We start from the raw sequence: 144,179 nt of genomic DNA on the forward strand, positions 1-144,179 counted from the left end.
CTGTCTCTGCCTCCCAAGTGTTGGGATTAAAGGTGTGCATCTATACATTGAACTCAGTTTCTAAAGACCAAAATGACTAGTTCCTCCAAACACCCAACTTCAGCCTTATTCCCCATGTTCTCTCTCTCCCTGAAGCTACTCTTTTTGTGAAACCCACCTGGACACAAGACACAACTTCATCAGGAATCACTTCCTGGTAACTCTCTTTACCAGTCTTTACCCTATCTGCCACCTCCTCTTCTTTCTTTTTATAACCAGAGTCACCAGGGGTCTCCAGTGTCCTTGACAGCAGCGTCAACACCTCAGCCCTTTAGTCTCTCCCAGCACCCAGTTCCTCTAGAGCTTTAGTCATAAACCGGCTAATGAAGGGCAGCTGCTGACTAGTGTAAGCCTGAAATTCTAATACTCAGGAACCAGAGACAGGCCATGCATTCCAGGCCAACATGGTCCACACAAGACATGTGTCAAACAAACAAAAGACCATCAATGACAGGTGACATTGGGTCATCGCAAAACAGAGCGGAGGAAAGTCCATCACAGAACCAGCAGGAGAGCTGCTGACAAACCCAGAATGGCTTCCAGGAAGGAGCCTGAAGGAATGAAAGCTTTAGGAAAACACAACGTTCTGACATTAAAGCTACAGGCTATATTGACCAGAGTACAGAACTTAATTATTAGACAGATTAACCAAAGGGTTTGCCAATGATGCCATCCCTAGCACACCAGTGGAATAATGGACTTGTCTAGAGCTAGAAGTAATTCTACATGGAAACCCTGGAAAGAACAGAGCCCTCAACATCCCGGAAACCCGAAAGATTCATTAAAGGTGACTGTTCTCACAAGGAAAAGAAATCACAATGTAAAAACCTTCCTTTGGGATTTTGCAACAGATTCTCTGGTTAACATCAGTCAGTTTAACTGGCAGGGATAGTTACAAAGTCTTATCATTTCATTAGCCAAAAAATCAGCTAGCCAATAAACTTTGGCATCAATAGATTTAAAGATGCATATACACATACATATTTTTCAGAAAGTTTCCAAGGCTTTCCATCTTCCACAGTGGGGGTAAAAGTGGCAAAATGTCCTGTTCCTCAGGTGCTCTAAAATATTCAATTTACACACTTCAACTCACAGCAAAAGTCTTACTTTCATTTGTTTTTTTGAGTCATGATTTCTCCTTGTAGCTCTGACTGTCCTAAAACTAACTTTGTAGACCAGGATGGCCTCGAACTCACGTAGATCTGCTTGCCTCTGCCTCCCAAGTGCTGGGACTAAAGGAGGTCTAACTTTTTCAACAGTTATTCTTGAAGGTCAGTCAGCCCTTGGGATCTAGGTGCTGGGGAAGCCATGCCCGCACAGGCTGCCAGCAGCTGGCTGAAGGAGAGTGCTCATCTTGTGCTCATCTTGTGTGGATACAAAGCTGGCCTCCAGTGGCTTCAGTCACTGCATCAAGCAGATGGCACTGAATGCTTGCAAAACAAACCCCTCCAAAACCCCAGATATTTGATTTTTGTTAGTATCTTAGAACAAGTTCACAGTCACTCAACCAATGGAAGGAAGGTTGGTTCCTAGAAACCTTGTTAACTGAGAAACATACAAAGACAAAAAAGTTATTTCTAATTGGTGTGTCTACCTGGGGATCAGCTTGGAAAACAGTCATTTCTGCCTCGTCACCAAGGTACTCTAGAGAAAATGGGGCTTGCTTGTAAAAGGACAACAAATTAACCTGTTTAAGACCCAGACTAAGAGGAAGTTATTGAACAATCTCCATTCTTTCATGCTAACATCGGAGTCTTAGGAATGGTCACTTGCTGAAGTCATGTTCCAAATCAGGGAACTCATAAACTCTGTACATTGTAAGCCTATGCTCTTGCCTAACAGACTTTTGTAATGTGTACAATATATGCATTTCCAATGTAAGAAACAATAATCACTACTAAATTTTTGAGAAAAAGAAGTTCCTGGGTTACTTTCCTCATATTCCCATGATTAGCCTTTTCCGATATTTGCTTTTGATCCTGTTTTCTCCTATGTTGTAGCTAGAACCCGGACACTGTGCCTCTTGGGCAAGTTATCTACTGCAGAGCTACACGCTTCCTCAGTCTAGGCAGATGTCATAGTTCTGATTTTTTTTCTACTTTCTTTGTATTAGAAGTATCCCTTATTTAATAAATTGTTTATTTTTTCCTTCTTTCCTTTCCTCCCTCCCTTCCCCCCCCTCCCTCCCTCCCTCCCTCCCTCCCTCCCTCCCTCCCTCCCTCCCTCCTTCCTTCCAACAGCAACTGGGGGCACAAAGGATTGCCATCCCAGGTTATATGGTGTCTTTGTCAATGTTTCTATGACTGCAATGAAACACTATGACCAAAATTCAAGTTGGGGAGAAAAGGGTTTATTCTGCTAACACTTCCACAGCACTGTTCATCGTAGAAGGAAGTCAACAGGGCAGGAACCTGGAGGCAGGAGCTGATTCAGAGGCCATGGAGGGTGCTGCTTACTCACTCGCTAACCACAGCTTCCTCAAACTTTTTTTTCTTATAGAACCCAGAAGTGCCAGCCCAGGGATGGCAGCATTCACACTGGGCAGAGCCCTCTCCCACTGATCACTAAGAAAATGCCTTACAGCTGGATCTTGTGGCGGCATTTCCTCAGCTGAGGTTTCCTCCTTCCAGATGACTCCAACTTGTCTCAAGCTGTCATAAAACTAGCGAGGGCATGTGGTACCCGAGATAGAACTCCCTGCTCTGGACATGCCAATTCAACCCCATCTCTAGCCCTACTCTCCACCTCCGTCCATTCTTAATACTTACAAAAATCACACAGATCGCGCATATGTGGCTGTGCACCAACTCTGGAGGTGTGAAGGTGTTTCCAGAAGCCTAGGGCAGATTCAAGTGCCCCCGGAGCCAGACAAGCCCTAGGTCCATCTGTCAGTTTCCATCCTCTCTGTAAAGATGGAGTTAGTAAAAGCAAGTCCACGTGGGGTTGTTGTGGGCATTAAATGCAACCATGGAGACAAGGGATGATGACCAGTCTGTAGAGAACCTCTCCCTTCAGGGTTCAGGGTTAGTGGTTAGCTTCATGCATAGCAATACATAGTATCTCATAGGCAAATAGCTTAAATTTCTCAGAGACAAGTTTACTAAGTCAAAAGAAAAAAACTTTTGTTATTGTTATTGTTTAGTTGATTTATGTTGCCAGATATTTCCAAAAGCTAAATGCCAGTAATGATGGGAAACTGTTAAGGTATTTTGAGCCTCTGAATGATTCTGTCTCCATCAAAGGATGCTCTTTTGCTCCTGGCAGGCAGGATACATAAGGTCTCCTGGACTCCCTGCATTCTGGACTCCTGGCTTCTTAAGCTCTCTCCATCCTATAGCCCTTGATGTTTTTAAATAGTCTTTGCTGGTTTTCATCCACTTTGATCTGAATGCATTAGCTGGGGATATACGTCTTTGACATTAATTTAAAGGTAATTCATTAAACCTAAATACAACTTACTTTTGTTCCAGTGAATATTCATTTGATGATTGAGGAAAGTGTTTGTGTGTTTGCAAATATTCCACTTTTCATCTTCGGAAACCAGCGCCATTCCTACGTTGTTTCAGGTCGCCATTAGGAGTCTGCAGGAGCTCGTGTGTAATAAGCATATTGATTTCCTGTTACGTTCAAATGTTTGTGGGTAGGCTACTTTTGATAGTTTTGTTTCAAAATGTAATCAATTATATTTTATTGTTCATTTTGTACATATTACAACATTCTAAGACTATCATAAATAGCTCCCTTAGACTTCCTGTACTTTGAATTCTGATAATTTATTTTATACATATATGAGTGTAAACATTGGTTTTTCTTTTTTGCAAATTAATCTTTCGATATTGTACAAAATGTTTATCTTGCCATTGACTTGTGCTCTTATCACTATCAAACAATTCATTCTTTGTAAAATTTATTTGGACCATATTGTGACTCATTAATCTATTTTAGTGCCAGTAGCACATAGTTTTAAATTTTATTTTTATTTTTTTTTATAATTGTTTTTTTATTAATTAATTAATTTATTTAATTATTAAAGATTTCTGCCTCTTTCCCGCCACCACCTCCCATTTCCCCCCCCTTCCCCCAATCAAGTCTTCCTCCCTCCTCAGCCCAAAGAGCAAGCAGGTTTCCCTGCCCTGTGGGAGGTCCAAGGACCACCCACCTCCATCCAGGTCTATTAAGGTGAGCATCCAAACTACCTAGGCTCCCACAAAGCCATTACGTGCAATAGGATCAAGAACCCATTGCCATTGTTCTTCAGTTCTCAGTAGTCCTCATTGTCTGCTATGTTCAGTGAGTCCGGTTTTGTCCCATGCTTTTTCAGACCCCGGCCAGCTGGCCTTGGTGAGTTCCCGATAGAACATCCCCATTGCCTCAGTGTGTGGGTGCACCCCTCGCGGTCCTGAGTTCCTTGCTCATGCTCTCTCTCCTTCTGCTCCTCCTTTGGATCGTGAGACTTCAGTCCAGTACTCCAATGTTGGTCTCTGTCTCTGTCTTCTTTCATCGCCTGATGAAAGTTAATATTCAGGAGGATGCTTATATGTTTTTCTTTGGGTTCACCTTCTTATTTAGCTTCTCTAGGATCACGAATTATAGTCTCAATGTCCTTTATTTATGGCTAGAAACCAAATATGAGTGAGTACATCCCATGTTCCTCTTTTTGGGTCTGGCTTAACTCACTCAGGATAGTGTTTTCAATTTCCGTCCATTTGTATGCAAAATTCAAGAAGTCATTGTTTTTTACTGCTGAGTAGTACTCTAATATGTATATATCCCATACTTTCTTAAATTTTATAACTTTAGAATACATTTTAATTATTTGGTGATGATGGCCCTTCTTATTCCTTCCTTCTCAAAACCGAGTTTTGCTATTTTTATTTATGTTCTCTTCCAGAATTCTGTTGAAGTTTCCTTCACCAACACCCCAATCGATGAGAGACACAGTTATCACAGTCACCAAGTTAATTCTTTGGAAGATATTAAAAATAGAAAGATATATTTTAGCTGAGTGTGGTTGCTCACACCTTTATTCCCAGCACTTGAGAGGCAGAAGCAGGTGGATCTCTGTGAGTTCGAGGCCAGCCTGGCCAACAAGATGAGTTCCAGGACAGCCAGGACAGTTACAGAAAAACCCTATCCCAAAACCAAACAAAGATATATTTTAGGTGGGATGTGGTGCATACTGATAGTCCCAGCACCTGGAAGGCAGAGGCAGGTGGACCTCTGTGAGTTCAAGGCAGACTGATCTAGGCTTGGTTCAAATAACATCTTTTGAACTTGGAGTCAGTCTTTGGGCTAATTAAAGTTACTAGAATGCTGACAATTTTTGTTTGGGGTCAAGAGTGGTGGCCTTTAAGTCCAGCAGTGCAGGGGGCTCTCTGGGAGTTTATGGTCATCCTAGTAATTTATCCAGGTCAGCTAGGGCTACCTTGTCTCAAATGCAAAACAAAACAAAGCAAAAAAGAAAAACAAACAACAACAAAAACCACAAAAACAGAACAAAAGGGCTCTCTCTCTGTTTCTGCAGGCTACAGACTTCAGGGTTAAAAGAAGTCAGGAACTTCATATATTTTTTTCATCTTGTAAAAATGAGTCTAAATTTTGCTCCAATTAATGACTGCCCTCCCTTTCAAATACTGTTGACATGTGTTAATGTTTATGTCTTCCAACTTTTACTAATTTATTAAGTGTATTCATGTTTTCATTAAGGTTCGGACTATGACTGTTTTCAGTGCACACGAGCCACAGCATGATTTTCACTCTGGGTAGCTCTTCTTTCCTTTCTTTTATTACATTCATCACGTTATTAAAAATTCTCTTAGGTAACATTGTAGCAAAACTATTATAGTAACTTTGTCTTCTTTAGTCACATACATCTCTAGAACTTTTACATTAATTCTAATATTGATAGCTACAAAAATTATTATCATGCTAAAGAAATATTTTATTTTTCTTATGTTTTATTTTCTATCAGGAATCAATACTTTTAAGAATGACCCATCGAGGGCCAGCAAGACGGCTCAGTGGGAAAGGCACTCGCTGCCAAGACTGACAGCCCGCATTCAATCTCCTGCAGAATGGAGTAAAGAGAACTGACTTCTGAAGACCCAAAAAACTAAGCAGAATAAAAGGATTTTAAATATATCAAATTAATGATTTAGCACACTTCTTTAATCTATTGCTATTAAATAGCTCAGTATAATTTTGTCAATGCCTTTAGCAGCTTAAATACACACTGTTTGCAGTGATGAGCTCTAGTATATTGAAGACAGGATGATGGGCTGGATACTGGAGCGCACACCTTTCATCCCAGCACTCAGGAGGCAGAGGCAGGTGGAGCTCTGTGGGTTCGAGGCCAGCCTGGTCTATCTGTCAAGAGAACCTATCTCAAAATAGCAGCAGCAACAAAAGCAACACAAAACAAAGCCAGAATAATGGGATAATGCTCAGGCCTGAACAAGACACCCACACTTTCATCTTTTATAAGGCTCGAGGAACATTTTGGAGGAGGTGGTGGAAAGAATGTAAGAGTCAAAGACAAGAGAGGAGCCACAGAGTTCATCTCCTGGGCTAGTCACAGCCATGACAGTCAGGAACTCAGAGGCCAGCAGGTGGGGGTGCCTGCACTGGGAGAGCTGGACACCACTGAGCACCCCACTCTAGGGGACAGTTCTAGTCCACATGGGTCACCCCAGTTAGACTAATGTGGAACAAAACGAAACAAAAGCCATGCATCTGTTGGAATGGGGTAGGAGAAGAGAGACTTGAGTAGAGACAATCAGAATATATTGTATACATGCAGGAGATTGTCAAACAGAAAAATTAATAAAAATTTAAGAACAGATAAATTATGTTTTGTTTATAGTTTTTACCATATACTCTTTAGTGCCATTATTCCTTTATGACTAGAAAGCAGTCAGTTTTTTCTAGTTTGCTTTAAATACATGTTTTGAGTGCATGTGTGTGATGCATGTCCGTGCATGTCACTCGTAGAGCTCAGAGGTCAACACTTTGCTGTCTGTTGCTGTGTGCACTTCCTGGATTCTCCAGTCTTTGCTTCTCCTGTCACCTCAGAAGTGCTGGATGACAGACACAGGCTACTGGACCTGGCTTTACATGGATCGGGATTGAACACAGGTCTTCATGCCTGTGTGACATGCCATTTTACTTAGCACTGAGTCTCCTGCCCATGCCACTGCTTACTGTTTTGTTTTTCCTGGCAAAAAAGTGTCTGTTTTACTTGATATGCATAGAGCTGTATGTACTTGAAAAAATTTTAACTTATCTATTTTTACACTTTTAATAGTTTCATATTATAAAGAATTTCATTCATGATCACTCCTGTTCCTCCTTCATCTCCATCCACCTCCTCTTGTGTTCCCTCTCCTCTAAGTTCTTCTTTAGTTATTATTTTCCACATACACTTTGGATATAAAAACTGTAAAGCAGAACAAGCTTTAAACATTGAAAATCTGTGCTGTTTTCTTTAAGTATGACTGTTCTATATGACATCAAGATCCCAGCATTCATTCTTACCTTTCCATTTGAACAGGAAAATGTAGTCACATATTTCATAAGGTAAAGTCTTGACTAGACTTTTCAGTAGTTCCTTATTGTTTCCTAGCCATTCTGTACTTTTTGTGGACTATGTTTTATTTACTTTTTATCTTCTGTAATTATTAAGAAAAACAACAGCTTTTCAGTTCTACTAGCGCTACATGGAATTGTCGTCAAGTGCTGTAAAATGCATTGCACACTAAACGGCTGAGTTCAGAATTTCCTTTCCCTCCTGTACTGCAGTCTGGTTGCAGCCTCCTTTTCGGAAGCTCTCCACTCACGGAATCGGATCTGATGTCACTCTACTTGATCCATTTCCTATCCTTGGTGCTGAACACTCACCTTTTAAAGTGAAGTTTCCCCGTCTTGGATTGTTTTACTGTTCCTCCGTCCCCAGCCCCTGGAATTATGGATAGCACTTCACTCAATTTTCTGCAGAAACCGCTCCTAGTTGCTATGTTTTCTGATACCTGGAAGATATTTAAAGTTTAGTTAGCTGCTTTCACAAATAAGCTAATGACTGGGTTAAACATGCAGAATAAAACTGATTCTCCTATAATAACATGGAAAATTTCTCCAAATTTTTAATGAAAAAGGTTTGATCTCTTGTTGACAAGCTGGTCATAATGGTGCACACTTACCATCCATTAACTTGGGGTTGGGGGGCAGCTGCAGCGAGGGATTAAGAGTTTGAGGCCAGTTAGTGGTTATAGTGACTTCAACCCAACCTAAGCCTGTCTCGGAGAACCAAGGGATTACTATGGTCAAGGATGGAGCACTTGCCTGGTATGCACAGGAACCTGGATTCTACCTCAGCACTGCCAAATAAGACAACCAGCCACATTCAAGGAGCCTTGCAGGTGCATGCTATTTTTTATATGTACATGCAGGTCTTTCTCTGTTCTAGAAATTTAAAAACCTACTACCTATGAAAGCCATGCCTATTTCTTTATTTTGCTATAAAGAACCTGACAATGTCAGCAGTTTTTTTTTTTTTTTAGATTTATTTTAAGACTAGGAATAGTGGCGCACACCTTTAATCACAGCATTCAAGTGGCAGAGGCAAACTAATCTCTGTGAGTTTGACACCAGCCTAGTCTACATAGTAAGTTCCAGGGCAGTTGGAGCTGTGTAGAGAGGCCCGGTCTCAAAAAAACAAACAGAAGATTTATTTATACTTTTAATTACACACACACATGTGCGCGTGGACTTGTGTGTGTGCATGTGTGGACCTGTAAGTGCAGGTGTTCTGGGAGACCAGGTATTGGATGTCCCAGAGTTGAAGTCAAGGCAGTTGTGAGCTGCCTGACATGGGTGCTGAAAACTGAACTTGGGTCCTTTGGAAAAGCAGCAAGCGCTCTTAACCACTAAGCCATTTCTCCAGCAACAGCACCACAGTTTTTTAGCACAAACTGATGTCTTCTGTTGTAATTTTCAGCATTTTTTCAAGTTTGTCTGCTTCATTTTGGGGACAGAACCCTTTATTTTACTCATAAGTTCAAGACACACATAAATATAACATTAATATCATGTATGATGCTACACTGTCTTAGCCCTGGTAGTGTCAGGGCGGTAGAAAAGCGACATTGCTGCCCTGAGGGAGTATAACATTCGACATGGAAACACACAACCTGACTACCTAGGGTCCCTTTTGATGCCACAGAAGTTTACTTACTGGATTTGTTTCACTTATCAGGATCTAGTCTTATTTTTACCTGTTCTTGTTTACTTAGAAACAACTGCATCTCCTGCTGTACTGTTCTAATCACATTCCTAAGACACCTCAGATTAACAAAAAGCTATTGCAAAGCCAACTATTTCACAGGGGGAAACCGCCCAAGGCTAAAGTTTCAATGGTAAGATTTGTCTTTGACTATAGTCCTTATACGACAACTCAAAATATAACTAATGCATTTATAAAACAGTGAATTACAGTCTTAAGTATCATTAATTATGTGTGTGTGTGTGTGTGTGAGAGAGAGAGAGAGAGAGAGAGAGAGAGAGAGAGAGAGAGACAGTAGATCTTAGACAGAGTTCCTAGGGCCCAAAAACAAACTACATCACAGTTTTCAGCTGGCTACCATAAAGGAAAGACAAGACCACTGTTGAACAATTAACCATGTGCACCGATCTATTCCTGGCCATGGAGATGCTCAGCTAGGAAAGGCGCTTGCTGCCAGACTTGATGACCTAAATTCAAACCCTGGTATCTACATGGTGGAAGGAGAAGCACACTGTCCTCTGGCCTCCACGTGTGTCTTGGCATGCCCTCGACCAATAAATAAGAAAATGTAAAAACAATTTAAAAATAAGCCAATCTATCCCAAATTTTTTAATGGAACACCTCCATTTCTACTCCAACTGTTCAGTTCTCTTATTACACTAATGTCAAGTATAGTGAATTACTTCTCTAACGAAAGCAGTGGTGTTATCTCTATTTCCGTGTATAAAATCTGGGAAGTCACATGACTGAACTCTCACACAGGAAGCAGGTGTAGTGTGCTATGGTGTGTTTACGGCTCCACTACAAGAACTGTCAAGGAATCTCAACCTAGTGTGAAGAGGTGAAAAACCTCCATCCCATGCTGCCGTGTGCAGCAAAGAAACATCCCTTTTCAGTTAAATTGACAGTATGTTTAGCCTTTTACAGCTGCAGGGCTGAAAAGACCAGAAGGGAAGATGGTAGTGGAGCTAACATGTTTCAATTTACTGGTACAACTCATCTAGAAGACGTCATGTACACAAGGATTTTTGTCTGACCAGAAGGTAGAGGAATGCGGTTGCAGGTGAAGGACCGCAGGAACACACTGGCAGACAAACTAGAGTGGAAGAAGTGCGTGTCTCATCTGCCCAATATCTAGAAATGCTTATTTCTTATATTTTTTTATTGCTGATACATAAAATTACTTTTCAGATGATTCTAAAGCTTTTAAAAAAGTAATTCAATGGAAGAGTGTTCATAGACAGCAACTCATTTGGTATCTTTCCAGAAGTTCCCCAAATTGGAATCTTAAAATATGCTTACTAGGATGAAAAACCAGCTTAAAAACAGTTTGTCAAATAAGTCTGGTTTTTTTTATTCAATGAATGATTTTAAAAATTAGCTTCATTGTTTTTTAATTTACCATCTGTTAACTCAATAAATACGAGTTCTTAAAGTTAACCTAATTGTCTTGGAATTTGCTGTTTTTGAAGTTGATTAAAGTTATTTAAAATAATTTTATTGTATATTCAGACTGAAACAAAGCATGTCTGCACGTGGATAGATCTTGACTAATAATTTGCAAATAAATGTGCCCATTTGTAAAATGAACCACTTATGTTTATGGCTCTTAAGATGTATCAGTCAATATGTGAACATACACAAAGAGATGCTGATACAAGAGCATCAAAGAAGCAGTGATAGTGCAGCCTTGAAAACTACCCCTACCAAGCACAAAATTTCCCCACATTGCCTCCGATCTGCTGAAGAGGAAATACATAGGTAGTATCAACTGGGAATGCCATTTTTAATTCCACTTTTCATCGGTGAAAGGTGCTGCATGCTTATGTAAATATTATTCTACCTCTGGCCAGTGTCTGAGAATACGGGTGGACAATGGACCGAAGTGTACAGCCAAGACTCTTCTCTGAGACACGTGAAGTGAGGAAAATGGCCTTTTCTCTCTGTAGCTCCACTCTCTTCACTCTAGGTGCCGCATGGCTACCAAGCTCGTCTCTCCAGAGTCTCCTGTGAAGGTAGCATGGCTACAAAGCTCTCTTACCAATGGAGCCATTTCACCTGCCCCCAAGCAATTACAGAGATTCTAGGACAAATGGATTTTGATTATGGTACAAGGTGGGGATCAAGCCATCCCCTCTTTCTCCCAGAGCCCCAGCTGTTCTGGTACTGTGTGTTGAGGACTTTTTCTCTGTTCATTGTGATGCTTTTATGAAGTGGGGAGGTTGGTATGGCTAAGAGTTGAAACTCATCAATTCTAAGAAGACATTTCTTTTAAAAGGATTTTAAGAAAATCACAGTACCTCATTAACAAAAAAGGGCTTAAAATTCGTCACCACAATTAACTTTTCCCCTGCACTCACAGGAAACGCATGCCTTAGATGTGTCTGACAACAGGGAACAAGCGCTCTTTTGTTCTGGACTACTGCCTGGCTCCAAACACTTAAAAGAATCAGGCATGAAGAGATCCAGGCTGGGGCAGACATACATGTAGTAGACCATGTCAGCCAACCATTATCAAATAAACGAAGCAGGGTATCGTGGTAAAGGCCTTTAATCCCCGCACTTGGGGGACTGGGCAGGAAAGTCTGTCAGTTCATGGTCACCTTAGCCTTCATAGTGAACTCTAGACCTGCCTGTATCAATCATAACTAGAGCTTTGGTTGGCCTTTCCATTGCCTAAACCTACTTCCAGGTTATTTATCCGATTCTTTTATTTTTTTACTTTTGTGTGTTTTAGACAGTGTTTTATCGTGGGTCTTATTCCAGAACCTTATGTCTCTGCCTCCTAGGTCTGGGGTTACATGTGAGTGCCATTCTTTCTAGCTATGTATGAAAGGATCTCAAAGTCACAGTGAGTCTTAAGGCCCACTGATGGGCAAAGAACAGAGCACAGACCACCGGGGGCTGTGCCAGCTTCATTGCACACTGTGGTGGTTTGAATAGGAATGGCCCCCACAGACTCATATATGTGAATGCTTGGTCATCAGGGAATGGAAGTACTTGACAGGGATTAGGAGGTGTAGACATGTTGTATAGCGGTACATCATTTGTGTTTTAATAAATAAAATTTGCCTGAAGAGCAGAGAGCAAAGCAGCCATACTAGTCAGTCATACAGGCCAGGGAGTGGTGGCACACACCTTTAATCCCAGGACTTTGGAGAAGGTGGCAGACGGCTGTCTGTGAATTTAAGGTCACCCTGGGGTACACAAGATTGAATCTGTCTGAAAGAGAAACAGAGCTCACACAAAGGTGATCCCAGGCCTTTAATCCCAGCACGAGGGACGTGGAGACAGGAGCGATATAAATAAGCTGAGAGAAGAATATAAAGAGATAGGAAGTCAGTGGAGTGTGGGGTGTAGGGTCTTCGGATTTGTGGAGACAGGATATCAGAAAGTGATTCACGAGCTCAGGCCAGACCCAGTCTCTCTTCCTGCTGCCTGCGGATCCTGCTCTTCCAGCGCTATGTCTGCCTGTGAGCCACCACGCTTCTTGCCATGCTGATGAGGCACCAAACCTCTGAAACTAAATCAGCCCAGACTAAACGCTTTCCTTTATAAGAGTTGCTACAGTCATGGTGTCTCTTCACAGCACCTGAAGAATGACTAAGAAACACACACACACAAGATGGTAATGTTTACTCTCCAACAGTTGAGATCACCATTGCAGACCGGAAGCAGCCCAGGCTTTTCCTAGCCTGAGTTTATTGCTGCAATGTAGCATTTCGGACCTTTTTCATCTCAAAATGTGCAGCGGTGGATGGAAGACTGTAGTTCTGGCTAACAGGCATCCACTCTGCCATTTTAAGAAAAGTTTGCTTTACTTGATGATTTTATGTGGGGTGGCTATTTGAGCCATGGCTGCTGGGTAGGAGAAGGAAAGCAGGTGAGGGCACTGGAGAAGGCAGGTGAAGACCACAGCACAGTAAAATGTTCCCAATCAGGTAGAGCTGTTACCAAGACACACAGAGGAAGGGGAATAGAAGCTACAACAGCAGCCATGAATGACAAGAGTCAGCAGATTGTTTTTTGAAAAAAAAAAAATCATGTAAAATGTTGGATTCTGGTCCATTATATACAAAACTCTTGTTTTAATAATAAAATGTTTCTTCCAAAATCTTTACATTAAAAATGGCTAAAAACGATCCAGATGTTAGTGGCGGCGGAGGCAGGAGGATCTCTGTGAGTTTGAGGCCAGCCTGGTCTACAAAGTGAGCTCCAGGACAGCCAGAGCTACACAGAGAAATCCTGTCTCAAAAACCAAAACACAAAGCCAACTTTGACTTTCTTTTTCTTTTTTTTGACAGGGTTTCTGTAGCTTTTGGAGTCTTGGAGCCTATCCTGGAACTAGCTCTTATAGACCAGGCTGGCCTTGAACTCACAGAGATCTGCCTACCTCGGCCTCCCAAGTGCTGGAATTAAAGGCGTGCACCACCACCACCTGGCTAACTTTGACTTTTTAAAGTCAAGAAGCCTGAAGAAAATTATGACCCTTGGAGCCATGTTATTAAGAATTTAACCACCCAGAGCTGGAGAGATGGCTCAGTGGTTAAGAAAGGCCTACGTTCTTTCCCAGCAACTCCAATTCCAAGGGATCCCATGAGCTCTTCTGGTCTTCCAGGGCACACACACACACACACACTCCGAGACAGATTTCTCCTTATAGTAGCCCTGGCTGTCCTGGGACTAGTTCTTCTAGACTGCCTATCTCTGCATCCCAAATGTTGGGATTAAAGGTGTGGCCAAAAATAAATAAATAAATAAATCTTTAAAAGAAAAAAACAGCATGAATACACTAAACTCAGAAGAAAATGCATAGCATACTTGAGGAAAGACAGTGTCTCTAATATTTTAGGGTTCACAGAAAAGTGTGGGGTTTTGCTGTTGCACAATGGCACAAGAGAAACCTTGGCGGACCCAGGAGGGGTCAGTGAGATCCCACAGCCTGCAGGCAGAGCTTATCTGGGAGTTTTATTGAGATACAGGGAGTGGGGGTGGGAAGAGAGAAATACCTGGAGAAAGAAGAAGAGGAAGAAGAGGCAAGGACCAGCCTGCACCTTCAGAAGAGAAGGAGGGAAGAGAGATTGGGAATAGAAAGACATTTTCTCTTAAAGAGACCTTTGCAACTGTGTATAGACTCTGGGCTGGCCAGGGTACTGCCTGAGTTCATCCTGCCAGGTGACAGAGTCAGTTGCCATACATTGCTGATGTTTGACTGGCTGTTAAATATGGCCTCAAAGCAAGAGAGCCAAGAAGAATAGGCAATTAGTAGGGTTATTTTTTCCTGACTAATTTTATTATTTGACAGTTTCATACAAGTATATATTTTGATTCTTCTTTCTCCTTATTTCATCTTCCTTCCATGCCTGTCAACCCTCAATCCCATACATATCAGTCCTTTTCCCAGTTTTATGACTTTTGGTTTTACTTTGTGACCCATTTAGTTTAGCTAAGGCAACCTGTGTGAGCACTGGATTGGATCTGGTGAAGCCTGATGGTGCCATCAGTGAGCCACAACTGAAGGTGATAGCTACCCTGGACCTATCAGTAGAGAACAGTCCAGTGGTGAGGTTAGAGAGCCCCGAGTTCCCTCCTCCAGCCACGCCTAACTGTTGAGGAATCAACAGTTTTTATTTATTCATTTATTTTTACAATAGAATTTTTAATTACATTTATTTATTTTTGTAATTTGTGTGTATGAGTGTGTTCATGAACAATGATACATGTATGGAGGTCTCCTTCTAAGGTATAGGTCACAGACATTCAATTCTGATGGTAAGGCTTGGTGGCAAGCACCTTTATCTGCTAAGCCTTATTGCTAGCCCCTGAATCAATTTTTAAAGTTAAAAAGAAATAGTCTTATTCTCAAAAGTCAAGGGCATATGACAATAAGACAGTCTGAACTAAAATATAATTTGACATTATTACTGGAGAGTCCAGCCTCACTAGAAATGTATATACATAAACTTCACAAAACATGTCTACAGGCTAAAATCAGCTTAACAAGTGTACGTTAACATGTAGTTAAGCTGACAATACTTATTATTTCAATTTCTCATATAAACATGGGATTTAGCTTATCTTTAGAAACTGGAAGGTCTGACGTTTTTCTTGGACAGAATACATTCTTCAGACCACTGAAATTCTTCTTCTGATGGATAATCTTATCTGTCAACTTGACTGGATTTATAATCACCATGGAAACTTACCTCTCAGTGTGTCTATAAGACTGTTTTCAGAGAGGTTTAATTGAAAAGTGAGGACCAATATTGAATATGGGCAGCAGCCTCCTATGGTCTAGGCCTGGACTAAATAAAAAGAGAAGAAAGTGAGCTGAACCTAGCATCTCTCTCTCTCTCTCTCTCTCTCTCTCTCTCTCTCTCCCCCTCTCTCTACTTCCGGCTGTAGATGTCATGTGACCACATGCAGATGTCATGTGACCAGATGCACCTTTCCTTCCCCTTTGTGACCCAGAAGAAATCCTTAGGTTGCTCTTGTGAGATGTTTCACGACAGTAATGAGACAGAGTAACTAATATGCAGCATTGTTTATGATCTTAATTTGGTCAGTTTTGTTGACTTACATTTTTGCTTCACCAGGTGAAAATTAAAACGTTATGATCCTAGGAATATGGAATGATCAAACTCCAAAGAATATATGCAAAGTCCTTTGCAGTGTGGACAGTTAGTTTAGATTCTGTCTTTACAGTTCCGCAACAAGGGCCAGTGCCCACCCCATAGGGGCTAGTGCCCACCCCGATAGGGGCCAGTGCCCACCCCGATAGGGGCCAGTGCCCACCCCGATAGGGGCCAGTGCCCACCCCATAGGGGCTAGTGCCCACCCCGATAGGGGCCAGTGCCCACCCCGACAGGGGCTAGTGCCCACACGGGTCTCACTGCTTCAAAAATCCCTTTACTCTCCTTTGTCCCTAAAGGGATCTCACTTAGTCTCAAGACTTAGTTTCTGACAGTTCCTCTAAGGAACTTCTTAAAATGCCTCCAGCTAGAATGTTCGCCTCACCCCAGGTGTTCCCACTGGCCTTAGTTCCTCTATTAGCACTGCAATGGCTTTTTCCTGCCCAAGAAGAAAATAAGGTCTCTGAAGAGAACTTCCAATGTCCTTATCCCCAGCAGCTAACAGAGCTCCTGATTTCTACTAGATTTAATGAATGTTTATTAATGACGAAAATATGGGACAAATGGTGAATGAACAAATATTTTGTATTACACGGGTATATAATCCATTTGATAATAATGTGAGATGCGATTGCTCAAGGTCAATATTCAGATTTTGAACTGAACGGTATCTTTAGATAAACGTTCCTTAGATATTTTATCATACCTTTGCTAGGAAAACAAGTCTGAAAAAAAGAAAATGTGTTATATTAATCAGTGTGAAAGATGGGGTTGCCTTACTCTGGTGGGGGTGGCAGTTGTTCCTCACTAAAAGAGAGTCACATTATGTCACCCTTATGGGTTGGTGCCATTCTGGCAATGCTCACTCAGGAAATGGAAGACTTGGGCCACAGAGTGGCCGGACTGGACAGTTCAGCTGGCAGTCTATCAGAGCCAGGGTCACAGGGGGGAGAAGTCCAAGCTGGTGACTGCTCTAGCAGCTTGAGTCCTGGAGTGAAAAGACGCACATCGAGGAAGCACTTGTGGGTGATCACAGGCAGCAGACGTTCACACTGTGACTCAGGCTGAAGCCCTTCCTGTTACCTTTGCTCCAGATGTAAAAAATGGCTCTGACTTTCAAGAACTCCAATTCTGTACAGCTTGAGAGAAATAAGGAAAGTACACAAAGATGGAATGAACGACCTCACTCCCATAATAAATATTGGGGAGCTGAACTGAACTCTAATTTGAGTCAAGCTCTGAACCGCAAATTCCTGCCACTGTGGGGGTATCCACTTAGGACATCTGCATAAACGATCTCTAAAGGTTTGACGAGACAACTTAGCAATAAAAATAACTTCTAATCCAGATCCTCAGCCTTGATTTTCTTTTTCTTAAGAACCAATTTTAAAGTCACATTTGTTTATTGTGTGGGTGGGTGGGTGTGTTTCCTGTGTAGGGATCAGAGGGCAACTTTTCAGAATTGGTTCTATCTTCCCACCTTGTGGGACCTGGGGACCAAAGTCAGGTGGGCAAGTTTGGTGGCAAACACTTCTACCCACCATGTCAGCATACAGGCCCAGTTTCCTCTGCTTCAGAGACTGGGCACGCTCAGGGTTGCACGGGGTCAGGAGGGAGAAGTCTCTCTCCTTGGCCTCTACCTTCTCACAGTCTCATGTTTTCCCCCATTAAGGCCACTGATGCTTTGGCCGGCTCCTTGTATGTCATGTAGAAGGTCAGACTGTACTATCTCTTTCCTGAAATAATCAACGTGGCTATTGATATTAACTATTATCATCTATCTTCTGGTATGTTTCAGGATTAGTTGTCTTTCAACTACTCATGATACATTTGGATTTGTTAGAAAAATTTAATGGGGGCTATGGAGATGCTTGGAGCTATACACTGTTAGGGATGGAAGGAAAGGAAATTTGGAATGTTGGGAACAACGTGCCCTCTTGCTTTAAGTCAGGGGAGATTTGCCAATAATCTGAACTACTAGGTGAATGTATGAGTAAATAAAAGACAAATATATATATATATATATATATATATATATATATATATATACGTTTTAATCTCAAATTTCTGTTAACCTTCACTTCAGACTTCCACAATGATAACCAGCAGAGACTGAGTCCTACTCTGCTGTCCTCAGAGGAGACACTGGTAAAAGTTAGGCCATTCAGCACTTTGGCAAATAAAGGCAAGAGAATTTGATGTCCCCCAGGACTTGTAGGGGAAAGAAAGTGAGCCATGAAGGGAAACTCAAAGTCCACTTTGTTTTGCTCAAGGCAATCCCTAGGAGCCGTTTCTTTTGCTCTCCAGGGGCTCTTCTGGGGCACAGGGTGTAGCTTCCCAGATGAACGCACCTGTTCATATTTGTTTATATCCTCGTGCCTTTGGAATGGTCTCTTGCACAGAATGATGATGACCAACTGAAGAAAGACTTGAGAATTCCAGGGACTTCAAGTTTAGGCAAGGGGAGGGGGCTCTCAGGAAGCAGCCCGCACTGTGCACTGTTCAAGTGCTTGTTACTAAGGTTCAGTTCGCTAGTCACCCACCGTGTTGTGCTTGATTCACAGGCAACCGACAGAAGAGGACCTGACAGAGCTTTTAGGAAAAACTAAATTCTCAGCCCACAGTCACTTTCCAGGAACTTCCCTGCAAACAGCTCTGCGCTGGAGGGATGGAACGCCTAGCAATCTCAGTCCCGCCGCCCTAAATGCCTTCGCTCCACATACAATTATTTATGGGGACTTAATGAGAGAGCAAGCCTTATGTGAAAAAACTCAAGAAAGTGCAGTTGCTAAAAACAGACCTAGGCAGTTCTACAGTCCTTATTTTTATAACGGAGCTTCTGCAATTCCTGCCACGAACCTAACAGCTCCACTCCTTGCCAAACACACAAAGAGAAAAGTAAAAACTGTTTTCGTTCTGCAACCCCCTTAACTTTGAGTAAACAGTAGTAATTTTCTGTCGTCATATTCAATGCAAATTTCCCAAAGGCGACACAACAGGAAACAAAAGACCTGTTAGTTGATAGCTTCTTTAGAACTGGGGGGTGGGAAGGAGTAGCAGGGGAGTGGGTTAAAGTTAATAGAGCCCAATTTCTCCTTAGCTCGGGGATCCTGAGCCTCCCCCTAGTTCGGCCTTTCGGAGCTCTGTGGATTTTCCCCACGGAAAGGTCCCTGGGCCCTGCCTCCCCTCCTAGGAAATCCTCATTATTGACCCCTTTGCCCCATATTTTGGGTGGATGGTGGCAGAGGTGATTTAGACATCAGTAAGCATCTTGTTTTGGTGGGCTGCATGGACCTACAACTGCCGACACGAAAATGATACTAATACAAACGGCTAGGGCGGAGAAAGGGGTCTGCAAGAGGGCCCCTCATCCTCCGTCCGCTATGGGCTCCTCACTAGGGGTGAAGAGCTCCGGGACTGGGATACCCAGAGAGAAGATGGGAAGAAGCTCATCAGCTTGAAGGGAAAGAGGCCCCCTCTAGGAAAGCTCTTCTTCATCAACACTGAAGAAAACTTGGCCCGCATGCCCCTACTGGGGAGCGACACACCCCACATAGGCTGCCTTGGGGGGGGGGGTGCTCAGGGCCTCTCACCTGACTTCCTCCTCTGCTGGCACACACACCAGTGCCCCACTCCGCACCCCCAAAGCCCAGGCAAACAACAGCAAGAGGAAGCAGCGGGCGGCAAGGGTGCGCGGCGGGGGCAGTGCAGGTGAGGGCCCGGGCTGTGGGGCTCCGGGGCGCGCCCACACTTACCCTGGCGGCGGGCAGGGCCGCTCTCCCGCAGCGACCCCGCGCCCGGGCGGCACGCAGGGATGTGGCGGCCGCGGTGGCTCGGGCTCGGCTCGGCTCGGGCTCCACGGCGCGCTCTCGGAGCCACCGGCCGCCCAGGATCCCGCCGCCAGGGGGAGAAGCGGCCGTAGGCGCGGGGGAGGCAGGCCGGGCCCGGTCGCTCCCGCTGCGGGGTCCCCGAGCCCCCCAAGCGGGAGAGCGACGACTGCGCGGCGCGTCTGGCACGCGCGTCCCCCGGGCGGCGGTGGGGGGCTGTCGCGGGGGCGCCCCGATCGCCCGTGCCGCGTTGTACACTGCGAGCTCAGAGCGGCTCCCGCGCCCCCTCCCGCGCCCCGCCCCGCCCCCGCCCCTTCCCCTCCCCCTCGGCCCCGCGCGCTCCCCGCTCGCTGCTCGCCGCGCTCTGCCCCCTTTAAACGCCCACTTCGGATGGGGAGAGGAGACAACTTGAAGTCAAGTTGCCATTAACTTCCGCGGCGGCCGCAGCTCGGCGGCGGGGAGGTGGCAGCAGCTGCAGCCACCGCCCGGGAAGTCCGCCGCCCGGCGCGCCCGCGCGGGGAGCCGACCCGGCCTCGGCCCGCACCGCTGGCCCACGCTGCCCCGGTTCCACGCCTGAGTGAGTCCCGCTCCTTTGCTCCCTGACGGTGCTGCTCACGCTCTGGGTCTCTTGCTCGGCTCGCCTCCTTTTTCTGCGGATGCGGAACCGATCCAAACTTCTCGGCGGCCCCGGCTGGGGCGGCTTTGCGCCCCTCGCGTGCCGGGGTCTGCTGGCCCTTCTCGCGCGCGCGCCGGCACGCGGGAGGACTGGGCTGGTAAAGTGAGGGCCATGGCCGGGAAGCGTACTTTCTTGGTGTCCTTGCTTCTTTCGCACACCTGCCTGGCAGACTCTGGTTGGGTACTTTTGTACAGGTCGTGGGGACGGCCCTCTTTAGAGGAGAAAGGCGGAGTGGGGAAGCCCTGAGAGGGCAAGCGGGGAAAGGGGAGCCACTCTGTAAGCCCTGGTACCTGGAAGGCGGCGAGGTGCCGGGTGGAGTGAAAAGGTCGCGCGCCAGATCTACAGTTCACTCAGCATCCCATCCCGGCCCATCTCCCCCTATCCTTTCCCGACCAGCACTGCTTGGCTGGTGGCGGGTGGCGGTGAAGAGGGGCCCGGGAAGTTTGTGGCAACTTATCTATCCCGGGAACCACTAGGGCGCTGGGCTCTCAAGTTGGAGCCCAGAGTTTGAGAGCCGAAGTAGAGCGCTTATGGAGCCCTCGCCGGCAATCGCGGGTCGGTTCTGGAGGGTGATTCGGGCTTGGGCTTGGGCGGGAGGCTGAGGAACATGCGCGCTGTCTTAGCTGGAATTGTGGCCACACAGGTGCAGCCCTGGGGTCAACTCCTTCTTTCCCGGTGAAGGTTCACACTCAAGAGCAGCGGCCTTTCCCAGTGCTCCTCCATTGCAGAACTCCCCGGGCGGCCGAACTGGGGTTGGAGAGCTGGGATGCAAGGGACTGAGGGGGCAGGTGGCAGGTCCGGAGAGCGACACGTGCGTGTGCCTGTGCCGAGCAAAAGGCGCTAAAGAGATCCCTTCTGGGATGAACACAGAACACCGAGGGCGGAGAGCAGCATAAAGCTCAGGGTAGGTTTTGGCCCCGGCCTCCACTAGGATCAGATTTTACTTAACAAGATGTCAACCACGGGGTCATCTCTCTCAAAACGCCCATTGACAACTTTGACCTCTGCGTCCTTCCAGGGAGAACTTTCTCTGAGGCGTACTGGATTCCCAGGGTTAAGACTTGGATTTCACTTGGCCATAGGGACAGGGAAGACACCTGGCTCCCTGGAGAGAACCTGTCTGCTCGCGATTGATGGGGGGTTCCATGTTTGTTTGTAGCCTTGGAGGCCAGAGCACCCGACTTTCCAAAAAAGACAGAAGAGGGAATTGAGCCTGAGTCAGGGTCTCTTTGCTAGGAGTCAGGTTTTGTCCTTAAGCAGTATCTGGAATTTACAGTGTTTGGGCTGCTGACAGTAGCTCAGCCTCCCAAACTTTACTTAAATTTACACCTTATCCAAAGTGGATTTTCTGAAAGAGTGAGATTTATTCTGTAGTCAGATTCTCCTGCAATAAATAAATAAATAAATAAATAAATAAAGTCAGGCCATACTTTAAGTCCCAGGAAAGCCAGGGTTGAGGTGTTGGTTCTAAAAACCTTTATGGATCTTCCATGTAGAACTTGTGTTTTGACTTAGCAGCGGCTCTTTATTTCTATGGCTTATTATTTTAGTAGAATAGTGGTAGTGCATACACTGGCTGCTCCAGTCTGCTGGCAAACATTAGCATTCAAGCTTACATTTTTGACAAATGTGCAGACAGGAATAGCATGAATAGGCATCTTAAATATTAACAACCCAAGCATCTGTTGTGAAACAAATTTAATATATTTACTCAGTCTTTCTCACATTGTTAGGAAAGGTTATAATAAGTGCTTAATTTCAACTTAACTTAGCAGAAGTAACTGATGGCATCATTCATACCTCCCAAGCTTTAACACAGTCACCAGGCAGAAATACTTTAATTAACTTGGTTAAGGGCATTGTTAAATAAATACACTTTAAGCAATGTGCATTCTATGTAACATGCAACAGTAGCAAAAATATGCATCCTATTTGTGTGCATTTTAAATGACCGCATCTTATAAATATACCAAGAATGTTTATTCTTCATCTCTATTTGACACTTATTAGTTCATTTTTTTCTAATGGAAGCAATATTTTAAATGTAGAGTTGTTCAGTCATATGTAATACATAATATGTAAACAGTAGCAATAAAATACAAAGCATTGTTAAATTTGAATATGGCTACATGTAACAAGGTTATGCAAGAGAAATAAAATCACTGCTCAATTTTGTTTTCCTTTCTGAATAATGAATACAGATGATGGATGAAAAAAGAACAAATAGGGATTTCCTCCCTGAAGTAATAGCTTCTTTAAGTGTATGCGAGGCAGGGGAAGGAGAACAATGATAAAGACCTAGAGAACTTCCCAAATCCACATAGTTGGTTCCAGAATCAGTGCATTCCTTGTTTTCCCACAAGCTGAAATATGTAATAAATAATAGTTCTTTGTATGTAAAAGTATTCAAAAGGAATGTCTTTTGTTCACTTGTAAAAAATTAATATATTCTCCTTTGGTTGATAATCTACAAAAGTAGTTCCTTTGTCTCCTGGCATCTTAAACAAGAACAACAACAAAATGAATATTAGTTTATTCTGCAAAGAAGTCTGTTGCCAGCTATATGAACCTGTGACTGAGTGAGAAGCTGCTGCAGAGTGATGGCTGAGAAACACATTAAACTAGCAAGGTCTGAAAATCTAGGAGGGAATTTCAATTATTTTTTCATGTGACAGGTTGTAGGTTGTAAATTAGGCCTAAAAGGTCAGGTGACAGGCACCTGTTCCTCATTATTGTAGAAATCTTTTGGTTACAAACAGTGCTAAGCTAAACACAACATGGGTATATAGCAGGGGCTCTCTAAAGCACTCTAGCGGCTCCCACCTGCTCTGTGAATTTCCAAACAGGACATACACAGAGAGGCCCTGCTTAGAAACACATCATTTCTTCCATACATGTTATCTTGGATGATTGCAATTAATATTATATTAGTACTTGGAACTGATGAAGTACATAAATGCACATGACTAAATCAATCTTCTAATTATGTCTAGACATTATAGTTGAATGCAAAAATATTCTTTTTTTAAAAATCCCTCATTTTCTTTTGAAAATTATTGACTGGATATCAGAACTGTGTTCATGTTTTACATGGAAGACCTCACCAAGTGCCCTTTTATACTTCTTAGATAAATTGTCATTTAAAATGAGGCCATAAAATATTTTTCTCGGCACCCATATATAGGAGCGAAAATCAGTTGCTGCATTCTGCCATGCGCAGCATAGGAAGGAAAGCACATTGTACACAAATGCTGCTAGAAGGATCTTCAGACCTAGCTACTCGCCCTGGAATATTCAGAGTTCTTCCTATTGAAATAAGACACTACAGCTTAATTCCTATAAATAGTTTCCCTTCAGACATTCCAGAGAGCAAACTCTGCTTGTATATGGAGAGACCACACTAGCATAAGGTGACAGAATATTAGAGGTGCCAGTTGCCTTTAATTAGCAGAAGAGGAAGATTTTGTGTTAAGTAAATAGCTCAGGTTATTCAGTTCTCTTATTTAAATATATTCTTTATCCTTTTGCCATTAAATAGCTTGTGCTTATTATATGAAGCATTCATTTTTAGTATTTGCTTTTGAAATTGATTTGGTTTTCATATTCCAAAACTCTGTGGTGATTTTTTTTTTACAAATTGATTTACATTTTGGCAGAATAGAGTTAAGTTAATTAATAGATCAGGCACGAAAAATAACCCAGAGTAGGGTATATTTTCTGGTAAAATGAAAGTTATGTTTCAGCATGATGAGCACCAGGCTTCAGTAATCTGCTCCTCGTGTGCAAGAGCACTTCCTACTTGGAGCTAGCAGGCTCCTACTGTTTATTTACGCTGCATTAAACTGACAGCTCAGCAATCAGAGGAAAAATATTACTTACCTTCCTGAAGTAAATACCAGTTTATAGGTTAGTGCACGTATTTATATTCCTGTCACCACTAAATAACGGCTCTGTCTCTATTTTAATATCTACCTGGGCTGTAACCCAGGGATTCACACTCTTCCTGGCTGGGAGGAAGGGTTCGAGAGGAGTTTTTCCTCCCATTCCCTAGTGGCAAAACTTTAAAGAAGAATCATTTCATCTTCTCATTCCTGCCATGTGAAACTAGTTGGGAGAAACGCTGGGCACTTTTCCTTTGCACTTCACTGCAGCATCTGGCTCCCCGCACGCTGGCAGGCCACTGAACACAGCCATCCTGAGGATCCTGTGCACACATGTGTGCAAGCACAGTCAAGTATGTGTTTACTAAATTAGCTTTCTACAAAGTTCCAAATCGGTCAAACTATTTGATTCCTTAGATCACGCCCGTGACATGGGCTCTGCCTTTCCAGTTCTTGGACAGAATGCTGCAGGTTTTAATGGAGCTCTGCAAACAAGCCTATCAAGGGGGCTTCCTGGCTGAGTGACTGCTTCTCAGCTCCTCTAAACACACTCTCGCCTTCTTGTTTTTCTTGTGGTTAATCTGCCATCCTCAAAAGAAGGGTTGTAGCCACTTTTATTTTAAAATACTGAACACACTTGTTTCTTTTCCAATTCAAGATCCCTCTCTTTCAGGCCCCCCTGAAACCTCAACATCCTGCTAAAGTTGAATGCCCAAACTCATGATTAACTTGAGAAATTGCTTATTGTTGTTTAAATTGTCTAAGGAGCTCTCGAGCTTACTGCCTGTACCCAGTTGTCAATCTCTAACCACATACTCCTCTGACATCAGTGCGGAATATGGCCTTAATACAGCAAGCATGTAAATCAAATCTGTTATACGGGCTCCTTCTCTCCACTCTCCCAAAGAAAAAGCATCTCCTATGGTAATTTATATATCATTGCTAACTGCTGTTCTCAATGGTGAGTCTATTTAAACTTGATGTCTTCATAGTGTGATCAACACATTAACACACATTATTTTGTACTTTTGATCTTATGCCAACGGTACCTTTTGCTGTTTATTTTTTTAAAGTCTTTTTAAAGATCAGATATTTCATTTTAGAGTAAATAGATACAGATTGTGTGTATATGTATTCCGGGTGAGATTTAGTAGTAGAGAGTTTCTCTAGCATATTGGCCTATTTTTATTCCTTCAAGTCACTCTGTATCACTTGCACAGTTGTTGCTGTCTGCAGGCTTGTAATAGTAATTCTAACCACCTCCTTCAATGGACTTTCATGGATGGGATTCAGTTAATCGGGGATCCAGTTCAGTTACGAGGGATGAAAAGCAGTTAAGTGATATCCCAGGATTTATATCACTACTTTCTGCTGGAATTTATTTGGTCCAGTTATTTGATATTTGTTGAAGTAGCTTATAACCAAACATGCAGTTCTACTCTGTTTCCAGGGGAGGAAAGACCATGCTGGACAAAACATTTTTGTGTATATTATTTTATTTTACCTAGCACTCATTTTAGAGCCACTCATTGTTGAACACATTCTTGAGTATCTAGAGGTGCAGGTCCCAGTAAGGAGGGTGAAAGGCTTGCGGAAGAGGTAGCTGTCTGGCTCCACCTGGTTGTGACTCTACTAGAATGCTGTGGATCTAAGCCAGCCTACCTCCCTCCACTGCTCCATTCTCTCCCCCCACCCAGGTGTGCCGGAAGTAGAGGGCGTTGTACACAGATGAAGGGGGTGGACTTTACTCAGAGCTGTGACCTGATTTGTGACGCACCCTCAGATCTGCAGACATGGTCCAGCTGCTTCCTAGGCAACTGGTAGCCACCTCTTTTGGGATGCGCCTGCCTTACTAGCCTGCCAGAGAGAACTTCTGCACTGTCGTCCCATCGAAGACCTTTCTTCCAGGGATAGATTTGGAGATCAGCCTCTGGTATCCGAGAGGGTAAGAGTCAGAAAAGTTACTACAGGCACTCAGTCCCATGTGGAGAATCAGGGTTGCAGCCACAGTAACTGACAGGCTTTTGGCTCTGGGATGTTGGTGGGCATTTTTCTCTGTCGGATATTGGGGATGTCACTTTTTTCTCAGCTACAGATAATTGGGGCCAGGAGCCAAGGACATTCATTGTTGAGGGGTAGGATGTCCTAGTATTCCCCATGAGGGGAATTCTTCGAGGTATTTAAAGAAAAGACAGTGTGTCATCTGTGTGGTAGGGAATTCTTCATATGCAGTTTTCCTGGAAGCCAGAGCTGATAGCTAGAGATTCCTCTGTGATCTCAGTTAGGGTTTATGATTTGCTGGTAAGAGGGTGTACATGACAGCTTGGCCTTTTAATGTTTAGTATAGAAAGACTTTAAGGTAAAACAAGTTTTACATTATAAATATTTCATTGTAATAATTTTATAAATAAAATAACACTTACTGTTTATAGACATTTGTTTGAAATGAAGGTATCCTTGAGTAGATTGTTACAATAATTAGCTGTTTAATGTTGAATGCAATTGGGTTTTTCTGTTCCAGTGAGCCAGACAATGGGAAGCATTGACGATCACAACAGTTAATTCTATGTGATTCTTGATATTTAGCAAGCTGTTCCTTCACTAAGAAAACATTTTACCAATGAATGAAGGACAAAATACGAATGCTTACCTTTTATCTTTTAAATATTCTGTAAGTGAAACAATGGGTAGCTTGCTTAGTGGTAAAAGAGTTCCCTAGTCCGTGGGAGGCAGGAGCCCTATTTTAATAACTATGCTTCCAAAACTCCGAGAGGCGAGCTACTTTTTTGATGGTTTAAGAGGACTAAGAAACAATTTAGAACATTATCTTAAAAGTTTAAAAATGACAGCCTTAGTGTGTATGGAGTCATTGTATTTTAATGATACTGTATGCTTATTAGTGTTATTAGAGCAGTAGACAGTTAATTACAGCCTTTTTCTGAGACATGTTAACTGTATATTAACAACCATGTTAAGAAGGAATGATGTATACTTTTGCATACAAGCTGCTGCTTGCTAGATTCTTGAAAAATACCTTTTCGAATGTATGGAATCACATTTTTGGTGAAGAACCATCAAAGGTTTTCACTAAAATACATTAATTTTAAAACTTCTGCAAGTAATGGAATGCTTTTGTTTGTGCACTGGCTCCGTGACTCTTGCTCCTGGCATTAGCTACAGTTACCACGATACGGTGTTAGGTTTTCTATCCTGCATTTTGAGACGCCCACATTTCCTTGTTTCTTGATGACTTTGGCCAATGTGGACCATCAGAAGCTTACTGAGCTGATTTAGCCTGATAAATATTTTTGTGGAATCATTGTAGTCAATGTCCCTTAGCCAATTTACATTATTCTCAATTCCATATAAGCCAATACTTAAAACATATTTGAACAGTTGACCACAGTGATGATTTTATTGTCTAAATCTCAAATCTAGGTTTTCTGTCTCAAATATAGGCTTCTGTATCAGCAAAACAGTAAGTGACAGAGACCACAGGGTTTTAATAACTAAATGCTTCCCATGGATTTGTAGACCCTGTAACCTCCTAAGAGAGCATCTAAAAACACAGGAGCATTCCTACTTGGACAAGTTTTTAGATACTGTTGTTATCTATTACCATACAAGGTATCAAACTACAAAAGGGGATTAAGTAGAAGCTACATTTCTGCAACAGATTAAATAGGAGAGATTGAACAGTTAGCATTCTCTGTCTTGCATATAGTAAGCACTCATTTAAGGAGAGCAAAATTAATAATTAGGTAAATATTGAATGTAGCTCATCCTGATAAAGATTTATTGAAGAAAGAGGCGTTTCTTTCTAGCTTCCTGCTATTGCTGAGGTTGTATGAGCATCTAGTCCTCCCATGACCCCAGTTTTGTAGATTATTGAATGTTTTCTTCTGTAAGTATGTATGCCATCATGCTTTGCACAGCAGCGTTAGAGTTTCTGTTTTATCCTCACCATCTTTCCTTTAGGATTAAGTTAAATCTCTGTTTAGGTTTCTCTGATATCAGGCTGTGCTAACAAACTTCACCAGAGTCAACCCAAAGCCTTGCCCTGCATTTACTGCTGAGCCCCCATGTTGGGTCTAGCTGATATTCCAGAGCCCAGCATACTGGGGATGAGTGGAACGATTACTTATCTCAACCTCCTCTTTCCAATATAGTGCTGTTTTCTCAGGACCCCATAAAGCAGATGTCAGCCATGATGGACATATGAAGACAAAGAACTGTGGTTATGTACCTCATTTACCAACAGGGTAGGATTCGGGTGCTTACATGAGACTCTCCTTCTATTCCCTAAAACTTAACCCGGAGCCAGTAGCAGGGCTCGTTAGCTTGATGTTAACTCTCGGAAAGGTTACGGGCATGCTTTGAAAGTTATCTATAAAGGACGCTTCTTTTAAACATTTTATCATCTTTTTGAAGCATGTGTGGGACTATTTGCAAGGCATTTCTATTTAGTCACACACACACACACACATCCTTTAGTTGGTGCACTGCTGTGTGACCTACAGTGTTAGTACACACACTCTGTCTCTTTAAAACACACTCTCCTCTATCTGCCCTATTAATTGTTGATATGTTGCCATCCACGAGACAAAAATTAGAGCTGTAATTAAATAATCATGTGATGCTCCTTAGTGCCAGTGAGAGCAAACTCATTTTTCCAGGCCCTGATGGTCACTGATTATTGTATTATCACTGGCTTGCGGATTTTTTTTTTTTTTTTAACGATTCTTCCTGTAGCTTCCCTAACCACTGTCCTTTCAAAATTAAGGAAAGTAGCAGACACTAAGGCAGTTAATTGGCTGGAGGTCCTGAGGGATGTCAGGTAGGCTCACCTTTTGCGTTTGGTCACCTGGTAGGTTCTTTGAGAAGGCTACATCAGCAGTGTGGTTGCCTGCCATTTAATTTACACTGGTGTTTTGGCTGGGGTGGAGGCATATGGGGAATGCCAGGAGAATTACAAAAGGAGCTGGGTATTAAAATTCAGAAATGATTAAAATTGAAATAAAAGGATGCTGCTTCTTTGCCAGTACTCTGGCAGTCATAATGACACAGAGATTAGCTTCCACCTTCATCCTCTCCTTCTCTCTCATTTCCTCTTGTTTATTATTGACACATTTTCCTTATGTCTGTCTCCTGTCTCTCTGTTTTTTTGTACTATTATGTGTTTCTCTTTCTCTCGCTTTCCTTAAGCATGGAGAAGCCTACTTAACCTTATTATAACAATAACAGAATAGGTTATTAATATTTAATATGCACATGATTAAAATTTCTCTCCCTTAAACATAGGTCAGCTGTATTATTATTAACCAGCATGTAATTTTTCATCTAAAATATTCTTATTCTGCCTTGCTGTTTCTGAAATGTCGTCTACTTTAGTAGTGATTTAATACATAATGTTTAGAAACTGTGGTCGGCTACTGAGAAAAGAACTTACCAGTCATGGAAAATCAATTATGCATGAATTCAAATGTAACAGATGGAATCTGGTGAGTTAAAGTTTCTCTTTGCCTTAGTGGTTTTTTTTTTTTTTAATTTGTTTGTTTGACACCTGTCTCTTATATATAGATAAACATCTAATATAGCATGGGAGAAATTTTCTGTGTCTTTATTTCCTTTTTAAAGTGAATTTAGTTTTTACATTGAAGGCAGAGACACCTTGATCTGGCCCTAAGCATCTTCTTCTGTCCCTTCATTTTGTAGCTCTGAATCATGCTTAGCTAATGGCCACTCAGCTGGATAGTGGAATGGGAAGGAAGACCCACACCTGGTTTCTCCCTTTTCTTAATTCTTGTTTTCTACTGTCAAATACCCTTTCTGTGAGAGCTGCTTAATAATAGGATGTTACATTAGCTGTGGGTTTTAAAGGGATTCTGATGAAAACAGTGGTCTCCCACTTTTTAATTGCGTAATCAAGTCTTGCATGTTATGCAAGTGTTAACTGTCCATTTATCATGTTATGCCATATGTACATCAGATACATGCGTGTGTATACATACACACATAGATGTTTACACATACTTGGATATTGGCCAGACAATTGGGTTTTTCAAATCTATTAAGAATACCACAAGAGTTGGTCTTATATCCTAAACTGTGGCCCTTGCCAGCCTCAAAGACACATTTACACTTGTTTTGAACCTTTGTCAATTTTTAGTGATAAATTCCCTTTGTTCAAAGTGAACAAGACTTGGTCTCAAGGGCCTTAATTACCTCCAAGGAGAGAGAAGAAGTTTCACTTTTATTAAACGTACAATGAATGTGGATTATTGCTTCTACTGTAGAAGTAACAGGACAAGAGTTGGTAGTGACCATCTATCTATCCAAGCAGTGCAGCTTCCAGACAGTTCGGAGCTGATCCCAATCAAAGTTGTTTATAAATATGCTGTTGGATTGTCCCCAACATGTGCATATATATAATGCAAATGAAAAAAACCTTTGCAAAGTAAGTAAAAATAAATGATTAAAAAATTGCCCCAAGGTTCTCTAGTACTTTTTAACTTTTTAAATGATTTATTTATATTTTATGTACATTGATGTTTTGCCTGCATGTATGTCTGTGTGAGGGTGTCAGACCCCTGGACCTAGAGCTACAAACAGGTTATGAACTGCCATGTGGTTGCTGGGAACTGAACCCAGGTCCTCTGAGAGAGCAGCCAGTGCTCTTAACTGCTGAGCCATCTCTCAAGCCCCCTCTAGTTCTTTCTTTAAAGTTATAGTATGGTATTATTTATAAGCCTTCTTATCAGCTGTAATTACATACATGTATATTTATAGTCCATGCTAGTTATTTAATAAATTAAGTTTCACAATAAACATATTAATAATGAGGTGCCTTCAAGACAGGTAACTAGGCCTTCTATAGCTATACTGTAAAGCTATTTATAATAATTAGTGCTTTTATACATAATAAGTATATCTTTAATTTAGATTCACTTCATATTAATATTACTTAGTCATGCATATCAGAATACATCCATATAAATATGAATAAAATATAATTTATAAATTAATTTCTAGTTCATTAAAAATTCCACTGTTAATGTAAAACTCCTTAACATAAAACCAACAGAAATAGATAACAAAATACTCTGTCAGCGAGAGAATAGCATATAAAGAATTTTTGTAATTGTTGGATAAAAAGTTAACTATTTTGATCCTTATCCCTATCAGAGGTAACTGACTGAATCTGAAATTAAATAAATTTATATTTAAGAACTTTTAAAAAATAGTCTAAAGGCTTCACATAGAAACAATTTATAGATTATTATGTAGACTACATTATAGCGTCCTCATAATGGTGCTTTCCTACTTGGGCAACTAAGGGAAGATGTACTGCTTTATGAAGGTAACTGTTATGCTTTTGAAAAAGACACACAATTTGGACTGCCTGTGCTCACTTGTTCCAGGCTCTCTCCCTCCTTTGCTAAGACAGTGTGTAAAACATTAAGAGAGAAGCATCCTCTGCATTGGCGGACCTTCAAAATGAGTGAGATGTTGGTTGGTGATCATTAGTCCAGGTTAGTTATCCTTGGGGTCAGACACACATCCTGTGACTGAATAATCTGGCACAGACTGGGCTGTAGCTGTTAGCAGGTAAGGACAAAGCCCTGGGACTTGGACTAGGGGAGACTGTTCAGTGTCATGGAGTTCATTGTTTGTCTGAGGCTGGCATGATGTTTTCTGCTACTCCCAGGAATAGCTGATTGATTTGTCATTTTGTCTACATTTGTTTCCTGTGGTAAACATATAACCTAAAATGTTCCATTTTGATGACATTAAGGATACAGTCCGGTAATGTGGATTATATTCACACATCATGAACAGCCGTCACCACTGTCTCTTCTGAATCCTTTCCATCAGCCATTTGTCATTTTACTTTTGGATTAGCCTCCCCTTTGACTTTATCAAATTTTAAGCATTAAAATGGAGTCTAATCATTTTCCAAGTGAAAAAGGTTTGTCTCTGGTTGTGGCTCTCTTTTGCAGAGGACTGTCCCCTGCTAGTGTCCGGTGGCATTTGTTGGCTATGGCAGAACAGATAACACTTTTGGCTGATGTCCTCCACAGGCATAATTTGGACTAGGATTTGGGCCTATTGTGGTGTCAAACTCTTCATTTCTGCAACTAAACTAGAAAACATTCGTAGTAATATCCGCATCTCTAAGGAAGTCTGGCTTATGTCCTAACTAAAGGTAGGGGAGGGTTATTGCTGGAATTCATTGGAATTTGTTGGAATTCGAGTCTTCCCAAATTCCCAACAATCCTCCCTTCCCAATAAGGTTGAAGTGTTCCTCAGTGAGCTTCAGGGCATCCAGGGCGGGGACTGCTTGGAATCTGGAGTTCTGCTAAAATGCAGGAATAGTCAGGAAAAGAGAAAAAAATACAAGTTTTCAGTTGTTTTAAAAGCCCACTCAGGGTTAAATAGTGATTTTTAGGAGAGAAAAAAAAAATCACATTCAACTGTTTAAAAAAAAAAAAAGATTTAGAGGAAACTTGGATAGTTCTGGCTCCAGTAAATAACAGACTGGCTGTAGGACTGAGCTTCCATGTGTAATTTTGTGGTTAGTCGCTTATGTCTGTGATGATAAATCACATACCTGCATAGGATTTCTGGCACCCCAGTAAATCTCAAGCAAGTGCCCAAATGCTAATTTATCATGGTTCCTTGGACAGCAGACCCCTTTTTACCAACTTGGTGATCTAATATCCTGTGCCCACCCCTGTGTCTGTCTGTTTCAAACAAATGCTTGCACATCTACTTGAGTTTTGAAGCACTCACTGCTGGTACTCACTGAGTGTCCCAGAATTAGGTTACAAAACCTCAGTTCAGGGGTGTCCTAGTGGGCCCATTTGAGTCCTTGTCTCCAAAATTTGGCCTAGGTTATGACAGACTTGATCATTTAGCAGAGACATCCTGGGAATCTTAAAACACTGCCCAGCTCCCACACTTTCAGTCACTCCGTTCAATTGAAGTGGCCTGTGACCCCACCCCGCCTTCCCTCCTAAGATTCTCAAGCACTCCTTTCTCCAGGATTTCTTCCCATGGTGGGAGGCACAGTGAAGAATCCTGGGCTGTTCACACATGTAATAAATTTTAAGATGCTTGGAGCCTTGCAGTTCAGACGACTAGTATAGAATATTGAATGCTACAGGCCTGGTAGGATGCGTAGATGAACATCAGAGAAAGGAGAAGCATAAGCCACAGCAGTATACCAGGTTTTGGACAACAAGGCTTAACTGAGAAAGGAGCCTGAAGTTCATTCATCTCAGAAGCCATAATATAAAACCAGGCATCTGAAAACATAGGTACATGGTGACCCTATACTAGGTGCACTCAACGGCAACTGCCAGAATCTTTCCTGGCCTTTACTCAATTTTAGATCTGGGTGTAGATAGAAATACCAATTTTGATAAAATTATTTCCACTATAGCTTGTCAAAGAAGGATTCATATTAACATCTGTGGGGAAAAAAAGGTAGTTTTGAAAATTTTTTGCTTAATAAATCCTTACTAGCAAAAATTCATTTTGGTGGTGTGCAGGCCCAGCTGCCTTGCCAGCATTACAGCTAGTACTGTTATCACAAGTTACCTTTGGGCATTTACATCCAACCTCAGAGGTCGTAGGGGACATAATTTTGATCACTATCAGTCTGGCTATAACCAAAACCAACTTACTAGAGGTAAAACCCCAAACCCTTGATCTGGATTTGAAGTTCATCATTATATTTTGCTCTCTCCTGCCACCTTTTCCAGCCTTTGACATCTTTGTCTGCAGTGCTCTCCTAGTTTGAGTAGCGTACCCACAGTTACAGGTGTGCGAAGATCCACACTAAGGGGTTTGTTTGTACTAGCGTCACGAGGAAGCTGGAGGAAGGCTGGAATGGCTGTGGTTTATAACTTCCTGTATATGATATTGAAGTACTCAGAACAAACAGCATTTATAAGTACATATTGCTGCAGCTGTATTACAGGACCCTCTCAAGTGCAGACATGTCTGGAAAGCTATCTTAAATTTGTATTCAGTGGTACACTAGTCTCACTCCATGTAACATTACAGATCTATGGGCTAATTTTAAAATGGAAAATGATCTCCATTCAGACATCAATAGAATGTCTGAAAGCCAGTCAGCACCTGGAAGACTCCTTCGGAGAAGATCCTGAGCTCTCAGTTCTTAAGGTAAGTACTGTCCAGTAGGGCTTTCTGTAACGGGGAGCGAGTATTCTCCAGTCTACACCGTGCGGTTGTGAGAGCCACTAGCTATGTGAATCTATGAAACACCTGAAGTGGGCTGGAAGAACTTGTAAATTTTATGTAATTTTAATTTATTGAAAATTAAGCAGTGTAATAACCTTCTGCAGTATTGGGCTTTCTCACTTCTGCAATACTTAAGCACTGTCAGTGCAGTTAATGGTGAGGATTGATTGCAGATGACACCGAGGGCTCTTTACTCCGCTATATGCAGTCTAATGTAAACATTGCAAGCATACTGTATTCAGTTCTTAAGCTATGGCAATTAGGGGAGACTTTTACACTCATAGGGCTTGCAGCCTGATATGGGAGGTGTTTGCTTGACTAATAATCACTCAGATGGTTAATTGATTATGCATGTGATGATTGTTACAAAGGAGAAATACAGATTCCAACAAGAATATATACAAAGCCCATAACTTCTCGTAGGATTAGTCAGGGACTTTCATAAGAGAAAATCACGAGGCAGTGCACTTGAACTTCCCCAGTTGAAGGCTGGGTCAAGTTGGCCACAGGACCCTACAGACATCAGAGTATGCCCTTCCATGACCTCCAAAATGTGGCCTGTAGCTTATAAAGTACATGCAGACATAGAATGCATGCTTCTTTCTCAAACTGTAAGGCGATGTCATGATGTTGGTCATAGATAATTTGAGACAGGAGGCTGCAAATGTTTATAGAATGTTGCATTTCCTCTCCAGAATATGTTTCCATCAAGTTGGTTGGGCTGCAACCCCAGAGCTTCCTCCCTGCTCTAGCAAGTTGGTGTTTGGTCCATTTAAAAAATGATGTGGAAATCAGTACTGACATCCCAGACAGACAAAATGAGACACATGATAGCAAAACATACGGCTTGAGTAGGCATCCTTATATGGCCAGTCCAGACCAGAGTCCCAGAAACTCACACACAGAAAACAGCATCTGCAGCTAGAGCCAAAACAAAGAGAAGACAAGAAAGCAATGTCTTACATAGATTGAGCTGCTTTGAGTGGAGTTAGCCAACTGTATTTGAATTGAAAAAATAAAATCCAAACCAAAGCACGTCCATAGAAAGCATCCTGCTGGTGAGTCTGTGTTACCAACAGTTACCAGCGACGCTGCTGCTGTATCTGAGAGCCGTCTGGTTCTAACTGTTTTCTCTGCTTATATACACTATTCAAAACTCTAAATGTGTTTTAATGCCTTTGGCTAACATCTGAAACACGCAGCAGTCCTTTAAGTTTTTGACAGTCGTGTGTGTTTGTTACAGTATTCCACGCTCATTTCCGCGGTGTAGCCAGTTTCCACACCCTTTTCACATGCAAGAAGGCTGATGCACTCTGTTCTGTCTGCATCCATGCACTGGTGCTACAGGGCTGAGGCTGCAGAAATTCTCCAGTTTGATAGCAAGATCTATACATTTTATTTTCTTTTAACTTTTTTCAATACTTCGTTGCATCTTAATGGCTAAAGATGAGATGTCCCTGTAGAATCAGGTAACGTTCCCTCCGCCCGCAGCATGAGAGCTTAGGCTCACGTAGGTCTTGGGAGGTAATATAATTAACTTTCTTTTTTCTTAGTATGTTGATCGAGTTTTATTGGCCAATACTTAGTGGCTCTAGTAAGTGTATTAAAGAGGAAGATCACACACATATACACACGCATGAACATATGTAGTAATAAAGCCCGTCACTGCGGCATATCACTAGGTATCAGCTGTGTGCCATTTTACCCATTCTGCCTTTAAAAACATAAAGAATGGGATAAAGAACTGGGATAAATAGGGAAATGTGTGTGACTGATTGATGATTTTACTATATTGTTACTCTTTATAACAAATTCATTATTTGATGCCATTATGCTCATCCATTCTATCATTTTTCCAAGGACATATCAATCTTTATTACATACTCTTATATTTTGTGTTTATGAATAGATGGTAATTCCCAAATAAAAGGTGCTGTTCAGATTAAAATTTCCCAGGATACATTAGCATTGATCAGGTCATCATGAGACTGAGGCAATCAGGCATTTTGCCATATTTATTCGTGTAAAATTATCAGAGAAACATTTTACAATATTTTCATTCCCGTGTTGTAATACGGCATCTTAGGAAACCCTTTTGTCTTTTGTGCTCAAAGTTCGTTCTGATCAGCAGTTAGCTCATCTGCTCCTTCTGTCTTTTCCTAAGAATTCCACTGAAGTAGAGTTGCAGGAGCAAGTGACATATTGTTGCCTTTGTAGGCCAGTATAATTTCTCTCTTTTCTATTATTGTTTGTTAATTCATCCAGCATGACACTAGAACACACTGTACCTACTAAGAAAGGTCAGGTTTCAGGGAAACACGTCAGGCATTACCAATTGAAGGGCTATTCAGATATCCCACATTGGAGACTGAAATTTTAATGCATCCTATTGAAAAACATCATTGTTCTTATCATGATAATTATGTTTGTTCTTTTAAATATCAAATATCTTTCAAAATAAGTTTAGCCTCCAGTCACAATACAGACTCCCACACAAATGCTATATTTGGCTGTATTCGTATTTTCCTTATTGATTATTATACTGTAAATAACCTCCACATTTCCCACACATTTCAACTTTTAAAAAAAGGTAGTGTGAGCCACTGTGGTGAAGGCTGTTTAAACTTCTCCCCTGCCTTGGACGGTGTGGCTGTCTCACTATCACATGTTCTTTTTTGGCTCAAGGCACTGGTGCCAAGATTCAGTTGCCTTCCTCGATTTTGACTAACCTTTCCGGTTTGTGGGTAAAACCTAGGCGGGTGCTCTAGGAGCAATCTATTTTCCTTGTGCTTCTCCTAAACTCATCCTTCCCCAGGAGGCCACAATCTCCTCTACCTTCTGATTTTTTTTTTTTTAAGATTTCTACTGTAAACAGTGTGCATTAGAGTGTATTGGTCGCTTTAAAGAGCTTCATTTGCATATCTCGTCCTTATCTCTGCGGTTGTCCTAACTTGTTGCTTTTTAAAAACTGTCTCGCACAGTGTTTTTCAGTCCTACATCTTTCCCCTACTACTGCATTCTTCAAAATAGGTTCTTAAAAGTGTAACATTGGCGCTTGCTTGATGCACTGCTTTCGGGTGGAAATACCTTAGTGATTAAGTAATGCATTTTGCGTGAGATGTTACGGTGTTCATTTTTATGTGGACTGTATTTACTTTCTCCTAATCACAAAAAAGTATTTATTGCTACAACAGATGCATTCACCAATCCAAACTTTCCTGTATTCGCCCGATGGGAAGTATTTTAAGAATGATGACATCTTTTCCTTTGTAAAAGCAAGTCAGGTGTGTTTCCAGTGACCCAAATTTAGTTTAACTCCAGCACTACGGGCCGCGTGTTTCCAAAGTATCTGACTATCTGTGACTCTTACTTGTTCGCAGAGCCCTTACTCAGTTGCTAGTGAATGTCACTCGTGGCAGTTTAGAGACCACATTCCTCTGAGAACAAGTACTAGGGAGAGCGTCCCCAGGCTCTTCGCCTTCACTGCCTTACCGCCCAGGCACTCCAGCCACATCCGGCAGCGTTCCACCTCAAGTGCCACCTGCACACCCCCGCCCCGTTCCTCCGGGCCGCCTAGGGTCCCCGGGCCGCCCCTCCTCCGCGCTGCCCGCACGCACCTGCCCAGGGCGCCCCCGCGTCCTCCCCGCGCCCCCGGCCGCCGGGCATTGTGTGCACTCGGCCGGCCGCCCGCCTCTCTTCGCTCGCGGCTCATTACGGATGCTCGCGCGCCCGGCCGCCAGCGCGCGCCCCACTCAGCTCTTCCCGGGCCGCCGCCGCCGCCCCCGCCCCTCCCCCGATCCCGGCCCTCCAGCCCGGGTTTTGAGCCCGGTCCCTCCCGGCCCTCCCGCACCCTGCCCCCGCCGCCCGCCCTCCCCCTCCCGCGCCCCGGACGCGGCGGCCCCGCCGGGGTAGCAGGCTGCGGGCGGCCCGGAGGAGGCTGCGCTGCCAGCCGGTGCCTCGCATTAAAATGAGGAGGAGGAAGAAGCGGCAGCCACAGCGGCGGCGGCGGCAGCAGCGGCGGCGGCGAGGGCTGCAGCCCGGGAGGACGCGCGGAGCCCGGCGCGACGCGGCAGCGGCCACCGCGGCCGGGATGAGTCAACTCCTGGTTTAATGGGGGCAGAGCGGCCGCGAGGGGACACGAGCGAGCGAGAGAGCGAGCGACGGGCAGCCGTCCGGGGAGCTGCGCTCACAGGCGCGCGCAGACCCCCGCGCGCCTCTCCCGGGCCGCCGGCGACACCGGCCTCGCCGCCCGCGTGGGGACCCCGCCTGCAGCCGGGCACCCACCGCCCTCCGCGCAACTCCGCATCAGTTTTGGGGGGCCTCCGGGCGGCGGCTGCGTCCCCAAGTCCCACTGCCATTGTCGAGCTTCTTGTTTACCTCCGACTCGGGCTGAGTGAGAGCTTGGCGACTTTTGGGGGGAGGGGGCGGGGAGCGAGTGGCCGCCCAGGCGGCGGCGGGGTTGCCCTCGGATCTCCCCCTCCCCCCTGCTCCTCCCTCCCCGTCGGTGCTCCCGGGCGCTCCGGGTCCCCGCGTCCATGGGCAAGGAGAGGGTCCCCGGGGCTGTTGTCGGCGACGCCGGCCTCCCAAGTGGCCTTCTAGTGCCTTCCCGGGGCTCTTGGCGCGACCCTCTACCCCTCACCCTCTCAGGCCCCTGCTAGATACCCTCGGTGGGGGTGCGAGGCGGTGGGGAAAAAGTTTAAGGTTTGTTAATCGTAGTCGCGATTGTGGAGGAGGGGGAGGGGGCGGCTGGGAAGAAAGCGAGGTGGCCTTTCCTTGGCGCTCCGGGGTCTCGGACGAGCCTGGCAGGGTGACACCAAGCCGACTTTACACGCTTTCCCAGGAGCTCAGAAAGAGGAGGGGGCAAGGGTCCCTTCCCCCCTCCCCACCCTTTCTGGGGTCCTTGTCCGCAGTGATTTTTTTCCTCCCCAGTACCACCAGTGTACAGCTCCTAACGGGTTCCGCTTTGTTTTTACGACTCCCCCTACCCCCAACGAATCACTTGTCAGATCAATTTTACCTTCTCCCTCCTCCCTACTTCCCACTTTCCCCTCCTCCCCTTCCAAACCCCGTTCTCTGAGGTTAGACATTTTACCAGCTAGCTATACTGTTTATCGAATTGTGACTTTTTTTACGCCACCCCCCCCCCCCAATATCTACTCTCCTAGCTGTTTATTTTTGCCCTTCCCCCGCTTAGCGGGGCGGGGGTAAGGGAAGAGAAAAATAATACAATTTCAGGGGAAGTCGCCTTCAGGTCTACTGCTTTTTTTTTTTTTTTGTAAATAATAATAATAAAAAGGGACATAGGAAACACCAGTCTTGAACTTCACTTCAAGAACCCGGGCTGCAAAGGAAATCTCCTTTGTTTTGTTATTTATATGCTGTCAAGTTTTGAAGTGGTGAGTTTCAGGTCGGTTTTGCTAATTTCACTCAGTAAAACTGCAGCTTTGCTGTTGCTAGATAGTAGTTTGTTTCTTTGTCTCTTTAAAAGGTCACAGCGAAAGCTTGGCCTGGATCGGGCCGGCCATATGGAATGGATAAGGGCATGGGTTCCTAAAATGTGCTTCTGGGGTTCTGCCGGGAAGAAAACGACCCTAAGAGGAACTCTTTGAAAAGAGATCCCACGATGCAAAAAAAAAAAAAAAAAGGACAATATATATACTTTTTTGTAATCAGAATTTCGTAGTTTTATTTCCTGCTTTTTAAAGGAAATAATTCCTGAGATGGAGTTCATCAGCTTGTTCAGGAAAGATCCTCTGTGGTCTTAGTTTATGGACAGGGAAATGGGACTTGCGGAAAGTAGCCTCTTTCTGTGTGCCATCTGTACATTGCTCTAAACTGGTTTTTAAAATATGTAACTCAGACTCTTGAGATGGGCTTTGGTTGCGAGCACAGTTAGTCCCAGCTGCTGTCAGTCCAGGCAGGCCTGCTGGCAGTGGATGGATTCACCTCCAGCCTCAGGTTTGACGAACTTTCACCTTGGCATAGAGTTTAAAGGAGTATTAAATTGGGTGTTTTGTGTGCATGTAATTTTGCTTTATAATGCAAACCTTATAAAGAATTGACTTAGTGTCTAGTAGATGCTTTAGGTGTCTCTTCAAAAAAACAGTTTTATGACCTATGTGATGTTTTGGCTGTCAGGACTTTAAATTGCAGTCCCTTCAGCTGGTGCTACTCACCTCGTGACCACCCAATACGCTCTGTATTAACTTTGATGCTGTTGTGAATTCCCCTCCCACTTTTTTTCTCACAAATTTCCACAAGGGTTAAATTTTTTTCTGTTCAATTCATACTTTTAAAATTCGTCTTCTGCTTTAGGGTAAGGCAGTCAGTTTTAGAGAAATCAGCCTTGCACTGTGGTCCGGATAAACATAAAGAGTGTTTTGAATAACTTAATCATCATTCTAATTCTGGCTTTAGACTGCTGTTTAAGAGAACGGAAGAGTGAGCTTGCTAAAAAGTGGTTCAAAAGGATGCGTTTATTGTTAACGAACCTCATAGCCAAAAGCAGATGGGACCTCGGTCAAGGGTGTGAACCTGTAGCCCTCAGTGTGCACCCTGGAGGACAAAGATAAATAACTGTTATTGTATCTTAAACTTGGTAGATCTTGGTTTGTCATTCTTAAGGTTGCTTAAAGCCCGATCACATGCCTGTCGCCATTTCTTGGTTTTATAGGATGAAGTAGGGTAAACCTAATAAGAGAAAACTATCAAAAAGTCATGCTAATACAAACTATCAGCTGATCCAGGTCCAAATAGTTTTGAGTATATTAATTATTTTTTAAAGTATATAAGATATTTCAAAATACTAGACAGCTGGAAAAAATGCTGTCAGATTCTCTCTGGCTTTCCTAAATGTCCCCAGTACTTCAAGGCTAATGAAAATTCATAACATAATTCTGCTTACCTGTTCTGCTTAACCACCTCTATTTAAAAATATAATTTAGAAGTAACTTTGGTATATTGTACCAGTTGCTTTATTATAAGAAGTATTCAAAACTGAAGTCTAATTGACATTTTTCTGAAATTATGATGGTACTAACTTCCTTGTATCCTGATTATTTTTTAATACTAGAGATTGTATTTGGTCAATATTGTTAGGGTTATTTAAAGCGAGCTTCACACATTCACTTTTTGTGTGTATCACAAAATATCTTAAGGGTTTTTGCTATTTAATTTAACAGTACCCTGTTAGCAATGGACACCTAAATATTAACTCCAGAAGACAAGTTGTCCTGCTAAAAGACATGGGACATTTGAAGGAGCGCTCCACTCCTTCCTGTGTGCTTAGGGGCGAAATGATCCTGTCATGCGTTTGTCCAGGGCTTGAGAGCTTTAACAGCACGGAACTCCTGAAACTTCGCTAGCAGCAAACTTCTCGCTGCTTTAGCTCACAAAGCAAGTGGCATTGGTGTTTGCGATGTTCTGAGGTTCTCATCTGTAGCATAGATGGCAATGCACGTTAGAGTGTAAGCTCCTAGGAAGCGTGGTCCTGCACACTGTAATCTTTCCATCCTCCATTACAAGTATTATAGTCATAGCCTGTCGTGAATTTTTAAATTTTTTAAAAATCGAGAGTACATGAGTATAATTTGTTATTATCTTTTTACCTTATGGTATTCTTGTTCTGAAAGTCAGCCCGTTTTTCTCATAGTTTTAGCTGAGGAATTACTGTTTTATTCACGTACATTGGTACAGATTCCACAGTATTCTGTTAATTTAGATAGAAGCATAACCTTGTAGATCATTATGTAGTTGAATAAATGTGTTTATGGAGGGAAATGTCTAGGGATGAGACGTGTATGGGGCAGGCATAACTACAGCCCTCCACCCACTGATAACGTCTTCTTTTCCAGTTCTGCCAGGTGATCTGTAAGACAGTGACTGAGTATGGATCATTTGAACGAGGCAACTCAGGGGAAAGAGCATTCAGAAATGTCTAACAATGTGAGCGATCCGAAGGGTCCACCAGCCAAGATTGCCCGCCTGGAGCAGAACGGGAGCCCACTAGGAAGAGGAAGGCTTGGGAGCACAGGTGCAAAGATGCAGGGAGTGCCTTTGAAACACTCGGGCCATCTGATGAAAGCCAACCTTAGAAAAGGTAAATACTTGCCAGCCGAATCCTGGAAAGCTGTTTGGTGTCTGCCCAAGGCCGCCCTGTGTGGAGGTGTAGGGCTGGAACATGCCATGTATATTCCTTTTCTAGGTAGCTTTCTGATGTGAAATTAAGTGGCATCCTGGGCTGTAGTGTCAATCATGTTTTGAAAGCGTGAGTGCTGTCTTTGAGTGGCGCTTCTTCCTCCTCAGGGCTGGAGGTCTGAGACTTTCTGCAGTCTTCCTTACAAAGGTGGAGAGCACTGTAGTCACAGATGTGCAGGTGGCTGCTCCTTGAACTTACCCTGATGGAGAGTAAAACGCTGAGTTTGCTTGAGAATCACCCAGGTTTTTTCCTGAGATACTAACTGTGAGGGGATTTCAGGACATGGGTCTGACATGAGATCAAAGATTTGTGATGTAATTTATTGTGCTTTATTTTCTGAAGAGCAAAGTAATTATTTAACAGTGGAAAAACTTGCTGATTCTAGTTAATTTCTGCTATACTTGAGAATTTTTGGTAAAGGAAAGGAAAATTTGGGCAAGTTTATAAAGGGAAAAATAAACAAGTGATTTTCTACCAAGATGAAATTGATGGAGTTTTAACAACTTAGTCTGTGTTGTTACAACAGGGCAGTTCCTCTGTGGGCTGTCTTTATTTTTTCATTGAATAATACATAGGAGTCAGATTTTTTTGTGTGTGCTTTTCTGAGCAAAGAATAAAAATGCCATCTTTACCAACCCCGAATATTAAGTAGAGAAAGTTAGGGGGCTGAGGAATTTCATTGTGTTTGATGCATAACATTTACCATACAATCATTTATTTTTTTCCTTGGTTTGGTGAAAACAAAGAATATATTGATCCTGAAATAAACAGACACAGCAGTCCGTATTGTTAGATCTTTATCTATTAAAAATGGAAAAACAGCACCTCAGCAAATTCTTTGGCCTCTACTCGTGATTACCCTATTTATTGATTGTTTGCCAAGAATGTATGCATCTTTAAGCCAGGGTAAGAGCATTAAAAATATAATTTATTATGGCTTTTCAAACAGAGTGCATTAATATTGTACTGTGTAGCACCGAGGCTCTATAAAAAAGACTTTCTGACGCCTGCAAACACACAAGTTCCATAAATTCCTAAATAGGAGATTTCAGCTGTCTCTGGTATTATGTGATATTTGCACAGCAAACTTTAATGCCAGGACAGTTTTAGACAAGGATTCTACAGACTCCACTGCTCCTTATGGCAGCCGTGCTGTTTACACAGGCTCATAAACCTCCAGCAAAAGCTTCTAAGACTGCCTTCAGGTTTAAATCATGTGGTATTTTTAACTTTCAGCAGTGACCAGTACTCTCCCTTTCTAATGCTGGAGGGCTAGGAAGTTGCTGTAGTTGGAAGTCTGGCCAAACACCAGCTTGAATAATCAGACAGCCCAGCGAAGGCTCCTGTTTAATATTACTCCCTCTAACAGGAGGGCAACCGTGACAGTTCTCGAGACGCTCTAGCACCGGGTTTGTAATTAGATGATCCCCTTGCTACCGTGTCTGTAGCCACCTTTATTATCTATAAGGCACCTTTAAATTTGATCAGTCAAACGCAGAGTCAACCCAGGCTGTTTCAGTGGTTGGAAAAGGTTTCAGTTATTTCATAGTGCTGAGCTCTGAGAAGCTACTCCCTGTTCGACACCTCTGTTTGATTCCATGAGAGAGGAACCAGTATGCATGTTTTTGGCTTGCTAACCCAACAGATAACAGTGACAGAGAGAAGGAACCAGAGCCTGATCATCTCATTCCTGCTCAAATGCTTTAAAAAATGTATTACATTCAAAATTCCATATCTTAAAAATATAGTTTAATTGTGGAAGGTTCTGTGCTTAATACAAAAAGCAAAAAATTCTAAGCCTTTCAGTAGTTTTTTTTTTTTTTCTTTAAATCTTATTTTTTATGTGCATGGTTTCTGTTTGACAGGTGCTAGATAAAAATTGTGGCTAAGCTGAGAAAGCACTAAAAAAAGGACTTGGGTGTTTTTATTTGTTTAAGAGATTTTGCCAAAATACCTTCAAGCCAAGGAAGAAATCACCAGTTTGCATATTGCTATTTTTGCTGCGGTCTCCCCAAGTTCTCTTCTGATCCCTGACGGGTTCTCTCTCTGGTATAAAACAGCTGAATGAATGACAAGAATATTGGCGAGCTCTACGGCTTGTTTTTCATGCCTAGCCTGCTGGTACTTCCGAATGAGTTTGCGAGCTTTTCTGAGTAAACCTAAAGGGGTTTAATTGTCAGAGCTGGAATCTCTTGTGAACAGTTCACAGAGCTTTGGTGAAGACACACATGTGGGAAGATGTAGCTGTTTTATGGCCGGCTTTTGTTCAGCAGAAACAAGCAAGTAGAGAATTTGTAAAGGGTCTCTCTGGCAGTGGAGAATGCTGGTTCTCAGCAGCGGTCGGTAGGCACTGAAACCTTCCCAAGTTAGGGATCTGTGAGTCCACGAGTCCAGGCTATGGAGCCGATATAGGCAGGGATACTGTAGAACTAATTGGGGTCCTGGGTGCCCTGTTAAAGTAACCCTTGTCATCATTTATGCTAAAGATGATGCCCTCCTGGCACTGTGCCACAGTACTGTTCAGATGCATCTGTTTTTAACCCTTTTCTGTAACTGTTGGAAATCTGACAGCACACTGCACTAATACCTTGATTGCCACCGTAGATGGCTTCCAGCTTGTAGACCAAGCCTCTTTCCCAACAGTGGTGTGGCCTGGGCCGCTGAGTTGCTGCAGTGAATGGAAGGAAGGCAGCAGAGATGCATTAGACCATCGGTGTCTGCTGCTCGTGCCTCTCAGGAAGGCCAGCTTTCCTCTTCCTCTCTGCCATCTTTATCGTATTTCCTGGGGCGACATTGTCAGTGTTTAAGACTTAGGCTGCTGTCTTGTCCTTTTCCTCAGGCAGATGGGATAGGGAGTTACAGAAGTGTCAGTTTTCTACTTTATGTGCCTTGAAACAGTGTCTGTGAGGATCGGTTTGGTTAGGGTTTGTGTTCCTTTTATGGAACCAGTTAGAGGAAATACTGCAAAGGGCAGAGAAATGATTGTATGGTCAGATAATTTGGACACAAGCTAGTGAAAGCTGTTGTTGGCAGAAGCGTGTATACAGTAGGAAGGTGGGCCCTCTGAAGACAGGGGCTGTAAGGCCAGACACTCGGTTGTCTCTCAGCAGCATTATTATTTGGTCAGAGAAGCGATTGTGCGCTCACTGCTCTGGAGATAAACTGTTACAACGAGAGGCGAGCCTGCGTTACCAAAGGACCAAGTTCAAGTGAAGGAAATGGAAGCATTTCCTTTGCAACTTTGAAACAGTGAGCAACTGCATGTTTGTCTGTGTGCCTGGGGAGCTCTGCTGTTTCTCTCCCTGTGCAAACGATTTATTTTCAAAGCTTAGGTGTCCCCCTTGCAGACTGTTTCTGAAGATTGTTGGGTTTCTGTCTTTTTCACTGTCTTTTTGATAGGAACAATGCTCCCAGTTTTCTGTGTGGTGGAACATTATGAAAACGCCATTGAGTATGATTGCAAGGAGGAGCACGCTGAGTTTGTGTTGGTGAGAAAGGATATGCTTTTCAACCAGCTGATAGAGATGGCGTTGCTGTCTCTCGGCTATTCGCACAGCTCTGCTGCCCAGGCCAAAGGTAAAAGGTGCACTCCCGGGGCTGGGAAGTTGCTGGCGCTCCTGTGTGCCTCTCAGACAAAGCAGAGAACATTTTATCCAGAGAGCTGCAGCCTATGCTTTATGTTGGTTCCTTATAGACTGTGGCTTTAAAAATTAGCTTAATTCAGTTTGGTTTAGTTAACACACATTTTGCTCATGTGGAATGTCGAGGTAAATTTTTTTTTTAAATTACTTCAGCTGAATCATTAGTATGCTTATTGACCTTAATAATCTGCTCCACTGAGGACCCACAAGGAAGTGAGGAGCGTATTTGAGCAGATGGACTGTTGAGAGTCAATTTGCATTTATGACTGAATATCTAGTTCTGTTTCTTTTATTCTGTTTCTGATGGTTTTATGGGCTGTAAAGTATTTTTCAATGTTGATTCCCACTGCAATAGGGAATCTTATCTAAATCATAAAGCCATTTAAAACCGGTTCAGCTATGTCTTATTAGAACTTCCTGTAAGTTAGGACAGTGTGGCCCGATGCATAGGTTTAACTGATGGGTATTTATTTCCAAAATAATAAACAACCCTATAGTCATTTACATAATTTCACAATTTGGAAAGCTATGCTGCGGATGTCTTCATTGACCTGCCTCTTTGAGGGAAAGGGAATCATTCAAACAGAAATAACAATATTGCTTGTGGGGGTGGCAGTGCAGAAGAGCACAGCAACCTTTCTCTGGGTCTCAGAGCCAGCACTAAGCATGTCCTCTCTTTATCTGGACTAGGGCTCATCCAGGTTGGGAAGTGGAACCCAGTTCCACTGTCATATGTGACAGATGCCCCTGACGCTACGGTAGCGGATATGCTTCAAGATGTGTATCATGTGGTCACACTCAAAATCCAGTTACACAGGTGAGTCCAGCAGTGGTTCCAAGGGAAATTCTCCGCCTGCCTGTGTGGACATAAAGCTTCTCTAGCCAGCTCGCAGTTTCTGTTTACTCGGGGGTTTGAGACATGCTAATCCAGATTAATTTGGTAACTTTACCCCTTCTGTTATTTTCTCCAGCTTCAATGTATGACTCTGAAATCATCTCCCTCTCTTGAAATTTCTGCATTTTTTGCATGCGTTCAAAAGATAAGACTTTTTACTTTTAGTCAATTAAATGATGCATTACAAGAAGGCATTTTACATAAAGTTTACTTAAGAAAAAAATATTTTTGCATATCATGAACAGTGCCATCTGTGTACATTTTGTGAAAGAATGCCTTATTCGCTTTGCCATGATCTTATTTACTTATATCTGTATTTTTGCCATTTTAATTCGTGTGAACAGAGTAGTGGGAGGAAATCAGTTAATACATTAATGCTTTTCCTGGTGGCTCGCGAGAAAGCAGTACACCTTAAATTGTCTTCCCAAGCGCATCAGAGCAGGAAGGTAGAAGTAACATGAAAAAATAGCCACCACAGGCAGCTGATGTATAATTCATGCATCGATACAGCAGATGTGTTGTATAAAGTAATTAACTAATCGGAACAATCAGGAGACCGAGAGCAATCTCCAGATGCATCTGTTTGATTCGCAAAATGAAATCTGTCTGTCTTAAAGGAATGTTCTGCAGCGGGATGCAATCCTGTAATAATCCCCTTTCTAATCTATGTCTCAAATAGTTGCCCCAAACTAGAAGACTTGCCTCCCGAACAATGGTCGCACACCACAGTAAGGAATGCTCTGAAGGACTTACTGAAAGATATGAATCAGAGTTCGCTGGCCAAGGAGTGCCCCCTTTCACAGGTACTCACATAGCGTGTCATGATAATAAGACATCGTGGGCAGCTACCACTCGAGGGCTGATGGGATCCCTGGTTTCAAGCAACTGGTATCTGAAGCAAGAATTTGCTAACAGTGCTTAGTGATTTGACCACTGGTAACCTTTGCAAACCTGCCTTATTCATTCTGAACAGAGTTTTTAATGCCCTTTGTCCTTGGGGCTGGGGGTGGAGGTTGTGTCAAAAAAAACAAAACAAAACAAAACAAAGAAAACAACAAACCAGTCCTGCAGAAGACATGACTCTGCCAGCTCATTCTTAGTTCCACTGCTGAGTACTCCGAACCCTCGCTAAGACCTCCTCAGCTTTGGCTCATGGACGATAGTATCAGTGTTACTGTGCATAACTTCAGCATGCTGGATACATAAAATCATGGTGTTCGCTCGATTATAAAATGGGAAAGTGTTTGCTGAAATAATTGTAAATTATGTATGTATGTTAATTATAAATATAAGAAATTTCTTGCCTGGAACAAAAGGTTCATAGTTATTGCCCATTGGGAGTTTATAACCAATTTTGAAGAATTAGTTCACTTTTTAAAAATGGACATCCTTTTTTCTTGAGATGCTTGTTTTACCATTAGGGAATTTTGAAATGAGACAGATTTATTATTGTTGCATTTCATTTTCTGGCCTGGATTTTGGTAGAAGACAACTAAGACTCTAGGCTTGCCAAATTTGAAACCCAACATCTTTTGTGCTCAGACTTGGCTTATGTCACCACAGAGTGGGGTGCAGCACCCTCACATTGTTAAGGTCGTCCTATGCCTTAGTATTAGTTGGGGTGCTTGCTTAAAGTTTCTTTTAATTCTAGTTGAAGATGTAATTATGGATATTAGTCTGCCAATCATCTGAACTTGTGTTGCTCTCGTGAACGTTTCTGGAGTGAAGCTGGTCTCAGCTTGTTTTTTATGACACTGAGTATGTAGTAGGTGTTTGTAGTGTAGGGTGCCTGAGGATTCCTGGGTACCTTCAGGGGAAGCCCATGCATTCAGCCCTGCTCCATTAGAGGCCTCCAACTCTGCCTTCATGTTAGCAGTTTAGGAAAGGAGCAATTCTAGATTAAGCTGTAGCCACAGATCACCTGTTCTCTTATTAAATGTTTGTTTTCTTGTATTTGAGAGCAAACCTTTTAAAAAATCAGTTCATTCATCCCATCAGCAACTATCTGTCTCTTTGTTCTCATCCATGAGATAGAGAGGATGCGGAATTATTACCAGAAACTAAAAGTGCTCTAAGTGAATTTGCAGCAGTTAAGTCAGCCTGGTGGCATAAGGAAGCAGAGCGACTGACTTCTGGGACTGGGCTGTGAAGACAATCCAGAGGACGTACTGCTTGGTTCTTAGTGTTTGAAAATTGTAAGAGTGACCTAGAATGAATCATTTTGTTGTTGTTGTTGTTGTTGTTTTTGCTCAGATTTCTGAATACCCCATGTAGCAGTATCCTGTATCTGCCTGTGACCCAGTGTCCCTCTGATTTGGGAAGTCAGCTCAAGAAAAGACTAAAGGTCTCTATGAGCTGGGGATGAGAATCTGGTGCAAGTATTTAGTGTACGGTCACATTTAGCCACTGAACTCTGCCTCTTGTACCTTATACATGAATTATGGATTTGCTTAATGCCACTATGAGAAATGAATTGAGCATAGGCAGTTATCACAGTAAGCAGAATGATAAAAGGAAATCCAAGGCTTAGTCTTGAAGCTGTATACTGGTGGATTGCTTTTCTCTCTCTCTCTCTCTCTCTCTCTCTCTCTCTCTTTTTCTTTTCTTTCTTATTTATTTATTTTGTTTTTTTGAGACAGGGTGTCTGTATGTAGCCCTGGCCACCCTGCAACTCCTGTAGACTAGGCTACCCTTGAACTCACAGAGATCTGCCTGTCTCTGCCTTCTGAGTTCTGGGATGAAAGGTGTGCGCCATACTGGTGAATTTCTCTAGCGAGGTCTTCAGAAGAGGATCCCATCACCATAGCTAAGTGACTGACCTCGGCTGAAATTGCAACCTAAGCTATAGTGGCAATCTTCCTTTTCTAAAAATATCTTTGGAAGTAATCGTGCACATGTTAGCAGAAGTAACAGATACTGAAAATTAGTGTTTGAAAAGACTGAACTCCAAATGAAGTTTTTACTACACTGCAACATCGTCTTCGGTCTCTCCAGCGTGAGCCCATGATTCTGTACCCAGAATGTTTGCACGAGTAGCTCCTTCCCTTTTGGTTTCATGGTGAAGGTAGGAAAGATGAGTGATAAAGACTTCCTAACACCTACACCCAGAATATATACTGAGCTTGTCAAAACTGCTCTTCTTTTGTATTTGAGATTGGTGATAGAAATACTGTGTTGAAAAATGCCTAGCAAATAAATACTGTTCATGTACAAAAAGCAACCTGATGCCCAGAGGTGCTGTCACCCTGCTGTCCATGCAATTTCTGATTCATTTTCATGAGAACATTTAGCGCATTATTTAATAGGAATATGTTGCTATTGACTTTAAGGGTTTTGTTAAATATGTTAAAAAGTTTTGTTAAATAGTGAAGGGTTTTGTTTTAATATGTTAAAATATTCCAGTAACAAGAATGGCTACAGGATCCGTAAATAACATGTTAGGTTGAAAATCTCTTGCTGGAAGAGAGGGGGTGGGAGGGATCAGGATTAGGTCTTACTAGAACTTGCCTGGGGAGCAAGCCCCGACTCAGGCACTCCCAGGAGGATCGGCTGATACTGGAAGCTAAGCAAATATCCAGTTGATCCTGGCTTCTTAGAACCCTTGGCTTCTCCATTGACAGTGTGGGAGCTGGTGCTCCTATAGAGTAAACTCGAGGTGCTGGTTAGTGACTGATCTGAGTCCTCATTTGCTCTATCCGTGTCCTTGCCTAATGCTACGTTTAAAAATAGGTGATGGTTTTTACAATGGGTGCTTAGGTTTTGATACAACAGTGTTTACTCTGCTAATATTTCTAAGGGTTTCTCCAGCTGCGGAGGGATTCCGTAAGTGGTATGTGGCTTGATTTACAGCTCATGCCTTTCTGTCTGTTAGTACTTTCCTACCAGAAATCTGCCAAAGCAGAGTGACATGTGTTTATTAAGTTCTGTGTATCACGTGCTTGTTTATTTTTGTAAAATGTTCTAGGATGTTAAAAATGCTTAGCTCATTATAGATCTGAGATTGGATGCTTTGTTGTTGCCTTTGCGTTTTTCAGTGGCTGTGGTTAGATAGGTCGGCTGTTGCATTCTGAATGGCAACTACATAGAAGAAAACAGTCTGATTCTGGAACAGAAAAGCCTGTTGTCATGAAACTTTCGAGGGTATGGATTTAGGATGTAAATTGGGAGTTATAAAAGTAAATATTTTGATTTACAATAAAACATTAAATTGGTTGCTTGTTTTCCCTAGAGTTTTAGATACTGAATCCAATCAAACATTAGATGAATATATACATTGCTACAAGAACAAATTATTTTGTTAAAGGTACCATAAGTAAAAAGTCAATTCTTATTTCTGCCTAATTAATGTTTCTTTCTAGAGATGCTGAGGTCAGATGGCCCTGGTTTTATCTTGGTCTGCTTTGTGAAGTGTTTAAGCCTCTCCTCCTGTGTCACATCTGCACACATCCCAGTATTTCAGGCCTTGGGTTTGCTTTCTGTTTCATTTTTACCTGGAGAAAAGATAACTCCTAGCCATGTCCTTGTAAAGTGAATGAGAATTGCCATTTTTATTTTCAGTATCCAAAGTCACAGAAACAGGCTTGAATACCCCGTCTAGTAAACCACACGACAGAAACAGTTTCCCAGCTCTCCTCCTGACTGCAAGATATCAAGATATCTTGGATTTTAAAATTATTATTATTATTATTATTATTATTAGTTGCTTGCAAAATGGATAGTAAAATGCTGTCTTTTCCTCATGACAGATAGCCTGTGAGCAGGCTGGTGAAAATCTCCACAGGCCTTTGATAAACAACTCACTTGGTCTTCCATCAGTAGGTAACACTGAATCTAGTGTTCAGATCTAATGTGTGAATACAGCGTGTTTTTCTAAAAACAAAATAAAAACCCTGTACTTTGTTTTTTGTATTTATATGAACTAAAATGACATCTTTCTTAACTTTTAAAATATTAATAGTCATATTTCCTGAGGATATCATCAGTATTCATATATCACATTTCACATAACATTATGAAATGTATTCACATATTAATACATTTGTTCATTCCAAAATATATATTAAACTTTTAAAACATATTGACAGGCTGCCGGTGTATCAGGCATCCTTCTAAGTAGCTGAAAAAGTCATGTATAGTTAACTCTGTGGTGCTTTTGATGTACCTAGTGTCGCTCTTTCTCTCAGTAGTAGAGAATTCTAGGCCCATGTTTAGATGAGGAACCTCGGGCACAGACTGTTTGGATGGGTGCCCATGGCAACAATAATTTCCAAATCAGAGCCCAGGAGGTAAACCTAGGATCTTTTTGATCACATACACAGATAAAGGTAGTTCCAGGTGTTCACAACACACTTTCTTTCTTGGAGTTCTGGTATGGACTTGAAGGGATCCGCTGCCTTTATTCCAGCGGGGGAGAATCTTCTCCCACATGGGTTTTTGTGTGTTGACTGTTTCAGGGCATGGGGAGTAGTTTAAGTCGTAAGGGGTGGGGGCGGGGGTATCTGCTGGATAAGACTGTGTCTGGGAGGATCCAGAATTCTGAGTATACAGTCTTCAGCTCTGGCCACGGCCCTTCAGCTCTTCACATCTGCAGGGTCAGTATGTGTGGTTGAACCTATGATGGCCTTTTGATTAAGCCCACGGTTAAAGGTTAGCATTTTTGTTGGGTCTAGTTGGCAGTTATGCTGCTCAGATTTGTTTCAGAGTGCAGGCCTTTTGTCACCAGGTGGGCCTCCATGATGGACAAGAATGTACGGGCAGTTACCCTGAAGAATAACAGTTTTCTGCTTGATGTCCTTACCCCTCCTGCTGCAGAGGTTGCAGCTACATCTGTGGCTGAGCACCATGCTCCTGTGAGGGCAGCTCCCTGGACGACTTTCTCTTCTTTTTAGAGTTCCAAAGGTTCTCTCAATCCTAGTAACCTTGGAATCTGCCATTTGTTTGTTTGTTTGTTTATTTATTTTTATTTTTTGGAAACAGGGTTTCCCTATGTCATCCTGACACTCACTCACTATGAGACCACGCTGGCCTCGAACTCAGAGGGGAATCTGCCTATTAATATTTGCTATTAGTGTTTGCTTTGCCAGATGCTGAACTACTAATAAGCTGTTGTTTGATTGTTAATTGGTAACCACCATTGTCAGTGGTGGGCTGCATTATGTAATTGACAAGTTAGCTCTCTGTAGGTAGTTATGTGAATTGGCACAATTTTCATAATTTAACTTTTTGTCCATTTAAACCAGTCAGGGTATCACTTTTTCCATTTAGCAATATTGCAGTATGTCTAAACTACAAGAAAACATACCCCAAATTGCAAGTTTTTAATGAGGCTCATTCTTAGATGATTTAGATAGGTAGAATTTTATAGTAGCTTGGTTAGTTTTCTCCAACCTTCAAATCTATTAATCCTAAAAGCTAACCTTAACAAAGCAACGGCCTAACGTAAAAGAATTGATCTCAAATATCTCATTGGCTCCTTCTTCACAACATTGACGTATGAAGAATTCAAGCCATGCCAATTTCATGTGTGTAATAATGTGTAGATATTTCATTTCACCTAACAGATTTTTTTTTTTTTTAACCTATGAATAGGTTGCCTTTGACCTCAGAATCACTAACACAGGAGAAAAACCACATCGTGAGAGCATGGCTCCTTGCCTTCTTAAGCTTTGGAAGGCTTAAGAAAAGACTCAGTCTGAAGGAATGGCTATTAAACACTACTTTCTAATTGTTAAAAGAAAAGACTGACAACCAGATCGGGCTAATCAAGCTAATTTACTTGTTAAACAGTACTAGTTTGAGCCAGTTCTTGAGCATTTTCCCTCTCGGTACTGAGATTTCAAGTTGGTCTTTATCCGGATTTGCTTGTTAAATGCACTTTAGTTCAGTGCCAGATTTGGACCCCTAACAAACTCCTTTGGTTCAGAATAATCAAACAGATACACAAACTGGTTTCTGCCTCTTTCCTGGGAAACCGCCTTATTATAACATACTCTGAGTATAAAGAAACAAGCAAGCCTTTAACATAACAGGAGCAGCAGCCTGGCTCTGCAGCTCGCTGCCAATTGAGACAAGGAACACACTGGCTGCTGGGACTTTAAATTTAGACTTAAAAGTTATTTGTTCTCTTTAACAGTTTTAAAACAGTTCTATTAGGAATTGTATGTGCTTTGGTTTTAATTTTAACTCATAACGATTGTAAACACCCTGGGATGTGTGCATGAAGGGTGCTACAGAAATGTAAGGGACTGTGGGCTGGATGGTGGGCACACCTTTAGTCCCAGCACTGGGGAAACAGAGGCAGGCGGGTCTACAGAGAGAGTTCCAGAAAACCCTGTCTCAAGAAAAAAAGAAAAAAAAAAAGAAAAAGAGACTGTGATCTAATATGCAGTGTTGTTTTGTGGTGTCCACGCCATCATTGCCTGTGCATGAGGCTGTAGAGCTCTCCCTTGTAGCGGAGGATCGCTTTCCATTGTCTTTTTCTCTCTTGTAGCAGAGGAGCGCTTTCTACCGTCTTTTTCTTTCTCTTCATTCTCACTCTAATACTTTGTTCTCTTTAGTCATCATTTTCATTAGAAAATGTTCTTTCATATTGTAGTAATTTTCATAGAAATGCTAATCTAATTTATTAGCTTACTCCCAGGCGTTAAAGATGCAAACCAGATGATACCTTAGATGGTAAGTAATTGCAGCCTTAATTGCCACTACTGGTTGAGATCTCATTCTTATCTGTGAAATACGACATGGCCTCTCACTTTTAGGCACCTGTGGCTGTTCCACGTGTGTCCCATCATCTCGTGTTTGCTCTAAAAATATCAAAGATGTGGGGCCGGACTGACTGTCCCAACAGGAACTGCCTGTGTATTCATGCCCAGGCTACTGCTGGCTGGTTTCAGAGCAGGGCTTCCTCAGTCACTTTCTTCTGTCTTTTTACATCTCTGGGCTGGATGTTGGGCACACTTAGTTCCAGCACTGGGGAAGCAGAGGCAGGCGGGTCTCTGAGTTCAGGGCCAGCCTGGTCTACAGAGCGAGTTTCAGAAAACCCTTTCCTCCATCAGTGTAGTGAACGAGCACAAGCATCATGACTGCCAAGAAACGGGAGCAACTGACTTCCATGCTCCGATTTCCTCTGGAGAAGAGGGAGGGGATGGTATCATTGCTGTGAGCGTTAGCACCCTAAAACCCCGGGCAGTGGTTAATTCTCAGTTCAGAAGTGGACAATAAGTTGAGTTGTTTGTCCAAATGGCATGAGTGGCTTAAAGTAACATTTCTGTGTGCCACATGGTTTAAGAATAACACCTTTCATCCCTGCGATCTGGCGGCAGATATGGGCAGAATGCTGTGATGGCCATGGCTCCACAAAGAAACTCTGTCAAAAACAAAGCAAAACAATCTAGGCAGTAGTGGCACATGCTTTTAATGCCAGCACTCTGGAGGCAGAGACAGAAGGATCTCTGTGAGTTCAAGGCCAGCCTGGTCTACAGAGTGAGTTCCAGGACAGGGTCCAAAGCTACAGAGAAACTGTCTCAAAAAAAAAAAAAAATTTAAACAACCAAAAACTTTTCTTTTGTGGAAAAGTAAAGGATCATAAATATAATTCATTCAAAACGTTAACAAATACTTTTAGCATCACCTTTAAAATCATTATAAAATTATGACATTTTTAATGAAAGTAAGGGGGGGGATAGAAACTGTGTTCTTCAATCTTTAAATCTGTTATTGATTTACGTCTATTTGCAAATTAAATAGATTTGATACCTTAGACAACAGTGTCAAAGAGGATGTTACCCCGTTAACGACTTCACCCTCTTCTCCAGCACTTCAGGCTCTCCTGAGAAGACTTGACTGAAATTGACTGTCAATAGACCAAAGCTGGGTTTTGGGTTTTTTTTTTTTTTTTTTTTTTTTTGAGGCAGGATCATGCCATTGTATTTATGTGGAGGTCAGAAAACAACTCCCTGAAGTTAGTTCTCATTTCCCACCTCATGGATTCTGGGTTGGGCTCAGGTTGTCAGCGAGCCTTCCCTGCTGAGTATTGCACAGGCCCCAGGGTCTTTACCCATTCCAGCAAGCACAGATCCTGGCACATCGCAAGAATTCAGGCATTTCTGCTGCACTAAGACATCATTGTCTGATGGCTGTACATTTATTTATGGGTGATATTAGCAGTTGTATTGGAAGAGCTTTTAGACATTCTTGTCTGCAGTATCTTACTTCGCAAATTGTTTCCCGATTATACTTAGCTCTACCTGTGAAGTTTACCTAACCAAGAGCAAATGACTCCTGAGCTTTGCTTAGGAGAGCTTATTGCATTGCGGGTTATCTGGTATTTCTGTTCTGCAGAGGTTGCAGCACTTACCTGATTTTAAGCAGAACGGTAGTCTTGGGAGTCCAAAGGCTCAGCAGTATGAAGACTGCTAAAAATGAGCTAACCGTATATCACAGTGAAGCACAAGCTTCGTTGACAGATTTCTAGCATTATTACATGCACGTTAGCTTTTTCAGGGTAGTTTCAACTGTGCCCTATTCATGACCCACATTTTCCTTTTCTTTTAACTGTTACTTCCATTTGTCCATTTTCTTGAAGGAAAGATGAGGGGGTGGGATGGGTTTTAATAACAGCCCAGTGATTTACGGACAGATGCTGATGCTGCCAACTTAAAGGCCTCACCTCCCTCCTCCGTGGCTGCTCTAAAGCCAGGGCCTGGCATGGCAGATGTCATTTAGAACTCTACATGTCTCATCTACATTTGGCTGTGTGAAGGTCTGGAGTCACCTGCACTTGGGACTGCAAATGTCTGTCATGCAGTCCATCCCAATGTCATTGGGTCATTTCACTATGAGGTTATGACCAACGGCCCTGATCCTAAACAAAGGGTTTTTCTAACATTGATAGAGATCAAGCCAGATCAGTGCTATTCTCTTTTTTATGTTTAATCCAGAGGTAACAGTGGTTTACATTTACGTAGTAGTTGTGGGAATTCTTGTCTGAGAGCTAAGAGTGTTAAGCATAACATGGGCATCAAGGGCAAGCTTCCTCTTTTAGTTTCCTGTGAGATAACAGTCATACGAGAATGCGGAATGTAGACCCCATAGTGGAGCTCAAGCAGACTGGAAGTCAGATCTTTGTCAGGGAACAAGAAGGGTTTGCTCAAAGGTTTACTGAGGTCCTGCCCCCTCCCCCCCATATACATACACTCAGTGTTTAAGCAATGTGGTTTCAAATCTAACAGTGTTCCTATGACAAAAGAATGCAGAGAGAGAGTTGAGCTTCTTGTGGACAGTTTCAGAGCCTAGCACAAGTCCTTCTGCTGGGAAAGGGGAGTTATTCAAAAGCCTGGAGTTTCTGTTTTTACTTCGTGCTTTACAATGTTTTGAAAATGCTCCATGTCAGACCCAAGGAGCTAATAATGAGTCCGATGATTTTTCTAAGTTCAGGTAGTAGAAATTGTTTCTTCTATAAAGACGAGCCACTCATACATTCACACAGGGCATCAGAGAAGGAATAATCAAACATCCCTCCAGTGTTTAAATGAGCAGAGTTTCAGGTTTATCTAAATCAGATTTACCCAGATGCAGGCATATCTAAAGGAAGTGCTCATGTAAAGTCTACTTAGGTTAATATGATACTTAACCCAATGACATTTATATTTTTAATAATTATATCACAAGCAAGATGTTAAGTGGCTGTAAGCTTCCTGTAAACACAGCTCTAGGTAGAGATGTGTGTGCAGGGTGTGCCTGAGAGTGATGTGTGCATTGCACAATTGATTTTCCCCTGGTGTCTCTGGAAAGACAATCCCCTCACGGATTCTCAACACTGGTTGGAGCAGTGATGGTTACCTTTCAGTTTCTATATTATGTACACTCCTGTTGAAATATTATATACTTTTACTACTAATACTAATAATATACTTTTGGCAAATACTTTGAAATTTAAGCTCTTTGCATATTTATGCAAGGGGTTTGAGGTTTTATTGTAGAAGAAATGAGGATGGCATGGAGAATTTGGTCAAATGTATTATCTAGAGTTTGTATAAAATTACTTTAATTAGACTTGTGCTGTTCGGTAATTAAGATATCTGCGTTTTGCAAAATGATGACGTTTTCACCTTTAGAAAATACATTTGGGGGAAATGAGAGTAGAGATGGGTATGTTTCCTTTCACTTCTTTGGTATTCCTTTAGAACTTTGTAACGGCTTTTCATTTTTGGTGATGTGTCCTGACTTCTTTGGAAGAAAACTCCATTTCCAGGCACCAGAAATGATCAAGAATGGCAAGAGCTCCCCTAAACTTGGACAACCTAGAGCTTAAGAGAAATTTACAAGCGACCCATCTTATCGTGACAAATCGAGGTTTCGGTTGTGCTCTGGTAGTGTCCCCCAAGAGAATAGCTTAGAGGGTGGTAGAGTCTCCAGAGGGAAGAATTGGGGGGCATCAGCTAAAGGCATGCACTCCGTGATCCTGTCACTCACTGTCATAAATGGGAACCCATTTCCGTCCTTTCCACCCTCAAACACCAGATGGGTCCTTGCGCCTCACTTCCAGCATGATCAGGCCCTGCTACCATCCCATAGGATGTGCCTTACAAAGGAAAGACCCTGTATGTGGTGTTTTATAGGCTGGGGATTCAAACAAGACTCCATTAACAGAGAGGCTCTTTCACAGCAGGATTTGTATATGGAGCTGATTCAACTGTGTTCAAGTCTGACTTTTGGATTTTTCATAGATATGTAAAGAACTGTTAGGAAAATTCATCCATAGGTAGTCAGGTGTTGCTTTAGGAGGAGGGACACATTCTTGAGAAATTGTGCTTCTCAAAAAAAAAAAAAAAAAAAAAAAGAAAGAAAGAAAAAGAAAAGAAAAGAAAAAAAACAGGAAATAGTAATGAGCTAGCGGTTAGTTCAGTGTATTGTTTGGGAAAATGTTCATTTCATTGAAAATTACAAAAAGTGTTTAATTCCTTCTTGCTGTTAATGTGATAGATTAAAAAAAAAAGTTGTGTTTAATACCTCCTTGCCCTTAATGTAAACAAATAAAAAAGTTCTGTCAAGATTAGTGTTCTAGCACTGGAAATAACGCGTGAGTTTCCCACAGCATTCAGACTGGACAAGAGTTAAAGTTCATTTTTTTTTGTTCTTGTTTTTGTATATTTTCCATGTGTAGGTATTTCTTTCAGATAACAGTTATTTTCAACTTTATGCCAAAGACATTAGCCATGATGTGTTTTCATTTCAAGCATGGGTAGAACAAATAAATACATTCTAGGTGATGGAAAACCATGAGATTGACCTCACAGGATCAAACCTGTGGAGATCTCCTCTTCAAAACCTAAATTCCTTCCCACAGGGAAAGATACTCCATTCCTTAGCTGAAATTAATTAGCATTCAGAAACCAGATCGCATGTTTTTGGGTATTCATGAGATCTCTGTTTGAAAAAAAAAATGTTTTTAACTTGTAGAAATGTGTTGCAACACACAGATGGGAAGAAAAAGAAAAAAAAAACCTCTTTAGCAAGCACTGTGTGTAAAAGGAATATTACATTTTACACGCTCCTGATTGCTCTGTGTAAACAGTTTTTGACATCTGTCTTTATAGTTTCGAGGAGAGGAAGACTTTGTTAAAAGAATCATTTTTATACAGCAGCCACCATTTCAGTCTCGCTTTACCTGTATTATGAAAGCAGATGGTCTGCATGTCTTTTGAATATTTATAACTATCAAAAACAATCTCTTGCTATTCACCCTTAGGCTTATGAGATGTCAGGACTGTTCTGGTTGGAAAAAAAAATCATCTTGGGTGTTTACAGAAAGAGGATTACATTAAGCTGAAATGACTATACATTTTCCAGTTTAATATTTGTCCATCAGCTGTTTAATCGTATTTAGATAATTGTGTAAATAAGATGTGCTAGCCCTTGCCCTGTCTGCTGAAGGAACCGGCAAGCTTTCAACATGGGTGAGCCACCATTTTGTAGAAGCTGCATCTGTCTCTTCCCATCTCATTTAGCCTAGACCCAAGTCCCAAGCAAGTTAGGATCCTGACATCAGTAGTCCTGTTTAAAAAGCCAGGAGACCTGCAGAAGCACAAGGCCATCTTGGGGACCTCAGAAGCACCAGGGAGCTGCTAGCTGCCTGGCTCCCAAGAGCTTTGTCTCATGCAAATGCCGAGCAGCTGCCTACCCCTGCAAAACAGGCCTGGCCTTCTCCTTCCTTTCCCCAGCTTGCCCTGTTTCTAGGTATTTTGGAAAACTTTTGGAATAGTGGGGGTTAACTGGTTTTTTTGACTGGAAGCTGAGCAATCAGAGATAACAGATTTTGCTGTGGTTGGTTGATTTGGCAGAAAAGCATGAACAGTTTTGGTTTAAATGATTGAATAACCTGATTAGCATTGTTTTGGGGTGTTTTTTTTCTTTGAGGGAGGTTGTTAAAGGCACAACAAAGCAGTTTTAAGGGTAATCAGATTGCAGCCCCTTCCCGGTTGATAATCTTGTCCTTGAGAAGGCTGCCCTTCTCCCAAACAAGTCCCCTTGGCCACTAAGATGGCCAAGCGGAACAATCAGGCCACCTTCCCTCATTTTCCAGTGCACTATAGATACACACCGCAGTGTGTGTGACTCCCTAGCAGGGGTTTGGAAGATAACATTTGGGAAAATTATGTAACTTCAACCGGTTCCTTGTGTTTTTCTGTTTTTCACATTGAGAGACCTGCAGATTTTCGAGCAAAGGTTCAGAATGTTCCAACAATATGTAAGTCAGGCTTTAGAAAAATTCCACCCTTACCTTTTCACAATTAGAAAGGTTATAAATAATGTATTTGGCTGAAAAGGAGGCTCAGCCCGTGGCAGATGGTATCCTTCTAGAGGGCTGGGGTTTCTGGGAAGATGGCATCCTTACAGATCGGAACTTTAGCAGACTCGGAAAGAGCCAAGCTCCTCGTAGGGAGTAGACATGTGCTCTGTGGATCTTAGGAAAGCTTACAACTTGGCTCCTAGGATGAGAATATCGTGTCACACAGGGGTTAGGAGACCCACAGCCAATTTCTGCCAACTTTTAAATTGTATCTCCCCACACTGGGATCCTCGGCCTGTGTTTTGGTTGGTGTGCCCTGCAGCAACATTTGAACTCAGAATTTCTAGCATCAGAATTTAGTCAGTTGGATTAATTGACTCCCCGAATGTTGATGTTTTTACACTATTGGCCACTGACTGACTAGAAAACTTGCCACAGAAATTGTGTATTTGAAAGTGCTCATATAAGTACATACCAAGGGAGCAGAGCAGCAACCACCCCAGCCTCTTTGGAGACATCTGTGGGTTGCTTTGAAAAACCTGGAGTGGGATCTCTTGCAAATTATTGAAGAAAAGCACTTGTAGCTGAGCGACTGGGCTTTGGAAGTTCACTTGGCAATGATGCTGTTGCCTTTGATGTTGGAGGGTAAAAGGAGGAGGACGTTCCCGTGACCCAGAGAAGTGGCCTTCTCCCATCCCTGTCTAGAAGATGCTCAGTGAAGGAAGTGCTAGTTGCCATGGCCCAGCCTGCTTTGATTAGGGAAGGTGGGAAGGCCTGGCAGGTTTGGAGCCATAGAGCCTGAGGGAGAATGGAGGTGCCGCGGGACTATGTCCAGGGTGAAGGGTTGAGTCTGTCTTCCTGATACTTGCTATGAAATGCACCCCAGCTTCACTGAGCTGAGAGGTTGAACAAAAACAGAAACTGTTTGCCCTTGTCCCTTGACTTGCTACCACATTTAATTAGTGCATCCTTTAGTTTTCCTAGGACCATTTCTGTGGGGATAGGTGTCTCAGTTGGTGATGTGCATGTTGCACATGCGTGAAGACTTGACATGGATTCCTAGCACATACGTAAAGAGCCTGGCCTAGCAGCTTGTGATTCCAGTAGTAAGAGGAGGAACAGGAGAACCTCTGTGGCTAACTGGCCAGCTAATCAGCTGAATCCTTGAGCTCTGAATTTAGTGAGAGACTCTGAAAATATGGTGGCGAGATTAGGAAGGAAATCTTGTGTCCACACACCCACATCTGCACAGAGACATCATTTTGAAAATTGTATCTGTTATTTAAAGTATCCTAATTCTTTGGTGTTTGTGTGTGTGTGTGTGTGTGTGCGCACACGAATGGTTGTGTATCAGGGTGTGTGAGGAGTTCAGGACAATGTCTGGGAGTCAGTTCTCTACTGTCTCAGACCCAGCAGGCACTTTGCTGCTCTGTCATCGCAATGGCCCCACTGAAAGCGTCTTTGACAGATCTGCATTACCAATAATAAAAGCCCAGTGATGGAGTAAGGAAGTGAAGGGGGAACAGAGGGTCCTCTGCCAAATGGTAGAATCACCTTAGGACTAGGACGCACACCAGAGATTAGGGCTAAGTGGGGGCAGTGGAAGCCTTGATGACGGGGCACATATGGATTCTATTTTCCACATATGGATAGTAATGAACTGCATAGCACTTTTGCATATGAGCTTGAACTTTATTAAAGTATTTCAGAATGTATTTCCTCACACTATGCATTCTCCCTTTCCCCCCCACCATTGCTGCAGACAGTCACATTATATTGAAACGATCTAGTACATCACCTACTTCCTAATAGGCGACAAACTTATTAGACAGAGGCTATGTCTGACCCCTCCTTGTGTCCTTCATAACAGCCAGTACAGCAAAAAACAAATGTAATATATAGAACTAAGGGGACAAAGTGGACTGGGTACTTATTGAAAACCTCTACAGAATTTAGGAAGCCTGTATATTTATTTCTAAATATGCGACCTCCCATGTGCTGTGCTCTATTAACATAGGAAAGTGTCAGAATGTCTAGGTAAAAAGTAGTATTTGCTTAGAAGTTGGGCCAGAGTAGAAGACCACGAGCTGACATCCGTCTGCAGAACCATTGTTATCTATCAGTGATCTCAGTCATTTTATTAGACTCTAACATTATTGATCCATTATTACGGGAGAGTAAGTGAGATGGAAACCGGTGGATTGCTAACTGTCAGGTAGTCATCCTCTGGCTCTGGGTTTGGCAACTTGCTAAGTGTCTTTGCACTGTGGACTAGAAGAGGCTCTTAGTGAAATTGCAAGCTATTGGATTAATGGCAGGGCTTCACGAGCACATTAAGAATGTCTTTTTAGAGAAATAAAATGTAAAAGTGACGATAAAGTAGAAAGTGTGGGGAGAAAAAGCTATCATGGTGCCTCATTGGAGAGACAGCTGTATTTTGCATAAATAATGCAACTCCAGCCTGTGCTTTGCTCCCACTTCTTTAGAGGACCCCCAAACTTACACATTACAGAAAGTTAACGTGATGATGGATGTCAGAGTTAATAATAGCCCAAAGAGCTTTACATTTGAAGTAGCTTAGAGAAGATAATGATATAAAACTGTCCCCAAACTGGCTTTTCTGGTTATTCGTTGCCTCCCAACAATGGAGCCTTCTGTAAGCTGTTTCTCTGTAGGCCAACCAGGTCTGAAATTTAAGCTCTTAGGTTTCTACTCTCAGGACCAGGAGGCTTGGTGCTTCAGTCTCACTCCTAAGACTCAACAGAGAGTTAGTTTAGCTACTAGAAACTGTGGGTGAACCAGGAATTAAGTGACAGCAATTACGGTAACCAAAATTATCTGGGAAAATAGGCTTTTGTTTTTTCGAAAATGTGGTTGTGTATTTTTTTATTTTAAACCTTAGTGACACATTAACATCATTGTCTCCATTTTTATTTATTAGAAGGCTGACTCTTGTCCGTGCCTTTTTGTTTGAGTCAGTGTCTCACTGTGTGGTGTGAGCTGGACTGAAACTTACAAGTTCAGGTTGGGCAAGGACTCACAGAGATCTGCCTGCCCCGCCTCCCGAGTGCTGGGTTAAGGGCAGACTTCACCATGCCCAGCTCTTCAAGGTTTCTTCTTTTTAAGAGAAAAATGGCAAAGAGACATTTATTTCTTTTTCTTTCTCTCGTCTTTTTGTGAATGGGGCTCTTAAAATGTTAATTAGCACGAAATGTATATATTTAAACATTTTCTGGTCATTTAAAATTCACAACTCAATCTTTACTAGATAAAGCCAGCAATCAAGTCTGAAGATGCTCGTCTTCCGAGAAAGGCTCTTGAGATAGTTTTCCTCTTACGTGTGACCTCTGAGCACTGTTAGCTCACCAGCAGCTGAGATCCATACAGTGAACATGAAAATAAAAAATAATTTCTCCTGCTTGGTCGTGCCTGACTGTGCTGGGGGTGTTGGTGAGAGGCAGGTGTTGCTGAGGTCGTCAGAGCTCAGGCCCCAGCCTATGTTTCAGATGAGCTTCCAGCTTCCAACTGGTGTCCGTGGCTCACAAAACATGTCAGGTTCAGTCACCGCGCTACAAAATACCCTACCTTTCTAAATTTCAGTCCTGGCATCATCTGACTGGGGAACGGATGGTGTGGATGAAGGATGGGTAAAGAGTACTGGTGTGTAGGCTACTGCTTGCTACTTAAATAAGCGTTTGATGATGTACTTAATGGAACCTAAAAACCTGAAGCTTTGGTCCCAGTTGGTTTAGAAAGACTGAAAGCAGGTACAACTTCCCACAGCTGAGGGTGTGGTACCCACCTTGTGCCATGCTGTGTTATACATGCTCTTCCCTCTCCCCACAGAGCATGATCTCCTCCATTGTGAACAGCACGTACTATGCAAATGTCTCGGCAGCAAAATGTCAAGAATTTGGAAGGTGGTACAAACATTTCAAGAAGACAAAGGATATGATGGGTAAGCAAAAAAAAAAAAAAAAGAAAGAAAAGAAAAGAAAAAGAAAAGGCAAAAGCCCATCCCCTTGCCGTGGCAGCATACCATTGCATGTCATTTGGGGGTTTATCAAAGTCACATCGAAAGCCAGATCTTTTGATTGCCCAATTAGAGATCAATTTAGGATGTTTCTTTGGGGGTGGGGGAGTGGGTATGAGTATAATGAGATAATTAAATTCAATAAATGTTTGTGTTTAAATCAGCCACACTGACTCGGTTGTCAGACATGCAGGAAATCGAGGCGTGAGGAGGAGAGCTGTCATTTTGTAACATCTCAGTGAAGCCCTAACCAGGCCTTGAATAACTAATATCAGCTGTGATTTCTCACAGAGATAATCATGCTTTAAGGATTTTTGCTTTTGTTTGCAAAAAGGAGAAAGGGGCTGTTTTCACGCCAGCTTTTAAACAGGATTCAACTGTCTTTGACTCACTAAACACTCTTTGGTTTTTACCATTGAGCTGGAGTGGTTTTTATGGCTCCAGACCCCACAGGTAGGCAATTTCAGTTCCAGCATAGCGCCCTCTCTGAGCGTGCTGCGTTAGGTCAGCATTTGTTACTCAAGGCATACATCAAGATGAGCCAGGGTGGAAAACAACTGGTCACATGCTGTGGCTGAGCAGTGGGAGACTGGCGATTTCTCTTCGTGAATCAGTTAGTGCTCATGGGAGCAACCACAGTGGTTAAGGTGAATGTACCTTCTTTCATATACTGTACCTTCCAAATAAATACTACATCTTGAAATAAAACAGGAATGGAGTGTTTCGTATACAAAGCCATATGTCCTGTTGTAAATCTTCGTTTATCGCCATTCTATTCATTTAGTAGTAACAACAGTAATAACTTTTCCTAAAGACTTACAGACAAGAAACCCAAGTTTTGAGCATGTTTTAGCTTTTAATATTTGAAGAAAAACCATCCATCTACCAAAACAGATTCTTTGCTTTTATAGCTTAGGGCTGTAATGAAGACAATGCATCAAGTTGGGAATAATTGCTTGAATTACTATTCCATGTGAATGGCCCACTTGGGCTGATATCACTGGTAGAAACTGAAGGTTTCTTCCCATTCTTAGAGTCTGCACATATCATGGGGTATAGGAATATGACCAGTCCCTCTGATTATAAAATCTGCATATTTAGTGAAAAGAGAAATGGTGACTAAAATCCAAGTCGAGCCTGTCCATGAGGGGTGTGAACGGTTGAAAAGGCTTACCTGTTTCTGTCACACAGTTCCCTCCAGTCCCTCCTGTGCAGCAATGCCGCATTTGACACACTTAGAGCTGACTCTCAGCCAATCCACACAAGTGTTCTAGCCAAAGGAGAAACATTCATTCTGGGTAGGTGGAAATAAATTGCAGAACTGTGACGGCCTCACCATTGTCCTAGGATACCTCTCTGCCCCGTCCTTAGCAGCTGGTGAGAACCACACTTGTATTAAAAGCATTGGGGTCTTAGCCACACTGGGTATGCTGGCTTGCTCTACTCTACGTCTTTGCTTTATCCTGAGAAGTATTTGCTGAAATCCTTATGCGTCCATGATTGGACCTAAATGAAACAAACCCCAGTGATGCCAAGAGTAACAGCCAGCTGTTATGCACACCTTATTGTGCCTTTCTTCTGTAGACTACTTCCTTCTTTTGCCTGGTTTGCTAGAGTTAATATAATACGGAAGTGTTTGCAATTTTTTCTCTAGCTGTTCTTTAGTCATGGTTTAGTTATTTGCTTTAAACTTAGCTCACCGTTTCTTGTTGCCATTAAGCGAGCAATGTTTTTGACGCCATCTTAAAAGAAACAGCCGTTGTTTATGAGGACCACTCAGAACCAGTAATAGTTTGATTCCAAAGCAAACATTAAAAATGTGTTTATAGGAGATTTTATGTCTTAAATCGGTGGTTCTCAACCTTCCTAATGCTTCGACCTTTTAATACAGTTCTTCATATTGTGGTGATCCCCAACCATAAATTATTTTTGTTGCTACTTCATAACTGTAATTTTGCTACTGTTATGAATCATAAATAATTTTGGCGACAAAGGTTTACCAAGGAGGTCTTGACCCACAGGTTGAGAACCACTGCATTAACTCTAAGATATATTTGAAAACAGTGGAAGGAGTATTGTTCTGCACGAAGCATATCAAATTGTCTGCAGAGGAGAACACAATGATGGCCAGAAAGTTGTGTCCTGAAATTATCTTGGCATCATTACTCCTCAGTGTGTTTTTTGCTTGCTGATTTCTTTATATTTCTTTTATTAGGAAGTGATCAGAAATTTTCTTCATTGCTGTCTGAACTTAATTTTCCTTTTTGTCTACTTTAGTTGAAATGGATAGTCTGTCTGAACTGTCCCAGCAAGGCACCAACCATGTCAACTTTGGCCAGCAGCCTGTCCCAGGGAACACAGCTGAGCAGCCACCATCTCCTGCACAGCTCTCCCATGGCAGCCAGCCCTCTGTCCGGACCCCTCTTCCGAACCTGCACCCTGGGCTTGTGTCAACACCTATCAGTCCTCAGCTGGTCAACCAGCAGCTGGTGATGGCCCAGCTGCTTAACCAGCAGTATGCCGTGAACAGACTCCTAGCCCAGCAGTCCTTAAACCAGCAGTACTTGAACCACCCTCCCCCTGTCAGTAGATCCATGAATAAGCCTTTGGAACAGCAGGTTTCAACCAACACGGAGGTCTCTTCAGAAATCTACCAGTGGGTGCGGGACGAGCTGAAACGAGCGGGAATCTCCCAGGCAGTGTTTGCACGCGTGGCTTTTAACAGAACTCAGGTCAGTGTTGTTCTGCCTCCTCCTCCTTCCTTCGCGTCCGTGCTCATGTTCTTCTCCTCCGCGTTCACCTCTGCCACCACTGTGGTGGTGCCTGTTGCTGTGCCCCTTCCAGCGCACACACTGGCATTGTCTGTGTTCTCGTCATGGGTGGTAGCTGTTAGTGACAGAAGGTGAATTGTCTAGCCTAGGTCTTTTTCCGTGTTTCTGTTCGTGCCAAACTTAAATATATTAATGTGTTTTGTTGAAGTTCTTCAACCTTTTTTGATACTGTGCAGCTTAATAGTGGTTTAATTTAATTCTGCAGACATTTCTTAGCTTGCCTTCTTCCGTAATTTGCTCCTGTTCTCCACACCTCCTTTAGTTTTCCCCATTTTTGTAGTGGAGTTATATGCTTTTTACAAAGTGTAGTCTGTCTGCTTTTCTTTCTGTCTGTCCTTCCTTTCTTTTCTTTTTTGTTTTGTTTTGTTTTGTTTGAGACAGGGTTTCTCTGTGTATCCTAGAACTTGCTCTGTAGACTAGGCTCGCCTTGAATTCAGAGATTCTTCTGCCTCTGCCTCCCTAGTGCTGGGATTAAAGGCATGGGCCTTCACCTCTGCTGCCCAGCCAAAGTGTGATTTTTTTATGGCCCTTTGTGTGTACATTGTGTGGCCTGACCACACTGAGATCGTCTCCTTCTGGTGCCCTTTGCCTATTGCCCAGAGTCTCACGTTAATTTACACAGACTTCACGTCACACCAGAGAAAGCAGGGGGTTTGTGTTTGTTTGTTTGTTTTTTTGTGAGTCTAGAAAATAAATATTTGAGTGCCATAAAATCTCTTATCACACTATAGATCACTAGGCATATACAGGGTGGGGAATGGGTGTAGCTTGGTTGCATTTCACTACTATCTGTATAACAGACCTTGTGCTGGGTTGGTCTGTATGCATTAGTTAAATATTCAATTTAGACTTCCCTTTGAGGTCTACAAATGCCCCAGGTTACACCATTTATATCCTGGGCGAATTCCTGTGAGACACAATCTTCTCTGCAAGGATACTATCTTTAGTATTTGTAAGTTTTTCTTTGCTTTGTTTAGGGACTAATATATATGGTGCTTATTTTTAGCCAAGGCCCTAAAATATGAAGAACATTTAGCTTTGAGGCAATAATGTCTTTTCAGTTTTCTTGTTTTTACATGTTTGTTTATTCCTCCCCCCTTTGCCTGACTCAAATTTGTTTATTACATGATCCTAGGAATAAAATTCTGGTACAAAAATAATTTAGTGTTATTCCTTGTTGGCAGAGTTGCTGAGCCTGGGAGGGTGCCAGCTGTGATTTGGGTTTGGCTGCCCTGGCTGCACTGAGGGGTCAGACCTGGTGGATCTCACAGAGCTTGTTCTCAGGCTCTCCACCTGCCTTTCTCTTCACTCTTGTTCTGGTTTTAAAAGAGTGATTTTTACAATGGATTGTCTTAGGTTAAAACTTGGTATTTTCATGAAGTCAATGTCTTTACAGCTTTAAAACTGTTCATTATTTGCTAGTTAATTTAGTATGACCGTTTAGTTCAGTTGGGGCCAATAATAAAAAAAAAATCAGTGAATCAAAGGCCACCCTCTAGAAATTCTGACTTGTAAATACAATAATTACTCGTAATGCTTAGTCCTGGGCCAATGTTTGTTGAATTCAATTAAAGCCTTCAGACAAAGACCACACTGACATAGACACAGACTATAGATTTACCGATAAGCCCTTGAAAAAGTGAGCAAATGGTTGTGTGCTAAAGCGCAAGGCTGTGTGTTCTGTGAGTGTGAAGAATGAGGGAGGGCTCCGCACACTTCCTCAGTGCGTCTGGGCGATGCCCACTGTCTGTCCTGGGTTCTCACACAGAGCCTTTGTGGTTCTCTGTGGTTCACATGGGGATCGTGAGGTCGTTTTCTGAGCATTGAAACATGGCATTCTTTCACCCAGGTACCACATTTTAAATGGGAAATTTAGAGAAGGGAAATCACTATCCCGAAATATGTGTTGATAAACAGGTTTAACTTTAACCCTTTATGTAGTAGTAATTGGTATTTCTCAGTGGGAGATACTGGGCCTTGTTTAGAACTGCTTATTTATTCATTTATTTATTTAAATATAGGCTGTTTTGTGTGGATATTTAGATGTTCATTGAGAGCCAGCTTTTGCACACTAAAGCATGTATGTATTTTTTAGTGGTCATACTAAAAAATCACATACAAGCACCCACACGCAGCTGCATTTAGTTCAGTGATTATACATTCATATGAATGCATGTAGTGTGTTTATTTCAGAGTGTATGCATTTCAATAAAAGCAGGTGCAGAGTGAGAGTAGGGTGTGAGCGTGGAGTAGGAAAATACACATGCTGATGCATATGTAGCCGGGAGCTCTGCAGCCATGGCGCACAGCTCGGGCTGCGCTGATTTCAGTGAGCGCTTCCAGCCCAGGCTCAGGCGTTACCGTCAAAGATGTGCCTGAAAAGGCACTGTTCTGCTTGGGTAGAGGAGGTACTGCGCCCTATGCATTGGTGTGATAGGTGGCATGGTTAGGAACGGAGAATGATTTCAATCATTGACAGCTCTCAGTAGCTTTAAGCCCTGGATTTCCTGTTTTAACTCATGAGAATCCCCTCATCATCTTAAAAGGGCTTCCCAAATTAAACGATAATCCTCTCAAGACTGTCAACATAGACGTTAAAAAAGTCTACCATTTCTGAAAAGTTATGGTAAAATTTATAGAATTATTTGTTTTAGGGAATTTTCCCTTTCTGAATGATGGTCATGATTTACTCGGTACTGAAGAGAGTAGCTTTTCGCACATGCCATTCACTCACTGAGATCTGCTGATGTTTCTCTAATGGAGACCTGTGGCCGGAAGTGAACGCCAGTGCGTCTGTACTTACACTTTCCAGTTTACCTTTCTGGGATACTGTCATCTAAAGGTTGTGATACAAGAAATGTATTTCTTAAAAAACCCAGAGTTCAGCTCTGATCTTGCTCAGTGGCTTCTCCCTCTTCCTTCTCTCTCCTGTCTTAGGCACATTTTATTTTCCAGTAAAATAAAGAACGAAGATGGATTATTCAAAACTGAAAGCAGTAATGGACCATCATATAATGTTTTATTGAATTTGAGTTCTGTGAATTATGTGGTGGAGAGAAATTCGCCTACTTAAGTATAACAAAAATCGCTACTGTGTTCCTATAATTCTTCGGTGTAATTTAAGAAAAGTCCACTGTCCATAGCACTATTGACTAAAAGGTAAAAAGGTACCATTACCTGACGTGACAGCTCTTGATGAGCCTACCAAGGGACAGAGATGAATGTGTCTACTTATAACTTGCTTGGCATGAGTCCACGAGCAGGTGGAGTTTGGAAATAGTCTTTCACCTGGACATGTGATCAGGAACTCCCCAAACAGGCAGGCAGCCTGGAGAATATTCTGTGTTTCTCTTTAGGAGAGAGGCTTCCTCAAATAATTTCTTTTTTCTTTCTGAGGGCTTTGAAGTTCCACGGTGCTGATACAATCTATTTTAATCGGTGATTATGTTCAAAGTGGAGACAAGCTGGAGGCCAGGCAGGCTTTTTGTTCAGATTGGCCGTCTCTTTTACTTATCTGCTGTTTTAGAGAATTCATAATGAGTTTTTGGAAGTGCTGATAATATTTATTGAAGGTTTTTTCTTTCTTTTACAATTACTAATGAATTTTACTTGTAATAACTTGTATAACTCTTGTTGGAATGTGAAAAAGAGAGGTTTAGGAATTTACTAGTAAATGAATTCTTTAATTGAAAAAAATCAGAGCCCTCACTTCACCACTGAGTAATGACAATGCAGAATAATTGTATGTTTTTCTGTGTACGACACGCATCTAATCATTTGCGAGATGTGAAGTCCCAAGGAAGGACAGCTTCTAACTTCCAGGAAAATTGATATTCATGACATGTTGGGAACTCCCTTTCATACCATACAAGTTTTTGAATTTCTTTTTAGAAACAAGATTACTGATGATTTTGCCCAGTCAAGATCAGTGAGTTTATTCAGCACCCAGGGCACACAAAATGGCCGCACTTTAATTCAGAACCTCAGCCAAATCTGTGATGTTGCAGGCTTTCGTGTACTGTTCCTTTACTATGATGGGTTGTTGGTAGTGATATCTGTATTAGTCAGTCATGAGGAAATAATACAAGTGGGCTTGACCTTCCCTGGCGTGGCTGCATATATTTGACCTTTATAAAACAGGGAAAGGAGCTACATCCCTATTGAATTCATCAGCCGCTCAACAGTCTGAAGAGGGCAAGAAATGCACTCTAGCGTCCAGGCTCTAGCGGTTCTCATCTGCATCCAGATTATTCTACATTACTCTTAAGTTATTTTAAAATTAACACTAATCATACGGCTTCTGACAATATTTTCAGGCAATTCCACCAGGGGGCACTCCCCTCATTGAAAGCTCTGGGCCAAAAAAAAAAAGTTCTGAACCAGTGGACTGTCCACACTGACTGCTGTGCAGCTCTTTGAGCACTGTCGGGAATCAGCACAGTCCAGGAGGAGACTTGCATCCCCTCCAAGGGATGACTGAGTTTGGAAAGGGTTACTCAGAGGGAGCACTCACTCACGTTTGCTTGGACTTCACACCAGGTTTTCTCCTTAGTGCTGTGCTCGCAGGACTTGAAAGAAGGGGCTTCTGACTTCTGGGTTTTGTTTTTAATCTCACTGTAGTTCTCTGCTGTGGAGCATCTTTAATAGGGAGATGGACGATGTTCCTTTGTGGTTTTTTTTTTTTTTTTTTTTTGAGATATTTAGATATTTTCTTTCAAGTACTCTGGTATAGGACAAACCTAAATATATACAGGGTATCTTTTGCCCTGATTCGTTTTTTAATACACTGAATAGTTAGTAGGCTCCGGCAGACTGGTGTTTTACAGAGCACCGGGCAATGACGTCTAAGGCCCAAGTGCCTTGCCTGGAAGGGCCCATGGCCTGATTATGTAGTAAAGTTAGTCATAGTTCATCGTGACCTCTAGAATATACTCTCATGTCCTTTTCTTTATTATTTCTGTAGTGGATAGCCACGTAATTGTCTTCGTCTTTATCAACAACTTCAGCGTAAGGCGTTGGGTTCCGGTGACACAAATGCCCTGTTGCACTGGAGGAGTCTGTGGCGTTTTGCTTGCACTCGATACTCCCGTCGGTTTATGCACCCCGTCCCATTGCTGTATATTGCTTTACCAACCGCATCTTTTGTCTGTTTCCTTTATCTATTCGTGTTCTGAGACAGTGTCACTGTGTAGTCATGGCTGTCTCAGCCTTCCAGGCATGGGATTGCAGGCGTGTCCCCATGTCTGGCTTCTAAGGTTCTGCTGCCGCTGTTTGTTTGTTTTCTAAGTATATAATATTTTTCAGGAGCAATGGCACAGACTTTGTGTGTGATTTGTGTGTTAATTTCTATAAGACACATCAGAAATAGTCTAATTAGTTGGCCCAGTTAACTAAGTTAACTAAGCTGAATGGTGTAAATGGCTGGTTTGGATCTGAGTTCAGCTGACAGAGTTCTCAGTAGACACAATTGCAGGTACTAGTTAGTATCATGGCCAGAAGGACAAGGGCCTCAGTTCTTAGAAAACGTTTCTTGTGAAAGCTCAGATAGAACGTCCAGATTTGGTTGCAATCGACCTGTTGAGAGATGCTTTATTTACGATTGACTCAATTTCCCAGAGCTTGTTGGAGGTTTCTTTCCCCCTTAAACATCAACTTATAAATCAAGTGATTTATTTGACAGGGACAGTGTTTTTATCCTATCTGTACCCATATGCTATATCAGGCAACGTGGTGCACACTGACTTGAGAAATTTGGAAGAAACCAGGTTTATACTTCCAAGAAACCATAACAATCCCCAAATATTAAAACTTTGACGAGTCTGTTTTGCCTTCTCTCAAATGTACATGTTTGACCATTTCCACGGGTTGGGTTGAGGCGGGTTGTCAGGTAATGCAGAGCTCCTGATGTGTCTAGGTAAAGGAAGCAGGGCATCTTGGTGTCCCACACGTTAACTATGGGCTTGAAATCGAAGACACAGCTATTGAGTCTTACGTGCTCAGAGCAGCCTTTGCTTGTACGTCTTCTTCACACTGTTCAAATGCATTAGGAGGAAATCAACCATTTAATAAATAAATTCTCCCAGAGGAAAAGGAAAAGTATTTTACCACTTCATTGCTGAGGGAAGAGAAACATCTAAAGAGAAGTTTCTAGGAGTTTCTAAGTTTCTGCTGTTACTAATGGTGATCTTTGGTTTCAAGTGATTTGATGATATTCTTTTCAATATGTCAAATTCTGGAACAGAATTTTACAGTGTGGAAGAATGGTTATGTATTTCAGGATTGCTTTGTGGTTTCTGATGTTCAAATTTTTCAACCTGTTACCTACTGGTATGGTACAGAACGTTCTAAAATCACTTGTGGTTGTCCGTTTCCTCTGAACAGCACATTCACATGGCTAGCTGTGGCACTTCGTTATTTCAACATTAAGGAATAACAGAATATTGTCTGTATAAACAAAAACCTTAGTGGCCTTGAGTGATGTTTGCAGCTTCTTTTCTGGTACCTTCTTCACACGTTCGGCTCGCTCCTCTAGAAAAGGTGTTGTGTCTGCTCTTGTTCGCCCCGTGCTTTTGTCTCAGCTTGAGAACTGCCCAGTTCAATGCTGTTGTGCTGTGGAGAGTTCACTTATTCTTAACTTCCCCCACCATCTCTCTGGGAAAGATTTCACGGCAAGTTAAGCTACTCAAAGGAAGGAGACCAATTAGGCCATTTCAGTTTCTGCTCTATGTAAAGCAGATGCTTAATAAAATCAAGGATACAATTGAGGCTCTCTTCTCCACCACTTCAGCTGCGGCTAATATATTCCCATAGAGACTCAAGGCCTCTGACTACTCACTTTCTAAAGGGCATGAAGAAGGCAGGGCATAGGACACTCCCCATACCCTGGCTAGAGCAAGGAGCAAGCTCACCCTGTGTCTTTCCTCCCCTGCAGGGATTGCTTTCTGAAATCCTCCGAAAGGAAGAGGACCCCAAGACTGCATCCCAGTCTCTGCTGGTAAACCTTCGGGCTATGCAGAACTTCTTACAGTTGCCCGAAGCCGAAAGAGACCGGATATACCAGGATGAGAGAGAACGGAGCCTGAACGCTGCCTCGGCCATGGGTCCTGCCCCACTGTTGAGCACTCCGCCCAGCCGTCCCCCCCAGGTGCCCCTTCTCTTCCTCGCCGTTCTTTCTCCTGTCCTGTCCTGAAAAATGTTAATGATTACTCTCGACAAGAAATTAGATAAATAGATACAGATTTTTTAAAGTTCCATAGACTTTCTTGAGAATTTCATCCCAAATCACTCATTTTGATAGAAAACAGTTCACTCCTAATTAGGGGGGAAAACTGCCTTGTGTTGTTCCAAGTCTTTGAGTTCTTGAGGGTTGAAGAAGTGACATAGCCACCTCTACTATTGTTGTTACAGATGTATTCTGTTCACCTCAGAACAGAAATAATAAGGCCTGGTTACTATCACTAGTTTGAGGACTGCCATTTGAATAGTAAATAAAAAATAAATAATTTCATTTATATTTATGCTTTCCAATACGGACTGCAGCTGGTACCAATTACATATCATCTCGTTTGTAATCTTTCATAATTAAGTTTAATACAATTCTTGAAGGCAGCTTTAAATGGGACTGATAAAGATTTCTCTCTGAATTCCCAGAAATGGGCACATTTTCATTTTCTTCAAAATGTTCCATATTTTAGGAAGGAAAAATGAGTCTACCTTCTAGCTTACTTTATTGTGCGTTTCTGTTTGAAAGTCAGTCCTAACTCAACTCCCTGTAACTACTGCAAGAAGTCAAGACAGGAACTTTCAGTGTAAACCAGTAGATGACAGTTCAAATCCACAAGCAGATGTGTTTCCTTCCATGTTTAGTTTGTGGCAGGTACAAACTTGTTCCACTAAGATCAACTTCTAAAATTGTTTAAAAAATTGAGTATGGAACACAAATTCAGTTTTGATGGAATGTAATGTCATAATCAGATTTTGATGATTTCTTCTCATCAATAGTCAACAAAAAGTCCCTGTATTTCAGAGTACAGAAGTTGAGTGTAGAGGGGTAGGAAGAGCCCATCCAGGGGTGAGAAAGTAGTGAAGCTGTCTGGGAATCCTCCAGCTGAGGACTCCACCTACTTATTGAGGTCCTTGAACTGGTGACAGAATAGTCTAAAGAAATTATTTCTAAAATCCATTTTTAATGGAACTCAGTCTGTCTTGACATCTGTAGGAGCAGACTGTGGTAAGATGCGCTGTTTTGCAATAGAAGGGTCACCATGTTCATATGTAAGCTGCCTGCCTACTCATAGCTACTGAGTTTGACTGGTAATACTTCCTAAAATACAGATTTAGGAACTCTGTAAATATGTATATGACTTGTGTAGGTTATTATATAAAGAAGTTTAAAACTCTCAGTGTTCATACCCTTACTTTTTTATAGTAACCATCCAGGTGGTGATTGTCTGCCTAGGGGCACTAGCCTGGCTTTACCCTTTCTCTTTCTGAGGTGTTTAGAATACTTTTTAAAATAACAGTATGACTCTTAGCACTGGCCATCTTCTCTTTTCAGTATGCCCAGTTATTTAATTTAGTGCTTAAACAGCTTTCATTTTGTAAAATTTGGGAAATTTTATTTTCTAAATATGATCACACTAATCCTTATTCATTGAGTGTTTTCTGAGCCAAGGCTGTATTAGTTCTTTAGTGATATTTCTTTTCGTACACCCTTAAGATACTATTCAGTACTTTCCTGTATGTGTATTTATAGAGGCACCATATGTGGTGCTATGTGGGGATAGAAAACACACGTCATTTACTTTATCCTGAGTCTCAGGTTTCCTGGTTGAGACACCCTTCACTGTATTATTTGTTCTCAAAGGGGGTTAAGACTAACCAAGCTGGTAGTTAGAGTGTTGACCAGTGGTGAACATATGAAGTGGGTAGGCACTAGAACTCCGCAGTGAGATGCTTCCAGTTTCTTCCTAGTGTGGTTTTATTGACTGTCTAACCAAATCCAGAGATGAGTGTCTGTGTGTCTTACTTTTTCCTCAGTGTTAGAACAGTGCTCACTGTCAGTTGGTTACATTTTACCCTTTAAGCAACACATTAAATTTTAAAAAATGACCTGTTTATCTGACTGCAAAGTGAGTAGATTGCAAAGTGAGTAGATTGAGGAAAGCATGCTGTCAAGCTTGGAAAGTTAGAACTGTTTTGAATCAACAATTGAAGTTAAAATGGAACCCCCAAGAGAGGTTCATATGCTTACCCCAGGTAACTAGACTGGCAAGGAAAGGTGGAAAACACCACAGAGAAGCCTGCAAAATTGTCTTCAGTCTCATATATCACCAGAGAAAACTTTGTGAAATCACCATTCATTTTATTTTCTGTAAAATAGAGATTTGAAACCTCTTGGGTTTGGGCTTGAACTCTGATTCTTTCTGAAAACAAAACAAAAACAAAAAAACAAAAAAACAAAAAACTCCCATCAGAGGTGAAAAGAAGAGAGGTCTTTGGTGACTCATGGGACACCCAAGACAATTCTAAACCTGGGAGACTGGAATCTGTTCAGCTGCTATATAGTATGCAGCTCACGTTTTGGGAAGATTTTATAGTGTTCCTGGGTCATCCTAGACCAAGGAGCTAAACTATCGAGTAGGGACTTAGATTTGAAGTCATCTTTAACATGGAACTTTCTTGGGTAGTCTCCAGAAAGATGTCCTGCACATTACTTACGGGGAGACAGCCCAGCCACAAGAAGCAACAAAGCTCAAGGCTGACCTGGCCATGGTGCTATGCCCCTAGTGCAGACCTCTCTTGGGTAATCCAGTAGAGGCAACCATGAATGGCCATTGTCCTCTACTGGGTCCGGGCCAAACCTGTCAGAAGCAGATTTTCATAAGTTCCATGCTGTAACTGAAAAAGGAAAAATACCTTTATAGTTGATAATGGTTCACAGTGTTCTGAGCATCTTCATGTGCGTTACTTCATTGGATCCTAGTATTAACCTTTGCCTAGGAGCAGAACTAAAACACTGAGTGAAAGATCTTAATTAATGTTTCCAAATCCTAATTAAATTTGCTCCATTTTCCTTTATCAAAATACAGTTTTTAGGAAAACGATGGAAGTCAGAGAAAATGGGAATTTGTGTTAGATTAGAAGGAATGTTTGAGATTATTGTCTGGTCAAATGTTTGACAAGTGATCTATTTGGAATGACTTGGCACAATTATACTTACGGTCTTTTAAAGAAAATTCACTTTTAAAACTTTCATAATAAGAAAATACATCTTAGTCTATCTTATAGATTTGTTTTCTGGCTGTGTTGTACAAAGTTGCCTAGTGATTTTAATAGAGGGATTTTTATAAATAGATTTTAATGATTATTTCCTGGAGATGATCTGTCCCGCAGGACAGATAGGCCTAACCTAAGCCCTCTACTTTCGTTGTCATCTTGTGCTATTTATGTGTTTGCATGTTGACTTCTAGAGTGACTTTTGCAGTTTTAACTTCTATAAGAACTGTTTGACAAGTTGTGACGTTTGAGTGAATTATACAGCTCCTTAAGCTTCTCTTGTCTCTCTTCCTGAGATTCTTTAGCTTCTTTCCAAGTGAGGTGTGATGTTTCTCAGAAATGTATTAGAAAATATACCAAGTCCATATAAGGAATATATAATTATTCCTGTATTGTCCTGTCTTTTCACAACAAATCTTGACTTCGGGTCCAGTTACAGGCATGGACTCAGTACATGAGAAGAACGGTTACTTGTGGATTCCTGAGAAAACATTAACGTTCTTGGGGACACTGCCCCATTTAATGGTCGTCTTGTAAGGCTAAGACGTTTTCAGGTCTAGTTCTGGAAAGTAATATTGTTCCTACGAAAAAAAGACAAGTCTAAAATGTTCAAACCATGACACTGACGGCAGTGTTATATAGGGCTGTTGTCCATCACCCATAAATATGCCCCCAAAATTATTTAGAAGAGAAATAGGCATACCTTGGAAAATAAATTTGGATGTTTTATATTTATTATAAAACCATTAGCTTCTAAACCGTACAGCTAAGTGGCCTAGACTCAGCAAAGGGCTTCTGAGCAGGTCCAGCATGTCTTGGTCTCTAGAAGTTTTCTGAGTAGCAAGACCCCACAGAAGAACATGTGTGCATAACTCCCTGGTCTTTGAGACTAAGTCCAGATTTCAGCAAACTGAAGTTCAGAGCTTAGCCTGGAGCAGGAGGCAAGTTACTTTACCTCTGTATAACAATGTTTGCAGTTTTAAGGTAGATGATCACACCTGCTGTGGTTCAGAGGGTTAATATACATTCACACATAAACCAGCCAACAAATATCAGTCTCTGTTTTCATAAAACAGCATAACACTTTAACTTTGTGTAGTAAGAGTCCTATCTTACAGGAGCGGCTCCGGCATTAGGGACTGCTCACTCACCCACCCAGACCAAAGGGTGTTAGTCTTATAAACCCAAGAGTATGATGCATTCAACAACCAGTGAAGAAGCGAACCAGAATTTTCATGTCAAATGTGTGCTCTGCTGCACAACTTTAGAGAAAGGAAAAGCAGCCCCAGTGCGGCTGCCTGCCCCCTACGTGGGAGGGTGGATGAAGCTCCCATTCCTGACTACTCCCTGGCGCCACTGTAATAACGGAGTAGTGCGCCCTACCTTGATAAAAGCTATTCCGATTGCAACTGCATTTATTTCACCTCCTGTGCTATTTGTGGGGAAGAGTGAAGAGTAGTTTGTTTTGCCTGGGATGAACTACTTTATGAATTTTAATGGATGATATAATATTAAAAGCTAAACCAGGATTAAAGAAGAATTTTTTTTGTACTAAGCAAAAATAGTACTTAGTAGAGTGGAGTAGAAAAGATTTTTGTTTCCATTTTTTACCTGGGGAAAAATTCAGCTTTCATATTTTGTAAAGCTGCCCTAGTCAGTTCCTTTTAAGCAATAGCTTGTCTTTAGGAAAAAATGTGGTTCTAGATTGGAATGGCTTATCTGTGATAAGATGCCTATCTGGGCTAGCGCGGAGCTTTGTTAAATGCCTTTTGTCTGAGCGATGCAGCCGGGCACTAACTATGTTCAGACATTTTCTCTGTTCTCTTCTTTTCGTGCTGTCCCCCCCCCCCCGCCCCACCCCAACGAGGAAATGAGTATTTGGTGTTTTTTGTTATTTAGGATTCTTGCGTCTTGGTTCAAGTTGTAATTGCTTTATAGAAAACCTAACGAAAATTTTAGAAACAGAATCACAGAAACTTAAACTCTCCCATTTAACTTTTACAAAAGAGTGAAAATTGAAAGACCAGATGAAATCCCAAGTTTTTAAACCAGAGCTGTTCCAGTTGCTACTCACTTTGCTACCATAGAACTGTTTCTTCTTCTAGTGTGATGGACGTTGGGGCCTCCATTTCCATAACATTCGATTTTCAAAGCAATTGAAATGGCTTTTTCTTTCATTTAAGCAGTGAGAAAAATAGGTATTAGAAGGGACCCCATGGGGCGACCAACTCTATCCCTCTGCCACAGAGCTAGACCACCCCAGAGCAGTTTCAAATCGCACCAAAGCAACTTTGTAGGCCATTTATCATATTGTGTTGACTCTTCTGCCCCTAACGTGATGTTTAGCAGATTAGGGCTTCACAGCCCTGTGGGTTCCTAGTGACTCCAATCTTAATGTACCCCTTGCTGGTATAGACCCAAAGCTGGAAAAGGAGCCCCAGAGATCTCTTGGAGAACAGGTGACAGTTTTAGCCACTCTGAGCATTGTACAGCCCCATAGAACGCTTTCCTTCTGCTGCTGGGGCTGGGATGGAGGGGGGTCTTACTGTGTACCTGTCTCCAGGAGGTGATTCAGGTGAGTCCAACTAGAAGTCCCAAGGACTGGAAAAGTGCATTTCTCGGGGCCTGCCTTTACTTTAATCTCCTTCTGCAGTGGCCTCTGCTCACCTTCATGCACTGTGTTTTTGGGAAGAGAGTTTAGTTAATATAGAACACCACAGTTTGACGTGTATTATCTGTGCATTTATCCTAACATGCTTTATTCTTCTGTTATTCAAAGTTTATTTGCAAGACAATAACTCTCTAGAGAAACCGTGGTCTCTGTGGAGGGCCCTAGCAGTGAACTCCTGATTTTCCTTGGCTGAGAAGCGTGGCCCTGCCTCCTAACTAAGTTTTCAATCACATTTTTGCCAGTTTCCTAGGAAAAATAATTCCCCTTGTTGTTCATAAGAAGATGTCCAAGTCTGTTTCATATAACTGCATGATAAAAATTAAAATTGGAATTAAAAATGATAGTATCAGATTTTAAGGCTGAGGTTTGGTTTCCAAACCCCTGTCTTTGTTGGTTGAGAACATTTTTCGAGCCATTCCTGCTTACCTCCATTAGCAAAGGCTTGGTACAAAGTTTTGAGTAATTATATATTTTGAATAAACTTGTAATGATATATTTTGTATAACTTACAGAAATGTAACTACATTTTAAGAAACATTTTCTTCTCGTCTAGTTCTGTAAGTCCAAAGGAATTCGTTCCACAGCACAATGCCAGGAAAAGGTGAAATAACCAGACAGGGCAGCTTGGACATCACGTGCGGAATTCAAGCAGCCTTTATGATAATTGAGCAAAGGGCTTTCTACCTGTTCATGGACGGGCAGAAGATTTAAATATGCAGTTCTGGAAATGGCTTTGTTATGGAAGATTTTAAAATGAAACATAAGAGAGAAAGGCATTTTTTAAAAGTCTGAAGTGAGAAAGGCCATGGCATCTCACAGCTATCGGGGAGGTAACTGTCTATTAGCCCTGGGCACCCAGCGAAGACAACACTGTACATTATGGTTCTAATTGTGGATTTCCGTTGTTAGGGGCTGAAATGGGAGGCAATTGGGAGACAGTTCAGCGTTTTCAAGTCCTTGAAGCTCCTCTCTTTTCCAGAAAACTTACTTTATGGCATTATTTTTCCTGTCATCTGGCAGTTGCCATCACATTACAGATGCAATCACCTGTGACAGTGTGACGTCCTTAACTTAAGCAATCTGATCTCAGGGCAATAACTAATGTTGAATGACCGCACTGTTGATCACCTTGATCATAAAAGGAGTCACGGTGCCCAGCTTGGATGCCCAGCCTGAAAAGCTTTGAATCAATTTGGCTAATGAAAAATGACAGCCATGTTCAAAATGTTTTGTAGGTGAAAACAGCGACTCTCGCCACTGAGAGGAATGGGAAACCAGAGAACAATACTATGAACATCAATGCCTCCATTTATGACGAGATTCAGCAGGAAATGAAGCGTGCTAAAGTGTCCCAAGCACTCTTTGCAAAGGTTGCTGCCACAAAAAGCCAGGTCAGTACCACTATCAGGCATTAGTGTTGATCTGCCATGCCTGTGCCACAGTCTACGAAAGACGTCTGTATTCAGTGTGGGCTGGCATGTCCAGGAGGTTGTGACCTCCAGGACTGTGTAGAGAACTCTGTTGAGCAGCAGTGTTGGGGTGGCGGTGGTGGGGCCCCAGCAGCTGCTCCTAGACCTAGGGTTTCTCAGGGGGCTCTGAGGTGGTTGATAGTTGTGCAGAAGTGGACTGACATGGGTGCAGCTTACTAGGCTGCTTCATAAGAGAACATGTGCATTATTGTTGTCTCATTATTCCTCAGATCCCCTCAGTTTTAGTCTAAAAGAATCATCCAGCTTCCTTTGCGCTAGTCTACCTACCGTGGTGCAGGAGCTTTTAAAACAACCACGTACATTCGTGCATAGTAGTGATTTCCGTTTTTCTGTAGTTGTACAGAAGACAGATTGAACTACACTACACTCAGAAAACTTGGCCAACTCTGATGACTTCATAGAGTTAAACTGGAAGTCCCAGACCTCCTCAAAGCAAATTTAAAAGCAATAGCTAGATCATAGAGCCCATTACCAGATCTCTTGTTTAAATCAGACTCTGCTATGTTGGTAACTGTTTACTAGAGTCCCCTTTAGAATAGACTCACAGTTGTCTGTGAGCCGTTTACCAGAGCCATGAATAGGTTTCAGAAGCTTAGAATACAAGATTCTCTTCCCTTTCACAAAAGGACTTGGTAACACTGTGGTAGGACACAAAGGCTTGGGCAAGATTTTAGTAACTTGAAATATTTTTTTTTAATATTTATTTATTGTGTGTACATTATTCTGTCTGTGTGTGTGTCTGCAGGCCAGAAGAGGGCACCAAACCTCATTACAGATGGTTGTGAGCCACCATGTGGTTGCTGGGAATTGAACTCATGACCTTTGGAAGAGTAGGCAATGCTCTTAACCTCTGAGCCATCTCTCCAGCCCAGATTAAATTTTTATCAGTAACTTGAAATATCACACAGTTCTCTTTTCATAATCGTTAGATGACCTTTTATTTACCATCCTGACGATGTTGATTTGTGATAGAATACACAATCCTGGGAGTACTCACAACAAGAAATTTATAGCATAATATTTTTTGGCTTTTCCTAAACTTTTACTTGGTCTGCATTAATAATGGTTCTTAATTGAGGTTTTACTTCAGAAACATGTTGCTCCTGTTTAAGTTGTAGGCCGGATGAATACTTAAGGGATATCTTGGAAATGTTATATAAAAATGATTAAACTCAAGCTGTGGACTGTAAAAAATTATAGCTTTATAGGCCGCATGCCTGCCTTACCCTTCAATCACTGTCAAAGTGATAATTTCTACAATAATATGTTTCTTTTATTGTGAGATTCTAAACATCAAGTACTGTTTAAACATTAAACGGAGTTGTTTATGTTAGCGCTGTACCCAGCGTGTCACGCATCAGGCCACCGTCATCTCTCGTGGAATGTAAAATTCTGTCATGAATCATGGCTTGCATATCGGAAATTACTGTAATTTTGATTGGAAATTACAGGGCTCTTGAAATGTTTCTAATTATGATAGAATGTTAGAACTGCTTCAAACCTGTGTGTTCCTTCAGATGTCTTCATTTACATGCCAAGACTACGCTTTACGGAGAAATGTCCTGTCTCACTCCACCCCACCCACCCTGCACATTCTTGTTTTGACTACTTAGTCTAATTATGATGAGGATCTCTTATTTAAATACATATTATTTTGCCTTTCTTTCTGATCCTGCATCCCCCACCCTACCCTGGCCTGTCCAATTACATAATAAACTGTCTTCCTACAAAGGCCAAGCACTTTCTCCGAATCTCCAAAATGGAGGAGCTAGATGCACATTATTATAGTCAGGTCAGCCATGAAACAAAACAAACAAAAATTAATATTAAAGCTTTTCCGTGCTTCTCATGTTCTTTGTCACCTGTCATTTACCTGCATGTGCTAGCTCCACCCCTCCCAGTTGCCTTTGCTAAGTGCCTGCCACCTGTGGCTTGACTCCTGGTTAAGTGACAGTAGAGATTCCCATGTTTGGGCTGAGTTGCTGATTTAGGAACCGCTTGGGCTCCTTGAGTCTGTTTGGTGTGCTATGGTGTTTTTAAGCGTCTTAATCATTGTTGCCTCAAGTGTACATTTCCGCAATGGCGGTGAACAGCTTCTAAGTGTCTCCCGTCTTGCAGTGTCTCAAGAATACCCCAGACTTCCACTCTTCCTATCAGTGGCTGAAGAAACTTCAGGGAGCCAGGTAGAGGCTGCAGTCAAGGGACCATGTGACTCTCTTCCCTTGAATGGGTATTCTGGTCACTAATGTCTTCTACTTCCAACAACATTTTGTAATTCTTCTTGGTTACTCAGTTTAGATGTTACACTGCCCTCTTTGTGAAGACACTTGCAGAATGCAGGGGCTCCTTAGGAATGGAAGTCCGGAGACTGTCTGTGTCATAACAGGACATCTGGCCAACAAGGGCGGCTGCTGAATTTAGGCTTTGTTCTTCTGCTCTCAAAGGAAACAGAAAAGCTAATGCAGAGTCTTCAACACTGACCTTTACATGGTGAACTTTGTAACTTCTGAGATAATTGTTTACTTCTCATCAGGGCACTTCAGAAGGAAATACTGTTTCTCCAGGTGGGGTGTGTATGAAATGTAATGTGTTCATTTAAGCCTTTACTTTACAGATGCACAAGCGGATAGCATTTCTAATGGGCTCAGTAAGAGATTCAGTCCTTTCCATGCGGAAGAGTGACTTGTTTATCCTATACTTATGTATTTGGAATACCTTCCATTCTGAAAGGAGAGCATGCTCTCCAGTGCCGAGTGCACGGAGCGCTTTGTCTACAAAGAGCCTCCCTGTGTTGATTCTGCCTTTTAGCCAGGACTACTCTTTGATGAGTAATAGAAATGAGATTGTTTTAACCCGAAAAGAAATGTCTAAATGAAATATGCAGGTGAGCACTGAAGGTAGGCTACTTTTGTGCTCGGTTAGAAAAACTGCTACTACATACTCAAAAGATGATGTTCCCTGAACCTGATGCAAATGGCTACAGGAACGCACTTTTTCTTTTCGGGATGTTCAGATAAGCAGCAGTTTTTCCAGGTGAGTCAAATTGGAATTTTATCAAACATTTACTCTGATAACCCTCAAATTATTATGGAAGCAGGATTTGCTAATTTTACTGTTTAAAAAAAAATAGCTGATTTGGATAATAACCATTACCGTGTCAAGGCTCGGCTGCTGCTCGTTGGCTTCGGTGTTTCCATGTGGGAGATGGAAGTGGAGTTTCTCCTTAATAGTGGCAGATGTTAGACTCTAATTTTATTCCACAGAAACCCCAGGAGAGCTCTGAGACTTCAGGTGTGTGTCCAGCGAGGGGACGTAACAGCGCCAAAGGCCTTGCCTTGTCCATGTAATTTTTACATTGATTTTGTGTTTGTGGAGTGGAGCCTGCAGACCCAGCTGCATGGGCAGAGTCAGGGGCTTCTGCTGTCTCCATCCTCGCCAGGAAATGGTTCCTCCTGTTTATTTCACAGCTCAGGGTATTCCTAGGTGCGGCAGGGAGCTATGCAGTTACATCAGACCAGACACGCTTGCAGCGTGATCTTCTTCAAACTCCACAGGGAGAGGACTGGCCACCATGATTTGAGCTTGATTAATAAGTAGAATTTATTTTTATTTTTTAAATACACAAAAAGAGGATTTTAATTTAAAAATACTATGACTTGTAGAGTGGACCAGATAATTTAGAGACACTTTTGTTTCTTCTTCTAACAATTTCAGACACTTTTGTCTGTGAAATGTAGGCCTGTAGTATGAATGAGAGGGACTTGGGTCTTCTGTATTCCTTGGGTTTCAAAAAAAAAAAAAAAAAAAAACCATCACTCTGTCTTGTAGTTGAGATGTCTAATACAATCAAACTGTCACAAATCAGGAGGGCTAGAACTAGGGCTAAAAATGTAGTGTGTAAAAGAATTTATAGTAGCAGAGCTAGAAATAAACTAGGGAAGCTGTTACACTGTATCCTAGCATGTTAGGGAAGCCACCTTCGATGTTTCTATGTTGTTCAGGCGGAGCTGCTCTGGGTGGAGGCTGGGTACTAATTCATTCTTTCAGAATGTTCCCGTCACAGACTTTGCCAAGGCACGATTTTACCTATGCAGATTCTTATTTAAGGCACTCGGAGCCCCGCAAGCATGCGAGCCACAGTTTCTCTTATTTCTGGGGCCACATCTCTCAGGAGCAGTCGGCGAGATCCCTGTGCTGTGTCATCCGAGCCCATCTCTTAGATGTGCGGAGGGTCCTTGGTGGGAAGTATTCCTTTCCAGCTGGGTAGAGCCACACCCTGGTCATGGGCAGCTCAGGTTTCTTGGGGTCTGCTTGTCTGAAGGAAGAAGGGCAAGAGAAGGATTGATGAGAACCAAGGAGGAAGAGGCACAGGGCATACCTAACCCTGCAGCTCCCATCTCACTCCAGCTAGGTCAAGTTTAGCATGTGCTTGACAAAGCCCCTGTCCTAGATTCTTGACTGGAAAGGAGTGGTTGGTTCATTGGTCTCCTCTTGAGAGTGTTGTTGGCAACAACTGCTGGAAATGTCATGGGTGTTAGTACTGAGAATACATTTGTTATACTTTTCCAGAACAGTGATCTGTCTGTCCGGTTCTAGTTGAATACTAAACCAGCCTATTGGAATCGATGCTTTACGTACCTACCACCCTTGTCAGCATGGCAGTCATCACATATGCCAGGCAATGTTTTTCAGGACTGGTTAAATTTGTGGCTCTGAATAAAGTTAGCTTTCTGTGCTCTGAAACAAGCACATGCTTTGCTAAGCATAAGTCTTGTTCTTCCAGGTCCAGCCTTATTTTTTTTTTTTTTTTTGGTTTTTCGAGACAGGGTTTCTCTGTGGTTCTGGAGCCTGTCCTGGAACTAGCTCTTGTAGACCAGGCTGGTCTCGAACTCACAGAGATCCGCCTGCCTCTGCCTCCCAAGTGCTGGGATTAAAGGCGTGCGCCACCACCGCCCGGCTAGGTCCAGCATTATTAAGAAAAGTGTGTGCTTGCCCATTTTTTGGCTAGAACATTATATAAAGGGATATCTGACCACTTAAGAACAGTTCCTGCGGAAGTCAAGCAAAAGACCTTTGGCTCTCTTGTTAGTATTTTCAAATGATTTAAAAATCTCACTTTTTGTCTTCTGAAGTTGATTAACTGAAAGTCATAAATATATTACTTTCTTTTGCAACAAGCATAGTAGGTTTAATGATTACAAATACAGTCACGATTCATTAAGCGCAGTTTCCCCACTTGTAGAAACTTTGGGTATAATTCAGAGAAGAGGACTTCTGTGACTACTGGGGCAGCTCTGGAAAGAGGGTCTTTGAGGGGAAGTGAGAACGGCCACTGTGTGTGGCCATGCAACAGTGGTTTATCCCATTACAAAGCTTGAATATTTTTAGAATCTTCTCTAGCCACAGGCCACCTTTTATCCTAAAATGGTAGCAGATGCCACAAAGTGTGGTCGGAGAACCTGGGGGGGAGGGGGGTCCTGACTCAGAAGCTCTTTGGTATTTGGGCATCAGTCAGGTCAGCTCCTCAAGATGGACACTATCAACAAAAGCGAGGGAAAGTTAGCTCAGGACGAGCATTCTTCTGCAAACCTGATGTCATCCAGTTAAACTGCACACAGTGTAATACGGGTGTGATGTTTTCAGTGAGCGACCCGAAGGAAAGGTGAGCTTTTTCTCGGGGTCTCAGTCATCTTTTATGTTTTACATAAAGAATGTAGGTTTTATTTTAGTGTTAGCTTTTCACCCACATGAGGACTGAAAATAAAGGCCTCATGAAATGCACATGCAATAAAAGTGAGTTTATGCAGAATGACAATAGGGAAAATACGCTTCTGATTTTCCCACCAGCAAAGGTGGGTGGGCAGAGGCCTGGCCAGAGAAGACAGCCCCACCTACTCTCTTGCCTCCGGGGCTTAACAGTTTGTAAAGAACTTGTTCCAAGTATCTTATAGGATTCAATTATTTTGCTTGGTAAAATGACCCAAAATCAGAGATCACCTACTAAAAAGTACTGTCTGTGTTTTAAAGATTGGTAGGACTAGACCTTTCTATAATTGGCTGCTGAATAACTTATAAAATATGAACTCCAAACCATTCATGGAGTTGATTTCTTATTGTCAAATTGATGAAGTTCTTTTTCTCCCTAAGTCTTAATCTGCTTCTATTATAGGTTAATAAAAAAATAATCTATTCTCTTGATTTTTTTTTTTGATTTAAGAATTCCAGCTGCTTTTGTGTTGTTTTCAAGCAGTTCCCTTTTCAAGCAGTACACTTCAGAAATTGGGTTTAAACACACTGTTTCATAAACTGCCAGCCTCCTCGGCCGCCCCAGTGCCTCTGATTCCGTAAATCAGATCATAGGCAGCATGCTGTCCTATAATAAGGTGTCTGATCCTTATTACCAGTTTGTTGATGCACAGACTCCTTCAAATTGACCATCGCAACACATGGTTTCCCTGGAACTGGCTGTGATAATTAGCGTGGTTCTAATGAGACAGAATGTCACTGATCTTGTGCTGAACTGTCGCATATCGACACTACGGATGGGAACTGTCAGAGCCTGCCATCTGTGACAGCGCTTGGCGTGCTCCAGTAGCAAGGTAGAGCGTGCTCAGTAGAGTATTTTCAAACAAATGGCCCTTTTCTTGACGAGGCTTTGCGATCTGTTCAAATGGAGAGAAGGGACAGCCCAACTTTGTCCTACATGAAGCCCATTTTGACATTTACATAGGAATATTGGCTACGTTCAGTGTTACATAAGAGGAATCTTTCGTTTAGCAGGTGACTTTAAGTGACAGTTTTCCCTGTTGCATGTGCTTCTTTATGCTTGTGTATGTATGTATGTGTGTGTGGCCTTTCCCAGTGGCCCCATATTGTCAGCTAATAGTAAAACGCTCACTTTAGACACTTTCCCCTGGTTTTAAAATTGCCTTGTTTAAGGGAGATTTGTTGGGGAACTGAGGATGGGTTTTAGTGATGGAGTGGTCTGAGGTAGCAAAGGGAGAGAGGAAATGGAGAGAATCCGAATGTGGGCAAGAATACACGAGAGGGAACAGAGTGGACAAGACACTGGGTCTGCAGACTCCAGAGAGAAGGAGAGGGAACAGAGTGGACAAGACACTGGGTCTGCAGACTCCAGAGAGAAGGAGGGACGTTTTCCTGGCATCAAAGTCCAGCACTGCTTATCATTCCCAAATATGCTTTGTTGTTCTTTATTTCCTCCTCTCTGGCAGACCACACAGGGCTTGTTCTGAAGAACATTTTCACTAATCTGATCAGGCAGCCAAATACGCCGGGAAAACTGCTTTAATGATCCCACTAATTACCTCAAGTCAATATGAACTGTATTATTAGACTGAGGGAAAATATTCCATTAGGTCTCCCCCTCGGGAGTTCCTCCGCTTTGTGATGTCACCGAAGCCTTCACCCTCTCGCTTGTAATTAATTTTATTTACACACGCAGGCACGCACAAGGTCACACCTGCAGAACCAGCGCTGGCCAGGGAGCTTGTGGTACTCGGGCTTAATCAGATCTGTCATAATTACCATTCTGCATGTTTCTGACACACGCTGTGAAATATTTCAATTTAACTGCCGCTACCAGCACAACCAGATGTAGTGAGAGTGTGGCTGCATTGGAAATATTATTCCGCAGGATAAACTCTCTCCTCCTCCTCTTCTCCCCCTCCCAGCTAATGTGGCACGGAAGCTGATGTACCCTGTAAATCTTGAATGCAGCGCTAGATTGATAACAGGCGATTAGACAGTTTAACCACAAACAGCTTGTTCATTTTTCACAGATGAAAACCACATGTGGTGTAACTAAAATTTCAGCCTTCTTTTTTTCTAAGGGTTGGGGTATGTATGTGTGTAAAATGTCCTTAAATAAAAATAAAATGCAATACAAAGAAGTTAAGTGTTTAGGAAGATGGAGAAGTTACCTAGTTTGTTTTTTTTTTCAGATTATTTATCAAAGCCTTATCAGATTCCAGTTTTACACTTTGACCAAAACTTAAATGGGAAAAAAATGTGCTCTCTAGTGGATCTGGGCACTGTGTTTTCAAATATTTCTTCTTTTGCTCTGTGGGCATGGAATAGTCCTTTGACGTTATGCCTTTTTAAAGAGTTAACCCTTTTTAAATGAAAATTTTGAATGAGTTTCTAAGATTGAGCAAATGTAGTTTTCCAAAAATAGCTTTCATTGTTGTTTTTATAGTTAGTAAGTTGTCACTCTAGCCTTTGTGGTCAGATATCAGACAATTCCCAAACATTACGGGCTCAGCCAGGAAATGTCTTTCCTCGATATTTGTTAACATGCAGTTATTTTGAAATATAGAGTTCGAAAATGGTAGTGTCTGCATTAGAACACCAGAGAGCCCTGCAGGAAGGTGCAGGCAAGCCAGAATTTCCACCAGGTCAGGAGAACCCCTGTAAGTGTAGAAGCTCCATAGAGGTCAGAGCTGAGTGGAGAGGCACTCAGAGAGTAGAAAGAAACCCAAGTAGCACAGACACAACTGTGGTTCCCTTCCAAACGGACAACACACGCCAGATCGGATGCGATCTTCATTCTCCTGCTTGCTGCGATTAGCAGGGTTTCCGCTGGCTCTGGCCCCGTCTGCGAACACTGTCTTTCCCCATCTCTGCATCGCTCCTTCCCTCTGTGAAGTTGTCTTAGATCACTGGAACGATCTTCCATCCTAACCTGGCTGTTGGGTATTTTCTGTTTGCTCTGATGTGTCTCCAGCTCTGAAACCTAACACTTCTTGCTGATCCCCATGTTCTTTTGGCCTGAGTGTCATGCTAAAGGGTAGGTTAGTCACTCATGTAGGGTCTGCCTATGAGGCTTCATTCACAGTTAGTTTGGGCCTTTTCCCTCCTTTGTGTACCCTTCATCTGTCTTTGTAAATTCATTAGTTTTTCTTGTCTTTGGCTCTGCAGTCTGTCCTGTCGTTTCAAAGGTGTTGTTATGGAAGATTGCATTCAGCCTCCATCTTCCATGCACCTACCATCACAACACTGTCCTCCTAAGTCTAGATGTCACTCAGAATCCTTCTTGGCGCAAGAGTTCCTCTTCCAGTCAGTGAATGAACTCAGCCCTGCTGCAGTCTACCTGTAATTTCAGGTCCCCAGAAGACCTAGGTACTGAATCAAAGTTGGGGAGAATGAAACTCGGCCCCTCATCGATACCGTCTGTGATAACCCAGAAGTCTTCACACAACTGCTACACCTCTCACAGTCCCCGGCAGGGTCTCCGTTCAGTGGAACCTTACAGTAGCTCTTTGCAAATAAAAGATCTTACTCCGCTGTGAAATCTCCTCCCCTGTTTCTCACGTTTGCAGACTTGACCAGTGTGCTGAACTCTCTTTGTGCTTAGAACACTTGTTGATACAAAACGGAACCGGAAGGACAGACTCAGAGCTGACAGATGCAGTTAGGAACCAGTAGTGTGCAAGTTTGGGAATATTCAGAATTCTGATTATAAGGGAAGAATAGCTTTTCTCATCGTATTAGGCTACCAGATCCCACTCTTTAAGGAAAATATATTAGTTTATTTTGTGATCTTACTGGGTTCTGTTTGATATAAGAGTAGTTTCCATGTGTGTGTTAACAGGGCACAGATAGCCAGGCAGTGGTAGCATGCGGGAGCAGAGGCAGGCAGATCTGTGAGTTCAAGGCCAGCCTTGGCTGCTCTGCAGAGCGGGTTCCAGAACAGCCAGAACTACACAGAGAAATCCTGTCTCAAAACAAACACTAACAAAAACCAAGCTACAGATTTGGTGGCCGTGACAGTCTTCATGCTGCTCTGACTCAGTCTACCATCCTAAGCCCTGCTGGGGTGCATTGCTTTAGGGCATCAGACCCACATGAGCACCCATCAAGAAATTAGGTTCCCCCAGTGCTCTCTTCACCTTCCTTTGGACTTAACTCCCTCTTTTGATATCATGACAGTGTAGCTCACACTTGGCTTCTAAGCTGAAGGAATTAGAGCACCGTCTCTGATTAACTCTTCTGATGGGGAAAGGGTACGGTATCTACTGGCAGATGCATAGCTGATTGGTGAAACACCTGAAACATGAACTTCATCTTTCAGAGGAAACCTTGAGTCTTGAAGAGCTGTGGCCCAGTTGCCCTATAAATAAATGTGCTGCATGTTTCCAAACAAGTCGTTTCGCATCTGAGGCTCTGAACTTCTTCAGGAAGTTAAACAGCTTGAGGAACATTACGTTTAATGTCCAGTGTAGAACCAGTTCTGTGTATCTGAGACTGAGACAGGCATTCAGTGTGAACGAGACGCTGTTTTAATGGATAATACTGCCCATAGAGGGTTTAACAAGAATAAATCACAGAAACGCTAAGGGGTCAAGTAATGGGAAGGCTTTGTTTTGCAGGTAAGTGCTGTTTTGGTGGCATCTTCATCTGAGACTTGTTAGGGATGAGGGTAAGCCCCCTCCCCCCCTTTATGCAGCAGCTTGTCAGGGTCCATCCGGACAGAGAAGAACAGTTGGACTCAGTTGAAGAATGGGCTTGGCTTCATGGGTGCAGGAACAGTGATTGCCAGAATCAGAGCATCGCGGAAAGTCCAGGATGCTTGAAAAACCACAGGTTTGGGAGAGGCTAGGAAAAGAGAAAACAAATTAAAAAGGAACATGGGAGACAGCTCCTTTAAGAGGAGACTGTGCACCCACATTTGGAGGTGCATGATCTCGAACGTGGAGCATGGGTGCATGCTAAGAAGTGTCCAGCACCAGCAAGAGTGCTCCTTGTCTTGGGTGCAACTTGGCTTCACTGGTGTTTGGTGCTCTAAATGGAATGCAGATTAGGTAAAAATTCAATTACTTTCAGGAAAGTCAGGGAACTAAAGGCTGTATGTAAACTCTAGACCCACAAACAAATGCTCCTAGGAAATCCAGTGTAGTCCACACCAAGCTGTTACTGCCTAAATTGCCTTCTTTCTTCCTGGCTGGCAATTAATTTTTTGTTTCTGTGTTTGGAGATTGGGGGAAGGGTAATAGCCTAATGCAGAATAATTTTATTTTAGTAATTTTGAGTAAAGAAACTAAGTAACTTGGACCCTGGTTAATCATAAAGCCCAAAACCTTATCCATCAAACTGACTTTCCAGCCAGAGTTTGTTTCTGTTGTCGGGTAGACTTTACGCTGGTCATTGTGGATGACGACTGTGTGCTCTGTGGTTTCCTACCCTCTGCCCCACTTCCTCCCCTTTTCTACTGGACTAGTTGTCTGCCCCAGCAATAGTCTCCCTTAATGCTGACCGAGCAAATCCAGTGTCCCCTTTGATAGGCAGCTTCTCCTCCCTAACTACCCTGTCCACCCTGGCATCCATGCCTTTGATCCAGCCCTGTGCTGCCTAACCTGTGTCTATCCTGTTCTCTTCCCTTCTGTGTAAAGCCCTGCTTCCGCACTTCCCCCGGCAGGCCGGCAGTTCTCAAAGGATGCTCCCGAGCCTGGTGTACCCTTAGAGAGTTGCTCAGATTAAGGTATGAAGCTAAGCAGATTAGGATGCGATTTTACATTCGGAGTGTGTAAACTGATTCTCCAGGTTGGTGACATGACCAGGAAAATAGTGTGCTCTGTGTACATTAGTGCAGTTTTCCATTGACGGTTCTTAAGGCATAGACATGTTTTAGTCGTGACCTTCAATCGAACTGAATATGTGAATCTGGTAAAAATTCTCTCCCGTTGGACTGACCTGAGAATTGTTTAGGGAGAACCATATTATCCTTCCTGCCCCCGCCCCCCACACAGACTTATACGTACTCAAAGGTACAGCACTGAAGCCGAGCATCTCAGGGTGTAGTTACTAGGAGTAACTGTTTAACTCTGCTTACTTCTTCAGAAACATGGTCCTTGGGAGTGGGAGGAAGGAATTTTATTTTACAAATTCACAGATAACAAGTTTTTCTAATTCGCTGAATCTGTCTATAGCCACTCCACCCTGAAAGCATCCGATCTCATCTAATTGGCTGAATCCTATCTAGATTAGTTATAAAAATATTTTGAAGTATGTGAGTATATATTTGGTATATGTATGTGTACCAATGTACACTTAAGGTCAGGGGTTCTTAACTTGTATTGAGCTTTTCCTAAGAGGACAGCTAACTTGGATGAGAAGAAGTGTGACCTCTAACTGGACGTTGATGTTTCATTCAGTTATCAGCACCAGCAACAAATCCTGGCAATATTTGTAATACAAATTTACCACCAGCAAAAACCCATCTTCATAGCACATCCTGTCTTGACAGAACTCTGGAAATGTTGTTTTTCTGGCTCATTGCTAGGAATCTGTTGCTCTAGATCGGAGTTTCGTGTGCTAGTTTAAACACACACACACACATACACACACACACACACACACACACACACCTACCTTTTACTAAGTCAGAAATTTTTGATAGATTGGCTTAGTCCAGTCCATTCCCACCGCCCTGTCTAAGTTATCCATAAACCAATTATATATATCAGTATAATTGGTTTTCTTTGTAATCTTGTGTATTTTATTTCAAACATGTAAAAACCTTCCTGTGAAAAGGCTTCCATGAGCTTTACCCAGACTGCCAGAAGGGTCTATGGCACCAAAGAGATGAGATCAGTGATAAATGGAGCAGAGGGAACAATTACATGTTTAACATATTAGCCTAGGAATTTTTGAATTTACCTGGGAAACATTTTCTTCCAATTTGTTTATTGCTTTCTGGTGTGCTTATTTTTCAAGTGCCCATCACTCTAAAGCATAATAAGAGGGGATTGCAATAATTGCAATAGCATCTAAAACAAAGCCCGAAACAGTACCAGCAACCTTGTTTCCAGCGTAGATACCTAGCAGCAAGAGCTGTCCTCGATGAGAGAATGCCCGTTCTGCAGATGGAAAAGCATTTACAAGTTGGGTGCTGTCTTTTTTTTTCTTTCCCTTTCTTCCTCCCTCCCTCCCTCTCCCCCTTCCTCCCTCTCCCCCTTCCTCCCTTTCTCCCTTCCTCTCTCTCTCCCTTCCTCCCTTCCTCTCTCTCTCTCTCTCTCTCTCTCTCTCTTTCTCTCTCTCTCTCTCTCTCTCTCTCTCTCTTTCTTTCTTTCTTTCTTTCTGGGGTGCTTGACGGGGTTGAGACAGGATTTCTCCATGAAGCTCTGGCTGACCTGGAACTCACTGTGTAGTCTATGCTGTCCTTGAACTCCGAGATCTGCCTGACTCTCCTGGGATTAAAGTTTTGTGCCACCACTGCCTGCAAGCTACACTTTTAATAACAACCCTGAATTGTGGATGGCTCTTACCTTACTGGGTGAGAAGTGTTAGGGAAAATGCATCCCCACCGTATGTGTGCTCATGTCTCCCCTTCCTCTGCACCTGGCTGTCTAGGGTCCTTGTAATGACCTGCAGAAGGACAGAGTAGATTTATCAAGCCTGTTTCTCTAAAGAGCGTGGAATAGTGGGAGGATGCTCAGAGCACAGCAGGGCCACATTCCATTCCTGCCTGCCCGCCTCTTCCTCAGCCAATTCTGCACTGGCTGTCCCCAGCTGTGCTGTGCTTAGGGGTTGTGAGGAACAAGGGAGGCAGCCTGTTCCTAGGCTTAGCCTCCCTAGTGTGGCCATTATCACCCTGACCTGTAGAATGCTTCCAGAAATAACTACGCTTTCTGGCTCACAAAATTTACTTCTCTTAAATTAGACAAACTTCTGATGGACAGGTTAGCATAATGAAGAAAATCACGTGGCTTGAGCCACACAAGAAGGGAGGTCCAGCAAAATCATTAGCAAGTCACTTGTCCCTCTTGGGGGCTGACACCCAGGGCTCATACTTCCCAGATTGCCTTCTTGGCTTAAAACTTCTTTGTTCTTTCTCCTAGAACATCGTAGAGGGAAGGTTTAAAATTTAATTCCATGATTCTTACTAAGCGTAATGGAGAGTATTGCTCATTCCTGAGGTGTCTGTGATACTGAAAATTTACATGTAAATCTGTTAAAAAATGTAGTCCAGAAATATTTGTTAAAACAACGTAGTGCTTCCCCTACATTGCCACTATTATTTGTGTAAATCAGCACGCTACCCTATCAGGTAAATTACCTAAAAGATTACTTATTTTATGAGTTCTCATTTTTATAATTTTTTTCTTTTCACACATGGCTCACCCATTCAGCTTCATGCTTACTGTTCTTTAGAATTTTCAATAGGAAAGAAACACTGAAATTTAACAATGGTTAGTAAGCAGCACAATACAAATTTTACTTTGTAAGTGTGTGCATGTGTTAGAGTTGGCTTCAGGAAAGTCCGTTTCCTAAGTTTCCTTTTCTGAGAGAGTCTTTTGGTGGCCCTCTGCTTCCTTGAACCTAGGAAGCTTTGTCAGTTCAAGCCTTATTTCTTTAGGTAACGGGCCATCCTTGTAGACTTCCATTGCTGGACTTTGCAGCCGCGCGTGAGACTCTGGTAAATGCAGAGGAATTGCAGTCTGTTAGCACAGCCCAAATTGGGCCATTTTCATAACTTTGCCTCCCAACTTAACTGGCCATCCAGTTTGTGGTGGTGAGTCTTCTACCAAGTTTTTACAGACACTGAGTGTGAGCGTTGGGATATTTCCAGTTCCCTCGGGAAGAGTGCAGGGAAGTTTGCTAGTGCAAGGCCATGTGTATTCATGTCTTCTGGTAGGATTGGGGTGGTCTAGAAAGGAGCCCCAGAGTAGAAGATAAGGGACCAGAGCCACAGGTGAGAAGAAATCCAGGAGGCTTTACCGAGGGCTAGAGTTGACAGGAACTACTTTGGTTATAGAGGAGACAGACAAGAAAAATCAGATTTTTAATTAAAACCATTTGCTATGCATATTTTTATTACAAAGTCACTACAGAAAAATCAGAAACACAAGCATAAGGAAGAACATAAAAATATCCATAATCTCAATCACCTAGAGATACTCTGATTTAATATCCTGATTTAGGCTCTTTATATACACAGACATGTACTTGCGTACATATGTGTGTAGCGCTGTATATGTGTATGTTGTGTCCATTTGCATATTGTAGTAGTCATCAATTTCCTATCAGTGGATTTAGGTTACATTCAGCATTTGCTGTCACAGATAGTGTGAATGTGAACATTTTTGTGAAGTATTGATCTGCAGTTCCTTTGGAATAAGCATTGAAAAGTGAGTTACTGGCTTAGGAAAGGAATTTGTCTTTTAAGGGTCATCATCAGACATGTTTACCATCTGCATTTCACGTTTCAGAAAGAGTGTCTGTTTATACCCCCAATATCAGATAGATCCAGTATCCCAGCCTCCGTGTGGAGTGTGCTAGAGCTCTAACTGAGCTTTCCTGTTTAGGCTGCAGCCCATGTGGGAGGAATGGGGTGACAGCTATTCTCTTCAGCCTTCTTAATGTGTTCCAGTCTCTATGGGCTGCTCAAAGTTTGATAGTGTCAGGAATAATACAGTTGAAATTGATATTGAGTACCAACAATATACTGTGAATTAGGTGATAAAATTAGATGTCCTTTAACAAAGGAAATATTTGAGGTCTGAAGAAGTTGACGAATCTGCTCCTGGTTTCTATCAAGCCTCTTAGATAGTCCTTAGAAGCATAGTGTGTAGAAGAAGGCAAGAGGTTATGGAAACTTAAGTCATTTTCTCAAGCCAGTGTGGTAAGGGCTGTGTGAAGCATCATCTATTCGGAAGCAGCTAGACTGTTTTCTGCCAGGCACTCACCCTTCGGTGTGGCCCGCTCTCTGAAGACAGGCCAGCAGTGCTGTATCAGGGGCATCCTTCTTCTTCCTCCCTCACCCACTGCTTCTCCTGCTCCACTTTTGCCACTCTGGTATCTGCCCTTCAGGGACCTTTATTACGCCTGCTTTAAACTAATGGTTTTGGATGTCACATCCTTCCCAATGGACTATGAGTTGTTTAAGCATTTTTATTTCACTTCTTTGCAGCATTCTGTGGTTATCTCAGACTAAGCATCAGATTGAATGTGCTCTGTCTCATTTGTAGCGATCACTATGAGATTAATGCCTTTGTTGTCTGTATTTTTTAGAGGGGAAGTCTTCCCAGAGGCTCTTATTGGTATAGATACTTTCCTGCCCACTGAGTGCCTCTTTGTCGGTCTACTGAGGGGCCTGACTATGGCTTGAGGGAGAAATAACATTTGGAGAGAAGGAAAAAAAGCCATCTTCCTAAAGATATAGAAAGCAGGACATGAGGCTGGCTTTAGTCCAGCTGAGTATGAGGGAGTGGCAGGCGGAGGACTAAAGGTAACCTATGAAGCCATGAGCTTTGCTCTTGTGTTGGTGACCTCTCGAGGTCACATTGAACAGCAGAAAAGTACGGACAGTTGGAAGGTGGATTCACCCTCCAGTTCTTTCCTAACAGCCACTCAAAGATGGTCAAGGGACTCAAGAAAGCTAAACTGCCCATCTGTTTGCCTGTCTGAAAGCTTTCAGAGCTCCAAGGCATGCTCAGTCTGTAGCCCATAGGCCCCAAGTATCCGAGGATAGCTGTGGATGGAGCCCAGCACACGCTCACTTAGGGATCCTTCCTTCCTTCCTTCCTTCCTTCCTTCCTTCCTTCCTTCCTTCCTTCCTTCCTTCCTTCCTTCCTTCCTTCCTTCCTTCCTTCCTTCCTATTTTGTAGCTCAGCTGGGTGTTTCCAGGTGTGATCTTTGTAGATGGCATCATTGTGTCGCAGTGTCTAACAGGAGGACACACCTGCAAGTCTCCAGACTGAATTATGGATCACATTAATTTGCTCTTTATAGTACTTCATTAGCTGTAGGTGGTGATTCCTTGCTCATAAAAGCTGAAGTCATCACTGGTCTGCTTTTCCTGAAAGTCAAGAAGAAAAATTTTGCACTGCAAGCAAATGAAAGAATTTGGTGCCTCTAAGAATCCGTTAAGGAAGAAGTGCTCCAGTCTGAGGAAGCCAGCGGCAGGCAGTTCTTAATGCTGGAAACAGGCTAAACTTAAGAAGTTATGGCATGAATCTCGGGGTGCTCTCCATTTTTGATACACCCTTTATGAAGAATGAGAATAAAGAGTTGGAGGTCAGGAGTCAGAATAGTAGAGAGAGGCCAACCATTCTATTAAAATTATGTCAAAAATGGCATTGGCGGGTCGTATTGGAGCAAGTAGGTTGTTTTTCAGAGCTCATGTTCACATATAAGGCATATGAGCGAGGTTCTTGTCTTAGATTTGGAGTATATATAAAAGTCAAACACACATGAAAGGCTCTTTCCAAATCTAATACTCTCAAAATAAAAGTCCAGGTCTCCTTTTGAAATCCTCTACTTCTGTCTAGTGAGATTGTCTTTTTCAGATAAGTGTTTTTCAACCTTCCCAATGCTGGGACCCTTGCCTACAGTTCTCATCCTCATGTTGTGACCGCAAACATAAAATTATCTCATTGTTACTTCTTGATTGTAATTTTGCTACTGTTATGAATTGTAATATAAATACCTGTGTTTTACAATGGTCTTCTAAAGGGGTCAGAACCCACAGGTTGAGAACCACTGTTCTACATATTTTATAGATTGTTTAGAATCTCACACATCTCATTCCTCCTTTTTTACCTTCTCAACTTGTCTTCTGGAAAGACCTTTAATTTTAAAGATTCTACACCTGGCAACCTTTTAAAGTCAGCCATTTGTATCTCCTCTGGCCAAGTCATTATTTGAATCTTTTGCTATGAACCCAACAATCTCAGTGAAGCCAAAGAAGAACAATTATGTTTTTGTCCCCATGTCAACGACCTAGCGAGGGTAAGGAAGAGGAGAAAATAAAAACAGTAGAAATCAGACATTGCTGGTGGGTTTTTTATCTGATTACATTGTAAGCAAAATTGAAAACTAAAGATGGTTTGCTAGTGACTCTGAGTGCCCTTCTAACGTCACTAAATTTCAAGAGATTTCTTCCTAGGCCTGTGTAAATGTTATTTTTTATGCTAATAATAAATCTCCTGAAGCTCTGCTAGAGTTGCTTAACCTCTTAATAACAAAGGGGCAAAATAAGAAACTTCTAGACAGTCATTTTATGGCCTATTATTACCCCAATATAGAAACCCGCAGATTTTTGGCTAAGATGTTATGTCCCTTAAATAAACTGGAGAGTCTGCAGGAGCTCAGGAGTCGAAAAACAGTAATCTCAAGAGCTTAACATAGCAGTATTTGAAAATGTTTTCATTATTACTTTTTCTTCTTTTTAGTGAATGCATCAGAAACCACACCTTAAAAATGAATGTATCAGAGGGCAAACTTGGATATTTAAGCTGTATTTCCTTTAAAAACCCAGCTTGGACAGATGTGCACATATCACACCCCTTTCAGTAGAGAAATGCTTTTCCTGGTTCATTCCTGTTCAGAGTTACTCACCGTTTCCTTTAACAAGACGAACATTAACTTAGGGAAGAAACTCCAGTCTCTGCTTAGACTGCTTGTGCTGGTGCTGGTGTTAGGTGGAAGAGGAAGATGGTGTACTTCCTGCCGGTCTATGGAGGAGAACCTGGCCCTTGTTAATGCTGGGGCACAGTCGCTTGTTAGGTCATAGAATAATTGGCTTCAGCAGAGGTTTCCCTTCTAAGGAATTTTCGTGACATTTAAGGCTGATATGTTAGGTAAAGAACATTATCCTAGGACAAATGCTTTTATTTCAGGACATGATGGAATTCTTTTTATTAAATTATATCATGATTTGGATTGGGAAAAAAGAAAAAGCACCTCGCCTGATGCCTCAACTTTAATGCCTTTAATCAAATAGTGACCTTCTGCAAACTCGCTAATTCTAAGCATTGGAAGATCAATACCACTTTGCCACCAAAAAATGTCCTAGATGATGAAATCTGATGTATTTAAAGTATCATTTCACCCTTTTAACCTAGTAAATAATTTAAAATGCTTTCAGTGTTGCTCTGCCGTGGATTTTACTTCTCAGTGTTCAGTGTCCAGAGATTTTGGATTGGAAGATGGCAAGCTGGCTTGAGAGACATCCAGGTCTTACTCTCAGATCTTGAGTGTCTGAAGTGAGACCTTCCCCCAAAAATAATATATTTTGGGTACAGTGCATATAAGAAATAAAAGCTGTTAAAGTAGGCCTTTCTGTATGTGGAAGGGGTGGTTTTAAAACACAGCAGTCACGTGACATCTTTTGTTACATCTTAAGCCTTTATGCTAAAGGTGACAGATTCAGTAGTTCTGACAATTAGAACCCATTTCTTCCCCAGTTTATAGAAGAACACTGATGTGAAATTACCCTTGAGTGCCGGCAGCTTTGTAAATAAAAAAAATTGCCCTCTATTAGCATGTTTGCGGGCAGATTAAAAACTGTCTTCATTTGCATAAGGAACACTTACAGATTCTTTTAAAAGTAGGACATTATTTCCTGAATGATAAATTGCAAGCTTTGTAGTTAGTTGTTGTTGAAAATGTACTCATTCAAAATGCCTAGTGTAGTTTAGTCTACAATGGTGAATCTTTTGTTACAAGTGCTGTTTAATGGATTATGTACTCTGTTCTTGTTCCCACTACTTGCAAAACTGTAATTCATGCTTTGCACTAAAATGTTTGTATCAAATACTTTCCTATTTAGATTGATTTCTTTTAATATCATATATTACACGATATGCCCCAGAGATTGGAAGAAAATACTCCCTCAAATAACACATAAAGATGAGGGTGAGGTGCGTGGATACAGACTTTAAAATGTTTTGCCGTTTAGAACTCAAATTACCATTCGATTTTTTTAATGTATTTTTTTTCTTAGATGCAGCGGGAAATCGTGTCATTTTTCTTTCTCTCGTTATAGCTCTTAGTTTTAAAATGTGTATAATGGCATTATATACATATGCATATTGCATTAAGTGCCCCCCCCATATTATATCCCCTTGGAAACTAGTTGTCTTTGGAACTCCCAGCTTCGTCCCAAAGCAGGCATTGTATGCAGCTTTGTGCATGTGAGGATTCACAGGTACAGCATTTATTTCTCATGGGACATTGGTTTCCTGCCGCAGAATCACTGGGTACCCTTCTGTGTTAAATGTCAGCATTGAATTGACTTGAACTCGCTGCTCTAAAGAATGGCATGGAAATCAGAGATTGAGTTTGGTTGGAAGTTAGCAGCTGAGAGATGGAGGTGCCAGGATTTTTATTTAAATGTGGCACAACAAGATTCTGTCAGCAAGCACATCATTAGAATATTGAGTTTGGAACTGCTAATTTTTCCTTTAAAATGAGCATACAGTCGTGTGTTTCGTGGACCATAATAAACTGCCATTGTGTTGTCACGGAGTTTGTTTTGATTTTTGTAACACGGGTTTGGCAGTCACTCTGCTTTTTCTCTTTCCCGTTTCTCCCCCATTCTTATACTTCCTTATTAGATCCCAAACCAAAACCAGTCAGAAGGATGTTCCTCCTTCCCGCCGCCGGCATGCTTTCCCCCCCATCCCCGCTTTCTTGCTTATGGTAGCAAGACATTTGCAGATGGCTGTTGGTTACTATAAAGTACATAACAGTATTTCCTTTGTGGCAGATGGATTTAAGACTTTTAGTTCTCAATAAATGTAGGTTTACAATACATAACTTTGCAGGATTTGTGTTGTATATAACAGGTTTGAACATATTATCTCAGAATTTATCTGCATGGCATTTTCAGCTTATTCGGGGTCCATGCCAGTTTTTTTTTCTTTCTTTCTTTCTTCCTTTTTTTTTTTTTGTTAAGTAATAGAGAGTGCTGTGATTGATAGCAACAGCTCAAGGCGTGATTTTGAATAGAAACAAAGGATTTGGAACAGAAGGTGTCAAATTAAACTTTGTCAGTTTGAAAAGTAGTAACATCCTGAAAGTCGCACTGGTTTATTTCCGTGTGGCTACTGTTTATATTTGCCCCCATTAGATGCAGTGTGACGGCCCTTGGCAAATTCACTACAGTTAACTTCAGGTTGTTCTTGTGCCATTTGAGTTTTCTGAGAACCTCTTGGTCCCATTGATAAAGGCTTCTTAGGCCCCCGTCTTTTCCACTGTTCAGAGAGCTGTGATCTCATTTAATTGTGAGAGTGGTTCCCTGATCCTCCTGCCTCTGGTTGTACAGCAAGTCCCAGAGACTCACCCTGAAAGGATAAAGTTCACATTTTACAACAAAGCCTTGCATCTCGTTCTTATCTCCCTCCCCCTACGCAGTGTGGAACGTCTTGGGGGTTCTTGGTTTCATCTGTGTGATGTCAGCAGCCTTCAGGTCTGCTCATCGCCCTACCAGACACATCCATTCTGACGGTTAGGGAACTGACCTAAGAAATGGGATGGGAGAATTAGAGGCATTTGTGTCCTCTTTAATTCCTTTCTTCAAATCATAGATTCCTGTCATGACTGACGGAATGAAAAGCAACAGAACATGAGCTAGCCACAGTACTCCAAGGTATTTAGTGTAAAAACAGGTTATTGCCAATCCTAACTGGGAGTTTATCAGTTTATTTCTGTTGTGATAAAAGAAAAAAAAAGGTATCAAAAATGTGTGTTTCCAATCATTTAAGAGATCAGACAAGCAGGACCCACTTTCTTTCTTCCTGGTTTTCTGAACACCCTGGTAGAGCTCTGGCAGTCCCAGACGCGCACCGCCAGGTACTCGTGTGTGAAGCATCTGATTCTGGTCGCTGCAGCCTGTCCTGTCTCTGAGAGGCGGAAACACGCTTCAACTGCAGATTCCTCGCATTGTTTTAGATAAGGAATTAGAAGTATTATTTAAGGGCAGGGGTTAATCGCAAAGTACTGGAAGTGTTATGTTAGTCATGGGCAATTAATAAAAATGAGGACCTGTCTGGGAAGCGTGGACGCACAGAAGTGACAGCAGAGACAAGGTGTTTGTTCAATGAGTCAGTTTTCTTTCTGAAATGTTTGTTAGCCCCACGTGAGTGTGATTATTTAGGAATTAGCTGTCATTATTAGCTGTTTTAAAAGAACTAATGATTTTCTCTTCCAAAGAACATCTGTGATCCACATGTTTTTCATTTGCATCCGATCGCCAAGTGATCTCTGCCTTGTTTACAGAAGTTTCTAAAGGATTCGGTGAGGTTTTCAGCTCTCCAAGCTCTGCTGGCATGAATCATTCTTAATTTAACTCTTGGCAATTTTCAACTACGTGCATTTATATCTAAGAAATTTATTTCTGAAATAATTAACATGATAGCAGCTCAGTTGAGTACTCACGGGGACCAGCTAAGTTAGAGGGTCTCTCCTCTGTCTTCTCGAGCCTTCTCACCTCTCAGGGAAGGAAATAAGACCATGTTTCCAGGCATCCAGGTTGTGTCAGAGGTCACAGATCAAGAATGCGGACAAGTAGTCAGGAAAGGTAGCTGTCAGTTCATACTCACGTGTCCAGGGGTGAGTGCACAGCTAAAGTCTATCCTGTAACAACATTTAGAGACATGGGAAGGAAATACCGTGGGCCTAGGAAAGTAGATGACATTTTTATGACTTGCTCCAGAAAGCAAGAGTTTATGCATCCAAACTAAATAATATTTCCAGAGCAGGCGTGTCTCCAACACTGTAAACACGCAAGGTCAGCTTTGTCATTTATGTTCTGTTATCTCAAGTAGAGCCCAGCTCTGGCATCTCACAGCAGTCTGATCATACGTGCAAGGGTTCGGTCAAGTGAGAAACAGTGCAGGGCTCAGTCATCAAAACAGAGATTTTTTTTTTTTCTTCTCCTTTTTAGTTGCTATTCTTTCAGATTAACTCTTTAGTGTACTGCTCCTTCTCATCTTGAATTGTGTGTGGCATTGAATGACAGTGTTATCACATGACCATTCATATATGTGTGTGTGTATACACAGATACGTGAACATTCACATATATTTATACACACCGAACATTTATTTATATGTATGTATTTACACAGAGATATGTGAGCATTCACATATATACACATACATGAACATATGTGTGTGTATTTGCTTAATTAAACACAACTGTTAAAGGATCAAACTTTCTTAGAGGTACTTGCTGTGTGTGTACATCCCTGGTGTAAGAGAAAACAAAGCAGCAGGAAAGCCTGAATAACACCCAGGGTTGTGAGTGTTCTGGCCCACCCCTTCCACAGTCTCACAGACAGTCTCTCAGACCGGTTCCAGAGAAGAAGGCCTTGTTCTTGTTCACCATTATCACGTATAGAAGTCTCTTTTGATTGGCTCATTCATTTTGAAAAGAGAAAGAAAGACATGCAATTGTCAGTAACGTAAAAAGCAGGACCCTCTCTGGATAGATCTAAAATTCTCATAGTCAAGGTATTGTCCTATCCAGCTACCTTCCTGGAAATTTCCAAGAAAGCCCTTTATTTTAGAGCAGTTTCCCCAAAGCAGAGTCCCACATGGGGAATAGTGCATGTGCCTTGGGGTTTCTTCCCCAAAAGGAGTAAGGGAGAACAGGGAGGGAAAGAACATGGGATGGCCTCAGGTAGAAGTTTGTGTGGAGGATGAGGAAGATCGTCCCTGGAGTGTGCACAGACGGGGAGTCTGAGGTACAGGACAGACTTTGTACCAGTCTGCATGCCAGTCACAGGGGAGACTGGGGGATGGGGCCAGGGACTTGCAGTGTGTGCAGGTCGGATGTCTCTGGACAGTCCAGTGAGCTGTCAGCAAGCTGTGGAGTAGTTTGAGAGGGTGGCAGTCCAGGCTGGTGGGCTCCAGCTAGACACCGTCCTTCCCTCTTTCCTTCCAGTAGGGCAGAAGGGATGAAAGTTTGAGGGGATGGTAAGTTTCCACTACTGGGTGGCAGAGAAAATGTCATGACCACACAGGGTCAGATTGGGGCCTTCACTGAGTTTGTCCTTCGCTCTTTACCACGAAAACTTACCGAAGTTCTTGCCTAACAAGTCCTCTACCTCTGCCACTGCTGACAGAAAAGCAGAAAACTGCGGTTCCCTGGAGAGATTAAGAGCTCTGACTGCTATTCTAGAGGTCCTGAGTTCAGTTTCCCAGCAACCACATGGTGGCTCACAACCATGAACAGTGGGATCTGATGTCCTCTGTTGTGCAGACATACATGCAGACAGAGCATTCATGCATTAAAAAAGTACATCAGTGCATAAAAATTAAAATAATCAGCAGTATCATATTTTAAAAAATGAGTTCCTTGTTGAAGAAATCTCCTAATGTCAGTGATAATAAAACCAACTATATTCATGCCCAAGCTTGCTTGCGGCAGTGGTGTGTGTGTGTGTGTGTGTGTGTGTGTGTGTGTGTGTGTGTGTGTCTGACTGTCCCCCCTTCCCTCTCCCTTTGCCCATCCTCTCCCATGTCTGTCTGTCTGGCTGGCTGTCTGTTGATGTCTGGCTGTCTTCTTAATGGTTCTCTACCTTGTTTTTTGAGTCAGGGTCTTTTATTAAACCTGGAGCTCCCCATTTTCACTAAACTGGCTGATAACCAAGTCCCCCTTGTCTGTTTCTGTACCCCATCACTGGGGTGGCAGGTAACAGGCCTTTTTAATGGGTTCTGGTCACCCAAGCACAGATCTTCATAGCTACAGAATACACTCATACCCACTAAGCCATTTATAAATGTGAACATCCTCAGAAACAGAGCCTGCTTTTCCATAGCTACGTCTATCCTCCCTTAATGGATTAAAAGAAAAAATGTTAAAGCAAATTGGAGTGTGACGAGTGGGTGAAAAGTTATTAACTATTGGAGCTTCTGCTTTCGCATCTGTGAAAGAGTCCAGCCCGGCACTAACCGACCTGCCATCTTTCCTCCTAAGGGATGGTTGTGTGAGCTCTTACGCTGGAAAGAAGATCCTTCTCCAGAAAACAGGACCCTGTGGGAGAACCTGTCCATGATCCGAAGGTTCCTTAGTCTTCCTCAGTCTGAGCGCGATGCCATCTATGAGCAGGAGAGCAATGCTGTGCATCACCATGGCGACAGGCCGCCCCACATCATCCATGTTCCAGCAGAACAGATTCAGGTTCGTTTACCTTGGCCAGTTCCATGCACCACTAAATAAACAAAGCCTTCAACTTCGCAGGGAAATTAGTGATTCTCCTCTTCCCACGGCCTACCGTGGGGCCAGCAGCACACTGCCATCTCGCTCGGGAAAGAAGGAGGATAAACACTGTCCTGACCCCCTTCTGTACTGCTAGTCTAATAAGGGGGTCTTGGTTAGCCCTGGGTTTTGATTATGAAAGCCTAGAATCCATCTTTTGGTGTGTTTTCTAAAAATTCAAATTTAAAACATTACCTCCTAATTAAAACCATCCTGCCCTGGAGGAAAGGAACCGCCTCTGCGCTTAGGGGACAGGCACACATTTTATCCCGTGGATTCTGTCCAGAGCAAAGGGGAGGGAAACCCATCTTGCTTTATACTCCTCATCCTGCCTGAACCTCATATACCTTCCCATCCACCCCAGGGCAGGACAGGGTAAGTCATGTCTGTTTGTCTTTCCTTAGAGCCCCTCTCCCAGCACCCTTGGCAAAGGAGAGAGTAGATGCGCTTCCCTACCAGGCCTGCTGACCCCCGCACCATGGCCCAGTGCTGCTCCTCAGGTGAGCGGGCACCAGTTTCCTATGCCAGGAGAAAGGGGAAAAAGAGATGTTGTGAAGACCGGCTCCCTCGGCCAGAGTTTTCCGCTGTGCAAAGGACAATGCTAGAATGGCCATGGCTCTGGCCAGAGCCCACAGTGCTAGCACATAGCCTGTGCTTGATGTAGCCTGTGTCGGGCACGGCCTCTGTGAGAGCCTCCTGCTCCTGAAGAACTCGATTAAAGGGTTGTGGATCAGACCACATAGCGGGACTCTAGTGGCTTCAGGAATTAAACAGCATGCTCTAGTTGAATTTAAGCTGTGTAACTTATTTCTGATAAATTTGAAGGTTGTTTTAAGCTTTCTTCTTTAAGGGAAATGCCATTACCTCTAGGGCCCCAGAAACCTGCTTGGCATCTTTGTTGAATCACCCACATTCCTTCCTGGTATTGCTGTCTGTGAAAAATACGGATATCTATAGCTAAAGTAATAGAGTTATCAATCTACCAGGAAAAAAAAATCCTTGAGTATTTATTAAAGATAAAACAAATTGAGAAGGAGAATCCCTTAGGATATTAAGCACTAAAATAATTGTGAAAGCCTGAAAAACCGACTGTTTCAGCTAAAACAAAGACAAGAAAGATATATGTTAAGTAATAAAAATAGTACTTGTTTGAAAATGTAAATTGTTTTTAATAAAATTGCTTCTTAGGGGGATAAGAGGAAATGCTTAAGCACAGGACAAATGTTCTAATACATTGCAGCCTGAGCACCAGGGTTGATTGGCTTGGCTGGTAAGAATTATGGGTGTTGAGTGTGCAGTAGACACATGCCACACGTTGGTTACATGTGATTGTGTACAGGAATTACAGCACATACGCAGATACTAATTATGAAAAAGTGCCTGTATACATTAAATGTAAAGCCTAACTGCATCGTAGTTTACTGTAGACAAAACAGTTTGCCAGCTGGTGTGGAATGCAGTGAACCTTCATTGGTGGGGGTAAGGGAAAAATGTAGTGTTAGCTTAGTGCAGTTTGGTAAAGTGTGTGTGTGTGTGTGTGTGTGAGAGAGAGAGAGAGAGAGAGAGAGAGAGAGAGAGAGAGAGAGAGAGAGAGAGAGACTGAGAGGCTGAGACTGACTTGAAACTGGCAAATCCTTGCATCTCCAAGAGGTGTGCAGGATGGGGAAGCCTCAGCTGTGGTGGCCTCCTGGGTACAGCCATAAGACGCAGCATGGCCAGGCACACCGCTTTTCCCGTGGCTGGGTAGCTCGGCCTTCTGACGTCCTCTCTGGAATCCAAGAAGGATCTTTTTATAAAGTCACTGTTAATTAATGCCATGACGTGTTTTGCTGGCCGCCTTTGGTGAGAGTCGTTCTGGGAGATAGTGAGGTTCACATTTTCCCCAGCTGTTTGTCTCCACAGATAGCTGATAGGTGAGCACAGTAACCCTCCAAGCCCAGCGCCGAGCTCAGATGTGTATTTGTTTATTTAATCAAGGCTGTGGGCTGTTTAGCTGGCTTACTCTTTCTCAGACACTGCGGGCTTGGCAAGCACCCCCTGCCACTGCAAAGGGCTCCGAGCAGCTCTGACTGTTTGCCTGTTTGTTTTTTGCAGCAGCAGCAGCAACAGCAGCAGCAGCAGCAGCAGCCGCCACCTCCTCCTCCTCAGCCGCAGCCCCAGCCCCAGGCAGGCCCCAGGCTGCCTCCACGGCAGCCCACGGTGGCTTCGTCTGCAGAGTCCGACGAGGAAAACCGGCAGAAGACCAGGCCACGAACCAAAATTTCCGTGGAAGCCCTGGGGATCCTTCAGAGCTTCATCCAGGACGTGGGCCTGTACCCGGATGAAGAGGCCATCCAGACTCTGTCTGCGCAGCTCGACCTGCCCAAGTACACCATCATCAAGTTCTTTCAGAACCAGCGGTACTATCTCAAGCACCACGGCAAGCTGAAGGACAACTCCGGCTTGGAGGTGGATGTGGCGGAATACAAAGAGGAGGAGCTGCTGAAGGATTTGGAAGAGAGCGTGCAGGATAAAAACGCCAACACCCTCTTCTCCGTGAAGCTGGAGGGAGAGCTGTCCGTGGAAGGGAGCACAGACATTAACGCCGACTTGAAAGACTGAGAATTTTTGTTTCAGCTGTACCACTGGTATTTACTAACAAAATGAAAAGTCCATCTTGTGTTCACTCAAAAAGCGTTCATTGTTTATTGTTTGGCCGATGAATTTTCAGAAACTTGCACAAACAGGAAGTTGGAAGGACATGACAGACAGCACGAAAGGTTTTACTGTTTTCCCGGACTGCGTGGCAGCCCAGTGAAGCGTCAAGGGTTGTCTGATGGCAGAATTTGTGTTCAAGGGTTGCACTGTGTGTGTGCGCGCCCTGTCAGCATGATACCAGAGATTGGTTTTCCTTTTAATTAATATTATTCTGGAGCCTCAAATAAGCATTATAACTTCTGTGATTATGATTGCCTTTCCTTTAATTATTTCTGTAACACTCCACACTGGTCTTTGGAAACTGGCCCCTTATTTTAAAGAGAAAAGGAAAAAAAAGTTTGTTACTCGATTGTATGTTAAAAAAAAAGAACTATAGACTGTGGACTGCAGTTTAAAGATGACATATGCCAACAAATGCCTTGTATTATATGGCACTGCCGTAATTAAAATTTGTTTTTTTATTTTGGAAATAAAAGTTCACTGTAATTTTTTTTTTCATTCTCATTGTTACATGATTCATTGTTACATGATTTTTTTTTTTAAGGAAACGAAAATGTGAAACACAATTTAGTCCTCGTTATTTATTTGTAGATCCTGCAGCATCATGTTGTAATTAAGTTTCTGGAAGTTTCTGTTAAATGTAATGTTGCTTCTCTTGTTACCATACTGTTTTCCTTTCTATTTATAACTGTATTTTGACGGGCAGTAAAACAAAGTGTCTTAAAAGTTTAAATAGAGAAAATGTGCTTTACACAGTTGCCTATAAAAGTCTGTTATCCGAGCAATTCACTCTAGAAGCTTCACTCTGTGTCGTATGCAATTTTTACTATCATGCAAATAAGCTTAGGTAAATAAAACTAATAGATCACCTTAGAAAATTATGCAATTAATGTGAAAATAATTGATGTTGCAATGTGTCTTCCTTTGGTTCACAATCAATTTTAGAGCGGCATCTGTATACAATCTCTGTATAAAGGTGTATTTCTTTTTTATGAGTTTATGGCTATGAAAACACCAGCTATTTTGTTACAGCTGCTGTTTTTATAAGTGTATCACAATTTTCTTTATGCAGAAATGTGCTTATTAGGAGTGGTTATTGACTGTAACGACACGATTAAAATTGTTTGTATGGTATGCCATGGCAGGGTTCGTCTGCTTATGTGACCAAGCTTAAGGGCGGTGTGTCGTGTAGATGCACGCATGCTCTTGATAGCCTGTAAAACAGCTACTGCACACTCACCTGAATCACCGAGTTCAAGTCACACATGCTCAGTTTTAAGCAGGTATGAAATTTCACAATGCAGATGATAATTAGTTTTGCTTACTATACAAGACAAAGACTCCAACAGAAACATGAATTACTCTAGCAATTAAGTACTTGGAATGGCTATATCTGCTTTTTTCTCACAATCCTCCAATTATGGCAATAGTTTTCTTTAAGATGGGGTGTATTTTTCAACACCATTAATAATATAAATAAGGGAACAACCGGACCTATGCAAGAACCCTTCATATTAAGCATTTTGGAGGAGGGGGTGTTTTGTTTAGATTTATTTGACACATGATAAGTAGAGAAGGTACAATACCTTGAGTTTATTTGGCCTCCTTTGTCAAAACGTATCTACATGAAGAAAGAGTAACCCTGCTAGAATCCAAACACCTTTTTCTAAACTGCTGCACCACACCCCAGTGACAGGCCGGGTGCAAGCAAGGAGTATTGTGCTCTGGAAAAAAAAAATTTGTTGTTAATTTTGCTTATCTGTTTGTCTCTTGTAGCCCTTTGTTAGGTCCCCTAAGTGTTAATTGGGGTATTTGGGTTCATAGAGCCAGGGCTCTGAGCTACCCTGTTCCTGAAGAGCATTTCCTCATGGGGGGGGGGGGGGGGGGACTGCATGGAAACTCCTCTTCTGCTCCAGTGGGCAACACAGCTGAGTCATGCAGGAGGCTGCTGCCTGTTGCAATTCTTTCTAATAGGTGAGAAAACAATGCAAACTACCTTGTTTGCTGGAGTTCAGAAAAGTAATCACATGAGCCAAAGGCATTTGAATCAAGATACTGTAAGCTAAATTTCAAATGTTTTTTTAAAAAAAAGAAATTAGCATTTCACTAACTAAAGATTGTCACCCACGTCCTCCTCTTCCCCAAGTTAAAAGAGTCAACAGAGCATCAGAGAAATTGATGTCTTTTTTTTTCATTTTAAACAGCCCAACACTTGGGACATCAAATAGGTATAGAATTTGGTAGTATTTGGGAAGATATCTCTTAAGAAATGACTGTGTTGGAAAGCAACACCATTGTGCCAGCAAAATTATCAGATCTTTTTCATTTATGGTCTGCATGGTTTTGTTATTTTACGATAAAGCACATGTTAGCAAATGGGGCCGTGATGGAGTGTGCAGAATTGTTGCAGACAGCACATTTTGGAAGCTGTCTCCTAGTAACCCATGTTGCTCCCCCAATGTCATTGTAACCCACATCTCTCTTCTTCCTGCGGCTTATGGCTATTGATAATTTCCTTAACAAGCTTCATTGTGTCCCGGTAGTCCGGAGATGTTTACACACTGGGCATGACATAGTGCTTCGTGCGGTTAAGTCTTAGCAGAGTCAGGTAGTTTACGAGTAATATTCAGCTGTGTGCATCCGCGTCTGTCATGGACCCCTTCACTCAGCACTTTGCCACTAATTTGTATGACACTCTGTGGCCATATAATACTTGCATATTATGCAAAAAAATGATGTTGATCGTATCTTCCTGCCACACAACATGCAGGGCTGACACGTCGCCTTTGAAAATGCGTGTGCCCTACTGTGTTGCACTTCGTAACAAAGTCTGTACATATGTACAAAATGTGTATTGGCTGGCGTTTAGTGCGAAGACATTCTGAGCTGGTGTCCACCCCTAGTATCTATAGTTGACTATGCTTATCTGAACTACATAGCTTGAGTAGAAAAAATTCCAGCGGTTCATGAGTGTCCTGACACAAGCGTCCCACACATATCTAATTCTTCCTTAGTCCCAATTGTTCACATGTGGCTGATGACAAGATCCTTGATTGTCACAATATTTTCAATAAATGAGATATTGTGAACTGCCTGGTGATATTTTCAACAAGAGCAATTAAAATGTGTATGGCCTGTATTATAGCAATGGGGATGAGTCTACTGTGATAACGCCAGCCAGAATGTGGATGGCAGTGTGGGAACAGCAGCTCCAAAGTAGGAGCCATCCAAAACGTTAGTGGAAGGAATTCTCAGTGTTCCTTCTGAAGCAATCCTTTAAATGTAAATAGTGGATACTTGCATGTCTTTAGACGAAAGTTGAGCTACAATCTATTAATACGCACAATTTTTGATATAAAGTGCCCTCAAACGAAATGTGGTGAAAGGTGTTTGTCAAGAATACGATACCTGTTTAACAATACCATATTAATACCATGTTAATAAAAATAGTTTGGAATTAATGTTTAAAATACGAGCAACATTGTTAAGCCTTTCTTCTGTTCCTCTATGTGGGTGTGTGTTTACACACATGCACACAGCACATTTAACTTTATGGAAAGAACACTACTAACATTCACACCTATTCCTCGTGTCAAAGATGAGGATAAAGTCATCTTTTCCTATGGGCCACTTCCAGCTGCTAAATACACCTAACTGTAACCGAAGCACTTGGCTTGGACTTGTCTTTAATCGTGGCTAGTGGAAGATGTGGTGGGGTTGTGTGCAAGGAAAGAGCAGAGAAACTGCAAAATGATCTCTTTTGCACCAAGTTAAATGCTAAACACTATTTCTTCACTGAGAGCTCAGTAAGAAATGCATTCAAATAAGTCTTCATTGTAGTGACAGTCTTTAATCATGCCCTACCAAGAAAGAAGTGATGTCTATTGCTATCTGGTTTTCCTCTCCTGAAAGATCTGACAGTGCCTGCTAGGTGATGTTCAAGTGCGCGTACTTAAAGGTGTGTGTCAATGCATTCCTCTGGAGCATTCTGTTCAGGGCAGACTGTTGATCAGCATCTCCATGCGGGGCAAGTGTCCCCCCCACTTGTTTGCACTTCTAACTACCTGCTGAGGCCTCTGCTGGCATTGTCCCTCAGTGTGCTTAAACAGACAGCAACATTTGAAGAGTTCTTCATTTTGTAAGACATCACAGTGTCTCATTTAAAGCTCTCCATCCCACTAGGAGGCACTTAGAGCAAAACTAACATCCCCACTTCAAAGACAAGCAAACAAAGAAAGCTCAAATAGGTTAACTGACTTGCCCAGCTACAAAGTGGTCACATTAACCTCAAATCCAGTTCTTCCATTTTCTCAATAAATTTTTCAAACACACTGCAATTCAATTCTCACATGGATACAAAGTAACATGTGTTTTGCTAAAAGAGAAAGTTGAACACTGATTTAAATCAAGTATGTTTCACCTTGGAATAATAACCTCAGATTCTGCTGCCTTCCTATGAATGAAAGCTAAACACATCAATTTTTTTTCATTAACTATTAGGAAAATTGCAGGAAAAAAAACAACACAAAGTAACTGGGTGGTGGTGGTGTTGGCGACGGAGGCGGCGGCACACGCCTTTAATCCCAGCACTCAGGAGGCAGAGGCAGGCGGATCTCTGTGAGTTCAAGGCCAGCCTGATCTACAAGAGCTAGTTCCAGGATAGGTTCCAAAGCTACTGAGAAACCTTGTCTTGAAAAAACAAACAAAACCCACAAAGAAAGCATGGGAAAGAAAAGCAAATGAACTCGAGACATCCTTCTCAAACAAATGTAACATTTCTCTATTAATACTTTACGAAATTCACTGAAATTAAAACAAAAAGTACCAACAAAGGAGCTTAGCTGACCCATGTATTTGTCCACAATACCGCAACAGCGTGTTACGTTTTTGCCAAGTAATCTTATTTCTAGAGGAAACTTAAATTTTTTTCTCCAGAGCTTTCTGAGAATTTTCAAAAAGTCAAGTAGTAAGAGGAAAACCCAGGAGAACCCCACAAATATGTGTAAGAGAAAAACCAGAGCAAACCAACTTCTCTTTAAAACAGCCCGTGCTTTCAGATCATTTTGGAATCTGAAGTACATCAGTCTCAGTTCTGCATAATAAAATATGTAATTAAACAACATTCCACGATGGATTAAAGAATTAAAAGCTTCAGGTGCAGAAAAGAATGTGTTGGCATTTTCGTTTTTTCGGATGGCATTGTGAGGTGTTGCCTTTGGCTTTCCTTTGACACCCTATACACAAATAAGTAGGCAGAAGCAGGTGAGAGGAAGGGAGAATGAAGAATTGGCTCCACTACAATAGATCCAAAGAAACCAGGGAGGATATTTGTAACATGCCCAAGAAAAGGAAATTAAAAAGGACAGGAATCTTCCTTGCCTGGGGAGAAAAAAGTAAATAAATCTTCGACTAGAGCTTTGTATATGAAGAAATAGAAATCCCAGAATAAGAGAAAGCTGGGCTGGGCTGGGCAGTGGCCTCCATTCCCGCTGCACTCAGGAATTCACACACCAAATGATACATCTCAGAAAATTTAGTTCTCAAAACAAGAACTCAATTTCATTAATATTTCTGTGCTCCAGATACAGAAGTTCGTGGAGGCATTTGGCACTTTTTTAAAAGATAATATGTCAAATAAAATCGAACCACCCAGATGTCAGAATTCTGCATTTAACATTAGTAGGGGTTCATGTAATACATAAACCACAGTTACACACAGTTGCTCAAATAAATTTACTATTTAAGCCTTGTATTTTAAAATCCTGTCACAGATACACATTTGGTGGAGGAATAAATGAGTGAATGGATGATATTAGACAATGTAGCAGAAATTCTGACCACAACGGAGTAGAGTAGAAATCCCGTTCTATGGACTGCCTCCTCATGGGGCACTTTAGTTTTCTTTTGAAATTGTTTACTATTTATGTATTGTGTGTGTGTGTGTGTGTGCATGTACGTACATACACACACACACACATGTGCTTGCAGTCCATTCTCTCCCAATGCCCTTCGGGTCCTCAGGTCGTGGGGTGGAAGTAAGTACATTTGCTGGCCAAGCCAACTCACCAGCTTTTCACAGGGGTGTTAACTGGACAAAGAGGAAGAGGCTTCCGCAGTCTTTAAACACCACATCTCAGGACCCCTCAAAAGATAGCAGTGTTCTGCTTCTGCATCTTATAAAAGAAATTTGCTAAGATTGTCATATATATCAGCACAGAATAGGGTATTTTAAAATTAATACAGAATTTGGAGAGAAAACACAAAAAGGTAAAAAACAAAACACACATAAAAAGGAAAAACCAGAAAGGTAACTTGATACAGAGAAACACATGAGCTCCTTTACAATTTGTCAATGGGAGCTATCAAGGTATGACTGACAGAAAATAGATGTACCTATTTGATGTACAATTTGGTCCATTGTATGTGTCAAAACTCTACATAATATGTGTATGTACAAAATACAACTAGTGGTGTGAGGGGCCTGTCACCATCAGGGAGCCCCTGCTCCCCTTCACACTAATCCCGCCTGCCTACCTCTCCATTCACAACTGCCGCCATCCTCATCAAACTGGCCCGTGTCCCCGTCCCACTATTAGGTTGTTTTGTTATGATTGGTGTTTGACGATCCTTTTATATATTATGTGGTTTGCTAGTATTTCCCATCAGACTATGGCATATCATTTCATTCTCCTAGCTGTTCTTTGAAGGATGTATGTCCTTCACTGTGGGGAAATCCAATATATATATACATATATAATATTTTTATATGTAATTTATATTATATTATATATTGGTTTTTCGAGACAGGGTTTCTCTATGTAACAGCTCTAGCTGTCCTGGAACTCACTTTGTAGACCAGGTTGGCCTCGAACTCATAGAGATCTGCCTGCCTCTGCCTCCCAAGTGCTAGAATTAAAAACAAGCATCACCACTGCCCAGCCCAATTTAATATTTTTAAAAGATGTTGCTTTTGCTGTCACATGAGTTTATTAGTTTAAGGCCACAAGGATTTCTTTTCTACCTTCTCTTTTAAATGTTTTATAGCTTTAAGGTTTACGTCTAGGCCTCTGGTCTATTTTGAGCTAGTTGCTGTACATGCTATAACATCCATGTCACAGCTCTCTGCAGTCTCTCCGATTTTCCTTCTACACACACACTCACACACATATGCATGCACACGCAAGCACACATACTACACACACATACTCACACATACACATACTCACATATACATTCACACACACATACATGCACCAGACATACATTCACATACATATACACACACACGCAGGCACACACATCATATACACATGCATGCATGTACACCACATACACATACATGCACACACACTCACGTGCACACCACACACACACATTCACCATACACAAACACATGCACACACACACACTCACATACACCATAAACATACGCGCACACACACACATTCCAATGGTTCCTGTACATTTTGTTTAAAAGATCATTCTTTATAGAATTAAATAGTGTTTTCATCTTTGTCAAAATTCAATCAATTGTGTACATGTGTGTCTTCTGAAGTCTCCAACTTGTTTTCTTGACCTCTGCTTTTCTCTCTGGACCTGCCTTGACTGCCGCACTTCTGACCCAGTATGGAAGCTGGTATGTCTGATCCTTCAAAATTTCTTCAGCGTCATTTCTGGAATCCAGGATTTTTAGTTTCTGTCACTTTAGGTTTAGCTTGTCAGTTTCTATCCAAGGTGGAGTGAGATCTGCCAGATTTTAATGAACTTCAGAGATCATTTAAGAGGCAGGATTGTTAACAATACGATTCTCTGAAACTATAAAATCAGTTCATCTCTTATTTATTCAGATCTTGATTTCTTCCAGAATGTTTTATATTTTCAGTAGACATTCCTACATCTCTTGTTCAGGTTCATCCTTAATTTACTTCATATTTTTATTCCAGGACAAGTGCTACTTAAAAGTTATTTTAAGCAGTTTGATCTAAATATAGAGAAACACAATGCTCATGTGTATATGTGTTGAGCTTTTATTTATTCTAGTATGTACTCTAAGGTCATTTCATAGTTTTATTTTTGTAGATTCTGTTAAATTTTCTGCACATTCATATTAGCTTACAAATAAAAACAATTTAATGAATTTTTAGTTTTTGAGGACAGGATTTCTCTGTGTAGCCCTGACTGTCCCGGAACTCTGTCTGTAGACCAGGCTAGCCTCAAACTCAGAAATCTGACTGCTTCTTCCTCCTGAGAGCTGGGTCTAAAGGCATGTGCCACCACCACCTGATTGGCAATTTCACTTTTTTAAAATTTGCAATATAAATACCTTCTTTATTTCCTTTATTTTCTAGAATATCTAATGCAATGTAAAATAGAAACATTAAAAGCATTGCTTTGCTCTGTTCATAAAGTTATAATATGGCCCATTAATCATATTTGCCGTGTGATTTGCTCAGTCTGTATGCTGTAGATATATGATCAGCACTATGTTCTTTTGTTTTTTTCCTTTGATTTTTTGAGATAGCATCTCACTATGCAATCTTGGCATGGGTTATGCTATGTAGACCAGGCTAGGCTCAAATTTACAGATATCCTCCTGCCTCTGATTCCCAAATGCAGGGATTAAACACGTGTGCCACCATATCTGGCATTATTATGCTCTTTTCTTTTGTTTCTTTTTTTCCTCTCTCTCTCTCTCTCTCTCTCTCTCTCTCTCTCTCTCTCTCTCTCCTTTTTCTTTGAGAAATGATTTCTCAGTGTAGTCCTGCTTGCCCTGGTATTTGCTGTATTGACCAGGGTGGCCTCCAACTCAGAGATCTGTCTGCCTCTGCCTCCCAAGTGCCTCCATGCCTGGCAAGTACTATGTTATTGATGGTAGAACTGAGGTTTCTGTCTGCTCTTCTCTTCCTTATGATAAGGGACATCCCATTACCTCTGCTCCTGACAGGGATGACAGGCTCACCTACAAATCCTACCTGACCAATCAAAAGAAAAAAGGAAGAACTTTGTGATGAATTGATTGATCACTTAATGTGAAAGGGAGGAGGAAAAAGAGCTAGAAAGACAAGCAGAGAAGGCTGAGGATGCTTGGGTGTAAGTGACAGCACCCAAAGGAGAGGCACACCTTCTGTGAAGATCATTATTGTGCAAAAAACTTCTGGAAACAACATGGCAAGACAATTTCTCTAAAAGCCTTCAGAGGTGTGGTACACCCAGGAAATGCCCTGACTGGGGGAGAAATGATTTCTGTTAGCAGAGGAGCTGAAATGGTTAGATCAAGATTCTAGCTCGGGCTTCACCTCTCCCTGCTGTCCATGTTGCAAAGTCTTGTTACCACACCTCCTCACCACCACCTTCTCTGTACCCACCTTTGTGCTACGGAGGGGTAGTCTCTTGTAAAAGAGTGACATTTTCTCTCTTGTCTTCTACAGAAATGTCTGCTAACCTTTATGCCAGTCATCAGGCTAAGCTGTTCTAGATAACATGAGAAAAAAGAAAAAAACCAATCACTTCAGTATTTTTTTCTGAAGAGTAGGAGCCCATATTAACCAGAAAATCCTTCTGCTCTCAATTCTACATATCACTTGATGTGCGTAAAAATAGCTTATCCATTTGTATTAATTACTTTCATGTCCACATGAGGATAAGACCAGAACCCCTATACCCTGTTGCTCACCAGTAAATATTCTACAAATTTAGAAAGTTATTGAGTTGAAATTTCACCCCTTCTTGATAAAAGTCTAGAAGTGTTAATATTCTTGGCAAAATTATTTTTGCACTAATTGCTGTATCCATCTGCTCTGCAAGATTGATGAGACTGTGAGAGCATTCGCTCACTCCTGCAATCATGCTTCTTGGCCCCACGGAAATGGGAGCCGTTTCCTTTCCATCCCTAGATGCCAGCATCATGGACAACTGCAAGTTTTTCCTTGGAGGACCTCAGAAATCATTGACACTTGGCATGGTGGCCCTCTAGGAAACACACCAGTCTAGAAAGTTCTGTTGAAGTAGAGACTGTGGGGATTTGAGATTCTTCCATGTACAGAATACTCTTCTGTTTCACAAAGGCCATGCCCATTGTGGGGTGCCACATACTGGAGAATGTTCTCCAGACTGCTAGAGTCAGGAGGCAGGGCTAAGGGCTCTGTCTTTGTCTATCTCAGCTCCGGCTTCAGAAACCTGAAGAGACGGGGTGACTCACATTGTCAGTATGTCTGACAGAAAGCAGTTGCAGAGCCTAATTTTATTGGGATTGCACTCAATATTTATCTAATTTCAATTGCTTACATATTATTTACTTAAAAATGCACCTAGCATAATAAACCCTAGGTTTAAAAGTGTGTGAGGGGGTGTAAGAACAAGAAAGAAAGATACAATAGAATTTTACACAAAAATAGCACCAAATGGGCTGGAGAGAGGGCTTGGCAGTTAAGACCATGAACTGTTCCAGGGAATATGATACTTATGGACATAAAAACTAAGAATTAAAAACAAATTTCTGTCATTATAGCCTTCCTCATGGGTGTTATGAGGTCCAACCTACTGGACAATTACTCTAGAACCTGGGTGTGTGTAGGTTAGAGTCCTACACAGATAAATAACTTGTGTTTTGGAAACCAAGTGTAAGAAAGATCTCTGAGACAAGTCCCACAGGATGAATGAGGGAACATCTCATTCAAAATTTTAGACTCCCCTTTCTATGAACAGTTCTGAAGCCTCTGTAGGCAGGTTGTAAGAACTGGATCTCCTGTCTATTTTCTCCATCATTGCCTGGCTGGCCACTGAGTACCACAAAGGTGAGAAAAGTAGCATTCTTTGATTATGCCACATTGGTACATATGAAAGAACAGCACTTTCCTTTGAGATTTTTGACCTTTGAGCGCGCGCGTGCGCGTGTGTGTGTGTGTGTGTGTGTGTGTGTGTGTGTGTGTAGCAACATGTTCTTTGGTGAAAAGATGCCAATAGATTAAGACATGGCCATTTGTTTTCTGTTGTGTCTAGGCAGCTCCTCTGATGAAAGCAACTTTATTGAGATCACATCTAAACATCTTTTTGTGTTGCTGTTTTGTTCTACCCATTCATAAAATCACAAGCATAAGAATTATTGAATTCTCAAATCTATTCCTTTTAGGATTTATTTTTTAAAAGATGTATTTATTTATTTATTATGTATACTGTGTTCTGTCTACATGAATGCCTGTAGGCCAGAAGAGGGCACCAGATCTTATTACAGATGGTTATGAACCACCATACGGTTGCTGGGAACTGAACTCAAGACCTCTGGAAAAGCAGCCAGTGCTCTTAACCTCTGAGCCATATCTCCAGCCCCCTCTTTATATTCTTTAAATTGTTCAAAGTCCAGAAAGATGGCTCAGACAATAAATGTATCTGTCACCAAGCTTGACAACCTGAGTTGAACACCTAACACCCACATGATAAAAGGAGAGAATTGACTCCAGCAAGTTGTCCTCTGAGTTCCATGTGTACATTGTAATGTCACACACATAATAGAAAAGATACATAAATGTACTATGCTTTAAAAACGAGATGATGAGACCCACTTTCCATCATTATTGTTGCTGTTTTTTGCCAAGTGCAGATGAAGAATTAGAGCCTCTGTGGAAAGTGAGCTTACCAAGGAAGGGCAGGAAGCTAGGAACCTCACAACCAAAATATAGTGTAGTCTGGTATTCCTTGGGTTATTATCTTCTTCTTCTTCTTCTTCTTCTTCTTCTTCTTCTTCTTCTTCTTCTTCTTCTTCTTCTTCTTCTTCTTCTTCTTCTTCTTCTTCCTCTTCCTCCTCCTCCTCCTCCTCCTCCTCCTCCTCCTCCTCCTTCTTCTTCTTCTTCTTCTTCTTGAACAAATAACTAGAAGAGAGGGTTGTGGGTCTCTAGGAACTAAAATTATAGACATTTTTGAGCCACCATGTGAATACTGGGAACCAAACCCAGTTCTGCAAGAACAGCACATGCTTCTAACCACTGATTCATCTCTCCAGGCCTCCCTGGACTTTCTTTATTCCAGACTTATAACAAAGAACTCAACAATTCAGAAATGGTGTAGGAGTTCCTTCTGTTTGTGTGTTGCTTTCATTGGTTAATGGATAAAGAAACTGCCTTGGCCTAGTTGATAGGGTGAAACTTAGGTAGGCAAAGAAAACATAACTGAATTCTGGGAGGAAGAAGGGCAGAGTGAGAGAAGCCACGGAACCTCTGCCAGAGATGGACACCAGTTAGAATCTCCAGTAAGTCACTGCCACGTGGCGATACACAGATTAATGGAGATGGGTTAAACTAATATGTAAGTTATCCAATAAGAAGTGAGAACTAATGGCCAAGCAGTGTTTTAATTAATAAAGTTTCTATGTGGTTATTTCGGGTGTAAGCTAGCTGGGTGGCTGGGAAACAAGGGTACATCTCCTTCCAATGCAGAAATACCAAGAAAGACACAGCAAAGAAGTCACCAAAGCCATCTTTACCCTAAGAAGAGAGACAGCCTAGCAAGACAGGAAACCACACAGTATGCACACTATTTCATCTACAGAACATGGGGAAGAGTATAGTCACACCTCTACTCAGCCCAGGAGTAGAGCACAGTGGAGATCTGGATTTCTATTCCAGAGGTTGTAAAGGGTGCTTCAGGATTCAAAGGATGGTACTGAAGGAGGTCTGGTGTACAGTCATGTCTTCCAGGATTTTGTTTCTGTCCCAGGAGTGTCAGAGGAAGCTGCCAAGAGAGTAGTTACAGGTACTTCCAAGTCACGATTCCAGGAAGATGCCTAGAGTCCTAGAGGGAGGCTGGAACTGCTGTCCCCACCTGGCTGTAACAAAGTGGCATCCTGCCAGAGCAGCATCCCAAGAAAGCTAGTGAGAGCAGAAGACCTAAGTAATCAGAGAGTCCCATAATGTAATACCCCAGAAAGCCTTACAACAATATCTACAAAATTTTCAAAGTGAATGCAAAAGATAAGTCAATAAGCGCTAGAGGAGAAGGAAGAAGGAACAGGTAAAGCAAACAGGATTCCACAGCAGGAAACTCTATGGAGCACTATGTCACAGATACATGTATTGCAAATCTGTACAAACTCATAACACATGCAGCACTAGAATAAATATGAATGATGGACTTTCGGTGGCAATGATGTATGATGGCTGAGTCTTCATTGTCAACTTGACTGGCCTTGGAATCGCCCAGAAGACACACTTCTGGGTGTGTTGTAGGTGACTGCTTGTTTGTCCAGACCACCCAGCCCCAAAATAAATACACAGGAACTATATTATTTAAATATTGGCTGCCTTTTAAATCTGTGTTTAACCCATCTCCATTAATCTGTGCATCACCATGAGGTCATGGCCTACCGGCAAAGCTTCAGGTGCTCTCTTAAAGAGCTGCAGCATGCTGCTAGCAAGCAAGCAGAGCCCATTCCCCCCTCCAAAAAAAAAAAGCAGCTAAATTTTGTTTTCCTGTAGTAGGAGCTGCGGGCTGCGTTCCCAGCGCCCAGCCGCCTGCATGGTTAGCTTTACCTGAAATAATTACACGGAAACTGTATTCTTTTAAACACTGCTTGGCCCATTAGTTTTAACCTCTTATTGGCTAGCTCTTACATATTGATCTAACCCATTTCTAATATTCTGTGTAGCACCACGAGCTGGCTTACCAGGAAAGATCTTAACCTGTGCCTGTCTGGAGTGGGAGAATCATGGTGACTGCCTGACTCGGCTTCTTTCTCCCAGCCTTCTCAGGTTTTATGTGGATGTAGTCAGCCCCTCGGTGGCATGCCAGTTTGTTGTAAGTGGCTGCTTGTTCAACCCGGCCACCCAGCCCCGAAATAACCACAAAGAAACTATATTATTTAAATCACTGCTTGGCCCATTAGCTCTAGCTTCTTATTGGGTACCTCTTAAATCTAAATTTAACCCATCTCCATTACTCTGTACATCACCACGAGGTCATGGCCTACCAGCAAAGCTTCAGGGCAACTGTGTCTGGTGGAGGCTCCATGGCTTCTCCTTGACTCCACCTCCTTTCTCCCAGCATTCAAATTAGTTTTACTCCCCTAGTTCTATACTGCCCTATCAACAGGCCAAGGCAGTTTCTTTATTAACCAATGGTATTCACAGCATACAGAGGGGAATCCCCCATCATGGGTGTGTGTGTATGCTTCCATAGAAGTTCAAGTGAGAAGGAAAAGCATGTGCCATCTTATGGTCTGGGTAAACCCTGGCAGTGGGTGGTGCCATCTCATGGTCTGGATAAACCCTGGGAGTGGGTGGTGCCATCTCATGGTCTGGATAAACCCTGGGAGTGGGTGGTGCCATCTCATGGTCTGGATAAACCCTGGCAGTGGGTGGTGCCATCTCACGGACTGCATAAGAGCAAGAAAAGGAGAAGGCAAGATGACACCACTATTTATCTCTTTCTGCCTGCTCTCTGTAGCAACAGAGCCAGCTGCCCCACACTGCTGCCAAGTTTCTGTCATGGCAGACTACTTCCCCTCTTACACTGTTAGCCAAAATAAGCCTTCAAGCCTTCAGTTGTTTGTATCATGCTTTGGGTCAAGGTGGAAAGGGAACTAACGAATTTTAACAGTGGGAGGATGTGGAAAGGGTGGAGGAATGCAGAGGACATATCTGTGCCTCTCACTTTTGCTACGAACCTAAAAACTGTTCTAAAATGAAATTCTATTAAACTTTTTAGATTCAAATAAATTAGAATTAAATCATAGTGGTCACTTGACAAGATTTTAACATTTTTTTTATGACTTTCAGGAACAATGAACAATTTCTCACTTAAAAAATAGATTTTTTTTGATCACTGTGTCTTCAAATAAAAAATATAAAGTACAGGATATGTTCATGTTATCTGTTTTTATGAAAAGACTAAAATTGAAAGAACTTAAATGTAAATATTGAAAGAATATTTTAATAAAATAAATATATTAATTAAGCACTAAAAAGACAATAGATATATACAAACAATGCGATTACAGAGATATTAGAATTGCTTAATAAAATGTTTTGTTTTCATGGTGCTAATTATCCAACCCAAGGCATGCTGGGAAACAGTCCACCGCTAAGCTGCATCTGTTGCCCCAACAATGATTTAAAGCTGTGGGATAATGCTTCATTAAGAAATTGCAATCTTGGCTAGGCATGGTAGCACATGCCTCTAATCCGAGCACTCAGGAGACAGACACAAATAGATCTCTATGCATTCGAGGACAGCTTAGTCTACAGAGTGAGCTCCATGATAGCCAGAACTACAGAATGGAGAGATCCTGTCACAACAGGGGGTGGGGGAAGAAGAAGAAAAATGAAAGAAATTACAATCCTGTTTGGAAGAAATATTTGAACATAACAAAGAATGGACAGTTTGAATGAGAAGCAAAGAGAAACTTTAGAATTCAAAATGGAAAACTGAAACAAAAATTTGAAAGAATGACTTTCAAAACCACACCAGAAGAGACTGAAGCGAGACAGGTTTTTCCTGGGTCACAGTTCGAGAGTGTAGCTCATCAATAGTGGGGAGATTAACACAGCAGGTGTGGTACAGGAAGAGCTGGTCACGATGCATTCTGTCAGGAAATAGAGAGGAAGGAGTGCCCACCACACAGCTCCCTCCCTCCACTTATATAGTTCAGCATCTTAGCTAGAGAATGATGCTGCCCACCATGGCTGGTCTTTCTACTTCAGTTAGCAGTCATGATAATTCCTCACAAGCATGCCCAGGGACCCATCCCCCAGGTGACGCTTAACTCTTTCCTGTTGATGATTACTACCCATCACAGGAAGTAAAGGGAAGACAGAGCAGGACTCATTACTGAGTCTGAACAATAACAAAAAAGAGTAGAACAAATTGTGCTGGATTTTTTTAATGTCAGCTTCACATCAGCTAAAGTCATCTGAAAAGGAGGGAGCCTCAATTTAAAAAAATGCATATATAAGATGGGGCTGTAGGCAAGCCTGTAGTGCATTTTCTTAATTAATGATTGATGTGGGAGGGCCCAGTCCATGGCAGGTGTTGTCACCTGTGGGCTGGTGGTCCTGGGTTCTATAAGAACGCAGACTGAGCAAGCCATGAGGAACAAGCCAGGAAGTAGCACCCCTCCATCGCCCCTGCATCAGGTCCTGCCTCCACGTTCCTGTCCTGTTTGTGTTCCTGTCCTGACTTTCTTTTATAATGAGCAGTGATGTGGGAAGTGGAAGCCCAATAAACCCTTTCCTCCACAACTTTCTTCTGGTCATAGGGTTTCATCACAGTAATGTGACCATAACTAGGACACAAATGAAACTTCAGGAATCTGAGAGACGAGAGCAACAGGTCTGCCATTCCTGTTACTGAATCCTAGAAAGAGACGGAGGAAAGACTCAGGAAAAGTCATCAAACTACAGATTCAGTGAGCTGATCAGACCTCAGACACAATAATCACAGCCACATCTTAAGGTCAGATTTTTAAAAATTATAGAAGAAATTATCATAAATACAGCAAGGAATAAAGGGTACTATACATACAGGAAGCTATGTGACAACCAGAGGATTTCCCATCAAAAAAACATAGGAATAATAAGGAAACAGCAAGAGGATCCAAGGTCCATTTGGGCTCAATAGGAAAACTCTGTCTCAAAGATGATAGGTAGGTAGGTAGGTAAGTAGGTAGGTAAATAGAGAGATAAATAGATGATTGATAGATAGATGATAGATAGATAAATAATAGATATCAAATAGATGATTGATAGACAGATAGATAGATAGATAGATAGATGATAGATAGATAGATAGATAGATAGATAGATAGATAGATAGATAGATAGATAGATAGATATAGATAGACAGGTGATAGATGATAGATAGATAGATAGATAGATAGATAGATAGATAGATAGATAGATAGATAAGTAGGTAGGTAGATAGATAGGTAGATAGATGGAGTTCTAGTGCCCTTTAGGTTATTGTTATTAAAAAAAAACCCTCTGGTCAAGAGCAATCTGGAGAGGAATGTTTATTGAACTTACACTTCCAGGTCATAATCCATCACTAAGGGAAGTCAGGGCAGGAATTCAAGATGAATCTTAAAGCAGAAACCATGGAGGAATGTTGCTGGTTCATTCCATTGAAGGCTCGTGCTTAGCTGGCTTTCTTAAACAGCCCAGGCTCTCTTGATTAGGAATGGTGTTACTTACAGTAGTTTGTCCTTCCCCGTGTACATTCACAATAAAGACAATCCAATCTAAGCAATTTCTTCAGAGACAGTCTCAAATTACTCTAGGTCAGAGGTCCTTAACCTATGGGTCACAGCCCTTTTGGGGGTCACATATCAGATACCCTGCATATCAGATATTTACATTAAGGTTTATAACAGTAGCAAAATTACTGTTATGAAGTAGCAATGAAATATTTTTATGGTTAGGGGTCACCACAACATGGGGAACTATATTAAAGGGTCACAGCATTAGAAGGGTTAAGAAAGGTCTCTTAATGATTAGAGCTCTAAGCTGTGTTGAGTTAAAGCTAACTATGCTGAGTGGATGGAGATAGATAAGCAGACAGAATGGCTCAAATAAATCTCGATTCTATGAACATAGTTTTGACTTTGTGGACCCATCAAAATATATTTAAGTTTCTTTCAGGTTTCATATTACACTCAGAAAACTGTTAAGTAAAACCATTTATTACCCCAACATGGGGGTGGAGATTCAGAGTAGTGTAGAATACATGTCAATACGTCCTAGGTTCTGGGTTCAATGACCAGTCCTCCTAAAAACAAAACCAAAACAAGTCACAGAGGCTTGCAGTAGATTATTGGTCAAAACTCTTGACTCTTGGGTGGTCATTTTTACATTTGTGTGCTTTCTGTTGCCAGGGTCATGGCCATTCCCCTCTTCCCCACCTGGAATTTTGTCATGGATTTGCTTGAACTAATGGAGCATTAGCAGACTTTAGGCATATGATAGTTAACATTGATTGTCTATTTGACAGTCTAGAACCATCTTGGAGACAAACCTCTAGGAGTTTCTGTGAGAGATTACCTCAATTTCGTTAAATGAGGTAGAAGGACCCACCTAAATCTGGGGAGCACCATTTCACAGGCAGGGGTCTGAGACTGCATAAAGTGGAAAATGAGCTGAGTACCAGTATTTATCACTCGCCTCTTGACAAAGATGCAAAGCTATGAGCTGCCACAAGCTCCTACCACTATCTTGTCCCTGCCACGATACCTCCAACCTGTGCTGCTGCAAGTGCCACCATGATTTCCCTGCCATGATCCCCTCAAGTTGTAAGCCAAAATGAAACCTTCCTCCTGTAAGTTGCTTTTCTAGGATGTTTTGTCCCAGTAACATATGAAGCAACTATAAGTTGACAGAGGCTTTCGACTGAAGCTCCATAATAAACCAACAGGAAACACCTCAGGAAAACCTCATGGAGAAGTCTGCATGAAATGGAACCCAGACTGGCACAGAGACCATTTGAGAATCACTGACCACACACTCGTGAGAACAGGGATATAAAGATTTGTTCTTGGATGACATTGCATTCTGGGTTGCTTTGTTTTACTGTGAGGATGACTGACTGACTGATTAGAGTCACTTTATCAGTTGGATGAGGGAATCACAAAGAAGCAGGTTTAATTAGACCAGAGGGATAGAAAACTAAAGGGCACTTGTAACTAAAGGGCTCACCTTCCTGGACCTAGATAGAAGTGGGAGGACCTTGGTCTTCCTGCAGGGCAGGGAATTTGGACTGCTCTTCAGTATCGAGAGGGAGGGGGAATGGAGTGGGGGGAGGAGAAGAGGAGTGGGGATAGGGGGAGGGGAGTGGGGGGAGGGGGCAATATTTGGGAGGAGGGGGAGGGAAATGGGAAACGGGGAGCAGGTGGAAATTTTAATTAAAAAAGAATAAAAAGAAAGAAAAAAAAGAAAACTAAAGGGCAATAAGATAGTCTTATTAAAAGTATTGAAACGATGAATATTATCTTGAATGGGGTCAGAATAAAGGAAAAAATAGCAAAAAACACAACCACAGCATAGAATAATTAGAGATTTCTCAGGATATTAGAAGCTTCCTTTCCTTGCATGGGAAACAACCACAGCTGGATCTCACTAAACGACCTTGTAGAATAGGACTCAGACTACACTTCAAATGTATGTGTGGTGGGGCAGGGGAGGGGGCACAGGGTTTTTGTTTATCTATTGGTTTCTATCTTATATTGTTAAGTACTTATTATACTCATTCTTAAGCTAACTCTGTTGACAAAGAGTTGTCTACTTTAGCAAGAAATACTAGAAATGTAACCGGTCTGGAATAGGCTGCAAACATTTGGAAAACCACACTTAATAATCTATTCAGTGATTAAGATACATCTTTCATAGTAAGATCCAGAGAGGAATGGTCTTGATGCTTTTAAAACAAAAGACTCTCAAACTTTTGGGGGTGACTCACATCAACAAAATACTAGGACCTTCTTTCATACTCAAATTCAGGGGTTATGAATTAGAAGGATGCCCCCCCCCCGTCGAAATTTTGTTGATAGGAAAAGTACAGAGAAACAATTTTAGAGATTAATACAGTTGTTCTCAACCTTCCTAATGCTGTGACCGTTTAATATAGTTCCTTATGTGTGGTGACTCCCAATCACAAAACTATTTTGTGGCTACTTCATATCTTTAATTTTACTACTGTTATGAATCACAATGTAAATACCTGATACCTCCGGGGGTCATGACACACAGGTTGAGAGCCACTGGTATAGAAGAATGCCAAACAGGTTTTACTAATTTGTGGATGTCATTGTACACATATATATCAATAGAGCATAATTTATTTTCTCCACAATGACAAGGATTTGGGAACAGTAAGAAAAACATACCAGAGTTTGAAACTGAGAACAAATTATTCACTTAAATGCCTACAAGGAGGACTTCCAGTAAAATTCTTTCTTAGGGCACTCACTCCAAATCTTTCTTCCTGAGAACATTTCAAGGTTAAGAATTTTGATGTTGTTGTTTTTTTATTCTGTTTTAATCATCAAGTTCCTTCTAATACCATCAAAAATGAGGATGATAAAGGCAGGGTTGCTTGAGAATCCTATTCACAAAAAAATCTATCATATGTATGACTCTAAATATCAAGCCTCTCATATTTGGAACTTAACTATGAAACATTTTTATTCAAGATAAACATAACAAAACAACTCTCTTTACCAACATGCTGAAAATGTATTATCATCTCTAGGACATAGGCACCATACTGGCCTGATTTTCATTTATTTCAATTCATATTTTCACATATAAAACACTTGTTTCAGTGCAGAGGACTGAATGTCAAGTAAGTAAGATAATTGAAATTTGACAAAGTGCATCTTGAGGCATAACAGGATCAACTATAAAAAGGATAATAGAAAAATCTCCAAGTACAAGGTAAACTAGAACTTGTAATAATTCATGAATAAATAAGGAAATCTCAAAGGACTATAGAAAATATTTTTGAATTGTACAAAAGCAAAATAAAATTAAACAAGTCCTTGTGTTAGAAAAGAAGGGAGTTCTCAAGGTAACTTACCATCCTTAAAAACTATGAAAAAAGAACAAACTAAACATTATTGAGTTGAAGGAAGAAAACAATGCATGAAAATCAATTAAAAAGCAATGAAACTGAAAGTTGATTCTTTGAAAACAACAGTAAAAATAGAAAGCCTCTAAGAATGACAAAAACAGGAAAGAGAAATGGAAAGAAAAAAACCATTGCACATATGAGAAACAGAAAAGGAGACATCACTACAGACTTTGCAGATGGTAAATGATTACTATGATCATTTGCACACTATAAATTCAATAAGCAATATAAAATAGGCAAATCCTTCAAAATATGTATGCCACTGAAACTCAACTAAGATAAAGTGGATACCTGTAATTCTTAAAGAAATTTAGCATAACCTTAAAAAAAAAAACCCTCATGATGCTGACAGGAGCTTCAAAAAGGTAAACATTTAGGTATATATCAAAATGTGTGCAGGACCTATATATTGAAAACTATAAAGTGCTGATGAAGAAAATGTCATAAACACTTTTGAAGTTTTATTTTTATTATTTTAAATTGTGTGTGTGTGTGTGTGTGTGTGTGTGTGAGTGCAGGTGTCCACGGAAGTCCCAGATGTCAACCCTCCTGGAGCTAGAGTTAAGATTAGTATGAGCCCCCAGACATAGTTATTAGGGTCTGATCTTGAACCCTCTGAAATAGTAATGCACTTTTTTAGTTCCAAAATTCATAAATAAATTTATAATGTATTGGAGAATTCTCACTTGATCTGTACATTGAACCTAATAGCAATCAAAATCATATTATCCAATTTTTATTCATAATAGTTATGACAAGCAAACCTGTACTGTATTGACAAAAAAAACATTTTGTTCAACAAAACACAATAAAGAGGCCAGAAAGAGATATATAAGTATTTCTTTTTCATTTTTAAAATACGGTGTCACTATGTGACCCTAACTGGCGTGACATCCGCTATGTAGACCGATCTGACTTTGAACTCAAAGAGAACCACCTGCCTGTGCTTCTTGAGTATTAGAATTAGAATTAAGTGTCACTAAACTCAACCTTCCCTACTGATATCTCTGTCTGTATGTATGTATGTCTATGTGCGTGTGTGTTCTTTGAGAATTCCATACAATGTATTTTAATTGTGTTTACCCCTCCTCCCACTCCCCTAGGAAAACCCCCTTCCTTGCCCACCTAATGTTGTTCTTTCTTCTTTTTTCAAATGAGCATCAAGTACAATTTGTGCTGCCCTTATATTTTGGATATATTACCTTCCACTGGAATGGGATCAATACCAGGGAACACAACCTTAAGAAAAACCTACTTTCCCTCTCCCAACAGCTATCAATTGTCAGTAGCTCAGCTAAGGGTGGGACTTTGTGCCCACTTCTGCTCTTCATGCTGGTTTGAGCTTGCCTGAGTCTTATGCTTGCTGTCACAACTGCCGGGTGTTCATATGTTCAAGTCCTCTACTGTGTCTGGATGAGTACAAAGCCTCTGGCTTGTACAACTTCTGTCTTCTTCTCTGTGATGATTCTGAGCCTTGGAAGGAGGAGATATGATATGATATATATGACCCACCTAGGGCTGAGCTGTCAGCACCTTTACCAGGTGTAGGTTTTGTGTTAGTCACCAACTACTACAAAGAGAAGTTTCTCTGCTGCAGGTTAAGAGATGTACTGATTTGGGGTCTAACATTGATGTTATAGTATTAAACAGACTTCCAATGACTTATTACTATACCCATAGTTTTGTGCAGTTTAATACTATGCCAATTTAGCAGGGTAATAATAGCATGTTTGCCACTGGGGCCTATGAAATCTCTGACATGGGTTTCTTGCCCCAGTAATGGTGCCAGGTATGGGTTTCAACTTGTGAATCAGGCCTTAAAGCCAATCAGAAAGTGGCAGCTACTCCTTGACATTTGTGCTATTATTGCATCAGTAGGGATAACTTGCCATGTTTACCATCATTGTAGCTTTCAGGGCTCGCAGATGGGTAACCTAGACGACTACCTTTCCCCTCCAGCAGTGTACACTTCTGACACTGCAACAGCTGGATGGTATGGATGAAGTTCCAAGAGGGACCCAGGCTGGTTTCTCCATGTTCTCTAGTGTGGATTGATTCCATTTATGTTCTTTTAATGTACATTTTAACATACATGTATGTATTATTTTAGGTTTTCTTGTGACTTTTGGGAATGCTCTTTAGTGTTATTTATCCCTCACCATATTCCTTTCTCTCTCCTGCCCTCCATCTCCTAATCCACTAAACCTTTCCTTTCCATTATTCCCCGTAACCCATTATACGACTCCATTCTACTTTCCCTCCCTTGACTCTCCCCTCCATAGCCTCTTAGTAAGTGTGACCTTGGTGGGCACCATAAATAAAACACATATCTGAAAATTCAAATCTAGCATCCCAAGTGAGCGGGGTCTGGGTTACCTCCCTTGGAGTGGTTGTTTCCAATTCCATAGCTTATCTCGAAATTTTATAAACTCGTTTTCCTTAACAGTTGAGTGGTACTCCATTGTATAAATTTACTACACCACCCATACCTCCACTGACAGATATTGATGCTCTTTTCATCTCCCGGCTATGGTGAGTAGAACAGCAATGAACATGGATGAACAGGTATCTCTATAATACAATATAAAGTCCATTGTTTGGCCAATAGCTTAATATTTCTGGCTAAGTCTTTTTTTTTTTTTTTTTTTTTGGTTTTTTGAGACAGGGTTTCTCTGTGGTTTTGGAGCCTGTCCTGGAACTAGCTCTTGTAGACCAGGCTGGTCTCGAACTCACAGAGATCCACCTGCCTCTGTCTCCTGAGTGCTGGGATTAAAGGTGTGTGCCACCACCGCCCCGCTGTAAGTCTTTTTTTTTAATTGATTTTATTGAGCTATACATTTTTCTCTGCTCCTCTCTCTTCCTCTCCCCTCCCCTTCAACCCACTCCCATGGTCCCTTTGCTTCCAATTTATTCAGGAGATCTTGTACTTTTCTACTTCCCATGTATATTAGATCCATGTATGTCTCTCTTAGGGTCCTCATTGTTGTCTAGATTCTCTGGGATTTTGAATTGTAGGCTGGTTGTCTTTGCTTTATGTTTAGAAACCACCTATGAGTGAGTACATATGATGATTGTCTTTCTGGGTCTGGGTTACCTCACTCAAAATGATGTTTTCTAGCTCCATCGTTTGGCTGCAAATTTCAAGATGTTATTTTTTTCTGTTGTGTAGTACTCCATTGTGTAAATGTACCACATCTTCCTTATCCATTCTTTCTATGGTCGAGGGGTATTTAGATTGTTTCTAGGTTCTGACTATGGCAAAAGCTGCTATTAACGTAGTTGAGCACATGTCCTTGTGGCACGATTGAGCATCCTCTGGATATATACCCAAAAGTGGTATGACTGGGTCTTGAGGAAGGTTATTTCCTAATTTTCTGAGAAATCTCCACACTGACATCCAAAGGGATTGTACCAGCTTGCATTCCCATCAGCATTGCAGGAGTGTTCCCTTTTCCCCACAACCTCTCCAGCATAAGTTGCCATCAGTGTTTTTGATCTTGGCCATTTTTACAGGTGTAAGATGGAATCTCAGAGTTGTTTCGATTTGCATTTCTCTGATGACTAAGGATGTTGAACATTTCCTTAAGTGTCTTTCAGCCATTTTAGATTCCTCTGTTGAAAGTTCTCTGTTTAGGTATGTAGTCCATTTTTTTTATTGGATTACTTATTCTTTTGATGACCAATTTCTTGAGTTCTTTGTATATTTTGGAAATCAACCCTGTCTGATGTGAGGTTGGTGAAGATCATTTCCCATTCTGCTTGTTGACCATGTCCTTTGCTTTACAGAAGCTTTTCAGTTTCAGGAGGTCAAATCTTCATCAAATCATGTGAGTCAAACTAGACTCACACAAAACTCAATTCCAAGCACTGAGTTTAATCAGCACAGCAGAAAAGTTTGAATGAAAATGATTGAAGATAGATTCTATGCTAGGTGCTCTTTACCACAGTAGCAATTACCCTAAAATTAACAAGTTAGAAAGCCCAACTAGTGCCAGACTAGTTCTTCTTGATGCTGGTGTTGAGTGTGGCTTTGCCTCATTTCCTCCTGTGGGAAATGGGTGTTTCTGGGGTTGCAAATGTTGTTGGAGAGCAGTGGGCTGCTTCCCACCTCCCAGCTCCTGGCTCCCGGCTAGCTTTACCCAAAATAATTACACAGAAACTGTATTCTTTTAAACACTTCCTGGCCCATTAGTTCCAGCCTCTTATTGGCTAACTCTCATATCTTGATTAACCCATTTCTAATAATCTGTGTAGCACCATGAGGTGGTAGCTTACCAGGAAAGACCTTAACCTGTGTCTGTCTCGGAGAGGAGAATCATGGCGACTGCCTGACTTGGCTTCTTTCTCCCAGAATTCTGTTCTGTCTCCTCCGCCTACCTAATTTTCTGTCCTATTAAAGGGCCAAGGCAGTTTCTTTATTAACCAATGAAATCAACACATAACAGAAGACTCTCCCACATCATGCAGAGGTTGAATGGAGGATGTTTTCACAAACTGCTTAGCTCAGAGCCTGGCTGTTAGGATAGCTCGCTGACTTTTCCATAGTGCCACTCCCCTGGCATGCCCTGGTCTGGGGGTGCTAACTTGGGCTCTGTGCCTGTCACTTCTGGGATGTGGATCCCTCCAGGGGCTCTCTTAGACTCATGCTGCCCATGGTGTCCCTAAAGGCTTGGCCTCAGGCTTGCTGGAGGCTGTGTGGCCTGAGGATTGAAGGAGGCAGGCAGGTGTGGAGCAGCCAAAGGACCCAGCTGCCCCCTGTGATCTTGGGTATGCCCTCTCTCTGGCAGCTTCACCGTCAACTGAGGGTCTCGTCCAATTGGAATTGAGTCTTATGCAATATTAAAGCCAAGGATCTAGTTTGATTCTTCTACGTGTAGCTATCCAATTTAACCCACATGATTTGATGAAGATTCTTTTTTCTTCTTCTTCAATGTGCACTGTCACCCATTTTTCAACTATCAGTTGGGTAAATGGGAGGTTCCAGCAGTTCAGAATGCTTGCTGCTCTTTCTCAAGGACTGGAGTTTTGTTGGTTGTTATTGTTTTTCTAAGGGCTTCAGGTGCATCATTAAGTTATTAATTTGATGACTCAAATGGTTTTCTGTAGACAACTAATGCTGTAAACGTTTCTCTTGGACCTGACTTCACTTAGTCTGTAGATTTGTACTGCTGGGTTTTTCATTCAATACTAGGAATTTAAATTTTTCCTTTTTAGATGGGTGGTGGTGGCGCTCACCTTTAATCCTAGCACCTGGGGGCAGAGGCAGGCAGATGGATGCCAGCCTGGTCTACAGAGCTAGTTCCAGGACATCTACGGCTGCCACACAGAGAACCCCTGTCTCAAAAAAAAATTATTTCCCTTTCACTTCCTTAGCTCAATTTCTTTCAGAATTGTGTTATTTAGTTCCTCTGAATTTGTGTGCTTTTTGTGGTTTCTATTGCCATTGATATCCAGCTTTATTCCATTTGGTCAGATAGTATTGTAGGATGTTATTCAATTTTCTGTTTTTATTGAGGCATTCTTTGTGTTCTGCAAGTGGTTCATTTTGGAGAAAGTTCCATGGACTGCTAAAAAGAACGAGTATTCCTTAGTGTTTGGAAGGGACATTCTATAGATACCTGTTAAGTTAATATGATTTATGATGTCATTTAACTATAAGTTCTTTGTTTAGTTTTTTTCCTGATGATCCATCTATTGGTGAGAATGGAGTATTGAAATTACTCATTAACAATTTTAGATCTAATAGAATTTCTTTGATAAAATTGGGTACCCATATGTTTGGTCATGTATGTTTAGAACTGCGATATCCTGTTGGTAAATTTTTTTGCTTTAAGGAAAATGAAGAATCCTTTAGAATCTTTTCTGACTAATTATTTTAAAGTTAATTTTGCCAGATATTAAAATAGTGACACCTGCTTGTTTCTTGGTTCCGTTTGCTTGGAGCAGCATCCTTTAGACAATTTTACATTAAGGTGATGTCTCTTCTTGGTGGTGGAGAGGTGTATTTCTTGGAGACAGTAAAAACATAGATTCTGTTTTCTAATCCAATCATTTGTGTCTTTTTACTGGGGAATTGAGACCATTAATATTCGGGATTATTATTGAAAGAAACATAGTATTTCCTGTTATTTTCTACCTTTTGTGATGCTTTCACAAATGCTTTTTGATTACCCAAGCTGACATTACTTATTCCCTATGACCTCTTGGGGTGTTTTCTTTTCCCTTCAGACTGAAATATTCCTTCTAGTATCTTCTGTTCAGCTGACTCAGTAGTCATAAAATCCTTTTGTGTGTGTGTATGTGTGTTTTTTATCATGAAAACATTTTATTTCTCCTTCAATTTTAAGAGATAGCTTTGATGGCTCCAATAGTCTGAATTGACCCTTCTTGTCTCTCAGGACTTGAAATACATTAAAAATACAGAATAAAGGAAGGGTATTTAAGCTGTTATAGGGCATGTCCCCTATAAAGTCAGGTCTATTATAACAATAGCTAAAACCTTTAAACCCAGGGTCTGTCATCTCAGACCTTCAGGGGGTGGAGATAAGAGGGTTAAAAGCTGAAGTTCATCCTCAGTTACAGAGCAACTCTGAGCTAGCCTGGGTTCACCCTGTCTCAATACAACAAATTACTCTTAGGACTGTTTGATGACTATATGGCAAGAAAAAAAATCTTTCAATATCCAAGGTAAAGTTTGAGAAGTAAGGTCATAGGAAACAGAGCAAGGAAGAGTTATATGCACTTCTACAACTGGAAAAATCAGTCTATGGTAGAAGAGACATGATTGTCTGGGACCAGGCATGGGCTGTTAGTGGGGCATGCAGGAGTCTTTCTGGTGACAAAAGTGTTCTACTAATCATGGTCATTGACACACTGATGGAAAAACTTGTCAGTGGTCATAAAAATTGCTACATTTAAAATAGGTACATTTAACTTATGTAAATTACATCTCATTACTGTAGATGTAATTTTTAAAAGAAAAATGGCAAGCAAGTTTCTCTACTCTCGCCTACTAGCCCAAGACTATCTTCTTATCTCCCTTCTCTCTTTCTTCTTTTCTTGCTCCTCTTCCCTGTTATTTCAAGTTAAAAATGCTTCCACATAAATCTAGACATGGTGGGACATGCTTATAATTCAGACATTTAGAAGGTAGATTAGAAATTCAAAGACAGCCTGGGCTACAGGGAACCCAACTCAAAACAAAGGAACATGGAACCCCAGAGAAGGCTCGGCAGTTAAGAGGACTTCCTGCTCTTTCAAGTGATTCAAGACCTAGTGGTCCACGACTTTTTGTAACTCCTAGTTCAGATGGTGCTGTAGCTTCCTCTGCTCTCCAGAGGTTCTTGTGCATACATGGCATATGCATGCGACAGTCAAAATGAAAAATAAAAGTAAAAACACAATCAAATATCCTTCTAACTGCAAATGGTCCCACTGATCTTGGGATAATGAGGAAAGCAGTATCTTCCAGTCAACATCCTTGCACACAAACCAGGGGCTGACAGAATACTAGTGCTCTTTAGGGGAGTTGACAGACACACCTTCAAGAAGCCTACTGAAGGCATGTATTAGGTTCCTGGGTGTACTTACAAAAGAATCTCCATCCAGCTTGTCAGAAAACTGTCATACAGACTCTGTGCACCAGTGGCCCTGGCGAAAGCCAGTGCTCCGGCCTGAAGATGCTCCCTGATGCTAGCACTATGTCACTTGAATCATCCTGATAGAAAAGACAAAGGAAGACAGTACTTATATTTCTCTTTTAATCTCTTTTTATGTGAATTTTTTTTTAAAAAAATGTTTTACTTAAAATTAAATTAAAAATTTAATTTTTAGGAAAGCACAATGAATGACAGTTACATCTTGAAAGCAGTGCTTTCTGGGGCTGGAGAGATGGCTCAGAGGTTAAGAGCACTGATTGTTCTTCCAGAGGTCCTGAGTTCAATTCCCAGTAACCACATGGTGGCTCACAACCATCTGTAATGAAATCTGGTGCCCTCTTCTGGGCTGCAGGCATACATGCAGACAGAACACTGTAAACAAAATAAGTAAATAGAAGAAGAAGAAGAAGAAGAAGAAGAAGAAGAAGAAGAAGAAGAAGAAGAAGAAGAAGAAGAAGACTTAATCAGCCATATTCAGAGTACACTCACAGACTTGTTTTGAAAAGTGAAGCCTATCATCACCATAGTAACAGAATTACTTTTTATTGTATGTATTCCCTTCCTGTTGGCTTCAAGACATCATGCATCCATGTCTATTGAAGCAATGTTCCTACTGGTGAGGCTGTGAGTCTGAGGCCTAGGAGTCTGTGAAGAGGGGCATGGGGAAAAGTGTTGCATTTGTATGCATTGGATTTTCATCTAAACATAAAGAGGAATGCTATGATGTCATTTGCTAAGAATGGATGCAACTGGAGACCATCATATTACACAAAAGAAGTCAGAATCAGAAAAACAGATGGTACCTTTTCCTTTCGTTTGTATTTCTAGGAATTTTTGTTTGTTTGTTTGTTTGCTTGTTTTGTTTTTGAGACAGGGTTTCTTATGAAGCCCTGGCTGTCCTGGAATTCACTCTGTAGACCAGGCTGGCCTTAAACATACAGAAATTTGAGTGTTGGGATTAAAGGCATGTGCCACTATTGCCCAGCAGAATTCTAGTATTTTTACAGATCCATAAAATCATATTTATATGTGTGTGTGTATTCAGAAGATGAGAGCATCTGGAGAGAGAGTTGAGTGCTCAAAAGCACTGCCTGCTCCAATAGAGGACCCAGACCCAGGTCCCAACACCTGCATGGTAGCACACAACAGCTCTTAACTCCAGTTGCAGGGGGTCTCCTGCCCTCCTCTGTTGTCTATGGACACCAGGAATGTAGGCAAGACACTCATACACAGTAAAGTTATAATAAAATTTAAAAACGTAAAAATTCATCTTGTGTGGACATGCTGACAGGCTGGGTGGGACTTGATAAACAGCCATCACCCTTGGTTCCTTCTGCACACACACACCTTGCTCAGACCTGTCTGTCTGTCAAAAAGTCAGATTTGCTAGGCGTGGTGATGTCAGACCTTACTAGTCCCAGGTTTTAGAAGGTTGAGGTAACAGAATTGCCACCCAAGGCTAACCAGTTTATGGAGTAAGATCCTGTCTTAAAAAGCGAGTCTAAAATTTTGTTGCAGCCATTATTGCTCACTGTGGAAGTTTGCTATTAACATTTGGGAAGCCCCAGGTTTTGTATTAGAGTGTCTGAAGAGAAGGAGAAGGATTTTTGTCACCTAGCCCCTGGAGAAGATGCCTTCCCAGAGCTCCACAGGACCTTCACAGCCCTTTGTCACCAGACAGGTACTGAGAGCTGGGCAAATTCAAGGTGTACACTGGCTCTTCCAGGGGCTTCGTAGCTCTCTGCATTTTGTGATTCCACTCTCAGCAAATTCTCCCCCCCCCCAACTAGTTACAAACATAATGGTTAACACTAGTGCGAGGGCATTCCACCTGGCACTGGTTGGGGCGTAAGGGTGAGCACTGTCTCCACTAACTGCCACTAGATCTCAAGGCAGAAAATGTTCCTTTATATTTTCAAAAAAAGCCCAGTTCTTAGGGGCATAATATCAGTCAATTGTGAAGCCTCACATAAGACATGGGGAAAGAGGAAAGTTGGGGCGGAGCTATTTGGAGCATTTATCTGGGTGGTTATAAAAATACTTCCTGCTAGCAGCCTGGAGCATATCCCCAGTGAGTGAAGGCTCCCTTCTTAGATCCACATTGGAATAAAATGTATTTGTCACCCAGCCACTGACGTTTGCCCCTGTTCTTCACAGAACCTGTTCTGTGAAGAAGGAAATCTGAAGCCTCAGTGGGTGTGGCCTACAGAAAACCTCAGTGACTGTGGAATTCCATCCCCAGTAGTCCTTAGAAACTATCAGATGTGGCACAGACTTCAAACGAGTTAGAATTCAGGATTAGCAGAGCTGGGACATTTCCAAGATTAACAGTGGTTATAGTCCAAAGCTAATCACATATTGAATCAATGTATCAATGTAACTACCACGTCTAATAGGACTTTTTCTCCATTTTTTCAAGTTGTCATGCTCAAATACCCAAAAAGTTAAAAATGAGGACATGCAATATAGAAATTTTATCCTTTATTGGAAATTTTCTTTAATATAAACTTATATTGTGATTGTAGCTCCCAAATATGTTTTTTAATAAGAAGCAATAATGGTCAGTGTCTCTTGTGATTTAAAGACACTAATTCTACTAGCTGCTTTCAAACTGAGCTGCACTGAAGGCGTATATCCTCAGAATGTCTAACTCCTCTTGGGTTAAGATGGGCACTTGCACAGCTCCCATGGGTCTCCTTATCAACTGTTCACTGAGACTCTAAAGTGAGGCAGGGTGGCTGCAGTTATTCTACAGACTCAAAAGGAAAGAGGGACTGGGAAGAGGTGGGTATAGGCTCCTGCTGCCGAGCCCAGGAGCCTGCGTTCTAGATCCAGAACCCTTATGGTGGGAGGAGAAAACCATCTCCCACAAGCTGTCCTCTGAGTTCACGTGGCTCCTGGATGTGTGTGCCTTCCTAAATCCTCTCCAACAAAAACGGAAATAGGTAAATAAATAAATATGGAAAGATTGTTTTAAAAAGTGTGCTGCTTAGTTTTAACTGCCAATTTGACACAATCTAGAACCACCTGGAAAGAATCTGACTGAGAAACTATCTAGATCAAGTTGACTATAGACATGTCATTGGTGTAGGACCCAGACCCTGCGGACAGCACCTCCCTAGGCAGGGCTTCCCAAATAGTGTAAGAGAGGAGAAAGCCAGCGGAGAGCAAGTGAGCAGGTAGGCCTGGATGCATTCACTCTTCTGGTCTTGACCATGGCTGTAATGTGATAAACCACTTAAGATCCTGCCTTGACTTCCCCTTAGTGAGGAATTGTAACCCTGGAATTGTAAGATGAACAAATTCTTTCTTGCCTAATTTTTGGGGAGGGAGTCGGCATATTTTATCACAGCAACATAAATGATGTTAGAACAGAAGGAGTTGGGAAATAATGAAGGATTTAAAGACACAGAACTACGGAGGAATGTAGGGTGGTGCACACATAGCTGTAGCTCCAGGGGGGGTCTGAACACTCTCTTCTGACTCCAGGGGGGTCTGAACACTCTCTTCTGACTCCACTGACACCTAAACACAGAAATTTAAAGAACTAGACATGGAATTAAGCTTAGAACGCCTGTTTCTGGTTCATGCGTTCTCACTGTCCATTCTTGAGGAAACCAGGATGACCTGGGTACATGGCACAGTGCTGGATAAGGTCACTTCAATCATCAAGAGGTTAAAGAACAAGCCCCGAGGCAACCCTGGTATGGCTTTAACGTTTAAATGCAGAGTTTGGGTGGGATACAATTCACCAGGCAAAAGTAAGGCCACTACCACAATTTTTGATCCAAATTTGAAGCAAACTTTATTAAATACTGGCCAGGTTGATGGACACTGGCCAGGTCTACACCTGTTCCCAGAGTATAGACCCAAATTACATTAGCAAGGGGCTTATAAAGGCAAAACCCACAAGGCTAAGTACATCTGGGCTTCATCCAATCAGGGCAAGCATATATCTTAATATATTTCTTGTCTATGTACCTACCACCTATATGTGAACAAGAACATCCGGGCAGTTGTACAGTTGTGACAATCAAGCTCATTTACAGAAGTGAAACGCATGATTTGTTATCTTATGTGAACAACAGCTTCCAGTATTCCAGGAAGTGGTCTGTCCCTGGGCAAGTGGGGCTTATAAGTTGGAGGCTTTTTTTCTTTTTTCTTTTCTTTTCTTTTTTTTTGTAGCTCTCTTAAGCTCAGTCATTTAAATTTATAACATCAGCCCTCACACTTTTTGCTCAATCAGTGGTAGCTCCCTGGCTTTTGCTAAAGCTCTCATTTATTTATTTTGCAGAGAAAGGAATTGAGTACCGGGCCTCACACACTGGGCAGATGCTCTGTCACTGAGGTATTCACAGATCCTGTTAAGAAGATTTTGTCTTTTGAGACAGGGTCTCACTAAGTTGCCTAGACAGGCCTTATGCTGTTCAGACAGGTGTGAACAAGAAATCCTCCTGCCTCTGCCTTCTGAGTAGCTTGGATTAGTTGCCTGAGCCTTTGTGACTCAGGCACTAAATCTCAATGCTTTACTTTGTGGGCATATGTGTTACCGTAAAAATAAAACATTGCATGTCCCCAAGTGGTGGCAGTGGGCAGTGGGCAAGAGACCATGGTGGGCCATGAAGGTAGCTTGTCCCAGGCAGGGAGCTGCATAGCAGGTGAGAGACAGAGACATGGATAGACACACCATGCAGAGAAAGTGGATATTTATTTAGTGGGTTATGGAGGGGAAAAGAAAAGGGGGAACGGGAGAAGGGAGAAGAACAGAGAGGCAGAGAGAGAGAGAGAGAGAGAGAGAGAGAGAGAGAGAGGAGGGGGGAAGGGGAGAAGTGGGAAGAAAGGAGAGAGGCAGAAGCTGCCTCTTCAGGAGAGAGATGGAAAAGAAAGGAACTCAGGTTGAAAGCAGAAGATCTGCTTGCCTTAGCAGATGGGGGAGGGAGGGGGTGGGGCTTGTATCTTAAAGGGACAGGACACACTATTACATTCCCATCTCTTCTTTTATAATAAAAAGTCAGAAAGGTTAGGTACAACAGGTTAAAGGAATTGGGATGGCGGGTTCTCAAGACTACTTCTGCTTATTTGTGGGCATCATCTTGAGGGAAGCTGAGAAAGCTGGATGCTGGTCACATCCTGGGGTAGCTGGTCTCTTTGTTCCTGTCCAGTGTTTGTGGTATGGAAATGTCTGGTGTCTCTTACATCTGTATTAGGTATTGACAGAACAGAGGACAAAGTTAAGTTTAGGAAAAAAAAAATTAGGACCAGGGAATTGAGAGGGGTGTATCTGACCTGTTTAAGGTGGATCCTTCAATTTTGGCACCCTGGAACTCACAAGAATCTTTTTGGGTTTGTGAAAACATAAGTTTTAAACAGTAGCATATTTATATCAGAATGAAAGTGTTTTTAAGACTATGAAAGGCAGCATGAGAGAGAAATTTGATAAGTTGTATTTGTTCTCATACTTTATAATTTGCAGGTATATACCTTAATAGCTTGTATTTGTATTTTACTGAAATTTGTTTGGTGAGGCTGTCCTTTTAAACTGACAAAACCTCTCAGCTGTCAAACTGCATCAGAGATCTTTGAGAAGGATAGAATTTTATTTGAGTCATTCATTAAAAAACAACAGAGAATTTACTTGGTTGGCACCTAGAGCTACTCCTCAGGGTCCTCCATGGTTGTTGAGGGTCGTAGTCACCTTTTGTTGTTTACTGGAGGGCCTGCCAGGCTCCAGAAGATCCTGTGGGCTAAGAAATCTGGGTGAAGTGGATGCTTTTGGTGGGCCCTAT

At 41.9% G+C, this 144,179-nt stretch overlaps 1 protein-coding gene across 8 annotated transcripts; it reads left to right on the top strand.

The window, feature by feature from the left end:
- Positions 1–19,588: 19,588 nt before the first annotated feature.
- On the top strand, positions 19,589–111,262 carry Satb1 (SATB homeobox 1). Of its 8 annotated transcripts, none has more exons than XM_057751082.1 (12): positions 19,589–19,659; positions 42,455–42,699; positions 46,198–46,374; positions 47,130–47,256; positions 48,014–48,137; positions 64,970–65,081; positions 67,434–67,888; positions 74,919–75,131; positions 82,172–82,327; positions 107,150–107,353; positions 107,836–107,931; positions 109,526–111,262. In XM_057751082.1, exons 2-12 carry the CDS (start codon positions 42,489–42,491, stop codon positions 110,030–110,032), a joined length of 2,382 nt encoding a protein of 793 aa, XP_057607065.1. In that variant the 5' UTR covers positions 19,589–19,659; positions 42,455–42,488; the 3' UTR covers positions 110,033–111,262. The 8 variants fall into 8 exon arrangements, with proteins under 8 accessions (XP_057607065.1, XP_057607064.1, XP_057607062.1 ...); XM_057751081.1 differs by lacking the exon at positions 19,589–19,659 and adding an exon at positions 20,218–20,352; XM_057751079.1 differs by lacking the exon at positions 19,589–19,659 and adding an exon at positions 26,163–26,277.
- Positions 111,263–144,179: the final 32,917 nt, after the last annotated feature.

Source organism: Chionomys nivalis, chromosome 19 (genome assembly GCF_950005125.1).
Source record: "Chionomys nivalis chromosome 19, mChiNiv1.1, whole genome shotgun sequence".
In the NCBI taxonomy this organism is placed as follows: Eukaryota; Metazoa; Chordata; class Mammalia; order Rodentia; family Cricetidae; genus Chionomys; species Chionomys nivalis.

Coding starts and splice junctions, on each gene's coding strand:
- Satb1 (XM_057751082.1), top strand. CDS start 42,489: ATGGATCATTTGAACGAGGCAACTCAGGGGAAAGAGCATTCAGAAATG. Junction 48,138..64,969: donor AGGAGTGCCCCCTTTCACAG/GTACTCACATAG, acceptor CTCTCCCCACAG/AGCATGATCTCCTCCATTGT. Junction 75,132..82,171: donor CGCCCAGCCGTCCCCCCCAG/GTGCCCCTTCTC, acceptor AATGTTTTGTAG/GTGAAAACAGCGACTCTCGC.